Here is a 144,179-nt window from a genome sequence, read left to right on the forward strand (position 1 = left end):
GAGCTGGATAATATATACTGGCATGATTCAGGGGAAGGTGTGTAGGAGTGGATCTCGAGGGGGTTGGAAGGAGGGACGTAAAATAAGGCAGGGTAGGAAAGAATTTATTGTCATGGGAGTACTCTGCTTCAAATTAGGATTGAATATCTTGGCAAGAATACTTAGAAGTAATATGCTGTAAACATTCCTATTAGTTTTAATATTAAGATTCAAACTCAAGCTTGCTCAACCTGCTGCCCGCGGGCCGCATGTGGCCCAGGATGGCTTTGAATGCATCCCAAAACAAATTCATAAACTTTATTAAAACAGTATGAGATTTATTTTGCGTTTTTTTAGATCATCAACTACTGTTAGTGTTCGTGTATTTTATGTGTGGCCCAGACAATTCTTCCAATGTGGCTCAGGGAAGCCAAAAGATGGGCCACCCCTGCCTAACTTGTTCACAAGAATCAGTGAAATATTAGACCAGATCTGTGCTCTTTGAGGGTATGGGACATCCTCTATCCAACACCCTGAGGTCATAGTCAGTCATTGCACCACAGGGTTCACATTGAACTGAGTGAAAGAAAGGATGATAATTTAAGAAGAATGAATGTGCCGGTTATCATCTGTGCACTGGCCAGACAATCCAAACTCAGTCCCCAAATCTGAGGATCATTATGAGATGCATCTTTTGGATATGTGCAAGGGTTTGAAGTCTCTACCAAACCAACTGAAGTGATACTTAGCAGGAGGATGTACTTTTATTAAGGCATTATTAATTCAGGATGACATATTTATTTGTCAGAGTTGAATACCTCTGTGATGAAGTGCAATGCTTTCCTATGATCTTTCAATCTTTGTATCATCAAAATTACAATGCCAGTTAATATACTATACTCAGAATATTTTAAATAACTTTATTCTTAAATTTAACAAGCTCTTATTAGAAATGCTTTGGTATCAATAGAATAAAAAATGCTGGTTTTCCCCCACTGAATCGTGTCAAGTAACTGGAAAAGTTACACATTTGTTTTCCCCAGCTTTTTGGGAATTTTTCACAAATAATGACTACTACTTATTCACATGGCTTAATATGGTACACTGTAATGATAATTTTTTGGACTTCAGAAAAAATAAACAAAATATCCAGAAGAGAAATTTGCAAATGCTTCTTAGTTTCTTCTCCAAAGGATGTTTATATAGGTGGTACAACTCTTAGATCACCTTTTTTCCCAGCTTTGCCATTCTCATCCTTAAAGCTGCAAATTAAAGAAAAAAAAAAGAGAGTTATAAAAAAAAATCCTCAATTTTTACTCTAAATGGCCATTCATAGAATGCAGGAAAGTTTAGAACGTACCTCAGATGGTTTTATCCAACAGTGTGAGCATTGATTTAGTAGCACAAAAAGATAGTAGAAATAATAAGCTATGGTTAACTTAGGGCAGAAGCAGGTTCAGAACTAGAAGGAACCTATTTCTATAAAGATTAGAAAAATTAGTAGAGCAAACAGTACAAGTGGAACAAATACGGGATTAGTGCACAGTTTCCCTATTAGCCATACATACACATTCCTATAGGTTGATGACTGTTTTACATACATTTCTGAGCTATGTACTGCCAAAATAAAATGGTGTTTACACTTAAACTCTATTTCATGATCGTGTTTGCTTTCAGCTCATTCAACTTCCTTTCCCAAAGGAGCTCTGGCCTTTGGATATACAATAACAAAAACAAATTTCTTTACGAATGAAACAACAGGAACAAGTTATTAAAAGCTGGAGTGATTATAAAATGTCTTTGTCAAGATATAAGTATGTTTTAAAATGGCAAATATATCTTTTTGGATATATTCTTCTGCTAATAATATATTGAATGTAGAAAGCATTTTTTAAAATGTAGATTTAGAATGTATAACACTTTTCTGGTATTCTGGATGAGTATTCTGGTATTCTCTTCTTATTATTTAGGATTTCAGTGTAGAGCTGCCTTAGTCATGTTCCAAAAGTTGAGAGATGCTTTCAAGGCACTGATCTAAAGATTATGTTAATGATCTAATATTACATTCACATGTAATATGGCCCAAGAACAAGCTATGTAACTGATTGCACAATTTTGTCTCATGGAAAGTAAAATGGAAGACATGTTTCCTCATTTGTATACCATATATTGGTTACCTTTTGACAATGGAAATGACCCCATACCTAAGAAACCTTTTTGCACAAATATGAGAAGGGATGGGATCTAATTCTGTAACAAGACCATGATTATTTTAATTGTCACTCCACTTATATGAAATATTTTAATTTCAATGCAGCTAAAGAGCATTATTTCCCTTGAAACTTTAACAGGGATGATCAGTTCTAGTGGCAGGGCCAAGAGTATTCCCTAGAATTTAGGACGAGCTGAGAGAATGTGCTCTGTAGCAAGCAGGTCTCGATTGCTGGCAGAGGCTGTAGTTACATAGCAGAAGGTGAAGAGAAGGCAGAAGGCAGAAGGCAGAAGGCAAGTCTTTATGAAGTTTATACTGTTGGATTTTATGGACCTCTATCTTGCCCCTACCAACAAAAGAGAGTAGGAGTGAGGGGCTTTTTAAGAGTCTCTTTTAAGTCACGGGCAAATTGCTTTTTCTTACAGTCACTCCTCACCGTAAGATTCCATAAATCAGGCACATCCTGTGTGCTGTGGACATTCAGAGAAGTTTGCTAGAGTCTGCTTTCCTTTCTTTCCTTTTTTCAAGCCTATGGCAAGTAGGTAGTGTGAGTTCCAGTAAATGCATGGGGCCAGAGCATGTTGGCAATAGAAGGCTTGGTTTAGCAGCTAAAAACCCTGGGCCATCAGCTCTCTTTTTTACTTCTATTTTCTGCTCCTCTCTGATCCCTGCCTCTTCTCCCCATAGCATTTTAGATGCATGGTTTTAGCTGGCTGAACTTGATAGAAGTCTCCTTACTCTCATTATCCCTTGGACTCTAATGGCTGTTGCAGGTTGGCAATCAGCACCAGTAGCATGTGAACTCCCAGAGCTGAGATACCCACCACTTCATCCTGGAATGCCACTGACACCTCTAAGAGGACAGAATAGAGCTGGAAGTACAAGAATAGGTTGGTGAGGACTACCAAAGAAAGCCAACTACTACCCCCTGATTGGTAGGGGTAGCAGTGAGCTCCCATGCAAAGCTGGCTGGGGCCATGCAATGGTGGAAGTGTCTGGCATTGAGCTTTATCCTATGAATATGTTATATTTACATTAAGCAGATGGACATAATGTTGCCTGAATTTTTCTGTCATGTCTTACTCTGTTCAAAATTTTGACTAAAAAAATCTTGTCTTTTGAATCTCCAGGGTCCACCTTTTTCCATTTCTTTCTTCTTCATGCTGTTTTCCAAATTAAAATTGCTCTTAGATAAGGCATTGATAACCATATTTATACCAAGGGAAAAGAGACTAACAATTCTTAACTATTATGCCTACCAGGGCTATTTATATTAAATAGCGGATTTATACCATAAATAAAGGAATTGACCTAAATGGTGAGTTTTCAAGTATCATAAGCATTTTTTGGGGGAGTTATGGGGAGAAGCTCAACCCACTTGGTGTTTGTGAAATGGAAGTACGTAGGTGGTTATGTATTCTTTGTATATGGATGGCATGTGGGGGCATATGACACTGTGACTTACTTATTTTTAAAACCTACTTAAAAAAATACACATCAGCTCTGTAGTCTGTACGCTGAATTGGAAAACAGCAATGTAAAACAATATCATGGTGGAAGGCAAGGAATTTGGAGCATTCTGTTTATAAGATACTTTGATTGATAATACAGAACTCTGTATTGTTACTTTGTCTGGAATAGGTTTTCCTGTTTTCATTATTTTAGTTCAGGGGCATGATTAGTGTTGTCTGGAAATGTTAGTCACTTCCTGTCATTTTCCATGGGGTAAATGTGTTGACAAGGTTAGAGGAGAAGAAATAAGGGTGTTCAGGAGGAGCTGGCTAATATCCAAGTTCAGAAAAGGGAGGTTTTATAGTTGTCACTGCTATTGACCGTAAACAGTGTGTTCCTCTTTTCTAAGTCTTCTGTGTTTTTTGTTTTTAAAATGAGTTTAAGATGGCAAAGTTTGATCAGTGACCAAAGCTCTCTCTTAAGATGGAAAGAAACTTAGTATCTGCAACTTTCCATTGTGGGACATATCACTCAACTCTGATTGAGGAAGTTATATACGTGTATACTTTCCAAAAGCTTAGAAATTCTTCAGGTAATTAAATTTATCCTTGGGATACCTACTTTAACTACTTAAAATAATGGGAGAAGGTTCATTTTACTGTATTATTAGCTACCTAATATTGGGCTTATGGGTTGTAGAGGAAGAAACATTATTGAATTGTGTAGGTAATTGTGCAGGTACTACCACACTGCCATAGAATTATCAAGTTTGACTTGTGAAGTTAGCCAGTACTTAATATTTATTGCTTTTTAATGAGAATCCTTCCATTAGAGACATTTAAAATTACTATCCCTAGCAAACATACAGAAATTGTATGTCAGGGTAATTTGATTTACATCTTTAGCCAAGGTAAGTACAGCTATTATAACTGATTTTGTTAGGTTCTTATTTATTCTTTATAAATGATAACTAGAATATAGTATTTAAGTGATAACAAGGAATCTAAAATTGAGAAGCTATCACTTTTGTAGAAAAAAAGTGTTAAAGTTATTTTCCACTCAATGCTAAAATAGCTGGTTAGCTATAAAGCTATAAAAATTTTGCAAAGAATGAGAAACGCAAATATATAGAAAATAGAAAAGATAAATATGCTAAGTTGGGGAACACTATGCAAAGTTAAAGGTTATAGAAAACACAAAATAAACTAACATTCTATTTTAAAATGTAGAAAAATTAGGAAAATAAAATTAATGAAACTATAGACGTATAGAGAAACAAGATACAGCAAGGTAATAAAATAATCTGAAAATAAAATTTGTTTCTTGTACTTTCTTGCAGAATTAAGGCAATTTGTTAACTTATATAAGAAGTTTAAATCACAGTGAGGCACAAATAAAGTAGTCATCAGATTCTAGTGGAAAAAGATATGTTATTGATGATCCAACATATTAGTGACACAAATACACTCACAAGCAGCACCATACCATGATAGAAGATGAAATTCAAGTTATTAAAGTTCCTCAATACAATATCAAATAAGGCAATGATTTATTTTTACTTTCTTTATCTTTTGAAGTGACTTAATCACTTTACTGTGGTGATAATAATCTCTATCAGCATTAATAAAAAAATCTCAGTGCGTATTAGTTTATGAGGTGGTCAGAGAAGCCTGAAAGCAAGACTGCATTAGCACAAGAGAAGCTGCTCACATGACTGAACAGCAGTGGCATGCCTTGTCATTTTTATTACCTGTTAAGGATGGATCCTCAGTCCCATCTCCAGTTGTCTGAACATCAAATGGGGAATGGTGGACAGGGCTGCCTAAGCTTTCTTCTTGCTCTTTCAGAGATATGGAATTTTTGTGGGGGGATTTATGATTTGTGTTTTCATGAGGACTAGCCTCTGATCTTTTTCTAGGAAGTGGTGTTGGTTTGGCTGGCTGGTACACCTGACTATGGGGAGCTATGGGGTGGTAGGACGGTTTCTCTGCTTCTCCTTCATCCTCCTCCTCCTCATCATCAATCACAACCAGCTCAGCATGGATGATCCCATCATATCCTGTCAGAAACTTCTTATCTTCTTCACTGTCTTCTGCCTGCTGATACCCCATGAAAATCATTGTCACCGGTTCTGTATCATTTATGTCTGGAGGCAGGGAATGAACGATATTATATCTGACATCTTCCTCGTCCTCCTGACAAGTGGGTGAAGAATTCTGGTGTTCAGATTTCCCAAATATTGTCTCTCTGGGGCTCAGCCTTGGCTTTGGAGAGGGTGCATCTTTGTCCTGCATGACATTCGATTCTTCCCAAGGAGTCATTAGCCTTTTTTGCGGGGTGCGAAGCTTCTCTTCTGCTTGTTGAATCACTGATCGGGGATGAGGCACTGGCGGAATGGGACTGATGTGATTGAAGTTGTTTCCCCTTTCCTCTGAAAGACCATTGTCCATATTGTGTATGGATTCATTTACACCAATACCCAGTCCATTAGTTTTAATCTTTATCCTTTCTTGAAAGTTTGGTCCAGGGGTCACCGTTTCTCTCTGTGGGGTTGTAGGCCTGTAAAAGGGATTGGCATATACAGGCTCATGATACTCTGTTGGGGATTTAGAGTTTCTCTCTGAGGCTTGTCTTAGAAGTTCCTCTACTTCAACTGGTGCCAGGCCATCGGTGCCATTGTATGCTGCACTGTGATTAGAACTTACTGCATATACTGACTTTTGCCCATCGTCATAAACTTTTATTCCTGTACCTTTAAAGTCATCTGATGGCAGAGGTATTGAAGACAGAACTGTACTTTCTCCAGTCTTCAAGTCTTTTTCAACTTTAATTTCCATGGCATATAAAGCTGTTAAGAAACAAATTTGATCTTTGATTTAGTTAACTTTTCTTTTGTAAACTAACCTGCTTTCACTGTGTTTATTTTTATATTAAGTAGACCCTTCATGTTCTTTTATGTGAGATGTTGTCTATTTTTTAAATTTCTGATTTTACTCATTAATGATATAATGACCAACTGGAATAACACGGGTTTTTATGTAATGGTGTATGGAATTGTTACTGAAAAATGGAAAGGGTTGAAGAAGAGAAGTTGATTAGAGAAGATAAGCTGATGGTTCCAAATAGGAAAGAATTTCAATGGGGAACTGAAAGATATCCTCTTTCCTATTAATAAATTCAGCAAGATGGATATACTTTCTTTTGCATTTCTCAATGGGCAGAATCAATCTCTTCTTTAGTCAAGAAGAATATGTTGGACTGTGCATCACAGTGGGCAAAGTGCCTAGTACAGTATATTTTATAAAGTTACATCCTTGTTGTACAGGCCAGCAGCCTGGTGAAATTATAGAGGTGTGTTCTAAAGTTTTCACAGTGGAGAGCCTGTTTAAATGTAGAACTGGGATGGAAACGGGAGGGAGAAGGCTACAATCACACACTTCTCTTTCTGCCTTATGTTTCTTTTCATTTTCACTCCCATTTTCAAGTAGAGGAAGGGCTAAAAAATACAGCAATATCAGCTGCACTGAGACAAATGGACTGGAGAGAACTGGGGAAGCTGAGATTTGCTTCATGACCTAAGTAAGATCCCTATGGCTGGAATTTCAATAGGAAAGGTAAAGCGAATAGAATTCTGTGCAAAATTACAGCTTGCTTTTGTTGTGTCCTCCCACCTTTCTTTCTGAACCCATTTTGTATTTCTTACCTCCTCTATAGCCTGGTGGTTCTTGGCCTTCCTTGACTACCCAAGAAAAACTGCAACACCCCTCATCTGCACTCTCCCTGTCCAGCTTCTCTGCTTTATTCTCTGTATTGCACTCCCTACCATGATATATTTAGTGAATACCTACTATGTGCCTAACTGAACCTGGCACACAGTATCTATTCTCTAAATATTTGTTGAATGAATAAATGACTACCATCTGCAAATAAAGAGTAGCTTTTCCTTCCACTGTAAAATTCAAAGTTCTCCTCTCTGCTGTAATGCAAACCTTCATTTTTCTAGAAGCTTTGAAGCATCAGTTTTATGTAACTCAATCTCCCATGGAGGTAAATAAGGCCTAAGCTTCCCAAAGGAATATTTTCATTTTCAAAAAAGATCTTTGTAACCCCCAAAGAGGTTCTATTGGATGGAATATGTCAGGAGAAATATTTTTGACCAGGGAATCTATGCTTTTAAGAGCTTCTTGTCTCCTTTGGGTCTCTATCTTCCTTATCCCTGTCTGGTTTGTTAGGGAATAAAATGCATGGAATAAATGCTATTATTATACCCTCATTATCCTCACCTATGCGGTGACTCACATAACTCACAGAACTTTGTAAAGTGAACCATTGCTTAACCTGGAAGAATAATATGTCATAGCAAGTTGTGAATATTTGACACTGTAAAATCTGAAATTAAGAACATGCCCTTCAACACAGATTTCTCATATACCTTTCCTATTTTGTTCATCATCTTCTTTTTCTTCATTTATCTCCTTCCTTAACCTAGAAGGTATGTAGGACTTTGGAAGGTCAGGGATATTAGCATAGATGTCCTCAATTGACTCTGTAAAATTAATATGAATTCAAAATACATTTAGAATATATTTACAATGGGAACAATTTCAAATTACCAAAAAAACTTAGTTTAACATAAAATAAGTTATTCAAAAACATACCTTCTGCTCTTTCTTCTCTTTCCACTTTCACAGACTGTAAGAAAAAAGAATTCTCCATGATTAATACAGTTTAAAAAATAGGATCTAAATGTAGATATGCTTTGAAAAATTATATAGTATTTGTGGATTCATTTTGAGAGAGAATTACAGTTTTAAAATTGGTTAATGCTCACTCTTATAATGTCTTCTGTTGTCCGCTCAATTGACTTTAGTTTCTTTAAAATGGCCTCTTCCTTCGTTGAGATTTGCAGTTCAGCTTTTTCAAGATCTTGGATCTCTTTCTCAAGCCTGACAACAAAAAGGTATACTTTTTATTGCTTAACACAGTACAAATGCAGAGTTCTCAAATATGTCTTCCCCATATATAAAGTTTCCTTGGAATATGCATGTAAGTAGCCAGACACTTTCTAAGAACATAATGTCACACTTAGCATCACACCAAGCATGATACTTAATATATGGAAGATACCTAATGCCTGACTTTGAACAATTTTCAAGTTTTCTTTTTTTTGACAAAGGAATATATTAGGTAAAGCATTTGACCTTTGCTCCATGTTCTTCATTGCAATTACTAATGTTATTTCCAAATAAAAGAGATTTTTAAAATACAGAGACATAAGTTTAAAGTTGTACCGAAAGGAATGGTACATTTGTAGTTATTATGTAGTTCATCAGGTTTTCATATCCAAGTCATCATATAAATTATTTGAAGAAAACATTATAATTATTAAACTGTTTTAATAATCATAGTCATTTAGTACTTAAAATTCTTGCATATTCTACCATTGAAAATGACACTTTGATTTAATTTCAGTTTCCTAAGAGTTGGGCCATATTATAGTGAGTAGGGTGAAGAGATGCAGAAATGGACCAAATATAGTACAGTAGCTTCAACTGCTGCTGTTTATAGAGGCTACATTTTCTGGGCGGTGGGGAGGGCACACATGGCCTGACACAGCATAAGGAACTTACAGCAACAAAGAGACAGACATTTGAAACTAGACTGTTGCAAGCATTCTGAGCTGGTATCTTGGCCAGTGTACAGCTGCGTGTCAGATTCAAATGAACTCCAGGGGGCAGCATCGTGACCTCTCCTCTATAAAAACATAGAGGCACTGGCAATCACGCAGAAGGCTGGCCCTTGGCAGCCACGTAACACACATGGTTTCTCAGCCAAATACACTAAGGCTCTAAAGTCAGCTGCCTCAGAGGATGGCTGATTAGATTCAGCAGCTGGTCCAGGAGGTGACAGCTGTGGATATTCGTGTCAGCTAAGAGAACTGTCAGTTTTCTTGGCTTCCTTCTTGAAGATGGTCATGGGCCTGGCAGCTCAAAAATGCTGCACTATTGTCACACCAGTAAAAGCCCAAGATGTGGTCAGCTTGACAGCTCTCTTGCTCATTGCTTCAGTTTCAAGGTTCTTACTTTGCTGCTGCCTCTGGCCATTGGTAGATTGCCGTTTATAACTGAGGAGGTTTTCTTGCATGCCACAGACCTCTAAGTGAAATGGAGTAGCCCCTGGTTTCTTAGAAGTGACTGAACTGTGACTGCCATTTTATTAAAATTCCTCCACATCCATGGCAGCACTTTTACCCTTCAGCAGAGCTGTGGGGATATATGTTGGTCCAATTTGGTAAAGGGGAAAGCTCTGCACTAAAAGTGATAAATCTGGATTCAATTCTGTCTCTGCTACTCACTTCTTGTGAAAGCCAGTTCCCCTAACCTCTCTGAAACTCTGTTTTGTAATGTGTGTAATGAGCATAATTACAGATTACGCTCATTACCATATACAGATATTTGGTGACACTAAGAGATGATGTATATGAAAGTACATTGAATATGGTTGATATCAGATGTAAATATGTTATGATATAATTTTTAAAAGTTTTCTGCAACATACTGTATGTCTTTCTTTTTCCATCCCCTGTCCCACAGGGTGCTTACCTAATTTGCCTGTTAGAGACAGTCTACAAAGGAAAGCCTTTTGGTAGAAAACAAGAAGGTTCAAATCATTGCTGCAAGCAGCTCTTGCACATCAGGGCCTAGCTGTGGAATCAGGTGGACCTGGGTTTGAAACCTGGTTCATCTGCCAGCTTCCTGTGTGACCTTAGACAAGTCACCTGACCTCACTAAGACTCAGTGTTGGGCTGAGAGAAGTGGCTCATGCCTATAATCCAGCACTTTGGGAAGCTGAGGCAGGAAGATTGCTTGAGCCTAGGAGTTAGAGATGAGCCTGGACAACATAGTGAGACCTCAGTCTCTACAAATATTAAAAAAAATTAGCTGAGCATACACCTGTGGTCTCAGCTACATGGGAGGCTGAGGTAGGAGGATTGTTTGAGCCCGAGTGGTCGAGCTTGCAGTGAGCCATGATCATACCATTGCACTCTAGCCTGGGCAACAGAGTGAGATCTGGTCTCAAAAACAAACAAACAAACAATAAAACTCATTGTCTTTATTCATTCATTCTTTTAAAAATATTTACTTAGCATCTACTTTGAGCCAGGCACTCTTCTATGTGCTGGGGATCTTACAGTGACCAAAACAAAGTCCCTGAGCTCAAGGAGTTTATGTTCTAGTGGGAGACAATACAGGGGCTGGCAACCTTTTTCTATAAGGGGCTGGATGCTAAATATTTTAGGTTTTGCAGTCCACATATGCTTTCTGTTTCTTATTCATCTTTTTTCCCCTTTTTCTTTTACAGCCTTTTAATAATATAAAAACCATTTTTAGCTTGTGTCTGTACAAAATCAGGCCGGGGCTAGATTTGGTCCTGGGCCATAGTTTGTCAATCCCTGCATTAATAAATGTGAAATACAAATATGTATATATTGCAGATGTATGTACATACATATATATACACACAAACACATTTATTTATGAAGAAAAAATATTTTTGATGAGAAAAGCAGGATAGGGGCTGTAAACAGCAAGATAAAGAATATAGAGAAAGCCTGAGGAGGGGGCACTATTTCACACAGTGTGGTGAGGGAAGTTTCTCTGATAAAGTGTCATTTGAGCAGAGACATGAAGGAAGTGAGAGCGGGAAACATGAGGGATTCAAAGGGAGTGTGCTCCAGAGAAATGGAAGAGTAACTATAGAGAGCGAAGGAAGAGCCAAGAGAGTAGAAAGGTGAAATGAAGTCAGAGAGGAGGCAGATGACCAGATAGGCAGGGCCTTGTGCATGGAAGGGCTTTGGGGAAGCCATTGGAATTTTGAACAGAGAGGAAACATGCTATGACTTGAAATGTAAACAGTTACACTGGCTGCTGTGTGGAAAATAGACTGGATGGGGCAAACATGGAGGTCAGTTGTGCTAAAAATCTAGATGAAGATGGCGTAATCCAGGTTGGTTGCCAGTAGAAGGGTGAGAAGTGGTTGGATTCTAGAAATATTTGAGAGAAAGAGCTGTCAGAATTTGTTGATGATTACATGCAGGGGATAAGAGAAAGGGAGATGTCAAGGTGATTCCACTGTTTGTGACCTGAATAATTGGAAACATGCAAATACAATTGGCTGAAGAAATCTGGGAGAGAGAAGAAAGGGGATTTGTGGGGGATGTGTTACATTTGAGGCAATCAAGTGTGATATGGAGAAGACATTTGGATATACAAGACTGGAGCTCAGAGAAGTCTGGGTTTGAAGATATACATTTGGGAGTTGGTATTTATCACCACAGGAGTGGATAAGTTTCCCTAGAAAGTGAAGGAGATAAGAATTCCAAGGCCGGAATCTGGAGCAATTCAACATTTAGAGATCTGGTCAATGTTAACAACTTCATAGGGTGTTCGTTTCTTTCTTTCTTTCTTTCTTTCTTTTTGGAGACAGAGTCTTGCTCTGTCACCCAGGCTGAAGTGTAGTGGTGCAATCTCGGCTCACTGCAACCTCTGCCTCCCAGGTTCGAGCGATTCTCCTGACTCAGCCTCCTGAGTAGCTGGGACTACAGGAGTGCACCACGACGCCTGGCTAATTTTTGTATTTTTAGTAGAGATGGGCTTTCACCATGTTGGCCAGGCTGGTCTCAAACTCCTGACCTCAAGTGATCTGCTTGCCTCGGCCTCTCAAAGTGCTGGGATTACAGGCATGAGCCCGACGACTTCAGCTAGTTTCTTCCTGTCTCTGCCCCTTTCTTTTCCTGGGGCATAGAGACAAAGCTCTTGGTCTGCTTGGCCAATGACATCTTAGGGAATTTTGAAATGCACTGGTGTTTGTTGTTGTCTCTCTCTGAAGATAAAGCCATGGGTAATGTAATGACATATGATTCATCCCAAGAATCTCTTTAGACTAATATGGTAAGAATATGAGGTTGAAAGCCTGCAAACCTCATCAGCGTATCTGTTAATGAATATTTTTGAAGGTTTTCAAGTCACTGGATGAAAGTTGCATTAATAAGTCGCTGTGGTCTCACAATACATCATGACATGTTTGTGAAAACTAAACATAAACAAACACCTCCCTCCCATTCTTTATCCCTTAGTCACAGCCAACTCTGAGTTGAAAAGGATAACTAGGAAACATCTTGGTACTAATTACTTAGAATCACAAACCTCTAACAGGAGATGCCTACTGATGTAGAACATTTCCTAAAATTTCCACTTCAATGCAAAACTTGACTTCTTATTTTTGTATGTTGATTTGATACTTCAAATATTTATGGACAATATAAATATCAGATGAATGTTAGAGATTTGCTGCTCTAGAAAAGCTTTCTAAAAGATCAGAATGCTAATGGAAATGATGAGAGACTTAGAAAGCATAACTGAGAGTAAGGAACTGGATGCTCCCAGAACCCCCGCAACCTCCTCCACTTGGTCAGAAGTCAGCAGTAGCCCAGCAATGGAGAAGAGGAGGTTTGACAACCTCTACACCAGATAATGCACTGAGTTTTTGAGGACTGACTGTCCTTAAGGAGCATAAAACAAAAATTGCAACTAGTAGGCAGGGCAATTTTTGTGTATCTAGTACAGTGGTTCGTAACCAGAGGCGATTTTGCTCCCTGGGGATATTTGGCAAAGTCTGGAGACATTTTTGCTTCTCATAACTTGGCAGGGGTGAGGGGTGCTGCTGACATCTAGTGGGTAGAGGCCAGGGATGGTGCTAAATGTCCTGTCACGCACAGAACAGTTTCCTCACAACAAAGAATGATTTAGCCCAAAGTGTCAAGAGTGCTGAGGTTGAGGAATCCTGGATACCTAAAAGAATGCCTGGTATAGTGTAAGTTCTTGATAGGTACTTTATAAGGAAATTGTTTATATCCATTTCTTTTATATTTTTATTTTTTCCTCATTATTCCTTCCCATTCCAAGATACATATACGTTTGTGTATCTGTTGTTTTTCCTTGTTCAATGACTATTCATAGTTAAGAGAATATTCGGCCCTGATTTAAAGCTTAAACAATGCAAGACTTAAATTAGGGACTCATTCCTAATCCCTTCCCAAAGGTAGTTTTGGGGAAGAGAAAAAATTTGGCAAGTATAAATGAAGTATTGGGAAAATATATAGGATGGAATTTGAAATCAGATCTTTACTTACAGAGTCTGAACTCTTACTCCTCTCCAATTAGCCACTATAGAAATAATATATATATTCCTTAGGGTTATTTTGCTGTACTGGGGATTTTTCTGTTCAGCGGGTTAGTCCATCTAACAAGGATTAAAGTCCGGGCTTCATATATATATATATATACACACACACACACACATATACATATATATATGTATATGTGTGTATATATGTATATATATAGTCTATTTGCTGGGGAAAAAGAGGGTTATTTTCAAGAGCTCCTTGGGTAAAAGCAGGTAGCTTTCATTTCATGAACTGTTGCAGGAATAACCTCCCTTAATCATCATGAGATAATGTCTCCAATCCAATTCCAACATGCAATTTTTTGTCTTGGAAAAAAGGACAGCACATAAATGTTGGATGCATCAGGAAGAGGTTATTTCAGAAGGCAATATATATATATATATATACACACACATATATATACACACACATACACATACATGTATGCATGTACATAGATATACACATATATATGTGTATGTATGTGTGTTTATGTGTGGGTGTATATACATATATATGTAAAATTAAAATTTTTTCAAATGGAGAGCTTTTGGGGAGTTTACTGTGGGGTAACTCTCTAACCTTCACATGCCTATCTTTCAGCTGATGGGTTAGAATTTCCATAAGTGCTGCCGTCCCCATCTTTAGAAGGTATTACCTTTCAGAATGGGAATTGAGCTCCTTGAAATGCTGATTCAGTTTGGTGAGGAACAGGCAGCAGAGAAAGAGAAATATCCTCCTTGGTGCCTCCCAGGCTGTTAGGTGGGGCTTGATGGATGAGTCAGTACCTCTCACAATTTCTGAGAGATGGTGGGCAGGCATCATGTGCCAATTTAGATAAGCAGAGTACATGAAAAAGGATTTGTAATGCTATCCATTATTGGAATCTTGCTTTTCCTTGCCTATTTGCTGGGGAAAAAGAGGGTTATTTTCAAGAGCTCCCTGGGTAAAAGCAGGTAGCTTTCATTTCATGAACTGTTGTAGTAATAACCTCCCTTAATCATCATGAGATAATGTCTCCAATCCAATTCCAACATGCAATTTTTTGTCTTGGAAAAAAAGACAGCACATGAATGCTGGATGCATCAGGAAGAGATTATTTCAGAAGGCAATTTTTCTGCTGCTAAGGGTCCATTTATCTCTCTCAGCTTTTGGTGGAGTTAACAAGGACTCACAACCTGATAGAGTTTGCCATTAGGGGCCAAACAGACTGGAACTCATGAGGGGAAAAACCACACAAACCAAAATTCAAAAGTCATCATCCTACCTTTCAGTACTTCACGTGTTAGCATTTATAACATTTAACACATATTGCATATTTCCATTGCACCAGGCACTGGCCTATTTCATCCTTACAGCAACCCCCATGAGCACTGCTGTTAGTTCCAATTGACAGATGAGCAAGCTGGGCACCTAGAAAGGCGACCGGCCCAGAGTCTCACAGGCAGCCTGAGGCAGGATGGAATTTGAAATCAGATCTTTACTTACAGAGTCTGAACTCTTAACTCCTCTCCAATTAGCCATTGTAGAAAGAAAACTTAAAAAAATTGATTCTTAGGAGCTTAGACACAACATTCATTTAGCTCAGCAGTATTAAGGGATTTTTTACTTTCTATGATAATGAAGGAAGTGAAGATTGAAATGATAGCTGGGGCCCACGAGTGTGTAAACGTGTTGACCCATTATATACAAAGGTAATATTTCTGTCCTAATCTTCGTTAGGGTTATTTTGCTGTACTGGGGATTTTTCTGCTCAGTGGGTTAGTCCATCTAACAAGGATTGAAGTCCGGGCTTTATCTTTTTTTTTTTTTTTTTTCTTTTGGCTGCTTGACTTTGGTTCTGGTAGGAGTTCTTAGAACGGTCTCCTTCAAAGAATCTGGGGTTTCCTAAGCTAATGCCACTTTATAGCAAGACTTTCTTTGCTTCCACACAAGACTGTGTTGTTTAAAGTAATTGAAGCAGTAGGTCTTAAATATAAAGCTGGCTAATGCAATTTGATTGTATTACTGCAGTTTCAATGTAACCACCAATGCTAGGTATGAAATTAAGTTTATGACTGGCTCTTATCTATACTTTAAAGGGACTGATGAATTACTTGTGTTTCAGTAGCCCAAACTCTCTTATTAAAAGCCAGGACTACACCTAAAGAGAGGGTCCAATGGCTATTTCTCTGGGATAGCCTGAGTCAGCAGGTGTTATGCCACTACTGATGTGCCTCTGAGGCCGGTTGATGGAAGTGCTAGGACCAAACCCCCACCCCCAACATTCCCCAAGCTAGATAAAGAAGGATTTTTTTTTTTTTTTTTTTTTTTTTAACAGACAAGGTATCCCTGTATTGCCCAGGCTTGTCTTTAACTCCTAGGCTCAAGAGATCCTCCCACCTTGCCTTGGCCTCCCTGAAAGCTGGGATTACAGGTGTGAGCCACCATGTCCAGCTGGATCCAGTTTCTTTTGGGACTCACAGGCTCTCAGAATGTCTTTGCCTCTGATAAGTATTGAATTCTGCCTAGAGTGGTTCTAGCTTGATTCTCCCCTAGAGATTCTCTTCCCTTTCTTCCCCACTAAATCTTGGGAGAACAGGAAACAGCTGGTGGTTTACCTATATTTTGTGAGTTTTTGTGTGAAAGCCCACTTTCTCAGGGGAAAAAAAGACTTTTTACAGCTCTACCCATGGAAACAGAAAATGAACCCATCTCAAAGCTAATACACTTGGCTTAATCATTTAACCCCTCCAAGCTTTTTTTCTCATTTAGGGAATAATAGTAGTATTCACTAAAGGTTGTCTTAAGGAATTAATTGAGGTAATTGTTCATAAACCCCTACAACAGGGCTTGATGTAGAGGAGTTCCTTAGTAAAGATGAGTTATGGGGCCAGGCGTGGTGGCTTACGCCTGTAATCCCAGCACTTTGGGAGGCTGAGGTGAGTGGATAACTTGAGATCAGGAGTTCGAGACCAGCCCGGCCAACATGGTGAAACCTTGTCTCTACTAAAAATACAAAAATTAGCTGGGCATGGTGGCACGCACCTATAATCCCAGTACTTGGGAGGCTGAGTCAGGAGAATCGCTTGAATCTGGGAGGCAGAGGTCGCAGTAAGTTCATGCCATGGCACTCCAGCCTGGGTGACAGAGTGAGACTGTCTCAAAAAAAAGGACTTACCCTTTTCTCCTTCTTAGTTTGCTTGAGAGAGGAGGACCACCTGTGACAACCCCATTGGAAGACAAAAATCTAGCAGGTCCATTTGGGTGTTTGATCTGCAACTTTAGCAAGCATGGTACTAATATAGCTTCAGGGACACACTTGTCCTTGCAAATACTGATCTAAACAGAAAATCTCAACAGTGATCCAGCATGATTGGAAGAGTTGTAATAATATGTATGAGGATGATGTCTATTTAGTAAATGTGAGCAGAAAGAACATTCTAGTCTTTTTTGACAACCTGTCGTTTCCTCTCTCCACACCCCATCCCCAGTCCATTCTCCTTTTGTTCTTTTTAGTGATAGAATGCCCTGAGTTTTATACGACTTCCTGGCTACCTTGCTATGGACTACATTTCCCAGTGTCCTTGGCATTCAGATGGTACCATGTGAGTAAATTCTGGCCAACAGGGTATTAGCAGAATTGACATCTGCAACTGTCAGGTCATGCCGTTAAAATAGAACTGCTTGTCCTCCATTTATCTTCCCTTCCTGAAGTGGAATGCAGATGAGGTAGTGATCTGGCTTTGACTGTATAGCCAAGGGCGTCCCTTAGGAGGTAGCAAAGCAACAAGACAGAAAGAAATAGGGCCTCTAGATAACCTCATGTAACACTGATGCTCTCCTCTGCTTGAATGTCTACCAGATAGGATTTGATGTATGTGAGAGAAATGAACCTTTCTATCTCATTTAAGCCACTGCTCTTGAGGACCCTTTTAAAGTGACAAAACCCATATGCTGACTATTGTGTAACTTTATGGGGAATGAATTGTAGTGTGACACATTTTATGAAATTTTTCATAATTTTTTTCATTGATTTGCAGAATTACTCATTAGTATCTTGCATTTCAGGTTGTTAACTAGAAAAACAGAAAAATTAATCAGTCTTTGCTCTCAGTGGTTAAAGGATTTATATGTTTCTAAAAAATGTATCAAATCTGGCATGATTTGTGTTGACAGCTGGCTAATACTGAATGGTTAAGGTTTGCAGTGAAAAATGAAAGGTCTTTTTATTTTTTTAAATCATAACTCATCTAAAATAATCTCTCTGGAAATTCAATGGCTACTATTGAGTACATACAGTTGACTTTAGTTATCTTGACTGCAGTGTGTTAGTCATATGTAATAGGCAGATAAATTACTACTGATGGGTCAGAGGTTAAAGATATCTCGTCTTTGTAGATAATTTGGCCAACGGTAGTGCCAAACTACATTTTCTTAATAAAGTTGAGGGTAATGTAATATATAAGAAAGTGAGCTTTTTTTTTTCTTTTTTACTTTTTAAAGTTGGGGTTTAATAAATTTCATCAAAATATAACAAACCTTTATTAAGGACCTATTATATGTCAGGCATATTTTCTTCACTAAGCTGAAATAAAATCATTATCGTAAGTGAAATAACTCAGAAACAGACAAATACCACGTGTTCTAACGTATAAGTGGGTGTGAAGTAATGTGTATATATGGACATATAGAGTGGAATAATAGCCACTGGAGACTCAGAAGGGTGAGAGTGTTGGAGGGGTATTAGGGATGAGAAATTACCTAATGGATACAATGAACATATTGGCTGATGATTGCACTAAAAGCCCAGACTTCACCACTATTCAGTGTATCCATGTAACAAAACTGCACTTGCACCCCCTACATCTACAAAAATTTTTAAAAAGTGCGTATCAAAAAAGATGAAGAATAATTCAGTGCATAGACAGTAGGTGAGAACAAAAACTATCCAATATGGCTGGTGTCCTTAAAAAAAAAGAAGAAGAAGAACTGCCTTAGAACCAGCCATTGTCAAAGGGCATGTGTATAATAAGGAAGATCTAGCCTACTAGTGCAAACTGTCACATGCTAGTGGTAAGCATGCCAGAGAATTAAAGGGCATTTGGCATACAGCAAACACTAAGTTTGCCACAAGTCAGATCTATTGCCTCTAATCCTGAGCATTTAAGAATAGGACAAACAATACAATGCAGCAGTTTTAAGATAACAAGAAGCAGAGAGGCAAGGGAACAATGACATTAAAACAAGCATTAGTTTGCTCTGATGGTTGGGAACAGAGCAGATGTTTAGAAAGCTGACTAATTGATTATATGTGAATAGCTTTTGCATGGGTGAATCTCATCTCCTAATATAACTCTGCAAATATTAATAATTATCTTATGGGCAGATGATAGTATCCTGATTTGAAACTGCCGTGTAGGCATGCAACGTTAGAAGAGAGTGATTTGGTAGAAAAGCAAACCCTCTTAATCAGAACAATATTTTGCAAATTGAGGGTTTCATTTGCTATGAAAAATAAGAAACCAAACTGGTTTTCAGAGAATCAGCCACTATCATGCACAAGTTATTAAACAAATGTCATTTTCAAATGAATGCAAAGAAACATATAGTCTCAAGGTTGATGTGATATGAAGGATTGGTTTGTTATGGGCTTCTCAACTGCTCTGGTGGGACAGAAACTAGGTGTGTGTGTTTTTAAATTAGGGCTTGTAGAGGACCTTGTAGTACATGCCAAACATTTAATAGGAGTGAAATAATTGTAATAATTTGACTTGTACCCAGCTGTCATGAGTTTCCCAAGTGACCATCAACTACTGTTGTGGCCAGGACATGGCAAGTTAACTGAAGATATACTTATCCATGATTCTGGTAAGCCTCTTTTCTTTTCCTAAAAATAAATTGTAGAGAAAAACATTTCTATGAATAAACTACTTGTAATTATATAATGAAATGGCAAAAAATATTCAATGATGTAGATAGTGACTCTTTCCTTTCAGAAATAATTCCTGGCTTTGTGCCTTGGTAACCCTTAACATTTATCCCTGACTATATTATACAGCAGTCACTATATTTTCTATTTTTTATCCACTTCATTTTTGCTTTGTTTCTTGATGTTAACTGTTCATATTTGATACCAAGGAACAGGACTCTATTGTTTGAAGATCAACAAATATAAATTCCAATCCTAATAAAACATAGAATAACCAACAAGAATCAGATAATCTTGGGTGGTCTAAATGGACGAAGTGACATTTGCCTTATGGCAGACAAAAGATGCATCGCAAGGGGGTGGGTGTGGAAGTTTTTTGAGCTGGTAAAATTAGTCACGGGAAACTCTCCTGCAGAATGGAGAAGTCTAGGCCTGGTGGCAGGCAGCACAGATCCTTTCTCTATTACAATGAGTTGCTGCTCTTGAACATTCTTCCTTTATGACCAAGGCTTGGAGAACGGGTCACTGAAACTAATTCACCTCCCACTTTCTGGATTGTTCAGTTGCTCCTTTGTTTTGTCTTTACTCATGTCAGCACAGCCAAAGATTTATGACAACTCTGCTAATGGTGTCATATTTGTATTTCAAGGCACTGAATACCATTTGAAGTGAGATAATAAATGTAAATGCATTTTGAAAAGTTAAGGGATTTAAAGAGAGAAAAACACAATTTTTTTTTTTTTGGGTGGGAGTTTATATGGAATCTTCTCTGTAAGACTCAAAGACTTACATATGGCAAGTTCTCAATAATGTTCATGGAATGAATCAAGAATAAGCAGTGTGAGGTCTGGTGGGAAGGGTCTGGAGTCAGAAAGACCTACGTGTGACTCCTGGCATGACTGTTGCCAGATTTATAGCTTTCTATGATTTAGTGTCCTTATGTACAAAATGAGGCTAATTAGACTTCCCTCAGAGAATTGTCATTCTCAGAATAGTGCTCCATAAAGAGTAGCTGTTGTTAAATAAATTGAAGTGGAGTGGAGGGAGGAACCTCAGAGGTTATTGTAATCTACTTTTCAGCTTATCATGGTGGGGGCCAGTAACCATTTAATCTTTATTTCTACTAACATATAGATGAGATTGGCAGGTATGAGCAAGAATGAATGCTGAAAGGTCGGGATAAGGAAATAAAAGGGCATATGGAGGAAGGGAACATGGAGAGAAAGTAAACAAAGTGCTGGTGAGATGTTACAACATGCCATTGATAATTGTTTCAAAAACCAGGGCACTACTACCATTTAACTTTGCCCTTGACTCAAAATAGCTGGATGTTTATTCTTTTCTTATTTTTAAAAGAGTTTCAAGGCTTTCCTTTTCAGTTCATTAATGTTCAAGTCATTATCTAGGCTTCTTTAGCTGGTCCTCTTAGAAAGGTAGTATTTTTAAGTACTAACATTCATCTATACGTCATCTATTTTACTCATTCATTCACTTATTAAGCTATGTATTCACAGGTATTCCCACTATGTGCTAGGCGTTGTACTAGGGGCTTGTATGTGTGTGTTTCGGAGGGTTGGAGTGGGTAGACTTCTTCCCTTTTTTGCTTTTAAGTTTGGTTTACTTGGCTTTTTTTTTGTTAAAAGTGAAGCTCCTGAATTAAAAATAATCAGACTATCTGGGAAATTGAAAACAACAACAGATGAACTATTACAAATCTGGTAAACCAATTAGTCAAATATGGAGAGTGAAAAACATGCTTGGAACGATTTTGACTCATGTAATTACCTTAGAATAATTTCTTGAGTGTCTCTAGGCAACAGCAAATTTAATAAGAAACAAATGGTAGAGGTTTTTTTTGCCTCTTTTTTTTTCTCTTATGTTGTCATAAAAGAGCAGCTTGTCTATCTCTCTGCTATGTGGTATTAGATACGGGTTAGGGTAGGAAGGCAGAAACATCTAGAATGTAGTATTTTTCACGTAGCATATCTCACCCGTGTTTGAGGAAACATTAGTTTCATTAAGGTACAATTGACCTGCACAGGTAGTTAAAAGCATTAAGTAGGGGTTAAACTTGGATGGAAATAGTAATAAGCTAAACTTTGATAAATGATAACCAGTAACAAAAAAATTTAACTTTTATATTTCTACATCAATGTTTTGGGTTCCCTTTTGAATTGAATTTTGCCTGCTCTCTTTTTAGTTAATTGAGTAAATTATTGCTTTACATGATATTGAGCAGAATGCATTTTCTTGGGTTTCAGCTCCTTTTGTGGAGGAATTTTCCTTAAGTTATGTGGGATGTGGCTATAGCTGCTGTGCCAGCCCACTTGGCTTTTCTCATGACACGTAGTCACACAGACATCCAAGGCTTCACATACACCTTTGCCCATTTGTATCATCTGTGGAAGGCGGTTTCTAACTATTTGGGGGACAAATGAAAGTTCATTAAAGGAAGGCAGAAGGTCAGAAGGGCACTTTGGAGTATTAAAAAAAAAATCCGTGCTAGAGAACATTTAATCATAAGTAGCTTATCCTTCCCAAAGGGAATGCAGTGTATTTGCATCATTCTCCTCGGCAGTTAACCTTTTACATTTCATGCTTATGACATTTCTGTCAGGCGCTCTGTGTGCTCCAATTAAAGTCAGAGGTCTTTGGACACAGTTCAAGAAGTAGAGTGTCTGGCCGGGAGCTTGGCACAGGGCAGTTTGGCTAAGGGAGGTCATGGACAACTGCAGGGCAGCTGGATAGGAAAGAAGAACCCAGGATGTGAACAAGTTGCTGGGGGCATACCTCCTATGGAGACTTACTGGGGGTGTCATTTTGGGTGTGGGCTATTGGATAGAGGAGAGCAAGGAAAGTGTTAGGACAAGATTTCTAAACCAGGTATAAATTTGTGCACATGGATATTTGGACTGAAAAATCAGTGCACCTGTGCCTACCATCAGGCAGTAAATGGTTCAGTGGTCGCAGTAAGCGCAGGGCTCTTTTGGGAGGCAAATTGAAACTCTATTTAAGCAAAGTGATTCAGAAGGAGATGTTCAATATAGGCTTCCCCTGGGAACATTTCCTCCTAAGGTATTAATCAGGGCACAAGGCAAAATACTCCACAATATTGTTCGAAAGCTAAGAATGTAACTCAGAGACAGAAACCATGGAAACCCACTTATTTTCTGAAATGTTGCCTCTCTTTGGAGGAGACAACGACAGGATGAATAAGCAGATATGCTTTACTTAAAGGTTATGTGTGAGTCAGGGTACCCTCTGAATGTCTTTAATATGTGAAATATTCAGGTAAATGTCTACATAAAGTGGTACACATAAAAGTGAAATTGTAGCATAGATTGGAAACTTAAAAATGCTATAAAAGTATAGAGTTTACAGCATTTAACATTTGCAAAAAATTTCTGCAGGCTCTGAGGCGCAATTTTATTTTTATGATTAGGACTTTTAATTAGGTTTTAAATCCTGGCTCTTTACGTTTTGCTGTATGACTTAGGGTGAGTTAGCCTCTGTAAGTGTCAATTTTTCTCATCTGTTAAATGTTACCTACCTAATAGGGTAGTTGTGAGAACACAATGAAATAATATACATGAAATGTTTAGCACAATGCCTGGTCCACAGCAAATGTTCCACAAAAATTAACCTCTATGGTAGCATTCTAGCCTTTAAGCCATAAAAAAAAATCATAGATTATTTCCAAATGGAAAGAATCCTCATCGGTTGGTATTCTCAGTTTACTCCAAGAAAAACACTCTTTGTACTAGCATAAAGAAAGGAGAGAACTTGGCCAAAAAATAAAAATACCTGGCTAAACATCCGTGCAGTGTTGTTCTTCTAATTTCACCTTTTAGTAAGGACTAGTATTTAATATTTTTTGTACACCTCCATGTGTCAGGCACTCTGTATTCACAGCAGTCCTGTGAAGTGGCTATAACTGTCTCACATTACAGGCAAGGAAACTGAGGCTCAAAGAAATGAAAGAACATGGCCAAGCCTGTGTACTATGTCAGCAGAAGAGGCATTTGAATGCCAGAGGCAACGCTGTTTCAGTTCATCCTACAACGCCTTAGAAGTAGAAAGAAAGAAAGGTTCGTGGGCAAAGTCTGGCCCTGCTATGGACTCCACGGTAATAGCAATATTTCTACTTTGATGTTCCCGTTAAAATCTTATCCTCTAGCTGAGGGGGTCTGGCAGAGTGGCAAATGTCACCCTCGAGCAGGCACGTAAGTCAAGTGATAAATCACATTCAGAGTTTGAGTTACTTTCCCTGCTTAGGGATTGTGAGTGGCTCTCCCTAGTTCAAATTCATCAGTTGGCTCCATTGCTACTCACTGCTAACAGGAAATTGTACTGATTTAGCTGGTAATAAGAGCTTCTCAAGCACTGTGGGTACTTGTTTAGGAGAAAGATTGAACTTAAAAACATGCACCTGATTTTTTTTTTTTTTTTTAGCAGCTTTACAAACATCCGAGAAGAAAATGTTCCATTATCAGGTAAAGCTGCTTTGGCAATGTGATTTTTATAATGCTGGGCAGCAGGGGAGGTTGCTTAATACAGACAAGGCATAGATATTTTTTCTGTGTGTGTTGCTTTGGAACATTCTGTTGCTTTTATATTTTTAACCAGATAAACCTGCCTCTATAGGTCACAAGAAAACAAATTCTTTACTATTTTTTTTTTTGCAAATACATCTTTTTAGGATCATTCCTTAAACAAAGCAGTTTGCTGATTATTAGAGATACTTGTCTGTGTTAGGTGTTTTACTATTTCTAGAGCATTTGCATTTACAGCTCTCTTCATTTTTCAGCTGGAGAGCACTGAACCTGGCTTGCTTCGAGATCTAAGTCTACCCTTTACTGACTCTGTGGCCTTAATTAAGTCACTTTCTTTCTCTGCGCCTATTTCCTCATCGGTGAAATGGAGGTGTTGGCACTTTCTTTTTAGGATTGTTGTTTTCAATGACTTAATGTAAGTTCAAGTGCTTTGTAAATTATACAAGTTCCTTTAAAAATGAACCATTACTATTATTATTACTTATATTTAAGGACTAAACTCATTTGGTGTTCACAAAGGAGTATTGATGGATTTAGCATCATGAAGATCTAAAAGTTGTAGTGAGATGCGAGAAATTGGGTAATGAACAAACATGGAATCAGTAATTTACCAAAGAGAATAGGGGGACATAGAAGGAGACCCTAAGTGTGGTTGGAGATTTTGGAGAAAGGAGAGCAAAGGGACAGAACACACTTCAAAGATTTTCTGTAAGAGAGAATACCTTTTCAGTCCACAGAGGCTGCTGTGTGCCATCATTTCACAGGCACTGTGGAGTAGTCAAATGAGTCAGTCCCTGACCTCCCACTTCCTAGTTGTGTGAATTCCTTAACTTCTCTGAAAGAAGTGAAGGTAATAATACCTACCCTCACCGGGTTATGAAGATTAAATGGGACAATATATGTAAAGTGCCTGCTGTATACTATGGCTTATTAAATATATCTCTCTCTTCCTCTCCCTCCTCCTTCTCCTTTTTAATTTTTGGTTAGGAAGGAGCTCTAACTAGACAAGCCACTATCAATACTTCTGGGAGCTCATGTGCTTCTCAGAGCATTCAGGCAAGGCCTAAAAGCAATCAGCAGAGTCCTGGTTAATACTCGGATTACTCAGAATGCTGCCCAAGCCTGTTAATGGAGTTTGAGTATATGTAGCCACTTCAATTATCATCAGATGCAGAGAAAGTTGTAGGTGTTCAGTGTGTGGAAATACTCTAAAAGGAGGTTTTGAGGGGAAGCAAGTAGGTGTCTGTGCAGTGGGAAAGGTTTACGGGGATTAAGTTCAGGACTCCTTCAGAGATAAGGGTTCTGTGTTGAGGAATAAAGAAAGTAATCACCCACTTATGCCGGGATCTTGGTGAGAAAGTCTTGCTAAGGGATGCCTTGATAAGAATTGAGTTTTCCAAACTATAGAGTTGATTTATTGGGTTATTTTTAAAGTATTTATTATCCACTATTTAGAAGCACTTCAAATCTTTGAGTAAATAACTGAGGGGTTTATAAATGCAAACATTTCAATTATATAACCTTTTAAGAATTGTTAATTTCAAAAACATCTAGATAAGGATGAGCAGTCAGTTATTTTAGCTATTAAATATACAAGTGCATGCAATTAATCAAGTAAAATGGAAATCATTTGAAGAGAGGAAGACTTTTTTCATGTTGTCAGTTTAAGCCTAATGAGATCTGTTTGTATAGTGCAGTGAGTATGGACAAAATGCGGTCGTAGCACAGATACCAAATACTTTTGTGTTTCAGATCTTTTCTATAGTCCTCACTAAAGGCAATACATTAAAGCGAATGAGGTTTTGAAAGTCGTCTATATTCAAAGATGGGTAGACTTTAATTTGTTGTCATGATTATAACACAAGAAATTCCATCTTTTAAATGTTTTCCCTGTGTAGGTTAGAAAATGATTCTGGCCTTTCCCGTATCTGTTTCTTTTGTGCTTTTTTGCATGTGATAATACTAATAATCCCATCTTACATTTGAGCTTTCCAGTTTTTTCATGTCCATCATCTTATTTCAAGCCAAGATAATTTTAGAACATTACTTCTTACACCAGCAGTTGCCTGACTGTACTGATCTCACAAAATAAGCAGGAAAGGATGTTGAGAAATGAAGTGAACGCCTGTGACCAAATCATCAAAGAACTAGAAGAGGGAAACTGTGAGTAGAGTATTCCTATAGAACCTTCTTTCCAATATCATGGTTGTGACTGGGGGGGGGGGTGCCTGAGAGAAATATGATGGAAGGACCGGGTAAACACACCTGTAGACTTGTCACCTGTCCTAAGGTGAGAGTAGGGGCTGGGGCTGTGAAGAAGGACTGTTGTTTCTGTACCTACCATGTGCTAGGCAGGTGCTGGTAGTTTAGCGCATGCATTTTTTAAAAGGTAGGCATTGTTACTACCATTCTGCAGGAAATAGGCTCAGAGAGGTATGAGTAAGTCATCAATATGCACTTAAAAATAAATCTAGTGTTGCTATACTCAGGTGATACTTATAGTAAAATTTCTACTGTGGCCTTTTGGTGTGTTTCCCTAGTCTTTTTTAGAAATTCATATGGAAGGCTGACTGCAGTGGCTGACACCTGTAATCCCTTTTTTAGAAATTCATATGGAAGGCTGACCATGGTGGCTCACACCTGTACATCGGGAGGCCGAGGCAGGTGCATCACTTTGAGCTCAGGAGTTCTAGACCAGCCTGGGCAACATGGTGAAACCCTGTCTCTACAAAAATACAAAAATTAGCCAAGCATTGGTTGTGGGTGCCCATCATCCTAGCTACTCAGGAGGCTGAGGCTGGAGAATTGCTTGAGCCCTGGGAGTGGAAGTTGCCGTGAGCCGAGATCATGCCACTGCACTCCAGCCTGGGTGACAGTGTGAAAGCATGCCTTAAAAAAAAAAAAAAGAAAGAAATTCAAATGGAAGGTTTGATTATGCCCCTGAAAGTGAGAATGGCATGTCTATGCACAACATGGGATAAAGTCAAAATAAAGGTAGTTGTGGAGTATCTCAGTGAGGGCCATACCTGAGGATACTTTGTTCTAGAACCTGGATCTGGTGCTGGTCTTGTTGATTTTGCTTCTTCATCTCTTCCTGTTCTTTTCCGCTGCTGATTCCATCTAGAAGCCATTTCTCCCTCAAGGCCTTTTTCTGATGTCAGGAAACATAAAGATATGTTCTTATATTGGTCAATAATTTCCAAAATCTCTTACTGCTTTCAAATCTTATGAATTTCAATAGGTGACACGTTAAAGAGGAATTATTTTCTCTCAGTGCCTTGCCTGAATAAATCTGGTATTTTCTTTCATTGTAACCTTCTTGACTCTATTCAAAGCCAGGTTTTATGCATCTAAATCCCATTTATACTTCAAGGTTTAGTTTGGGTCTCTCCTTTGGCATGAAGATCCCTGGCCCCCATACTCCTGGCAGCCCCATCCTGACCCTCACTTTCTGTCTTCAGAACCATGCCATACTGTGTGTTTATCACAGTCATAATGGGACCTCATAATATGATGTCTTTAGTGTCATCTGTTATTGATGGGTATATATCTTGTGTCCTAAACAAAGTCAAAAGCTTCTTGAAGCTATTTTGATATTCCCCCTGGTGAGAGCATGCAATGACTGCTTTAAAAAAATCTTTAGTGGGATTAATTGGAATGGTGGGCAAAACAGAAGGTTGCTGTTGTAACTTAAACATATTCAGTGTTATTCTTAGGCTGTGTGGCAGCTGTTTATTGTTTTGCCTACTTAGCTCCCCTTCTTTCTTCTCAGAATCTCCCTGGGTATAGACATTCTTAAGCGCAAAATTTACTGATCTGTCTAAATGTTGGTGAGTTTTTGTCAACTTTAACAACACACAAAAAATTACATTTCACCAGATGGAAAAAACAAAAACTCCTCTTGAATTTGCATGAGGAAATTAAACGCCTGGACCTGGAGTTTAAAGACCTAAGAAGACTTAAAACAAATGAAAAAGACCTGTAAATTTTGGATGGGCTTTAATTAGCATGTAGTCTACATCTCAAGTGGGAAGCATCAGATATATGGTCATGTTATTTTCAAGGAGCTCAAGTTTCTCTTTTTCTCCTGGAATAAAAGGGCTCTCATTATGTATCCAATCTGCCCTATCAATTATTTGTTCAGTTATTCATTGTTAATTATTCATTGGGGATTCACTATATTTAAAATCTGTGAGGAGAGAATGGGAACTTTATTTTCTGGGACTTCTTTCTCTTATATTGAAATTTAAATGAGAGTAAGTAAGAATAACTTTGTGTGTTTGTGTGTGGGTGTGTTTTTTTAAGGATGCTAGAATAAATACCACTGAGATACAAGTATCTCTGAATTAAGAAAACATTTAAAATTAAGTTTAGTTGTGATAGATAATTACCAAAGGATGATTATTTTTTACTGATACCACTGAGATACAAGTATCTCTGAATTAAGAAAACATTTCAAATTAAGTTTAGTTGTGATAGATAATTACCAAAGGATGATTATTTTTTACTGAGGCAATGACTTTTAAATCTTTTTTTCTTAAAAAAAAAACCAATATAACATTATAACTTACAACATTACAAACAAATGTTATATGGAACTATAGTTTGGAAAACAGATGGATTCTGGACTGCTCTAATTGAAGCAGTGAGGGGGCCTGAAAGCTTATGGATACCCAGAACATGGTTTGAAAACCACTAGATTTAGTAAATAACAGCTTCACCCCAGATCATCACATTTGTATTGGCCTTTTCAGAATCTTAAGCAACTGCATGTGGACGATATACACCATAAGAGCAATTTGTATTACTCCACTCTGTGGCCAGAGATTCTTTACCCCAGTGTTATCTTAACCATTGATTACAGCTGTTTAGCTGTTTGCAAAAATGTTTTCCTGCAGACCCAGTAAATATGATTAACATTGGTCAAGATTCAGCTCCTGGGGTCAAAGATGCTAAGAAACTCTGAATATAGCAGCATTTTAATAATTTACCTTGATTCTAATTTACTTTTATCTAATGGAATTTTAGCTAATGCATAGGAAAGAAGACAGTAACACCTATAGAAGTAAGTTTTACTCCTTACAAACCACCTATAAGGAAAGTTCCAGCCAATGGCACACATAGCTATATAAGAAACACTCAGATGGGGTGGTCTTATAAGGCTGAATTATAGAGAGTAGCGAATCATTCTTGTGATGTGATTAGGTTAACTTGGGGCTATATTCTTGGTTTTTAGTCTGGTTAGAAATAATTTTAATTTTAGTCTTGTAAAACTTTGTTCATACTTCATAAATTTTCATTTATGCCTCGTGGAGAACTCTTTGAACTTAAATATAAAATATTCAATTTGGATGTGCAATCAAAATGATATATGATGCAATCACATATATACTGTAGTAATCAAAAGAGTTATTTTGCTTTTATGTCACAGTTTAGACTTGTGCTTTAGTAGATGAGGCTAATGAGTATAATAAAATCTACTTTACAATGAAATTCAGAATTGAAAGCCATATGAACTAAATGAAAATATGTGACATGCAGGTGATAGGTCTTTCTGCAGTTTTTTTAGGAAAAGGTTTTCCTGAGCACTTCTATATCTACCCAGAAGTTACAGTAGAGTAGGAATAAATTGGTTTTTCATAGATTGAATTGAACGGACTCAGGGAAATCAAAAATTTTTCAGATTGACTGTATTTTGTGTTTCCTGGTAACATGAGATTGTGATCATATTACTAGTCAAGAAGATCCATACAGAAAAAAAATCTCTGTATGAGTAGTTTGAATATTAAGATGTAAAAAATGTCCCAGAAATTCCCTTGCTAGCACATTATAAGAATGATCATTAGGTTCAGGAGCTAAAGAATATCAGAGGGAGTTACTACAACTATTTTGAAATGTGTGTATTCTGATGTAGGAGGAACACTTTGTAAATGTTTATGCTTATGTTGTTTAATGTGTGTCACTGAAGTATAGTGAACTAGTTTGCAATCAGGAAAGTGGAGAGGATAGTCATGAAGACTAGGACGAATGGATGAAGAAAATAAGAGACAGGCTATAGAGGCCAACAGAGCTTTTTAATTTGGTGAAGACATTGTAGAATTATTTTAAAAAATACTTTTGCACATTTTGAACCCCATTTTGGAATTATGCCTTGTTGCTGTTTGGTATAGACAACTATTTTCTGCAAAACTTGGAAGAATGTGCTCTACTGAAATAGCCACTCTTTCTTCTCTGTGCCCTGTGCAGTTTATGCCTCCCATACAGTGTTTATCACAGAATAACTGTTATTATGAGTTTATGTATCAGTTACCATCTTAAGGATGCAGGCCAAATTTCACTTGTTTTATATTCTTAGTGTCTAGCTTCATAGCTTGTACATAATATGTACTTAATAAATATTTATTGACTAAAGGCCCTATATACATCCATATAAATTCTACTTGCCAGTTAAGACTCAGCTTGAATCCCATACCTTTAATAGTGCCTTCTTGACCACCCCAGATTAAAGAATACTTATACTGTAGTTTAAATTAAAACAACTATCATTTATCTTGTTTATTTAATCTTGAATTTCCCAAATTAGGACAATGTGTCATTTCCCCCAACTCCTAGCCCTGCTCCATGCCACACACACCCCTTTTGTCCAGTGAACAGCTTGGGAAAGTGGATAGCACTTTCGTGCAGAGAAAATTGAAACCTTTTGCTCCAGGTATAAGCATCCCTGAACCAGAGTGCACGACTGGCAAAGGAATGTGGACAAGATTTTAGCACCATCATTTCAGGTACCTTTGTGCAGTACACAATCTGCACAACTGTATATGGCAGTCCAAAACATGATAAATGTTTTGATTGGATTGGATCAGGAGAGGTCTCCTGTGTTCTGGAGAGCAAACCAATAAGGAAGATCATCTACTACTTTCCAGACTGTTTTTGGCAAGTGCTGGAATGAGGTGCTACTTCAGAAATGGACCTTTCAGTGAGTCAGGCTTCTCATGTGAAACTTACTTCTAGAACGAACTAAAGGGATATTAAATCTTCTCTTCTACTGTGAGCTCCATTGTTTTGTGGCTACCCATTCTGCAAGGATAACAATTGCCCATTCTCAAGGATAGCTAGAGAGCTATCATTTTACTCAGAAGCAGGAAGTAGTAGTTCATTGGGAGATCCAGATTGTGTGTATCGTGTGTGTGATTGTGTGTGTGTAAATTGTGCAAGTGTGTGTGTGTGAGAGAGAGAGAGAGGAAAGGAGAGCAAATGACCTCTGGTTTTGGAGTGAGAAATGGCCTATCTAAAAAACTTTCTAGATTTGACTGTTGACTTCATTTGAATTGCACTGGAACAACTTGGAACTTTTTTTTTTTTTAAATTTCATTGATTTCCTAGGAGTACACACTACATTTCTTGACTATGTATACTACTCATGTAAATTCAATGTGACATATTGGAAGGGGAGCAGACTAACTGTGCTTTGAAATTATCCATCAAACATCGGAAATGTCAACTTGTTTAGAAGCAAAGAAGCAAACAGAATCCAGAGAATGAGGCTAATTGGAATCTTAAATTATGTTTCTTTTCAGAGGCAGGTACTTGTTCCATTAGAAAAATGAAGTCAGTTGCATTCAGCAAGTTTAACTTAAATTTGTAGACCCCTTGAGTGTGCAGCTTTGTATCATTAAGGGGATTCATTAAATCTATTGATAGCAGCCCTGTCAGATAAGTAGTTTCCTGCTTGGGCCTTTTCACAAGGAGCTGCTGTTTGTCATTTGCTTGCATCCTGTCACTAAGCTAAGTAATAAAATGTTGAAACTCAATGTGCTTTAATTACAAAATGGCCACACCCATTGAAAGATGTAAAATCTGATTTTAAACATGGAAAGTTATTTCTGGTTATGATCTCATGTTCTGTCAAAACAAAATAAAACAAAAACCCGAAGCATACTCAAACAACATTGGACTCATTGCACTGAACTTTTAAATACAAGCATCCTTGACCAGGCCAGACACTGTTCTGCACCCCCGGGGGAATGACTGGCCTTTCATTGATTTCAAAAGGCACTTCCTAGCTGGATCCACTCCCTAGGGATGTTAAGCAAGACTGCGAGCAGGGCCAAATTCTCAAGGCTGAATTCTCAAGGTTGCTCAAGAAAATTGGGAAACTCAGTTATAAAGGATAAAAGTAATAAAACCGTGTGTTCAACTTTGCACATGTTTGCTAGAAGGTATTAATCTCATATGCAAATGTTACTAGCTTGTTGGCCTCCCCTATGGTTATTACAATGTTAGTCAAACTATCTTGAAGTTTTTTTCTTTCCTAAAGCTTTTTTACTATTGAAATTTGAGTACCAATAGAATTTTTGAATACAAAATCATTGAAATGAAATTAAAGCCATAAATTACCTTCAAATGCTGGTGCTTTAGTTTGTCTTCCTCTATTTTCAGACGCTTCTGTGAGATTTCTTCCTGTATTTTTCTTTTATCCTGAAATAAAAAAGTTCCAGTATATTTTATTTTTAAAATTTGCTTAATTATGTTTCCTTGGGGTTGTTGTCACTATCTGAATGGCCCGTTACTGATATTTTTTTGGCATTGGTGTGAAGCTGCTTTGGAAACTCCTATTTCAAAGCAAAGGAGAGCGAAGTGAGACATTTGAAGCATTTTCCTTATGGGAAAGAATATGAAAAGGTACTTTTTCAAAGAGGGCTTAAACATCCTTCTTCACTCCCCTTTGCCTTCTTCCCCATTAGTCTAGCAAGATTGACCTACTGAGTGATGTAATAGAAAAAGTGAATTGTAAAGAGACAAGTTGTGAAATAGGTGTGAGGAAACATCGTGAGAAGAGAGACTGATCCTGGTCCAAGGCTGAAGAAGCCTCTGGGTGAAAGGACTCCTTATGTGGAAAAACAGGTCAACCTATGGATCGTTAGAAAACTAGGAAGTTGGAAATTGGGACTGTTTCCTCCTTGTATAGCCTGCTATGGGAAGATAGAGGAAAATAGTTTAGATAGTGCTTCTTAACACTAAGAAGGCTTTTAGCTCAGGTAAAACAAAACTCATGAAGATATGTTGTATCTTTCACCAAGTTTAAATTACATTACCTCGGACAACCCAGAAAGCATAACTACTGATACAAAAAGGTTGTACTTTTAAGAAAATATAGCAAATATACTAAGTAGACAGCCTGGGTTTGACTTTTGCCTCCTCCACTTACTAGCTCTGTGTCTTGGGACAAAATCCTTAACTTCTCTGTGCCTCAATGACCTCATCTGTAAAATGAGGATACTGAGAGCACCTACTTCATAAGATGTGAGCACTAAATAACTGATATATGTAAAAGTTTCTAGAACAGTGCTCGTCACAGTGCTCTAGAGGTATTTAATAACATTAAATAAATAAATATATAACTTGTTAATCACATAGAAAGCAACACATTAAATCTGACAGTGCTTTCATTAGCTTGAAATGTTTTAGAGATTCCCTGGAATTGTTTGAGACATTTGACTAGTTATGCAAAAAGGTCTTTATTTCCTCATTTTTGATCAGAGGTGACATTCTTCTCCATCTTATTCATAAGTGTTGGTTTTAAATCTGCTTTCAAAATTAAAAACTCCCAAAGGATAAAATTTTGTTGCCAATGAAGACATCCAAAAGAAGTAAGCTGTAAAGGTAATTTAGAAGAAGGAGATCCAAAAATGTTTGGCAGCATTATTGATATAAGTGCATTATTGATATATAAGTGCATGGGTTCCCTGATGGGACTATTTTGAAGATAAAAACTCTTTTTTGATGTGTAATTTCAGGTACATTTGTTGAAGAAAAGCAACATATTGCCTTCCAACTGCATGCTGTGTTTCTCTTTGCATGTAAGGAGAATATATGACTTCATCAGCTTATTATTATTATTATTGAGATAAGGTCTTATTCTGTTGTTTGTTGCCCAGGCTGGAGTGCAGTGGCACAATCATGGCTCACTGTAGCCTTGACGTCCTGGGCTCAAACAATCCTCCTGCCTTAGCCTCCTGAGTAACTGGGACTACAGGCGCATACTACAATGCCTGGATAATTTTTTGGTGTTTTGTTGAGACAGGGTCTCACTATGTGACTCAGGCTATATCAGCTTACTTTAAAAATTTCATAAGTGTTTCTTTTGAAAAAAAATAGCTAGGCAACCGGCATGGATCTTGAGAATCATTTCTTTCTTTGGATGAAATCTGGCCATTAGTAACAAAAACTCTGAAAGCCTCTGTGAGTCAATTCTTCACTCTCTCTAGAGGTTGTTATTTGAGCAAATATTAATTGTACTTTAAAGTCATTGTGTCAAACATTTTGGCAATATTTTTCAGGCACAATTTTACTTAATACTTGTCATAACAAAGAGATACTATGCTAATTTCCATTTGAAAAAAGGAAATGGAAATTTACGGGAAATTAACTCATCCAAGTTTCATCTGACAATTGTCAGAGCCAGGATTTGAACCCAGGCAGTCTGAAGTCAGCCTCCACACTCCTAGCCAATTCACTGTGCCATTCCCTGGAGTGGAAAGTTAATCAAGCTGGTTACAGTTTCTGCCTTTTTCTTCTCCCTCATGAAGTACTGTGGACAGGAGGCAGCACTAGGACAACAAGCACTGAATGTGACCTCTCATTAGCAGGGAGCACATTTTTAGCTCCCTAGATGCTGGTGCTGCAACTAGCTCTCCGTGAAAAGCCCATACAGAAGAGCATGTTTTGTGGGGTGGACAGGATTGCTGAACCCAGCAATGCCTCCCCACCCCTGCTCATTGCCAGTTTGGGCTGGTTTGCCATTTGGGCTAGTTTCATCTTGGGGTTAGTAATCAGGCAATTGAATCTGTGAGTAGAGGCATGCCATCCGAAGTGTTTTGGCAACACCAGGCTTATACAAGAGTTGCTAAGGAATACTAATGTTTTGTCACTCAGGGGTAATATGATGCCTCTCTTATATCAGCCTAGGTAGGTAGGAAGGAAATTTCATAATGTTTATAGGCATGATCCTATTTTAAGATAGGCATACTTTTTCCTCGTAAGATACTCATCAGCAGAGAGTTATTGTTCCTTTGCCAAATTTCATTGAACTCTGTTAGCATTAATGAAAAATAATATGACAATAACTTAGTTTCAGTATAGCAGAATAAACTATAAGTCAACCTTACGATGTTTATCTAGCTCGATTGCTAGTATACCAAAAGTTATCATAGTCAGCTAATTTCTTCCCAGTTTTTCATTGGAGCAAATAAATGTGAAATGCCACCTGCTTCCCTAAATTTCCCCAGAACCTGGAGCACTTCTATAGATAGCTGTTGCAACCTGGCACATCAGACATTACTGGTTATTAATGTAACCATTATGAATAACATATTGTTGCTTATTTCTCAATGTCCAACTACCTTGACTTTTTGTTCAATGGACGTTTACCTAGATTTTTAGCCATCTGACAGCCTATTTTAGCAACTGACGCCCACAAATTTCAACCTGTTAAAGGTTATCTCTTAATTATTTTGAAAATTAATTTATTCACCTTGTACAACTATAGTTACTGTGACCATCTATTAATATGATCCAATGATATTAACACAATCACATATTTGATAAAAGTCAGCACAATGCTTAAGAGTATAAGTATTTTAGTTATATTATTGATTAACAATGTGCTAAATTCTAATATGCCTAGTCCTGTCAAGAAGGCAGAATTGATCCTGAGTTGTTTGATTATTGATTTATTCAATACTTAGCTACTTATGTGCAAATGCTATATTCAAGATGATATTAGGAGTTGTGCAGTGTTTAAAAATTATTTGACAGATGTGAGTTTACATTCTTTTTTTTTTTTTTTGAGACAGCATCTCACTCTGTCACCGAGGCTGGAGTGCAGTGGCATAATCGTAGCTCACTGAAGTTTCAATTTCCCAGGCTCAAATCATCCTCCTGCCTCAGCCTCTCAAGTAGCTGGGACTACAGGTGCATGTCACTGCACCTGGCTGTATTTTTTATTTTTTAATTTTTTTTTGAGATGGAGTCTTGCTCTGTCACCCAGGCTGGAGTGCAATGGTGGGATCTCAGCTCACTGCAAGCTCTGCCTCCCAGATTCACGCCATTCTCCTGCCTCAGCCTCCCAAGTAGCTGGGACTACAGGCGCCCGCCACCGCACGCGGTTAATTTTTTATATTTTTAGTAGAGACGGGGTTTCACTGTGTTAGTCAGGATGGTCTCGATCTCCTGACCTCGTGATCCGCCTGACTCAGCCTCCCAAAGTGCTGGGATTACAGGCATGAGCCACCGTGCCCGGCCTATATTTTTTATTTTTATTTTTAAGAGAGACAAGGTCTTTCTGTGTTGCCCAGGCTGGTCTCAAACTCCTGAGCTCAAGCAATCCTCCTACCTTGGCTAAAGAAAGTCATTTGTGTAAGTAACTATAGTCTGAGAAATAAAGTTATTACATGTAATAGTTTTTCTTTTTTCTTTTTTTTTTTTTTTTGAGACAGAGTCTTGCACCATCATCTAGGCTGGAGTGTAGTGGCACAATCTTAACTCACTACAACCTCTGCCTCCTGGTCTCAAGTGATTCTTGTGCCTAAGCCTCCCAAGTAGATGAGGTTACAGGCATGCCCCACCATGCCCAGGTAATTTTTGTATTTTTAGTAGAGATGATGGAGTTTTGCCATGTTGGCCAGGCTGGTCTTGAAATCCTGGCCTCAAGTGATCCGCTCGCCTTGGCCTCCCAAAGTGCTGGGATTACAGGCGTGAGCCACTGTGCCAGCCAACATGTAATAACAACTTTAGTAGTAATACGTGTTATCGCTAAGGCATTAGTAATGTATGATGCAGGTTGAGGGGAGACAGGGAGAGGTTGTTCCTAGCTGATGTCATTAAGAGAAGCTTTGGAGTAGCATCTGAGTGGAATATTTTGGGTAGTTACAGTGAGGCTGGGGAGTATGGAGAAAGGGCATTCAAGTCAAGGGCTTGATGTGAGCAAATTCTAAAAAATGTGGGACATTATTTAGAACAGCAAGTCTGGAATCTAAGTTACCATATAGGGAGTGGCAGGAAATTAAGAACAACCAGATGAGGATAGATTTTCAGTAGCTAATACTGAATGGCATGACAAAGGGTTCAGAATTTATTTACATATTGAGATAAGGAGCAATAAAAAGTTTTCAGGTGAAGAAGAATGATAGAGTTAAAAGCATGTTTTCAGAAGTTGAATATGGCCTCATTGTGTAATAGCTATGGAAAGGAGAGAACACAAAGAGGACACTCAGGCCACTGCACAACTCATATATAAGGCCATGAGAGCTTGAACAAGAAGGAGCAGAGGGCAGGGATGTCAGAGTTAGCAAGGAGTTAGAATTGTCAGGACTTGGCAACTGATGACATATCATTGAGGAAAAGGAAAGTGTCAGATGGAATGCAGGCTCTTATGTTCAGGAAACTGACGAGAGAGCAGAATGACGCATAGACAGAGGAGTATCAGGAGAAGGAAGAGTTTGGAAAAAAAGATGATGGATTCGCCAAGTTTGAGGTGTCCTTGGGCCAAATAGGTAGAATTATCTGCTAGGCAGTTGGAATGTTGGATGGAGAGAGATGAAGAATCAGAGCTAGAGATAAAGATGTGTGAGTTTTGAAAGGGATAGATGAGAGCACGATGAGAGACATTTTTTATGAAAAGAAAAGGAGGCTAAGGAGAGCCTCCATGAAGCACCTACATTTAATGGGTATAGGAGAAGGGGAACCCACATGGAAGTTTATTTTGGATCAGTCTGATATTATTTGTAATAGGACTTGGTGAATTTGGCCACATAACTGAAAGGAGCAATGAACGAACCGTGTTATTTCAAATAAACAGATTGCGGGGAGCACAAAGGGCAACCACTGAGTCATGATATTGCAAGTTGTGAGAGATCTAGTGATCCTACGGTCCAAATGCTTCATTTTACATATTAGAGTTTGAAACCTTAAGAGGTTAAGTGGCTTGCTTAAAAAGGTATTTAGTAGCAGGGCCAAGTCTAGTAAGAAGATCTTCTTAATTCTCAGTCCTGGGCTCTTTTTAGTTCTCACTAACTCTACAAAAGAAAAGCATGGTTGTGGGCATTTAGGCAAGGATAAAAGTAAAGAAAAACAGAAGCCATCATATACTTGACTAGAAAGAGGGTATAGGTGTTTTTTCTAAACCAATTGAAACAATTGGAAGGGGCAAGTTAGTGCAATGATTGAAGAATTAAAACAGTTGAATGTTTTCAGATTCATTTTTCTAGAAGCTGATAATCTTATAACTTCATGATTAGCTTTGCTGATATTTTCATTGCTTAGGGTCTGAAAAGAACACTAGCAGAAACTGCTTATTTGAATTTAAGTACTACCAACAATGCAGAGTTGGTGGTGTGCAAATAATGGTAACTTTGAAAAAAAAGAGACGTGCTAACAGTATTCTTAGGAAAGAATCCAGGGCATAATTAGAAGTTTACCAGATTTCAGTAAAAGTATATTTTATGATTCTTGAGAAACATTCTTAAAAAATTATTGAAAATGGAGCAAAAATTTCAAGAGGGAAGATAGATTATAAGGCATGGGCAATTTACAAATGGAAACATGGACACACAATTAAAAATGATGTCAGGTAAGAAGAAAAGAGAGCTACTATTTAAAAAAATAAAACCAAATCATTTGCTATCACTGAGAGTTTCCCAATAAGCTCACACAACCAAGAATAAAGATAAGACGGTGACACCTTGTAATAGTGTAAATAAGGTAAAAATTCAGGGTGATGAGAAGATGTGAAACATGAAAACACTGAGGGCACAAAAAGTGCATGCATGTGTGTGTGTGTGTGCATGTGTGTGTGTGCGCGCATGTGTGTTAGGCTGAGAACAAAAAGATAAAGGCACAAGATGACTGCTGAGATACATAGCGTAATATCAAAATGACAGAGATAAAATATGATTCCGTTTCTACTTTAATTTCATATTTTTGATTAAGGAGAATAATCTTGATCCTCAAAAGGGTAGAACAAAAATGTCTAAAGCGAAATCAAAGCTGAAGAGGAAATACAGCATTGAAGACAGAGCTGCTCTAGTCTTCAGTCTCTGATGGGTTTCATTTCAGGGGGTAGAAAAATTTATAGACATGACAGAAAAATATTGTTAAGTAACCTCTTTGGAATCTTGGATGAGGTGAAAAGATACCAGAAGACTGAAAGTGGCAAATGACCCAGTTTTTTTGAAGAGGCAAAGAGGTGAATGATGAATATTTAAAGACTGGTGAAATTACGGATTAATCCCTAGCAAAGTTGTAGAGTGAATTGCATCCAGACAAGGAATGTGGTATTTAGACAAGGAATAGGTCTAGGTGGTAGCAGTTGATGACTAAAAACAAAGCGTTTAAAACTCACACTATTTTTATTGCTTAATTATTTTAAGATCTGCAGATGATGAAGGTTAAGACGGTTTTAATAATAACATTTATTAAGTTTTTTTATGTTTTTAATATTATTTATCATCTAAGACTCAATAATTATTCATCCATATTTTCTTTTAAAAAATGACCATAATTCAGCTGAATTTATTTTGATTCATCATAGATGCTGAGTAATTGTTTTTCTAAATTTTTAACTATGAAGTTTTATCAAATAATTCTTTCCTATTGACTTAGTATGAAACTTTTATTACTTACTAATTTTAAAAAATGTACATTAGGGTCTGGTTGCAAGTTATCTGTATAGTTTCTCTAACTATTGATTCTGGTACCAATACTGCATAGTTTAGATCATTTACCAATTAGATATATTCAAGTTTTCCTTTATTGCTGTTATAAAAAATGTATCGATTAATAGCCATAGTTTGTTTTTCTAGTTGGACTTTGGAATCATTTTGTTAAATTCCAACAGAAACAAAACTGAAAACCCAACTAATTCCTTATTTATCCACATTCTCCACCAAATCAGAGAAATCAACCAACCAAGCAACCAACCAACCAAACAAAAATCTACATGCCTTGATGAAATTTAAAAAGTTACTCTTAATGGTCACTATCCAGAGATAATCAGAGATTGATAATGTTATATAAGATTTATATCTGCATAATTTATTATAGTTCATATAAAATTGGGATTATTTTTACATGTTTAGTAATATAAATTGACCACAATTTATATTGTGGATGAGAATACCTCCTTAGAGATATTGATTGAAACTGTATTAAACTTGAAATAAATTTGGAAGTATATGATAGCTTTTCTGTTTTAAAACTGCACTTTCAGGAATAGTGTGTGTCTCTCATCACATATAGTATGTCACTTGGTAGAGTTTTGTTGTATAAATACTGCACATTTCCTTAGTAGGTATAAAAATGCAAACATTTCTTCATCTAAATCTGGCATACTTCCTTACTAGTATTACTTTTAAATTTTAACATTGTAAAATATTATAGCTATTAAGGGTAGGATATTTTCACATTATATTTTCTGATTAATTTTTGTTTTTCAGAAAGCTACTGCTTTTTATATATTCATTGTGTATCTGGCTTCTTTACTGAACTTTCAAGTCAATTCTTAACTTTAGAGACACTGAAGATGAAAACTAGAGAGTTCATTAACTTTCTCAAGTCACGTGATTGATCGAGTGGTGGAACTTGTGTTGAACCTGATTTTCTATGATTCCAGGGGTGATGCTTTTTTATCTTTTATTTTTATTATTTTCTTTCTTCCTTATTGCTTTCCAAATATATCAGTAGAAATACAATTCCTCAAATAAGGGACATTATAGCACCAAAGGTCTCTATACTCATCAGAGTTCTGATCAACCCTTAGCACCAACTTCTAACAGTTACACTGACATTTTGGAGATTGTCTGGAATGAGTCTGTGAAGAATGACTGAAATCCAGAAAACAAAACTGTATAGCTTCAGTGGCAGGAGTCATGAAGATTGGGTGGAAGTTAACGGCAACCAGATTCTGGTACATTATGTCAGAACTCTTAACACAGAGAGCTGTTCTCAAATGGAAAAGGGTGTTTTGGGGGGTGTCGATCCATGTGATATTGAAGTGCTCAAGGAGAAGCTGGGTGAACTTGGGCATGGTGTAAAGAGAGTGAGGACGTGGATAAAGAAGTTTCTACATTTTCTTCTGTTCCAATAATTATGTCTGCATCTAGCTTTGAAATATCCTAATTATTAAGTTAGTCATGGAAATTTGGCATGGTTATCACTACTATTTATGGGGTGAATTAAAAAGCACAAATTTTCTAAACCTCATTTATCAAATAATTGTAGTCTTCTTTCCCAACCTTACAACACATTCTAACAGACCTCTAAACAGAATCCAGTGTGTGTTTTACTCTTTTTTTCCTTTGTCTACCCTATCTTGTTTGTTCTAACAAATAGTGACAAAACAAAACCAAATCAGGCTAAACAACAAACACAAAACAGACCCCTGAATAATCAAGGGGTGATGGTAAATTTGGCCGGGTCTTCAGTGAAAAAAAATCTGTCAGCAGGCCAGACAATCAGTAGCTTTCACCCTTTCTCAGCTTGATTATATTTGTTCATTCATTCATTCACTCACCCAGGACAGTTTTTTTGTCTTGTTTAGTTTTGGTGCTCCAGCTAGTGTTGAGCTCGTTGTTGAGGGAACTGTGAAAGATGCAAGGATGTCTTTGTCTTGAGAATTCCTGGCTGCAGGGAAGAGGCTACGTAAAGGAAGTGGGATGGGGAGGAAGGCAGATGAAAAAGGGGCCTGAACTATTAGGTGCTCTGAAAAATGACTTTGATTCTGTTCCAAACCTCTTAAAAACAATAACAAATACTTCTGAAATGACACCACAGTCTCTTCTTGCCCACTTCTATTCCTTGCAAACTGGGGAAGGTGGGAGGAGACTGCAGAGGTGGAGAACTGTTTTGGGTTAGAAAATGTGGTTAAGCAAAGCAGACCCTCCATAGTTTCTTCTCTTGGCTCCACGTCAAACTGTATTAATAAGAGTGAACAACAGAAATCTGAGGAAGTTTCTTTACTTTTCTTTTCCTTTCCTTTCCTTTCTTTTCTTTCTTTTTTCTTTCCTTTCCTTTTCTCTTTTCTGTCTTGTCTTTTCTTTTCTGACGGAGTCTCACTCTGTTACCCAGGCTGGAGTGCAGTGACGCAATCACAGCTCACTGCAACCTCTGCCTCCCAGGTTCAAGCAATTCTCGTTCCTCAGCTTCCCAAGTAGCTGGGATTACAGGCGCAGACCACCATGCCCAGCTAATTTTTGTATTTTTAGTAGAGACAGGGTTTCACCATGTTGGCCAGGCTGGTTTTGAACTCCTGGCCTTAAGTGATCCGCCCGCCTCAACCTCCCAAAGTGCTGGGATTATAGACATGAGCTACCATGCCCAGCCAGAAATCTAAGGAAGTCCTGAACAGGGGTCAGGGGTGTGATATTGATGTTTATAAAAATTTATCATGATGCTGTGGTCAGAGAATCTGATGAGCAGAGGAATAGATTCAAGTTCCGACATTTGACTAATTCCTTAGCTTTTCTTGGCCTAGGCTTTCTGCCATAAAATGGGAATGATAACATATGCTTTTGAAAATACTCATAAGACTACTTGGACAAATGAGATAAAATGGATGTGAAAGTTTTATTTTTCATAGCCTAAATGCTATGCAAGAATAGGCACTGTTATTATTGTTAGAAATCTCACAATTCTTTTTCTTAGGAGATGTCCATTTTATTCCAGAGTTGTTAGCATAATTGATTAGGAACAGCTGTTGTAGCCCACTTTGCTATGTTACATCATCCTGTGTCAATCACTGATGCATTTAATAGATTGAAAACTTGATGCTTAGGACAGAAGCTAGTTTTGAGTTCCATTCAGAACTCCCGAGGATAACCTAGCTCTACCTCTTAAGTGGCTTGACTGAATCCTCTCAGTCCCTGGGATTTTATGTAAAAACTTTAAGTATAGATCTCATTCAAACTGCTTTGATGATGTTTTAGGAAAATGTGCATGCCACAGTGTTCTGGGTAAGGGAACTTCTTAAGGCGGTAAATTTTCACGGAGTCTCTTCCCAAAATGACATTACTATCATTTAAATAAATTAAAATATTCTTATTTCTTTTTAAGAGAGGGTAGGTAGTTAGAGACTGCAGATTAAAAAGTGGAAGTCCTATTGCAGTTTTAGAATTGAACTGTGTTGCATTTGTTTATACTCTGGTTAGTCTTAGATGCTTATTCTCTAATTTGTTTTAATCACAGTTTTCTGAAGAAGCAGCTTTTCCTTTCAACCATCCAGTAATGTTCAGAAAGTTCATGGGGATCTTTGTCAGTAGAGGAGTTAGCAAAGTAGCATTATCATTTTGTTGCACAGTGGAAAAACCTTCCCCAGTTATCAAAAAGCAGTTTCCTTAATGAGCTATCAAAATTATTATACCTCATCACATGGTGTCCTTTATGGGTGGGCTGTTATGTTTGGCAAAGAAGTGTGGCATACCACATTTGTTTGAAGAAACCTTTCCCTCTCTGGAAGAAACATGTAATCTTGGTACAGCACTGTGGAAAATTGTGCTGAGGTTTCATTGTTGAATATTCCAGAATGGGACTTTTTTATTTAGAAGACTGTTACATCTTCATGTACCATCTTCATGTGAATTTCTTTGGAAGCTCCTGACAAATTAGAAGTTGTTCCTCTAACTATGTCTCAATCATGAGGTATGTTGGTTAACAATGGGGCATTATGCATTCTTTGGCCACTAGTACTTTAAGAATTCCTTAGAGCTCTAAATAATACAATGATCCAAACACGTGTTAAGGTATGCCTTTGTTAAAGACCCAGGCTAGTTTACACTTGTTTTTACTCTCTTATTTGTTCAGATAGAACGAATAAGGAAAAATATATATGGCCAGTCTGGAATACAGAAGCAGGGCTGACTTCTTGGGTTTGTGACCTGTGAAGTCACCCAGGTCATCATGCTCAGAAGGGCCTAGCACTTAGATCAAAGCTCTGTTGCCACCACCTTGAAATTTTGAATATTTTTTGAACAAGGGCCGCCACAATTCCCTTGTGTTTTGGGCCCCACAAATCACACAGCAGTTCTTGCTTTTGGGTCACTAACTGTCTTACTGACTGTTAGAAGAGCCCAGATATTGACAAAAAGGGAACAAGATGAGGTAGAGTGCCCAGAGACACTTGTAACAGGGAACATGTGCTAAAGAAATAACTAGAACCCATCTGTGCTCATGTTCTTGTTTTAATGTTGGTCTTTGTACTGTGGAGATTTCTGTTTTATGTAAAGAACTCCATGTCTCTTAAATTCCTATATTTACAAGTCAAGAAAAATTTATTTGGGTATTTGGGAGTGGAAAGCAGTAGGGAGTTGATCAGGGGAAATGTGAGAGGTTTTTTTTTTTTTTTTTCATTATGAGCAGCTTTGGCCGGCAAAATCTGGCTCTGTTGCTCAAATTCCAGTGTCAGGACTTTATATGGCTCCTTTCCAAATGGAGGCAGTCCTAGGCAGGTGCTTGCACTTGTGATTATTTTTATTGTCTAACTTTTGACAGAACTCACCTCCTTCACATCTAGGCTCAAACGTCACCCTCTTTGTGAAGCTCACCCTGACCACTCTATTTTAACTTACAATGCACTCCCATCCCCACTCCTCACACTCCAGACTCCTCTTATTTCACTTCTTTTCATTTAAATGCACAAGGCTTGGTGCATAGTAGGTGCCTAATAACCATTAATTGAATAAAGGCATGAGAGACTGTGTTGATAACACACATTCCTTACAGTTAAAGGTAAGCCTGGAGGAGAATAAAAATGGCAGCTTTCTTCTTACTCTCTTTTTCTCAGTTGAGTCTGTTCCCTGAAATTGGATTCTAGTTCTTAAACTTCCTCTGAGTTCATCCTTCAAATAGAACTGAGTCTATGATCGCAAGACAGTTTAAGATCTAATTTTCCAGTTTGAGCATATCCATATTTGTAATGGTATTTTCCAGTGTCGCTGTAGGCATGGGGGTAAGAAAATGCATTAGCTGTGGAGGAGATGTTAAGAGTATACGGAATGTTACTCATCCTAAGGGAATCTTTGTGTTTCTGAGGAGAGACCCCTGGGCCTTTTCATTGTTTTTCAGTGTGGGCCACGTTCACTTTCAGACAGTAACTCTGTAGGGATAACTCTGTCAGTGGTACGTTCAGTCCTTCATCTCACGCTTCTCGAGAATGCTGGAGTCATTGGTATCCTCAGTTCCAGTATTGTTAAAGGTGAATTTCAAATTACTAGTCTATTTCAAAATACTATTGAATTCCAATTAGCTCACCTTTTGTAGAAAGATCAGCTATTTGTTCAAGTGTGTACTGACTTGAAAAGGGCCTCAAGAGACATTTTAAAGATCAAACATAATAGTTAATTAATTTTAAGCAGCCCTGTTTTTAAATTATAGTTGAAAACTGAACTTCTAGGCAAAGGGGTACTTTGACCATTAATTTAGTAAGGGAAGAGTTGGTGCATGGATAAAGTATTAAGGAAGAGCATGAAAGTAATTGTGTAAAATAGAATCTATACTTGGCATACCCAAACTGACGTATCTACCCTTGAACAGTTGCTTCTGCATACTTTCATAATTTTGCTCTTATTCTCTTTAAATCTTTGAGAAGACATCTGACTAATCTAAAATTCAATTTACTGATCTGATACAAGAAATGAATGGCATCACGATAGTAATTTAGTTTTCAATTTGAGAGCCTAAGTGTCACATTTCAACTACTTAATGTGTTTAACCTTTTTTTTTTTTTTTTGAGAAAAAGAAAGAGACTGGCACTTGGATCTTTGTTCTGTCAAATTCTAGGTATATACGTTTATTTTTTCAGTTCTTTGCAGTGAAAAATAATGACTTTTTAGGCACTTGAAACCAGGTAGAATAAATACAACTGTGAAGATTATTTTATTTTATAGCCAGCAATTGGAGAAACGAATTTTAATGTAAAAAGCAAATAGATCCTAGAGTGTAAAAGTTTTTTTTTTTTTTTCCTCCAAAGTGAGGTCTATGTGTTGCTATGTCTGGGTGCATTGGGGAATTGCCTTCTGATTTCATTCTTGAAGTATACAAAAAACTATTTCAGTGTAGGTAAGTAGGAGGAAAAAGCTAAAATGAGAAGATACTCTCTGAGTTTTAGTCTAGGTTGGAGATTCTGAGGCTTAAGCATTTCCAAAAATGAAATAATTCTTGCAAACTCTCTGCATACTCTGTGATTTTATTTTCCTAGGGGGAAAGAGACTAGCTGAGGTGGCTTCCTGGGCAAGGCAAGGGCGAGGGCGAGGAAAGCTGGCATGTCCCAGGGCGTCCAAGAGGGAGGAGAGTGGATGTGTTGTTTCCATGGACACACCACTGCTCCACTTTTCCTCTAGGTGGTGACAAATGTGACTGGATTTAGCCTGGTGAGGTGTAGGCTGGTTTATGAGAAATTTGTTCCCATAAACTTTTTCCAGTTTTTTCCCTACAACCTTTATACAAGTATGTTACTTCCAAGCTAGAATTACTTTGTGATCTTACTTGGGAGATTTGTTTAATCCTTTCTAATGGGATATATTTAGGCTGATGGAATAATCCAAAATTTTTTTTTAATCATCAAAAAAGCATACATCTGCATATTCAGGAAGCTACTTACTCTCTTGATGGCTTTTAAGACATTATGAGGATTTTCTGTCTCTATTTGCGTTTGGAACCTTCAGTGACTAAGATTCCTAGCCTTAGAAATAACTGTATACAGCCATATCTTTGGAACATGTGTGGCTTTGGTAAGAGTTATAAGGTACACTGGAGGGAAAAAGGGCTTGAGCAAGGGTGTGCCTCAACTGAAAGAGGCAAATTCAGAACAAGGGTCTACTTGTCTATTTCAATTAGCTAATTAGGAGATATAAGCATTAGAAATAGTGGAGCCTGTGACCACACAACTCACGCAGTCTAATAAAGTAACCTTTAGACAACAGCTGTAATGTAAAAGGCCCATGCCAAAAACAACAGAGCAGAGCCGAGTTCCTGTCCCTTAAAGCAGGACAGCTGAGATGGTGGCTGAGTTTAATGACAAAAAAGGACAAAACAAAACAAACAATAATCCCGACCAAGGTTTTCTGAAGAGAGGAAAATGTAATAATTAGAAGCTAGACATTTAACAAAGCATTGTTGTATGGAAAAGTGCCAACCTTATCAATAGACTTCTGGTGTCTTACTATTGGCTAAGAAGACATTTCAATTTACTGAATGTTTTCTGGGTGAAACTAAGATATTGTATCAATTAGTAAAAAATCTAAATTAGGATTAGCATAATTAGTTATGCAATGAAAATTTTAAGAACAACAACAAAAAATCCCTGATCTAGCATCAGTTTTTAAAAAGTACTCATTTTTTTCCTATACCTAATGTCAGTGGCAGAAAATGCTGAGAAATTGGGATATTGCTTTCCAAAGATCTTTTTCTTCTTAAAACAATTACATCAAAAGTTATAGCTAGTGATAAATGATTGTGACACAGATTTCCAAGTTACTGCCAAATACAGGGTTTTATAAAATTAAAAAGAAAGCTGGATCATTTAAGAAAAGTAATTTATTTCTGGCTTTGACTTTTTCCCGGAACAAACATAAAAAATGTACGATTTTCCTTCTCGGTATTAACAAAATATTTTCCAAATCCACTGCATGCACTGCATTCCTTTATCAGGATCTTATTCAGTTTGTGACTCTGCTGGAAACTGATATCTTAGAATTAATCTGATACGTGCTTTTACCTAGTTTTCTCTTGTTTAATGCTTAAATTACGTATATTAACATTCATTTTAATTATTTTAGGCTTTCTGGAACATGCTACCACACTACAAATATAAAGTTTCAGGTCATTTTTAAAATTTCTTTTTCTCTCTTTTAAAAAAATTCTAACTTTTTGAGGCATTCATAGCTTAAAAAAGTTTCCAAGTTGGGGATCTGTTTTTTTATCTAATGCCAGTCAAATGGACATTTAAGGAAAAACTGCATTTCTAAGGTACACCACAGAGTGTGAAAGATAGTTAATCAGACTGCCGTAACAGCTTTTGATTGTTGTTTAAAATGCAGGCACAGCCTTTTTGAAAATCAAGAACGTTTGCCCTGCACTCAGGTTCTGAAGCCCCAGAGTTACAGAGGGTCATAAGGGTTAAGAGAGAAACAGAGATTCGTCCATGAAGGCTGACAGTTCTGTTTTTCCACTTGCGAGGGCTCAGCGACAGGGGCAGCCGGCCACGGTCTGCCTTCCTCTAAGCAACCACCTTAATGAGTTATAACTGTATGCAGACTTACTGTGATGGCCTGGAGTCTTCCCTTCACCAGCTCAGCTTCTTCCATTCTAGAAGTCAAGGACAGTCAGACGGGGAAGCAAGTCCAAAGCTACCATAAATCAAGGAGCCTCCTGGGGGAGAGGAGCGGGGGTGACAGAAGAGAAGCAGGGAGAAATCCGCTCTTTGCACCAGTGGAGAAATAGAGAAATTCCCGACTTGTCAGGAACGTCTCCGAGCAGATGCACAGATCAGGCCAGACAGACACATGTAATGAGGGTGTGCTGGGGAGGCAGACGCTGAGGCTGCTGGCATGAGTTGACTGACAAGTTTGAACGGCAGCGGCACAAGCCCTTTTCCTTCAGGAGCTGCCAGCTCTTTGTTGTAATGTGCACAGTTAGCAAGGCACATTTTCTTATTAACTGTTCCTTACCCAATTCATTATTTTCCAGGAGTGGCACAGAGAGCCAACACACTGAGTGTTTAATCAGCCTCTGCTCTAGCAACACACAGCCATCCCCGGATGTGTTGGTCTGTGTGTGTTTGTACAAAGCTCGTTTACCTGCTTGCTAGCTCTAGGGGAGAGAGCCTTACCTTGACTGAGGCAGAAGTGCCAAGTCACTTGTTTGCCTTTCTTCCACTGATTGGATTTGATAATAATACAACAATCTATAGCTACTTTAAACTTCACGTAGTGGTAAATTTACATTGGTTCGTTCTCCCCCGTCTACACCCCACCCCCGACCCCCCTGCTCAGCACTTTGTTGCAAACTTTGGAATCTTTAGGTCATGGAGAAATCAAAGGTGTTAATGTGACTATATTAAGAAGTTGGCCCACCAAGGTATTTAGTGTGGCTTAAACACCAAGTGCCACCTTTTGTTATTGCTTGACTTGGATTTCTATGGAATGCAGTTTTCTTTCTTGGACGCTGTTCAGAAATGACACTCTTGGCTTTCAGGAAGGTGCCCATTTTGACCTCACCGGTTACGCAAGAGAGAGGAGTGAGCCTTTGAAAATGTGATGTGACATTTGGTAACTGCCTGGAGCCCGGCACTGTGTGAATATTCCCCCATCCTTTAGAAAAAGGCAGGCAAGCCCAGTGAGACTCTTAGGTCAAAGCAGAGGCTGGGAAGCTGTACAATTGGCTCTGTCTGTTTTCTTTTCCCTATGGGTTCTTTAATTAAATTTTGCTGAAGTAAACCCTAATTACCAACTACCTTATTATTATGTATTTGAATGCTATTAAGCACTTTCATATCAACATTCAGCTGAAGAGGTTAAAAGGACAACCCAAACATTGAACATATGGTTTAATTTCCTTTGCAGTTTTGATATTAGTAACAATAATAGCTAATATTTGTTGCATTCTTTCTACAGGTAAATGCATACTTGCAAAGTGCTGAGAGATAAGTGCTATAATCCCTACTTTAAAAATGAGGGAACAGGCTCAGAGAGGTAATTTGCCGTATAGCTAGTAAGTAGCAAAGCCAGGATTGGAACACCAGCTGCCTGACTTTATAAGTGGCATTCATCAAGGACTGCCCAAGGACACGGGGCAAGAAGAGGCACAGGCTGAAGGTTAAGTCAGTCTTTATGAGAAGGGGTTGGACCCCCAGCCTCCTCCTCTGTCTAGCTCCTAGAACACTACAGCTGGGTGTAACAGCCTAAGGCAGAACGGTGTGGGAATGTCCTCTGGAGAAACTTACTGGCCCTACTGAGGTTTTCCCACATTGTTGACTGGAGTTCCCCAACCACAGAGCCCTCATCCCGTCAGTCACTATAAGGTGAAACCTATGTTTTAAGAGTCTGAAATTATACTTGACAGTAGTTTGTCCTTGCTCATACACCCTCAGAAGGGATACTTAGGGAGACCAGAGAATGGGAGGATTGTTTGGATGTGTGCCAAGTTTGATTACTGTTGGAAACATATTTAAGTGTAAAAAAAATCAAACCTTCAAGACTTCTGATTATGTTTATTTGTAGATCCTGGCTGAAATTAAAGACAAGAAAGCAGTAATGATAAATATCTCAGTCAGAATTGCATATTTGGTGCCTAGAACAAATGGGCAGTCATCCAATTATTAGTCTGGATCTTTTCCTAAAAACAATTTACCTCTCAAATCTCATTTCTGCTAGAGGAAAACCCAAGATTTTGCTAGTGTAGGGGAGGACAAGATTAAAAAAAAGAGGATGTGGGAATTTAGGAGGGAGCAGAGTTGCAACAACTGATTGGTATCATCATGTGGGTGGTAGGCAGAAAAGGCTGGAGCTGGGAAAATCTGGGGGACCTGAGTGGAATCCTGGAGCCAGAGCTCTGATGGCCTTGACAATCTCCCTTGGACTGCAATACAGATTAGGATGTTTCCACTCAACTTTGCCTCCCTTTCTCTTTCACCTGCCTCTTAGACATGTCCAGCTCCAGCCTTTTCTGCCTGTCCTCCCATGTTCTCTCATACAGTCATTTCTCCTAATAAAATTCTGTACATTTAACTCATCTTGGCATTTGTTTCTCATAGGATCCAGAATAACATCATCATTTCCACATCTACTGTATTTTGTTGACTTAATCTTTTATTGTCTACCAGAATGTAAGTTCCAGGAGAGGAGAAATTTTGTTCAGACACCTAACACAGTGCCTGACACATCAGAGGTTCTCAACAAATATGTGCAGAATGAATAACAAATGCTTAAAAAATTAACAATTATTAGTATTGTCAACTAAACGAATGAATAAACACATGATGAGACACATCAGTTGTCAGCAACCAAAGTAGTCCAGTGTCTCTCAGGAATTTTAGCATTCTTGCCATGCTCAATCACTGGCTGGGAGTAGCCCCTGGGAAGCATAGCCTTGAAGCAAACATAGGAATGGATTTCAGAGTGAAACAGCTGGGACTCTTGGGTCAATTATGCTCCTGGAGTTCAATGTCTGAGAGGCACTTTCTCATCAGCCACAGTGATAAATGCTATGGAAAGAAAATAGAGCAGGGAGGAGAATAAAGATGGCTAAGGCAGGGAATGTTGCAATTTAGAATTGGGTCACTAAGGTAGCCTCTGTGAGAAGGCAACATTTGAGCAAGGTCTTGAAGAAGAGGTGAGAGTTAGTGATGAGGATATTTATGGGAAAAGCATATCAGGAAGGGCCTGTGCAAATGTCCTGTGGTGGGCCATACCTGCCATGTTTTACGAACAAGGCTAGTGTGGTTAGACAGCTGGGACTAAGAGAGGGTTAACAGGAAATTTGGTTGGAAATGTAACGGGTCCCAATTCATGCAGGGTCTAGTAGGTCATTGTAAGGACTTTAGCTTTTAGTCTGTGTGGGATGAGAAGGCATTGAGGTGTTTTAAGCAGAGGAGTGTTTTGCAAGTGTGAAAGCAGGAAGACTAGATAGGATGTTATTACAGTAATCCAGATGAGAGATGATGGTGGCTTGTGTCAAGGTGGTAACAATGAGAGTGTTACCACCTTGGTTGTACCATGGTTGTACCATGGATAACTTTTGATTCTGTTGGTGGATTGGATATAGGGGTTTAAGAGAAAGAGAGGATTCATAATCACTCTTTGCCTGAGTGAATAGAAGTCGCCATCAATTGAGATAGTGAGGTTGATGAGCTAGGTTTTTTTTTTTTTTTCTTTTGAGAGAGAGGATGGATACCAAGTTTTGGAAAAGTCAATTGGTTCTCCACATGGACATGTTGAGTAGGCAATTGGGTATACGAATTTGGAGTTCAGGAAAGAAGTCTCAGGTGGATTTATAAAATTTATTGTAACTACGGAAGGATCACAAAACATCCAGAATTATAGTTCAAAAAGCAGCATATGTTAGTGAACTAGCTTCCATTAAATATTAACCTTATATTAATGACCAAATTCAGCCTTTGTAAAATAGATATATAATAGAGCGCTATCTGCTGTCATTTATCTTATTGAACTACTTTTACCAAGTATTTTTGTTGTTTTCCAGCCAGTGTAAACGAGGATGGCAAGAGTTAAAAGTTACAGTCAATTAGTTGACATTATATTAGGAGGTAGGGATATAAGCGATTATGAGACAGTGCTCCTTCTTACAGTGAATTTACTGTCTGGCTGGAGAGATAAGATGCGTGCTCAAAACAATTAGAAGACAAAAGAATAGTAAACTAACCATTGTTGTATTCTGATGAAACAAAGTGCTAACTATTGCACAATTTGAGCCCAGAAAACTATATCATAGCGAATGATAGTAGTGTGTGGGATTAGCAGCGAGTGTAACATGAATTGAAAATTGAGGTTAATGTGATTTGCAGGAAAGCGACTGCAGGGAGAAAGTAGACTTAAGAAGCAGAGAAGCCATTTCTAAGCATGAGAGGGGGTGAAACAATGTGTTAGAGGTCCATAAGGGAGATTGTCCTGTCTGGAGCAGAAAGGAGAAATTAGAGAGATTGATAGAGATATACATTTATACATAGAACTTGATGTTCAGGGAAAGTGGGAGAGAAAAGATCAGATTCATATTTTAGGGTAATAAAACTGCCAACTGTCTCAGAACATATAGAAAGAGGGAAAATTCAGGTAAAGAGATCCATCAGGAAGGGTGACTATGAAAGAGTCTGTAGAAAGAGCCTGTAGAAGGAAACTAAAAAATTGCTGATGTTCCACAAAAGGAAAGGTCCCCAGGGTTCTTCCTCACCTTCAGAAGGTCTGAACTCAGAGACCACAAACTGGATGAACATGAAGGACAAAGTAAGTAGAGGAGAAGTGTTTAAGGTGCTCATACAAATGTGTTAGAATCCAAGGGGGATGGCAATGGGAATGACCAATAAGGAAGAAATCTACAAGAAATTTCAATAAGAGCATTCAACTGGAGAGAAGGATGAGAATTTGATAGGTTCCAAATGAAGTACAAAATAGGAGCTTGAACTGGAAATTTCAGATAGAAAATCGCAAAGAAATGAAATCTAATGAAATAGTGGCAGGAGAAAATTGAAGGATGCCGAAGGCAGGATGTATATGTTGAAAACATCTCTAGAGCCTTTTTGAAACCAGATCCCATGTTAAAAAACTGGATGCTCATTCTCCTTCTCACTCTTCTCTCTTTCTTTCTCTCTCTTTTTCTTCCCGTCTTTCTCTCTTTATAACTTCTCAGACTTCTGGAGGCCAGAAGTAGTGTCATGCTAAGAATATGGTGTTTATTTTTTATACGACATCTCTGAAGGAACCATTAGAAAAATCTTCACTTTCATATTTACCATGTGCTAATGAGTGTGTTTCTATTTTCTTTTGTTTAATCCTTGACCCTTATTCTCTCACATCACTGGACAAGGTGAGTTTTTCATCGACCTTTTATTCTTTAGTAGACCATTGGAAGGGATTTAATTGCCATAGGCAAGTAACAAATAGTATGTGAGTAGGGTGACCACATAAATCAAATTAAAAAATCTGACCACATAAATCAAATAAAAATTATTTTGATTTGTTGGTACTATAACATACCCATTTCATTGTGAGGTAATTTGAGCTTTATGGTTTAAAGAGTAAATGAGGAAAAAATAGTAGGCTTCAAGACAATCTACAGTATAGATGCTTATCTTACTTGAACTCTCCATGACACTGGGCAGAGTTAATCTCTCCTTCTCTCTTCACTTGGCTTCCAGGACACCTCTCTTGATTTTATTCCCATGTCATTAGTCTCTCCCTCTCAGCCTTCTTTGCTGGTTCTTTCTCCTTTTCTCAATGTCTTAAAATTGCAGTGCACTAAAGCTGCAGTTGTTGGTGATCTTTTCTTTTCTATTCCTTTCCACTCACTCTCAAGATCTCATTTACTCTCATTTTAATGCCATTTAGATGCTAAGATTCATGCATTTATTTATATCTCCAGCCTAGACTTCTCTTCTGTGCTGGAACTCCCTTACCTTAGAAATCTGTATGCCTCATTCTCTCACATTCTTAGGTCTTTGCCGAGATGCTACCTTCTCAATGAGGCTACCTTGACTACGCTATACAAAACCACAAATCCCTCTTTCTGAAACTACGAATCCTCCTCATCTTGCTCTATTTTTTTTTTTTACCTTTATCATGTTCTGTAATACTATATGACACACTTTTCTGGGGGGTTTATTGCCTGTCTTCTTTCACTAGAATGCAACCTCCATGCAGAGAAGGTCTATTTTTTATCTGTAGTCTAAGTACTTAGAGCAGACTGGTACATAGTGGACACAACAGATAATTGTTGAATGGTAATCATTGTGATCCATTTGATTGCACAATATGTGTCAAATGCCTTATAGGCCTACTTAATGGATTGGGGAAACTGACATTCAAAAAGATTAACTAATCTACCAATGGGTGATATATCTAATAAGCAGTAAAACCAGGATTTAAATCTAGAACTATCTGGACAAAAGGTTCCATCTTTATTCACCATACTATCCTACCTCTATTTTTTCCTTAGTTGCAATGAGACACCACAGCACAAGGTTTAACCAGACGTAGAATACAATATTATGCATGACTCACAAATTCAATCATTTTGATGATTTGTGGAATTGATTTTTAAGACTGGAAACAGTTTACAACCATTTTTTGACATTTGCTTAAAGATTAGAATATAACGTTTTGTAAGCAAACAGAGTCTACAATCACTTTTTCTTTGAAATTTGCTTGAAGCTTAGACTATAATTTTTTTGTAAGCAAAGTATTCCAGAGATATACCACTACAAAAAAATTCTACTTGCATGTAATCAAATAGTGTGTGTGGTTAAGCATGCTGCTGTCTCTTTAAACAGCTATGCAGTGCTTTCCAGCTAAGTCTCCTAGAGGTCAAACAACTGCTCCATTTAGTGGAAAAGGATATTTAACTAAACCAATTGACTTTTTAGAGATAAAAGGTGCAGCTGTTTTCTGAACACAGCCTAAGTTATCTAATATCCTATCAAAAATAACCACAGACAAAAAATAACCTATTACCAAACCAAGCACACAGCAAAGTCTCCCCAAATACCCATCAAACAAATTGAAAATGTTCCATAATTTATTTCCCTTCTCATATCCATGTAACATGAGAAACCAATATTTAACATATTTGAGATCTTATATCTTAGTTTCCTCTGCCTCAGTTTACAAATGGACATGAAAATAATCAGCATCATAGAAAGTATTAGCATAGCTTTAAACTGGAGAAAAAGCAGGAGGCTAAACAGTCTGTAATTATCATTCCACAAAGATCAAGTGCTATAGGGTACCTCAGCACAGTGCATTTTTCTCTGTCAATTTCCCACTTACACGTCCACACCTTGTGGTGCTTTTATACCCTTGTACAGTGTGTACCATACAGGAGGATGAAAAAGACCATCTAGGTTGAACTTTAGATGTATTTGTTATGAGTAAGAGCATTCAGCGTGGTCCATTTGCCTTATTCACTTTCCTTCCTTTGTTAGTAGTGTAAGGAAGCCGCCCTTCCCTCAGCATTGTTTTCGGATTTGGGTGTATTTAAAAATGCTGTTCCACTGTGATACCTTTACTTGACACTTTCATTTTTAGCCAGTCAATTCAACATGATATTTAAAATATTTGGACCAAAAAATGTTCCTGAAATCAAAAGCATTTTGAATACGTTAATAATATGTGGTAGTGCATACTAAACTGGATGTTTAAATTATCCAGGTTGCTTCTGTGTGTGCTCAGCTGTTTTATGAGCTTTAAAAATGTGGGCTTTTTTTGCTTGTTGTTTTGAGGGTTATTTCTCCTTTTCTCTCAAAGTTTGTGATTTTTGTTTAAAGAGTAACTGATTGTAAGTTTTAGCATTTGGGTAGTTTCTGCCCTAGATTTGCACAAAGAAATACTAAGTGGGGTTTCTTCTATCAACTGAACTTGTTGCATTCCCTTTTTCTCCTTAAGTTTGAATCTCAATTTTTGTTGGTATAGCAAAATAAATACCCTCAAATTTATATTGATCTCATAAATGCAAATAGAGAAATTAAAACTGATCGTTGAGAAGCTGCCTTGCCTATAAAGAAGTCATTGATTCTGTAGCTCTACTAGACTCCCAAATGTAGATATGGACCTAATATGTGTATATAAAATACTTACATTCCCCCATAAAGTCTTGAAGAACAATTTGGCCGTCATAGGAATACAATTTGGAAACTGAATATGGAATTGTAAAAAATGTCACCGCTAAGTGGAAGCCCAGTACTTTGAGTTCTGATCACGTAGTCATTCATCTATCCATACATCACGTAGTGATTAAATATCTGTTGACTCTGTAATTGACATCATGCTATGTGCAGAGATAAAGATAAATAAGACAATGAACTTTTTTAGTGGAGAAGATAAGAGGTACACAGAAGACAAGTTAATACTGCATTAAAAGTGAAAAGGTCACCAAAGTCAGAATCAGGACAAGGAAGGCCAGAGTTCAGAGAAGTCATCCTAGCAGAGATAGCAGTTGACCTGAGTGCTTGAGTCTTTCAGATTTGGACAAATAAGAGTTAATTAACCAAGAGAATGATTCCGGGATAGGAGGTATAGGGAAGTAAGGGGGACACGGCACAGTCATAGCCCCTGAATTTCTAGATCATTATAGATAAACTGAATAATTTTTCTAGGTGCAGAATTTTTAGTAGGTAATGGAATGACATCTTACCAAATTGTCCATGAACAGGCTTATACATCCCCAGGTTATTATGTAAGGTATGTGATATTCAAAGACTCTATGTGTATACATATATATTATAAATATGTTTGTGTCTATTAATGATCCTTAGCTAATTCATGTACATCAAAATCTTGTTTCTCTTCCATTAGATAGTTAATGAATGTAGATGGTTTTGGAATCAGAGGTACTGGCTTATTTTCCAACCTTTCCATTTACTAGATGAGTGAACTCAAGAAAATCACTTAATATCTGAGAGAGTGCATTTTTTCAGGTGTACAATGATGGGAATAAGAAATATGTCAAAATTTTTTTTCATCAAGATTAAATTAGTATTTAGGTAAAGATGGTAATAGGCTACAATAGATGCTTAATAAATGGCAACTTTACTATTACTATTTATCTTATTGTACAAGTCCAGTTCTTAGAAATGTATATTAAATCTTGCAGGCATATTATTATTTCTTTCAGTGCTTTTACATTTGCTGAATGCCTCTTTTAACATATATAACCTAATACTGCAATTGACTTGTTTGGGAGAAAGACCAGAGTCTCATTCTTCCCCACGAACCAAGAAGCTACCAGATATCTTCATTTCCAGTATGAGAAAACTGAGGCATAGATGGACTGACTGATTTGGGCAAGGAGCCAATTCATTAAATAATAACACTCCTTGTCTTCCCATTAGATTCCCTATGGAAATCTTGGAGGGCTCGGTCTGAGGTATGATTCTTTGTCATTATGGAAATATCCTATAAGATTATCCAATTAGATTGGTTTCTAGGCAGAGCCATCACTCTGAAGGCTAGGGTGCAAGCCAGTTATGTTAAAGTGGATTTACATGGCAAAGCAAGAAATGAGCCAGCTGTCAGTGTGTCTGCCTTTCAGTCCATTTCACTATTAAGAGTGAAGACTCTGAGGTTTCATTTACCAACAGATTGGGTTCCAGACAATTGTAATTCTAGCTTGAAGATTTTCGGAAATAAGTATTTTGAAAGATGCCAACTGAAAGTTTACTTCCAAAATATTTAATGGCCTCTCTTAGGAGAGATGAATACTTTGTAGGGGCCAGTGTTTATTGCATGCCTTAGATAGGCTTTGAAAGAGAAAACTAAAAAATAAAACCACACATTTTCCATCTAGGAGTTTTACTCTTGCATAGTGTAAAAAATAAAATATCTTTGTTATTTCATCATTAGATCTGTCATGCAAAGTGAAATTCTTTTGGGTTTATAGCCTTCCTTCCCCTCCCCTCCTCTTTCTTTTCTTCCCCTCTCCTTTCTTTCCTTCCTCTCCTCTTCACTCCCCTCCCCTCTCTTCTCCCTCTTCTCCTCTTCCTTTTGGTGAGATTCTACCTGTAGGAGTTAGATTGCTTAATGGGTGCCCAGGGTAAAGACTGAAAGAATTACATTATGCAGTGAAGCAGTGGTGTGGGCGGGGTGAGATTTAAAAGACTATTAAGTTCCAAGAAATATAGTTGCCACAAACAGGTCTGTAGGAACTCCTTTAGAGCTGGAGGTTAATTAGAGTCCTTACTTCCTGTGAAATTTGAAGGCCTAGAGCATAGCCCAAATAGTGACATAGGGAGCTGCCACTTTGTACCCACATTAGTTGGCCATCAGCCACTTAAAAAAAAACAACTCAGCAACAAAAATATTCCTTTGTGTGTATTTAATTTCAACCTCATAACATAAAAAATACTTCAGAGAAAACATTTAAAAGCAATTTAAGTGTAAATTTCTTTCTGAGTGAAATTCCAAAGAGCAGTCTACTCTTCCTCATAGGCCTTGGAATTCTTAAATATGAAATCCTAAGCTATTTTGGTATTGCAATAGTAACCAGCCTTCTAAAGGGAGTCCCTGAATAGAATAATAACAGTAATTCAGTTGAGAAACAAAGGTCAAACCAGATGAATATCTTGTGTTAATTTTGTCCAAGGCTTTATTAACATACTATGGTTTGCCCATTTGACATTTGATTTTTATCAAGCTATATTCTTATCCCCACCCTTTATTTATATATCTCTTTTGGAAATGAATATGAATGAAATAAAAATCACAAGCTTTTAGGGTGTGGGGCAGATCAATTTTCCTTTCTTTGAATTTACCAAATCTGTTTGTGTGAGGAAGCAAGGAAATGAATTTTTTGGGGCCTAACTGAGTAAGTACATTATTATGTTTCCCAGAGCTATTGAAGGCAGTAAGCTCACTTCTAAGTGAGCAAGGTAAACACCCCTCAGTTTTGTGCTGAGCTTTGTATGACTACTGGGTCTTCTCCCCCATCCTAGGATCTACTAAGCCCAAATGTACATGTGACAAATGGAATGTAAACAAATGATACCCATGGCTACACAGCAGGGGAAATGTACAGAAAGGTTCTTACATGCCATTACAAATGGTAGCCTCCAAGTGCCAAGTTAATTATGAAAAGGAGAAGCAGTGACTCCCTAACATACGGCTCAAAATAAAGACGGGTTTGTCCACAAAAAAGAATGTAACAATTCAGTTCTGTGCATTTGTTTATTGATGATCTCTTTTTTCCCCTTACGTCTTGACATTCCACCAAAGCAGGCTGCATGATCTTCCCCTTAGGAAACAACTCAGAGCTTAGCTTTATTTACAAGCTTTATTCTACTAAAGAGCAAAATGTTCCAGCTGATAGAATAGATGTTACATGGCAGCCTACTGACCTCTCTATTTGGGGAGAAATATTCAACTCCTACAGAGAAGTCCTAAATGTTAGCTGATTCGTGGTCAGTTTTTTTTTCTTTTGTATTTACTGAAGACCAAACCACTGACTTTAGTTTATTTCTTTTTTTTTCACCAGTAGGATGTTTCTCTACTTCATGTCAGATTCTGCAATAAACAAGTAGCTTTGGGCTGCGAATTTAAGCTTTATAATTTTTCACCTCCATTTGCTTCAAAGGCACCAAGTTCAGGCTACATTAGAGTTTCACCTTAACAAGAAAAGGATGGTAGGGTGTTGGGTAGGAGGAAGCCTAATCTCCACACATTTTCGGAATGCTGTGAGATCAGGGTATTTGCATGTGGGCTTCTAGGAGAAATGGGGAGACAACTATAGAACTGATCCTTTGATTCTGGGGCTCCAGGAACTTCTGGAAGCACCTGAGTAGTAAGAAAACTCACCTTGATATAGGAGACTATTGAAAAGACACATATTTCAGTTTAGGATGCTGATTATTTTTGGGGGAGAGATACTTTTGTGTGTATGACCTAAATGTCTCTGATTTCAATCTGAAGGAAGCTGACCTCAGGTCCTCTCAGTAGGAAGGGGTGTAAAAACTAATGGAGAATTATGCCATTTGGGGCCTAATAAGATTAACTCTAAAGACTAGGGAGGAGAGGTCCTAGCTCCAAATTGGTGAGCTCTGAGCATGAGTAAGTAGAGAGAAGAGAGAAGTCCAGAAAGAGTGGACCAGCATGATTGAAGTAGCAGTTGCTAGAGTACAGCTTATCAGAGGATGGGGCAGAAAATTCCAACAAAGGACTAGGAGAGCATGGGAGCCCCCTGGGATGAATGAAAAGGACTTGGACTTTTAGGAGTGGCACACACTCACAGGCTAGGAGCTCAAGAGTCAAAGATAATTGCAACTGTTACTATGTCTTTCGTGGTCTCCCTGGCTCTCTAGGACTGGTGTGGCCTGGGGAAGATCTTTCAGGGCACAACGGCCATTCCACTACCAAGATGCAAATTAAACACTCTATAGAAAAAGATTACAATTTGAAGACAAGCTGTATTTTTTCTAAAGTCGCATTGTTAAAGTATTAGAATAAGAGTTGAGAGCCCTTGCTTCATACAGCAATATTGCTACAGCTTTTATTCCTATTACTGACAATAGCTTTTAGTTCTTTTCACCAAATCAAGGAGTTCTAACGGATTTGGTACTTGTAGCTAACATTCTGACTCAAGTGGCATGCATAATTAATTCCATATCATGGCCAGTTTAATTTCTTCCCTTTCATCCAAAAGTGCACAGAGGTCTTGATTATATCCTGTATCCTCACTACCTGAATGAAGCCCATCTTGCCCCTTCTCATATTCCTTCCCTCCCTTTAACCACAGAATTGTCCTTCTAAGGGAAAACACAACTAACTGAATCTATTTGTTAATCTACCACCTCTCAAAGTGTCGAGGTCAAACTGAATAGTATATTTAGTGGAGAAAACACTTTCCATAGTCTAAATGGAATGTGAGCCTATGCATTCATGCTTTACTGAGTGGTCAACTCATATATGAAAAGAAGTGATCCCAGTAGGTTAGGCATTCTTAGTCACAGGATGAGATAGGAAGTCAGCACAAGATACAGGTAGCAAAGACCTTGCTGATAAAACAGGTTGCAGTAAAGAGGCAGGCCAAAACCCACCAAAACCAAGATGGCTGTGAAAGTGACCTTTGCTTGTCTTCACTGCTCATTATATGCTGATTATAATACATTAGAATGCTAAAAGACACTCTCACCAGCACCAGGACAGTTTACAAATCACGGCAATGTAGGGAAGTTACACTATATGGTCTAAAAGAGGGAGGAACCCTCAGTTATGGGAATTGCCCACCCCTTTCCTAGAAAGCTCATGAATAATCCACTTCTTGTTTAGCATGTATTCAAGAAATAACTACAAGTATAATTAGTTGAGTAGCCCACACTGCTGCTTTTGCCTATTCTTTTGTTTCTTTGCTTCTCTAATAAACTTGCTTTCACTTAAAAAAATAAAAAAGAAAAGCAGTGATCCTTTCCTTAAGGAACTAGCTTGAAATAAGTAGGCCTACTGTGGGAATTACATTCTACATACCATGTGTGTGTCCACTGGTCATGAGTTGGTGCCTATGTGGTTGGTTGGAAAGGATAAGTCGCTTGGAGTGACAAATATAATTTTGGGTTCAAACATGTTGCTGGGAATCAAATGATAATTGGAAGTCTCTTGAGATCTGAAACTCTGTTGGCAATGTGAAAGTTTTCAGTGATGCACACCTTGAAGCCATGATTGTTGTGGCATGGTTGATTTCATTCATTCAACAAATATTTATTGTGTATTTACCATGAACCAGTTACTGTACAAGGAGTCGGTGATGGAATTGAGCAACATGGAAGCTGTCTCTGCCCTCTTGGGTTTTAGCCTTCAGTGGTGGAAGACGTGAGAGAAGCAAACAGAGTCTTAGATCATGGTAAGTGCTATGAAGAAAACAAAGCAGGACTTTGAATAGAGTTACTGGTTAGGGGTGGTGGTGGTAGTGAGATATGTAGTTAATTTAGACTGAGAAATCAAGGAAGGCCTTTGAGGAGATAACATTTGAATTGTCTCAAGCTAAAATCTCAGGGTTCCTTCTGAATTAGATTCCCCTTTTCTTAGTTATGGACCTATGAAGTTCAGCTAAATATAGTACTTATTTGGTTTTTATTTGCTCCTTCTAAATTAGGCAAACCTTTTTTTCTCTTGCCATGTAAACATTTAATAAGCTTGCAAATTGGGCATAGGGAAGAGTTTCTTTCCTTTTAAGAATCACAGTAAATATCTCACAACTAGGGGAAGTTGCCTCCACGTAATTGGTGTTACTTTACGAAAAAGAGACTCATGACTTTAATAGCCAGGCTTTAGTTGTGTACATAGCTATTTCAGAGATAATAGAATTTTCTTCCTAATGAAAAGCTGTTTTGCTTTCAGTAATTCCATGTACTTGTGTACTTATGTCTTATTGATGGCTTCCCACTCAAAGAAGTTACCAAAGAAGTCATCTCAGCCCTTTGCAGAGGTTAGCTGTGAGAAAAGAGAATTAATTTAGGTAATTCCCCCCTATGGAAGAGCCATCAGCCTCCTCAGAAAACATATCCTACCCCATGTCTTCACTGTTAAATCAATTTGCTGTACATTCCTTCTTTATTCATTTTAACCAGTTCCATATGTATTTAGATTCTGGAGTGAACCTTGCAAGAGTGATAATTTTTTGTACCCTCGAATCCAATCCATTTCCACTAGATGTTGAGATAGTAGTCAGTTGCTGTCCTCATGCCCGCTCCTGTGATGCTTCAGAAGATATCCGTTGGGTTCTTGCCCTGGAGGCCACCCTGTCCTTCTCCTCCACAGAATTAAATAGAAAATACAGCTCCACGACAGAAAAATTGTAAAAGCCCTTTTAAAAGTGATGCTGATTTACAGGAGTGTTTGAATGAGGCGCTTTGTTCATTTTGGATTCATTTATTCACCAATATTTATGGAAGCATAGCATGGATAGGTGGGGAGATGTTAGACTGTAATGCAGGTCTGCTACCTGTGAAAAGAGAAGGGGGAGAAAGGAAGAATTGTGTAGGAAGAGCTTTAGACCTCTGCAGTTTTGAGAAAGTTTTGGATAGGCTTATGGGGAGTTCCTGAACCAAGGTTGCCCATTAGAGAAGTCCCATGATGAAACCACTTGGCTCTAGTTCTCCTACTGCATTTAGTCATCCCAGGAGCAGCCAGGGGAAGCATTGCCTCCCCTAGCCTCATGAGTGAACACCTGGATAGATCTGAAGGTGGGTTCATGGAGGCTGTCAGTCAATCACAGCTTCAAAGCAAATTTTCTTGAAGGGAGGCTTAATATCTAGAATTTTATCTTCAGTGAAGGAGAATGATAGATTGAAGGACAGGCATGGTTTTGTTTTGTTTTGCTTATAAATTGAAGGTATAGTTTTGGACATGATAAGTTTGAAATACCTGAGACATTCACGTGGAGGTGGATACACTGGAGAGAAGCTCAGAGAAGGGAGTTGGGCTGGAGATATCAGTCTTGGAGTTGCCATCGTTTATGGAAGGTATTTAAAGCCAAAGAAGTAGTTGTGATCATTTTGGGGGAGACTGTGTAGAGAAAGACGAAAGTGTCCAGGACTCAGCTCTGAGGAACTCCAACACTAACAGGTCAGGCAAAGGAGAAGGAGACAGTAGGAGCAGCCAGAAAGGTAGGAGGAAAGCCAGAAAACTGTGCAAAATGAGAAGGTTTGACAGCAGGGATCAAGTGAGACAACTGCGTCCAATGAGAAGAGAGCAGAAACGTAGAAAAGCGTATTGGTGACATGGAAGTCTCTGGTGATTTCTTTCTTTATTTAGTTTTAGTGACATAGTGAGTTCAGAAGATAGTAATAGGCTAAAGGGAGAATGGAAAATGAGGTAGTGGAGTAAACACATATTTAAAACTCAAGAAATCTGGCTATTTATGGGAGCAGGGATTGGGGCAGTGCTAGAAGTGGGTATGTAAACATTCTTGTTTTCAATGAGTGCAGATATTGGAAGACGCTTGTAAATATATAGTAATGATCCCATGAAAGGCAAACAATTGATTTTGTAAGAGAAATAAGGGATAACTAAGAAGATGAGAGGAGTGCATCTCCCAGTGGAGGTGGAGAGATTGGCCTTTGCTAGAAGGGAGATGGATAACCATGTGTTCTAGCGTATGGAATATCATCCTCCCCCAGGGGTCTGTACCGCCTCTGCTGTCAACTTTTCATTTGTCCAAGGGAGACTGGAATAGAATCTTCATTTCTTCATTCTGCCTGGTAATGTGCTTAGCTAGGGATTTTCTTACCAGGGAAGAAGAAAAAAAATTATATTGGGGGGAGTACAAGTAGTCTTTGTCACAAGATTGTTGGCTTTTCCCTTTAATTACAAAATGAAGTGCAAACCTTTTTTTTTTTTTTTTTTTTTTGAGACAGTCTTGTTTTGTCACCCAGGCTGGAGTGCAATGACATGATCTTGGCTCACTGCAATCTCTGCCTCTCGGGTTCAAGCAATTCTCCTGCCTTAGCTTCCAAGTAGCTGGGATTACAGGCACCCGCCACTAAATTTTTTTTTTTTTGTAGTTTTAGTAGAGATGGGCCAGGCTGGTCTCAAACTTTTGGCCTGGCAGTCAAAGCCTTCTGTAGCCTGTGCTTAGCTACCTGCCCCCCCATACTCTCCCCAGTTTACTAACCACTCCCTGATATGAAATACATCTGTGACGCTACTCAGGTTCTTTTTTTCTCCGTAGCTTTAGAACATCTTTTCATTCTTCCAAGGCCTGATGAAAGGATATGTGCTGTCTGAAGCCTCCCTTTACTAACAGAACAAATCATTCTCTCATATATGTCTCCACAGCACATTGTATCTATTTTTATTATATCCCTTAATAAATTGAGGTTTCAAATGTATCTAGATATCTGTCTGCCTGCTAGTACATGAGGTCTGCAAGTTCAGAAAATGTTCTAGTCATCTGGAAGTAACTGCTTGTTTAACTGTTAATGCCAAACTCATAAGATACGTTTTTAGAGAATTTTTTCTATAGGTTTAGAAAGGCCATTTGATGGCATCCGTTGGGATTCATTTCACAAAAGGGTAATGACACAGCACTTCTGCATTGGGTCTGGTATTTGGGTGGAAATGCAGCTGCTCCTACAACATTATAATTTCTTCTTGATAGCAAGAACAGCTTTCACCCAAAGACAGGAATATTTGTCACAGGGTGAGTGCCAAATGGAGAGAGGAAAGTGGGGAAACATACTTCTCTTGAATGCACTCCCCTTCTTTCTTCCCAATTTGACTCCTCTGGAAGGGCATACATGGGGAGTGCTGGAGTATGTACCATAAAACATACTGGAATCTCTAGCCATCCCTCTTTATATTCCTAACATTTTATAATGATAATAACTAAGCAGTCACTAATTGCCACCTTCTACAATAAGTGCTTTGCCTTTTTTATATCATTTAATTCTTACAACGATACTGTAAGACAGGTACTTGTATTATTTCCATTGAATATTGAGACTAAGGGCCATAAGGTGACTTGCCTGAAGTCACACAGACACACAACCTGCAGCAGAGTGAGAATATCAACTATTTCTGCCTGGATCTAGAGACTGAACCCTAATCACCGTGCTCCGAAAACTCTAGGTTGGCTTGGTCAGTGTGTGTTTCTGCTGGGGAGGCATTAGCAACCTTGGGCAGAAAGGCCCAAGATGATGTTGGAGTTGATTTAAGAGACACTTGGGTGTGTGACTTATCAGCAGGGCTCTAGGTCAAATTTCAAGAAAAATAGAGTTTCTTTTAGTGTTTTCTGAATTCTTTCTTGTAGTCTATTGAATGATGCTTGCAGCTGTCCAAAGCTCACCTGAACTCATTCAGTTTCTTTTTTTTTAAAAAAAAGCTTTTTTGAGATATAATTCAACATCATACAATTCACCGATTTAAAGTGTATAATTCAGTGGTTTTTAGTATCTTCACAGAGTTGTACATCCATTACAGCAATCAATTTCAGAACATTTTTATTACCCCCCAAATAAAACCTGTGCCCCTTATCTGTCTCCCCCATCTCACTGTACCCATAACCCTAGGAAGCCATTATTCTACTTTCTATCTCTATGAATTTTCCTATTTTGGGCATTTCATATGAATAGAATTATACAATATATGACCTTTTGTGTCTGACTTTTATTTAGCATAATGTTTTCAAAGTTCATCCATGTTCTAGCATATATCAGAACTTCATATATTTTTATTGCCAAATAATATTCCATTTGTGTGGATATACCACTTATTTATTCATCAGTTAAGGGACATTTGGGTCATTTCCACTTTTCGGTTGTTATGAATAATGCTGCTATGGACACCACTCAAAGTTTCTTATGCCCTTTTTTCATATTTCTACTCAAAGCTCCTAAGTTCTCATTGCACAGATCTTAGTTTGGGATCAGAGAACACTGGAATAGTCTAATTATTACAATTCATACTGCAGCATAGATGACTGATACACTATATGCATTTTAAAACAGGAGTGTTATAAACCCAATCCACGTCTAATTGTTGAAGTCATTGCAGGCAGTTCCTTTTGAGAAATGAGCTCTTCCTAGTTTCCTGTTCTTACACTAGCCGCCACCTGTCATTGTTTTCTCCACACCCACAAAATGCCCAAAGAAGCTACTTAGCAGCCCACTCCTGAAAAGCTGCAAAGCCTGTCAGCAGTTTGGTGTCTAATCCATTTTCATTTTCTTCTGCTCACACTCTATTTTTCTTCTCCACAGCAACGTTCTCTGTGTAAACAAAAAGATTATTGTCCTGAGTTTTGTCATTACTCATAATTGCAACCTTTCCATAATCTCCTCTCACCCTGTCACCACCTTCCCTTTCTTCTAGCTCACTCCTTCCGGAACCATGATCCCAACAATTTGAACCTACCTAGATTGCCAGTTCATTGATCTTACTACCTGTAGGATCTGTCTGACATTTTTTTTTAACTGTCCATCTTCGTCTTGACATCCTCTCGTCCCTATTGACCAAACTTAAGTTCAATTTTCAACCATTCTAGTCACTCCCTTGGGGTCACCCTCAGTTCCCTGCCTTTTTTGGCTTCAGTTTTCTTCCTTGACAAAGCCACAAGTTAAGTCTCCCTCTCTGTCTGCTATATACCTACACCAATGAATCTGAATAGGACTAAAGAAAACAGAAAATCTTGCCCCTCTGTACAATTTGTATAGGTTTGTCCCATTGTAAATTAATCACTACCTACTTCACATGGGCCTCTGATGCTTTGTGCTTCGTCCTTAATGCTGCCAGGAAATTATGTTTCTCTAGTCCATTGACTGTTCCACTTTTTTTTTTTTTTTGACATGGTCTCTATTTGTCACACAGGCTGAAGTGCATAGCTCACTGTGTCTTCCGCCTCTGGGGCTCAAGCCATCCTTTGGCCTTAGCCTCCCAAGTAGCTGGGACTACAGGTGTGTGCCACCATGTTTGGCTAATTCAATTTTTTTTTTTTTTTTTGTAGAGACAGGGTCTCGTTATGTTGCCCAGGCTGGTCTCCAACTCCTGGGCTTAAGCAATCCTCCCACCTCAGCCTCCCAAATTACTGGGATTACAGGTGTGAGTCACAATGCCCAGCCCCACTTTTCTAGTTAATTTTTTAATTTTCACAGCTCTCCTAAAACCTCAACACTTCCTCCATTACCTTCAATCACAACTGAAAGAATTCTCCAGACTCCAACCACCATATTTACCATCTTCTAGTGTCTGCATCCATAAAATCTAACATCTGTGCTTATTTCTATTGTTTCTTCTTAGACAGAAAGGTCAGCTTTTCACTTGTGTGCTAGATCCCATCCTTTCTTACCTACTAAAGATCATTGCTCCAGCAGTTCTGCTCTCTCCTGTTTCATCATTTTCTCACTTTTTGGGAACATTTTCACCAATATGCAAATATATTATTAGATTTCCTATCTTAATGCAATGAAAACCAAATCTTTCTGCTGACTCCATTATCCCTGCCAGTTACTGCCCCATTCCTGGGCCTTCCCTTGCAGCAAAACTCTTTGAACCAGTTGCCTCTTATCACCAACTTCTTGAGATTTCCACTGGAAAAGCCAATCAGTATCTCAAACTTAATATATCAAAAATGGAACATCTGATCTCTAACTTTGTAGTACTTCACCCCCAGCTGTCTCATCTCACTTGATGGCAATATTGCTTTTTTTTTTTTTTTTTGAGGTGGAGTTTCACTCTTGTCACCCAGGCTGGAGTGCAATGGCATGATCTTGGCTCACTGCAACCTCTGCCTCCCAGGTTCAAGCGATTCTCCTGCCTCAGCCTCTTGAGTAGCCGGAATTACAGGCACCCGCCACCATGCCTGGCTAATTTTTTTGTATTTTTAGTAGAGACAGGGTTTCACTGTGTTGGCCAGGCTGATCATGAATGCCTGACCTCGTGATCCGCCCACCTCAGTCTCCCAAATTGCTGGGATTACAGGCATGAGCCACGTGCCCAGCCGGCAATATTACTTTTTTAATTGCTCTGGGTCAAATTCTTAAGAGTTACCCTTGAATCTTCTCTTTCTTTCATACTCCATATCCAATTAGTCAGAAAATCCCATTTGCTATATCTTTAAGCTATATACTTCATCTGATGCATTCTCTTCATCTCTACTATGAACACCCTGGTACAAGCCAATCATTGTCACTTACTCCCTAATTGATCCCCCTGATTCCATTCTTGCTCGTTACCTTTTATTTCAACAAAGCAAAAGCCAAAGTACTAACAATGGCCAACAAAATCCTGGACAAACTGAGCCCCCATTAATCTCTGAATTTTTCCCTACTACCTTTCCCCTCCTACTCACACAAGCTGGCGTATTCTACTTCAGGGCCTTTGCACAGGAACATAGCTTTTGCCTGGAGCACTCTCCCACTTCACTTGCTCTAAGCCTTCTTCAGTGTCCCTTCCTAATGAGGTACACCCAGGAAACACTATTTACATTTGTGTAGCATCTCCATCCAGATCTTCCTACCCTGTTCTGTTTTTGCATAATGCTTGTCACCATCTAATACACCATATAGTTTTTTTTATTTTTAACATGTTTATTTTTATTTATTTATTTATTTTTTGAGTCCTGGGGGAACTGGGATGAATGAAAAACTTACATTTCATGAAAATGACCCTCAAGTTTCAATGACAAAAAATTACCCTTTGGTAATATTTAAAATGTTAAACTTGTATCTGTATTACCTTGACTAAAAAAAATTCTCAACTGAAAAAGAAAACAAATCCTAGGCCAGGCATGGTGGCTCACATCCGTAAACTCAGTATTTTGGGAGGCTGAGGCAGGAGTATCATTTGAGCTCAGGAGTTTAAGACCCACCTGGGCAACATAGTGAGACCCTGTCTCTGCAAAAAATAAAAAGAAAATTAGTTGGGCTTAGTGGTGCACACCTGTAGTCCCAGCTACTTGGGAGACTGAGGCCAGAGGACCACTTGAGCCTGGGAAATTGAGGGTACAGTAAGCCATGATTGTGCCACTGTATTCCAGCCTGGGTGACTGAGCAAGATCCTGTTTCAAACAACAACAACAATAACATCCCCCAAATCTTTATGCCTAGAATCACTTGACACCTCTGAAAAATTTTAAATAAGAAATAGATGCAATCACATTTCAAAAAGATCATTGGGCAACAGTGAGGAAAACGACGTGGAAGAAGCGCCTAATGGAGCCAGGGAGAACAGGTGGTTGTTGACTACTCCAAGAATCCCAGGGAAAAGTGATGGAGGTGCAGCAGTGAGGATCAGCACCCAGTGGGGACAGAAAAGTGAACTGTGAGCATGTCAGCACTCTAGGACATGGATATGGGAAAGTGAGGAGTGTAGCCTGACTGCCAGATTTGTATTTTCGTAACAACTGGCTGTCAGGTGTTGCTGTCACTAGAAAGGAAAAAATAGGGAGAAGAAAAAAATAATGAACACAGTTTTGGAATATGTCACACTTTGAGGCTTTGCCAAGTTTGAGGTGCTTTTGTTAAACAATTAGTATTCTTTGACTGAAAGGACTGGTGATCCTTGTTGGTATCTTCCAAGAATTCCCTTCTGGATTTCACACCCGATAACATGGGTTAACATCCAGCATTTCAGTGGGGTCCACAGTACCTAAGTCTTGCCTTTCAAATAAAAAAGGTCCACCTTAGAAAATGTTTATTTTTTTGCTGTCTGTCTCTCCCCACTAGAGTGTGAACTCCGTAAAGTCTAGGGTTTTTGATTGTTTTGTTCACAAGCGTTTAGTTCTGGGTCACAGTAGGTGCTCAGTAAATATTTGATCAATGAATTAATCTGAAATTGAGACATGCATTCAGGGTCGTCTATTAAATTTATTGACCAAATTGTTCTACTATGTGAAATATCAATCTTCTTTGAAATTTTGATACTGAAATCATTTGTTAAATCTGATGCTTATTAAAAAAATAGATATATTATCGTCCCCACTACCACCCATAATGTAAGCTTTCATTGACACGGTTGTTATTTTAAGATTTTGCAATAGAAAAATCTTTTAGTCTACATTACATTTAAACGTAGCATTCTTTTGATAACTAAAATCTTCCAAAATCATGCATTTATTTTAAAAAGAGAAGTTTGAAACAGTGGTATTAGCTTCATGTCCTGGAATTTGGCATTGAGGACTCCCCGGAATTCTCCAGCTGCGAGAGCTAAGAATAGTGCAGAATGTAAACTTCCATAGAGCCAACTGTGAAAGGAATTTTGAGAAGCAGAGTGAGACTATAGCATTCTCAGAAAGTTTAGAAAATGATACTCATTAATTGTCATATAGCACATCCCTTAATGATATATTTTACTGTTCTAAACTCAAATGGAATAGCTTGTAGGACCTCCTGCCTCCCCCAAGAGAGGTTTCATTCATTCTCTATGCATTCATGTGTTATTTAACATTATTATGAGAGAACATGGGACAAAGACCTGCCTTTAACAAAGGGCAGTGTATATTGCTACCTTTTATAGGAGTACTTTCAAGGCTCCCCAGAAATGCATGTGGCAATTTTATTCAGAATCAGATTTCAATTTGTTGAATTCATTTTAGCCCTAGGATTCTCATTTTTTTTGTGAGCTTCCAGGGCAGGTGGTGGAATTTAGGATTTTTTCTCCCTTCCTTCCTTCGTTCCTTCGTTCCTTCCTTCCTTTTTCTTTCTTTTCTTTCTTTCTTTTTTTTTTTTTGCAACAGGGTCTTGCTCTGTTGCCCAGGCTGGAGTGCAGTGTTCCAGTCCTAGCTCACTGCAACCTTTGTCTCCCAGGTTCAAGCAATTCTCATGCTTCAGCCTCCCATGTAGCTGGGATCACAGGCGTGTGCCACCACACTCAGCTAATTTTTTTTTTTAATTTTTAGTAGAGAAGGGGTTTCACTGTGTTGGCCAGGCTGGTCTCCAAATCCTGGCCTCAAGTGATCCACTCACCTCATCCTCTGAAAGTGCTGGGATTACAGGCATGAGCCACTGCACCCAGCCAGAATTTAAAGTCTAGTAGAACTTGGGAAGTGAAGCAATGTCATATTTGCTTTGCTTCTATTTGCCCTTGCAGCACTCTAATTTCTCTTTTCAGCATCTTGATCCTAGCATTGAGTTTGCTCATGGGGAATCCCACAGAGGTCTGCCCTCCTCAAGAAGTGCCTTATGCACCCCTCGGATCTGCCTGGCTCCCTCCCCTTCAATGGAAGCCTGCTTTTTTTTTTTTTTTTTTTTGAGACAGAGTCTCGCTCTGTTGCCAGACTGGAGTGCAGTGGTGCTATCTCAGCTCACCGCAACCTCCATCTCCTTGGTTCAAGCAATTCTCTTGCCTTAGCCTCCCAAGTAGCTGGGATTACAGGCACGCACCACCACACCCAGCTAATTTTTGTATTTTTAGTAGAGATAGGGTTTCACCATGTTGGCCAGGATGGTCTTGATCTCCTGACCTTGTGATCTGCCCGCCTCGGCCTCCCAAAGTGCTGGGATTATAGGCGTGAGCCACCGTGCCTGGCTGCCTGTTCTTAACTGGTGGGTTGTTGAGGAAAATATATTAGACTACATTTTTATTTCTGTAAAATAAAAAAAATTGATCTAGATAATATCCAAGACCGCTCCCTGCTCTAAAATCTTGTGATTCTGTAAGTCTCCTTTCAGGCAATTAAAAACTACTGATAATTTTCCTGATAAAATTGTGCCATTTTCACCATGATTGTGGAATTATCCCTTTTGTTTGGTTAATCTCTCTCTCTCTCTCCTTTTTTGTAGTCACAGGACTATGATTTGAACCTAAAATAGTATTCTGCTTATAGCACATTTCACAGAAGGCAGTTCTGTCTCAGACCCACTTTCTGGGTGTGTGGATTTGAAGCCCCTAACTGGGGCTGGTGGGCAGTTTGGTGGCAAGATGCTGGTGCATTTCCCACTCTTGGTCAAGGCATTGCTTCACGGCCAGCTCTGCTATGTGCTTTTCCACTTTCGGACTCAGCACCGACCACTGAATCCTCAATAGGATCACTTGTTAAAAGGTGTAATATTACTACATATGTTTTGATAGACTCAGTCTTTGCAAACAGCTCCATGTGAGAGTATGCTATGGACGAGAAAGAGGTAAATGAGTAATATGATTTGTCCTGAAACCCACAGGCCTCTACTGAGATTAATTGTTGGCAAACTCTCCCCAGGATCCTTGACAATAAAGTACTCCAGGGAGCGCAAAGGATTACAGTCATACCCATATAGCAAGCTAAGCTAATTTTGCCTGGGTCTGACCTTTTGGTTCCAGAGAGTCTAGCTATTTCAATTCTGTCTCTTAGATGACACACCATAATGATGACATTGAGAGCATGATCAGCTGCTCATCAGGTGCAGGACCCCAGCATTTCCTTTCTAGCTCACAGATATTTCCCTGAAATTTAAAACGCCTTCTGAAACATGGGGCCTTCCATTCTTTGTTAGTCATTCCTGTTTCATAGCTGGTCAGTCACCATAGCCAGAGTGTGGGAGGACAGATGCCCCCAGTCACATGAATCTTTCAGTGAGTCCTGTGGAGCCATAGAGCGACAGGTGCTAGACCCAGTGCCCAGGCAAGGCAATGCTCTCTCGGAGGGGGATTAGGGGCCTGGAGGCAAATTACCTGCACAGGGAACTCACTACATTTTGTATTATTTTCCAGAAGGTTCCTCTTTGTTTCCATATGACTGACAGACACCCACGGTCACACTTGATTATAGTATTGCTTTCTTCATTACCAAGGCAGCTTTACTGAAACCTGGTGAAACAACTACAGAAAAGAGTCATGATGTGTTACTAAAAAGCTCCAACGAAGGAAAATAAATTCTTCATAAAAGAGAAAATTTTCTTCAAGTTTTCTCAGCACTATATATCACTGTCTTGGTGATGCAGAACAGACTTGGGAAACAGAGGGGGAAGAATTGGGAATACTGTTTTTTAGTTAAACTATGGTTTCAGTGCACAGGTAAAAGTGGGGAGTTGAGGCTAATTAGAAACGAAATTACTTTGGCAGTTCTGTATAAGTAAAGGCCTGGCATTTCCTGAAGAGGAGGAGGAAGTGCTGATATCGCCTAAAATCCTCCCCACTTCCAAGTGGTTAATCCTCAGGAACTATCCTTTGCGGAGGTCATTACTGTTACTGTGAGATGATAATTGAAAAAAAAAAAAAGAAAAAAAAAGCAGGCCCATTTCAAAGACCGTGTGAACAGTATAGAAGACTGTGGCCTGAGTGCTCACCCATCCAGATTATTCTGAGGAAACTTGTCCCATCCTAGTACCTTTTGTGGTTCTTAATGGCAGAGAAACTGGGCATAAAGTAATACTCTTTTTTAGTTTCATTGATATATACTTAATGTGCAGAATTTGGGTGAAGTTTGGAATACAGGATAAGAAAAGGGTGTTGTATGCAAAGTTTTAAGTCCTATAAACAATTTTAGTGTCTTAATTGTACGTGTATTTTATACATATAAATCTGGATGGGTGATCACTCAGGCCACAGTGTTCTATGCTGTACATGCTAACTTTGAAATGGACCTACTTTTTTTTTTTTTAATTACCATCCCACTATAGCAGTAATGACCTCCGCAAAAGATAGTTCCTGAGGATTAACCATTGTTTTTTTTTTTTAAAACAATAATTTGTCTTCTTTTTCTTCACAGAGTTGTCCTGCTTTGACTTGCTCACTCTATTACAAAGGCCTATTTATAACACATATTGCTTAGTGTGGATTGGAGATCCTGATTCATTCATTCTCACCTTTAATCACTACCTAAGCATAGGTATTTGCCTTTTTGATGGTGCTCAGTGTTTGCCATAGGAAAGGGCTAGGGACCAAATTTTAGTTCTAAGGTGCTATTAAGAGCCAAAAATCGTTTTGAAAATAATAGTATGCTTAGCTTGTACCTGTGAGAAGTTTTCCACCACTCCGTAGGCATTCTCAAACGTAAAATAATAGTAACAATAACATTTAGGGAAAACTTGCTATGCACCAGACAGTGCAGATCCTTTACATATATTGACACACTTAATTCTCAGAACTGCCTGGTGGGATAGGTCCTATTGGCCTCCACTCAAGGGAAGGGCTGAATGGCTAGGGATTTGGTTCCACACATGGGCTAAGAGTCGAAGGAGGGCGGTGACTGATTCCAAACAGTGTGTGGTGGATGCCCTCTTGGATCCAGCTGCCCTGACTGGAAATAATGAGTAAGCATTGGAAATTAAAGAGAAATAAGCTTGAAATGAGAGTATGGGAGGCCGTGTGGCCATGCTTGTGATGTGGTGCAGCGTGGGCATCACCTTAGCAGTGAACAATTGTCTCATAGGTGGTGCAGGAACTCTGCGATTATGAACCATGCTATGGTGCTAATGGACAGGGGCCTTCCATTCTCTCCCTTTTCCTAACTTTTGGAAGAACAACTGAGCCCTGAATTGAATTATCAAAGCCCCTGGAATTCTTGCACAATTCAGGGTTAGGATGGGATGCTATCTTTAGGAGAAAAATGCTAGACTCCTACTAGGGCAGATGCTGTTTCCAGCAACTAACTGGAAAGATAAAAGAGGCATGCCAGTATTTATGCTAGACTCTGGAAGAGGGTCTTACCTCTGTGAATACACAGTTCTGTGGGTCACTGCCTTTTCTGAAATCTCCAGTGACTTTCCATTACATACAATGTCCAGCTCATTCCTCACATCAGCCTCCAACATACCTCACCTCTAGTTCTTTCAGAGTCAACTTTGGATCTTTTGTTGGATCCAAGTAGTCTCATTTTTGTTTCCTAAATATGCTGTGCTTCCCACTTGAAGCTCTGCTTATGATTTATTCTGTGGCCCTTGAGAGGAATAAGCCCTCTCCTCCCACTATCCACATTCTACCTTTCTTTCACTGAAACACCCATGACCTCCATGAGGATTTGAAGCAAGGGTTTATGTTCTGAGAAGGTTGAATTGCAGGACTTAGCATTTCTTCTGTGTCCACCACAAGGAAACTGTGACCAAAGGAAGGAAAGCCATGCATTGAATCAGAAGACCTGAATTTTATTCCTGGCTCGGCCGTTTTCTCACTGTGACCTTAGGCAAAATTTTCAAGTCACAGCTTCTTCATCTGTAATAGCCATCTCACAGGGTTAATGTGAGAATTAAACGTAAGGTAGGTGAGAATAAATATATAAACACCATATAATTATTCAGAGTATTTGATCATAAAAATATGGATGACTCTCATGACTGTAATCCCAGCACTTTAGGAGGCTGAGGTGGGCAGATCATGAGGTCAAGAGATCGAGACCATCCTGGCCAACATGGGTAAACTCTGTCTCTACTAAAAATATAAAAATTAGCTGGGCATGGTGGTCCCAGCTACTCAGGAGGCTCAGGCAGGAGAATCGCTTGAACCTGGGAGGTGGAGGTTGCAGTGAGCCAAGATCACACCACTGCATTCTACCCTGTCAACAGAGTGAGACTCCATCTCAAAACAAACAAACAAACAAAAAACATATGAATGACTGTCACCACAACCATACTTTTCTAACCATAGGAATATATGCCATTTTGGTACCTTAATTAGGGAATGCCAGGGTATCCAATAATACACAGACTTCATGTAAAACTTCTCTATTAAAATCATGATCTTCCTTCTAGGTGTCATTTGCTTTCCTGTGTAGCCTGGACTTTGTTGTTAATCATATCAGAGAGGTGCTATCTATCATAGTAGATAGAGTTTTTTCCCCCATGATCTCCTAACTTTTTAACCTTGCTATATTTGTTATTTATTGCTCTGTGGGTTGCTAATTTAAACTTAGTGGCTTAAATTAGTAATAATCGCTTATTATCTCTTTTGGTTTTGTGGGTCAAGCATTTCGGAGCATCTTGTGATATTGTAGTCAGATGTCACATGGGGCTGCCATCATCTGAAGGCTTGATATAGGGTGGAAGATCCACTTCCAAGGCAGCTTACTCATGTAACTATTGGCCAGGGGCTTCAGTTCCTCTTGTCATGGGAATCTCCATGGATTGTTTGAGTCTCCTCATGGTAAAATAGCTGACTTTTCCTAGAGTGAATGAACTGAGATACTAAGACAAACGCTGAAATGTTTCTTATGACTAAGTCTTAGAAGTCACAGACTGTCACTTCTGCCCTGTTGTACTGGTCACACAAGGGCAGCCTTGACACATTAGAAGAGGGAACTGTAAAAGGGCATGAGTACATGGAGGGGAGGATCATTGGAGGCCATTTTTGAGACTGAATACCCTAGTCCACCCTATGGCCCCCAGTGATTCATGTTCCTCCTACTTAAAAATGTTCCTCCTTCCTCAAGGCCACCAAGTCTCATGCCATTACAGTATCAGCTTAAAGTCCAAGATTGGGTCACCTAAATCAGATCTGGGTATAGCTCCTTGAATATTGATCCTCTAGATCTGGAGACCTGTGAACTATGGAGACAAGTTATCTGTTCCTCATACAACCAGCACCCCTAAATTACAGGAAAGGTGTAGGGTAGTAGCATTCCACTTTCTTCAGAAAGGGAGAGAATAGGAGTCACACAGCAGTCACTGGTCCATGGCAGTTCTGAAATCTAACCAGGCACATGTTGCCAAGTCCTTAATTCAGGCTCAATCCTGCTGCCTTAGAATGATTCTTTAAGGTTCTTACCTCTGCTCTCTAAGCTCTTGGTTCTATCTTCTTTTTTATTTTTATTTATTTTATTTTTTTTTGAGGTGGAGTCTTGCTCTGTCACCCAGGCTGGAGTACAGTGGAGTGATCTCGGCTCACTGCAACCTCCACCTCCTGGGTTCAAGTGATTCTCTGCCTCAGCCTGCTGAGTGGCTGGGATTACAGGTGCCCACCACCACACTCAACTAATTTTTGTATTTTTAGTAGAGATGGGTCTTTACCACGTTGGCCATGCTGGTCTCAAACTCCTGACCTCAGGTGATCCACCCGCCTCGGCCTCCCAAAGTGCTGGGATTACAGTTGTGAGCCACCATGCCCGGCCTGGTTCTATCTTCTGAGTCTTCCTTCCTTTCTCATTAGAAATGGCCTGTATCTGCAGACAAATGGTTTTCTAAACCTGCTTCTTGTCCATAGAGGTTTAGGGAACCAAAGCCTTCTCATTTTGTACTGTTTCAGTTCCTTTAAATCCAAGAAGATATAATTCTTTAAAACAATTTCGTATTTTAAAATGAACTAATTTATAGACCACTCCATTAGACGAAAGTCACATATATACTTTTTTTTTTTTTTTCCCAAGAGATACCCTCTTTACCATGATCTTCCTGCAAGGTGACTGACGAATATCCCCTTTAAGAGTCTGAGAGGGATTTTTCTTTAAAGGAGTGAATTTGTGAGGCTTACTTTTGGAGTCTTAGAAGGCCTTTTGTCTGACTGAATGGTTTTCTCAGGGGCTGTATTAGATCTTTCTAAGGTTTTAACAAAGGATTTAATAGTTCTCCATTGGATTTGGTTTTTGCTCTGAAGTTATTTCTTAATTTGAGAATCTTGGAAGTGCTGAGAATGAGAACAGTTTTATTTTTGAACTCAGCAAGTCCTGGATTCTTCACATCTGATTTTTTTCTTTATCTCATCATTCCTCTCACATTTTACTGTAAGCAGCAAAAAGAAGCCAGGTGGCACTTTTAGCACCCTGCCTGGAAATCTCCTGGGGCTTGGTCATCTAGTCCATCAGGTACATGGTTTTACTTCGTCCATTACTATAGGCAACAATGCTACTAAATTTTCTGCCACTATATAAAAAGGAAGCCATTTCCTCCAGTTTTCCATAACATTTTCTCACTATTTTCTTTTTAAAATAGACTTTATTTTTAGAGCAGTTTTAGGTTCACAGCAAAATTGGGCAGAAAGTTGAGATTTCTCATATACCCACTGCTGCCACAAATCCACAGCTTCCCCGACTATCAACCTCCAGCACCAGGGTGGTACATTTGCTGCAATCAGTGAACCTCCATTGATACATCATTATCACCCAAAATCCACAGTTTACATTAGGGTTCATTCTTAGTGTTATACATTTTGCAGGTTTGGACAAACGTATAGTGGTATGTATCCACCATTATAGTATCATAAGGAGTACTTTTGCTACCTTAAAAATCCTTTGTGCTCTGCCCATTCATCCCTCCTCTCTTCAGTGCCTGGAAACCACTGATCTTTTTACTGTCACCATAGTTTTGCCTTTCTCAGAAAGTCATATAGTTGGAATCACACAGTATGTACCCCTTTCAGTTCGGCTTCTTTCACTTCTTAGTAATATGCATTTAAGGTTCCTCCATGCCTTTTCATGGCTTGATAGTTCATTTCTTTTTAGCACCGATTAATACTTTATTGTCTGGATGGGTCAAAGTTTAATCACTTACTTTCTTTTAAACTCTCATTCAAAGCCTGCTTAAACTAAAGCACATCAGGCTTTTGCACATCAGGCTTTTGCTAGCAGTTTCCTCGAAGTCCTTTAGGTGCTCACTGATTATGTGTGTGTGTGTGTATTCCTTAATACATAAAAATCAATACACGTACATAGTATAAAAGGATTTATTTATTTTATAGCTTTAACCTTGTGCAATTATGGGAACTGAGTGCACAATTTGTATGAGGCTATTATTTCCTTGTCTGATAATGAAGCCCAAAGTTTGCAGGACAGGCGGTTGGGAAGGGAAGACACAAACTGCTCCTGAAGGCAGTCTGGCACTGAATCAATGTCTCCCTGACTCTATAGCATTTTCTTTCCTTTCCATTTTTTTCCCTCTTCTTTTCCTTTTTTTAGAGATGAGGTCTCACTCTGTGGTCCAGGCTGGAGTGCAGTGGTGCAATCATAGCTTACTATAACCTAGAATTCCTTGGTTCAAGCTCTCCTCCCAGCTCAGCCCCCTGAGTAGCTGGGATTACAGATGTCAGCCATCATGCCTGGTGAGCCTAGCATTTTAAACATTTGGATGAATTCCCATGGGCCTGGTGCTGCACACACTGCCATATCTAGGGTTAGCTCTATGGGTTTCCAGGAAGATCTTGAGACTATGGCATGTGCATTTCTATTTTGGCAAGAAAAAACATAGTTGAATAAATGCACATCTAGACCATTGATGAGATGATGAAGACATGAGGAAAGGAAGTTTAAAGCTTGCCAATTTGGTGCAGCCATCAGGAAATTACTTTGCTCTGTGCTCTTTCATGTGTGTGACAGTTAATATCGGCTCCCTGGTCTTGTACTCTCTTGATGTTTAGACATGTGATATCCTAAAAGTGCTACATGTGTATGGGGGAAATTTCCATACTTCAAAAAGTTTATTTTCCTAATCTTTAACCAAGTGTGGGCAAGAATTTACAGATACAATAAACATAAATATTTTTATTATATCTAAGGTTCTCATCCATATTTGAGTATCTTGCTTCCCTGACAGTAAATTCTCATGGAAGTGAACATGGGGCCACAGACAGGTATAATAAGCTTAAGAGTAGTTTTGCTTCCTAATGAAAAGAGCACTGGGCCCAGGAGTCAGAAGACTCCTCAGATCTAGCCTCAGTTCTGCCATTGACATGCTGTAAGAGTTGAGCAAATCACTTAAAGTATCTGTTTTCAGTTTTCTGTACTGTGAAACAAAGGGGATGAATGAGGTAATTCCAAAGGTACTAAGTCTAAAATTCAAAGGCAATTGTAATGGGAAATACAGGTTTATTAAGTAGCAGAACTGAAGTCATTATTCTGGAAAGTAATACAGAGTCATATTAAAATGAAAAAATTTGAAAAAAGATTTGAAAAATAAATTAAATGACCTATTATGGCTTTAAAACTTTTATCAGAGTCTTACAGAATAAACTAATCTTCTAACTGGCTTTAAGTGAATTGAATTTTTTGAGGAAGGTGAGAGGGCTAGCTGCAAGACTGTACCCTGGCATACCAATCTGTTTAACGTATTTCTTCACAAGGGCCAATGTCAACAATCAAACATATCCAAATAAAGCCACTGAGTCAAAGTTTCAATACATAAGTCACTGTGGCAAGTTGAGTTTTAATGGTGGAATTTGATAAAGCATCTAGATTACTTATTACCTTCATCAACTGAAACAATTATAAATACTCTGAAAAGATTTGATATGGAATGTCCTCCATGAAGACATCCCTTTGGAATTTGGCCACATCTTTTAGTGATGATAATTGCATGAAACAATTTGTAGCCTGATTTTTTCAGTATCAAGCATTGAAAATTTATAATGTTTCTTCTGAAGTAAACCATATTATTGGTGTTCAAGGGAAGATGATAAATTAAAAATAGATTTTTTTCACAAACGAAAGTAAAGATTTATAAGCAAAACTTAGATTAAGAAACTTTCTTTTTACTTCTAATATCTTAAATAGTAAGAAGAAAGAGAAACCTGGAGCAATCAAACCTAGAAGGAGAGCTGTGGGCTTTTAGGCCTTTGGTGATGCAACTGGGCTAGCTCTTGAAAAACTATGAATAAAGGTTGTTTTTGATGCACTCCCCATTTTCCTTTCATTCCTATCTCAACAATTTAATAAGGATCTGCCAAATGTAAGGAACAGTGATATATGCTGGCACTTATTCTCTATCCCTTTGTGTTTCTCAGCCAGGACACAAATACATGTAATGAAAGTTTGATGGCAACATGATGACATAGAAAAGAGCCCTGAACTGAAGAGCTCTGAAGAGTCCAAGGGGAGGAAACCCAAGGAGTCTTTACAGTGTTACTGGCCCAAGGGTGTGTATTTTTATAGAGGAAATAGTTCCATAGTAATTTTATTGAGCAGATACCTTTTCTAGTTTTCAAAAAAGTTCTTATAAAAATCTGTGGAAAAGTATCATTGTCTATTTTTTTTTTTTTTAAGATGGAGTCTCACTCTGTCACCCAGGCTGGAGTGCAGTGGTGCAACCTTAGCTCACTGCAACCTCCACCTCCCGGGTTCAGGCAATTCTCTGCCTCAGCCTTCCGAGTAGCTAGGATTACAGGTGCCCGCCACCAAACTTGGCTAATTTTTTGTATTTTTTTAGTAGAGATGGCATTTCACCATCTTGGCCAGGCTAGTCTTGAACTCCTGATCTCTTGATCCAACCGCTTCGGCCTCTCAAAGTGCTGGGATTACAGGCATGAGCCACTGCACCCAGCCCATTGTCTATTTTTTAATTAAAAAAACCTGACCATCAATGGATGAATGAATTTTAAAAAGGTGCTCTATATGCCCAATGGAATACTTGAGTCTTAAAAGAGAAGGAAATCCTGTCATTTGCAACATGTCATCCACAACATGGATGAACCTGGAGGACATTGTGCTGAGTGAAATAAGGTAGGCACAGAAGGACAAATGCCATGTGATCTCACTTATATGTGGAATCTGAAAAAGTCAAACTCCTGGAAGCAGAGAGTTGAATGGTGGTTATCAGAGGCTGGGGTTATGGGAAATGTTGGTCACAGGGCATGAACTTTTAATTTTTTGACAGGAGGAATAAATGTTTTGAGATATACTCCACAGCATGATGATTATAGTTAATAATAATGTATCTTTCAAAATTGCTAAGAGTAAATTTCAAATGTTCTCATCACAAAAAGTGATAAGTATTTGAGGTGATGGATAGTAAATTAGATTTATTTAATAATTCTGCATATTATACATATATCACAACATTACTTTGTACCCCATAAATATATACAATAAAAAAACTTGAGCCTCAGTGTTTAAATAATTTCTCCATGATAAAAAACCTGGGAAGTGGTAAAAATGAGATTCGTACCATAGCTATCTAATGCGAAATTTCGTCCATCATACCTTGTTCCCTCTGATTTCAGGTCCTGGAACAGAAAATATGGAGTTTATTGGGAAATAGGGGTGGGATTACTAGATGTACCCCTAAATAATAAGCCTTGTTTATCTGGGCCATTAGAGAGGGTCTACTGAGTATAAAAACTGCCAAAAAGATTTTTCGAATATAGTATCCCTTCCCATTTATCCCCCACCCCTCCCTCATTTCTGACAAAGAAGGAAAAAGGAATTTGTAGAACTGTAGTATTTGCAGAACAAAGTTGGCTAATTCAGGAGGCTATGATCCTGTTATTAGGAAAAGTATGCACTGTTCTACAGAAAGCCCTTGAAGTGCTTTGGTTAGTGATTGAAATACGGTCTTGACGTGACTGGCTAGCTACATAACTTGTGAGGCCCAGTGAAAAATGAAAATGTTTTCAGTTTTTAGTGATTATTGCTGCAATTTATTTTTTGAATAAAGAGCAGCTTTGTTCAAAATCACTAAAAACTGGAAGCAATGGAGATGTCTTTCAGCAGGGGAAGGATAAACAATCTGTGGTATGTATACTCAGTGGTACGCTACTCAGCAGTGAATTTAAATTTGTTAAAGAATTATTAATTTCAAGACAGAGACAGCAGAGCATTAAACCAAGTGAGGGCCCTATGCAGCTGTACACAGATTGCATACCTTGAAGTTGGTCCTGAATCCTGAATGCAGAGAAGGAATTACCTCTCCCAATTTTTTAAACTGATCTACATTGAAGATAGCTTGCTATAAAGATTGATAGTTTATACCCATTAATAGGGTTGTAAAGAGTAAAAGTTCAAATTAAATTAAAAAAATTAGTCTGCATGATATTTTCAGGCACAGAAAAGCTCTAGAATTTTTGAGAGAAGAATCAAAGAGTGGAAGATATTTATTGGAATAAATGAAAGAGAATTTGAGTTCGTAATTAGCTCAGCTGTTCAGAAACTGCATATAGCATCATAGACAGAGGAGGTAATCAGAACATAAAAAATGCATTTTATTTACTTATTGATAACCTACTTTTATATCTTCTTTTTTTGGGGAGAGAATAAAAGAAAAGTTGCACATAAATTACACATTGAGTTGTAAATGAAAATATTGAAAATGCCTACTAATTATCTTCTGACTTTCTGGAGCTGCAGAGAAAGTAAAGAAATAAGAGAAACAAGCTTCTTTTTGAAGAGCTGACAACTTAGCTTACATTTTAGCAAACATATTTAGAAAATTTCTTAAGAAAGTGTATGACTGAACTTAATGAAGAAGTTTGAGGATAATATAAAGACAACTTTCAAATAATTTTGGAGTAATTCTACATGAATCAGAGGGTCAATGGAAAAGGTACCATTTAAGACACATGATATACAAAAGATGAGTTTCACTAATGAGTCTGAGAGACCATCATGTAATTTTTCTGAAAATTAATAGTTTGGTACTGTTATATTTGAGAGGCATGATGCTTTAAAGTAATGCAAACAAGCTGTTCTTTAACATTTGCAGAATTTTATTGTGCTTTGTAGAGAATTACCATCTTCTTTGTCTGATATTAGTTTACTCATATGAACTAGCTACATTGGCTACACATCCTCAAAACAGAGACTAATTTAACCTGGTAATTTTTGTTTGTGAGTAACACAGCACTATTCACAGATAAATAATTGGCCTGAGATCTTCAGTTACCCACAATTGTTGACATTTTTAGAGGAGCTTTTAACTAGAATAGTTTAAAAAATTATGTTGATAAACTATTAATGCTTAATGCTATATTGAATTTTATGGTTGAACTGATTTAAGACTGCTTTTCAACCTGCAGTCTATGCTGTAATATTTTTTAAAAGCCTCTGGAAAGCCATTTGCCAGTTTCTCATAAAGTTAAACATACACTTACCATATGACCCAGAAGTCATACTCCTAGGTATTTCTCAAGTGAGTTGAAAATTTATATTCATTCAAAAACTTGCACATAAATGTTTGGAGCAGCTTTATCCATAATTACTAAAAACTGGAAACAATGAAGATGTCTTTCAGCAGGGGAACGGATAGACAAACTGTGGTATATACATTCCATGGTACACAACTCTGCAATAAAAAAGAATGAGCAATTGATTCCTACAACAACATGATGAATCTTAAATGCATTTTACTAAGGGGAAGAAGCCAGATCCTAAAGGATACATATTGTATTATTTCATTCATATGACATTCTGGAAAGGCAAAAGTATAGACAGAAAATAGGTCAGTGGTTGCCAAGGATTGGTGGATTGGAGGAGTGGTTGACTACAAAGGGGACATGCAGGAACAGTTTAGGGTGGTGGAACTATTCTGCATGGTACTGGGTTGATGGGTGCATAACTGCATTTTTTAAAGTCCATAGAACTGCACATCACAATCAGTGAACTTGAATGTATGCAAACTATAAAAAATCAGCTTGGATGTCAGAGATCTTAGGATGGAAGCAAATGAACCTAACAGTTGTACTACAAATATACAACATAACTGCACTAAAGGGTGTGAGTGGAAAAGAGCTGACCTAAGTAAGTTGAACAAATAAGTAAATGGGTGGTTGATGATAGGTACCACGATTGGAGTGGGAGGTTACAGGTAAGCAAGAGGGGAAGGCTAGAATGAATTCTGTGGGGCTGGAGTTGGAGACACCAGTATATCTCATGAATGGCTTGATATATACAAAGATGGAAAATCCTAACCAGAGAAATCAGATAAGAGAAAGAAATAAAAGTCATTCAAATAGGAAGTCAAACTATCTCCCTTCACTGAAAATATGATTCTATATTTAGAAAATCCTAAAGACTTCATTAAAAGTCTATAAGAACTGATAAATGATCTTAGTCATATTTCAGTATACGAAGTCAAAGTATAGAAATAAGTAGCATTTCTATACACCAATAACAGCAAGGCTGAGAATCAAATCAAGACACAACCCCATTTACAATAGTCACAAAGAAAATGAAATACTTAGGAATACAGCTAACCAAGGAGGCAAAAGATCTTTACAAGGAGAACTACAAAACACTGATGAAAGAAATCAGAGACAACACAAATAAATGGAAAAACATTCTATGCTCACGGATTGAAAGGATCAATATTGTTAAAATGGCCATACTGCCCAAAGCAGTTTACAGATTTAACACTATTCCTATCAAATTACCAATGACATTCTTAACATAATTAGAGAAAACTATTCTAAAATTCGTATGGAAATAAAAGAGATCCTGGATAGCCAAGGCAATCCTAAGCAAAAAGAGCAAAACTAGAGCCATCACACTACCCAACCTCAAACTATACTACAAAGCTAGAGTAATGAAAACAGCATAGTACTGGTACAAAAACAGACATATAGATCAATGGAACACCTATGACCATCTGATCTTTGGCAAGGCTGACAAAAACAAGCAGGGGAAAGGACTCCTTAGTCGATAATTGGTGCTGGGATAACTGGCTAGCCATACACAGAAGAATGAAACTAGTCCCTTACCTTTCACCATATACAAAAATTAACTCAAGGTAAAGATTTAAATGTCAGACCTCAAATGATAAGAATCCTAGAAGAAAACCTAGGAAATACCCTTCTTGACATCAGTCTTGGCAAAGAATTTTTAGCTAAGTCACCAAAAGCAATTGCAACAAAAGCAAAAATCGACAAGTGGGACCTAACTAAACTAAAGAGCTTTTGCACAGCAAAAGAAAATATCAACAGCATAAACAGACAACCTACAGAATGGGAGAACATATCTGAAAACTATGCATTTGACAGAAGTCTAATATCCAGAATCTATAAGGAACTTAAACCAATCAACAATCAAAAACAAATAACCCTATTAAAAAATGGGCAAAGAACACGAACAGACACTTCTCAAAAGAAGAGATTCATGTCGTCAACAAGCATATGCAAAAAAATACTCATCATCACTAATCATCAGGGAAATGCAAATCAAAATCATGAGATACCATCTCACACTAGTCAGAATGGCTATTATTAAAAAGTCAAAAAACAACAGATACTGGCAAAGCTGCAGAGAAAAGGAAATGCTTTAACTATGTTGGTGGAAATATCAATTAGTTCAGCCACTGTGGAAAGCAGTTTGGAGATTTCTCACAAACTTAAAACAGAGCTACAATTTAACCCAGCAATCCCATTACTTGGTCTATACCCAAAAGAAAATAGATCATATACCAAAAAGACACATATACTTGTATGTTCATTGCCTCACCATTCACAATAGCAAAGATAATGGAATCAACTTAGATGCCCATCAGTGGTTGATTGGATAAAGAAAATAAGGTACATATATACCATGGAATACTATACAGCCATAAAAAAGAATGAAATCATGTCCTTTGCATCACTATGGATGCAGCTGGAGGGCATAATCCTAAGTGAACTAATGCAGGAACAGAAAACCAAATACCTTATGTTCTCACTTAAAAGTGGGAGCTAAATGTTGAGCACACATTGACATAAACATGAGAACAAAAGACGCTAAAGACTACTAGAAGGGGAAGAGAGGGAGGGAGCATGGATTGAAAACTACCTAGTGGGTACTGTGCTCACTACCTGTCTGCAATATACACATGCAAAAAACCAACACACATACCCCATATGCAAAATAGAAGTTGAATTTCTTAAAAAAAGTAATAAATGACATGAAAAATTGGAAATAAATAAACAATGGAAACTTCATACAAAAAAACCCCAAATACATACACAGAAGGAGCAAACCAAAACCAAATAGGAAATATTTTGATGTGTATATATTATACATATGATAATATACATACATTATCTGGCTCTGCCACAGTGAAAATCTAGAAGCAGTCACACCCAGGAGAGACAAGCACTCCAGTGAACAGATCTTGGTTTATAAATATGATTTTCCAATTTAATGAACCAGGGGTCCTTGGATAAATGGCTGGTTCTAGAACTGGGAAAAAAAATTCAAGATGGTCCTGGAGCATCTTGTAGTACCAAAAAGTAAGGATGTGCTAAAAGAAATTTAAGAATGGGAGCATATCAATACAATGCAGTAGTCAAACTGAAGGAATGCCCAATGTCCAAAGCTGGACTCATCTGAGCAACAAAATAAGTAGCATAATTTAGAAATGTAATATGAAATAGAAAATAAATTTATGGATAAATTCATACATATATATGAATACATATGTATGAATATGTATGAATACATATGTATGTATGAATATACATGAATATATGTACATATGTATGAATATACATGAATATATATGTATGAATGTATCCATACATTCATTTTCTATTTCATATATATGAATGTATCTATAAATTTATGTATATCTATTTATATATATATATCAGTATAAGAATAGATAAATATGATTGAATAATAAATAGGGGAGAAGAGACAAATCTTCCTGACAGAAAAATTTCAAATAATTTATGTAGATGAAACTTCCTTTCCCCTTTTTGAATGTTGTTAGACTTACAGCTTTGCTTTCAAAGAATAGAGTAGGAATTGGGAAAAATGGTGACTTTACAGTGGAGAAACCCAGCAAACTATCTTAACCATGTGACCAAGGTTGACATCACCAGTGATGTCATATGCATATCATGTTCCCCTAATATGTGTAATGAGGACACTTCACTTCTGTGGCATTCTTTCCCAAAACACATAATCCCAGTCTAGTGATGAGAAAAGCATTATCATACAAAATCAATTCTAAGGACACTCTACAAAATACATAATCAATACTCTAAAAACTCTCAAGGTGGTGAAAAATAAGGACGCTCTGAGAAACTGTCACAGACCAGAGGACATTAAAGTGACAGTGACATGATAACTAAACACATGTGGCTCCCTGGATTGGGTACTGGAATAGAAAAAGAATGCTACTGGGAAAATTAATTCAAGTCCAAGAAATGTCTGGAGTTTACCTTGTAGCAATGTACTAATGTTGACTTTTGACAAATGTACCATGGAAAAAGTATGATGGTAACATCAGGAAAAACTAAAACTGGGTAAGGAGTATATAAGAACTCTCTGTTACTATCTTCACAACTTTTCTGTAAACCTAAAAATATTTCAAAAGTAAAAAGTTTATTTTTAAAACAGCCCTGATGTTAGAATCTTCATTAATTACTTAGTGAATTCATTCAACACATAGCAACGGAAAACTTGCTGTCCCTAGTCACTGCTATAATAATGGTTATTAGCAAGTCAGATGCCATCCCTATCTTTCCAGAGCTTACAGTTTACTGGTAGATAAAGATAACAGGGATGTTCAAAATTATTTGATAAGTGCTTTGAGAAAGTGCCAGAGGTTTTAAAAATATTTTTCTCCTACATTTAAATTAACAAATCTGGCATGTTAAATAGATCTTGGAGCATAGTAAACATATTAGTCCTCAAATAATACTTCTCCTGAATATTTTCCATATCAGATAATCCTTAAACTCTGAACAATTTGCCAGGCATTGTTTTAGATTTTTTATTAGAGAAATTTGAGAATATTCTTTAGTTTAGTTCATTATACTTTGCTCAGTGGTATGGTTTGGCTTAGTTCATTATACTTTGCTCAGTGATATGGTTTGGCTCTGTGTCCCCACCCAAATCTCACCTTAAATTGCAATAATCCCCATGTGTCATGGGAGTGACCTGGTGGGAGGTAATTGAATTATGGGGGCGGATTTTTTCTTGTGCTGTTCTCATGATAGTGAACAAGTCTCACCAGACCTGATGGTTCTATATCCCCTGCACATGCCCTCTTGCTTGCCACCACGTAAGATGTGCCTTTGCTTCTCCTTTATCTTCTGCCACAATTGTGAGGCCTCCCCAGCCATGTAGAACTGTGAGTCCATTAAAACTCTTTACTTATAAATTACTCAGTCTTGGGTATGTCTTTATTAGCACTGTGAGAACAGACTAGTACACTCAGCAAGGAATTATTTTCTTACAAAGTACAGAACTGTTTCCCTTTTCATGTAAAAAATGAAAAGTTAAGGCCGGGCGCGGTTGCTCACGCCTGTAATCCCAGCACTTTGGGAGGCTGAGGCGGGCAGATCATGAGGTCAGGAGATTGAGACCATCCTGGCTAACACGGTGAAACCCCGTTTCTACTAAAAATACAAAAGAAATTAGCTGGGCGTAGTGGCGGGCACCTGTAGTCCCAGCTACTCGGGAGGCTGAGGCAGGAGAATGGCGAGAACCCGGGAGGCGGAGCTTGCCGTGAGCCGAGATTTCGCCACTGCACTCCAGCCTGGGCAACTGAGCAAGACTCTGTCTCAAAAAAAAAAAAGAAAAGTTAAACTAGATTATTCTTAAAATATCTTTCAATTTTAAACGTCATTGAGCTTTGTCAATTATGTAGTATTTTCTTGGCTGTTTATTAGATCAGTAAGAAGGTTTACTTATTGATCACGTAAAAACAAACATCATATTTTTCTTTCATCATCAAGATTCCTATTTCTTCAGTTTATTTCAGGTAGAAAAGTGTATTCCAAAGAAGGAAGATATTCCCATAGTGAAAAAGGAAAATACATATATTCCCTGAGGCAGGCAATACTTTTCAAAAGAATGAGAAGTCTTTTTACCATCATTAAAAGTCTGGGACCCAAAATGCAGACCACTAGAATCACAAATTCTGCACTTGCCAAGCCTAGTCAGTTTTCCTTAGCTCAAAAACCTCAGGAATGGGCATCTTAAAAGGAAATACTTTTTGTGGATTTGCAAAGTCTCACTGCAAAGAAATTCACCTCAGTTTGAAAGATCTTGTGGGATTAAAAGTCAAGATTCATTTGGGAATGCTGGCTGGTAGATATTTCATGTCTCTCTTTTGCTGAGAAGTAATCTCACAAAGAATTTATAGTCTATGACTGCATATAAAGGTGGCTTCTTTGAGGGGCCCACATTTGTATGTACTTTGAGAGGAGAGGATGGGAGCTGAATATAAAACACTGTGGCTGATTTCAACATCTGCTCCTATAGTTACAGAGAACCAGAGGCTGGACTCTAAAACACGAATGGAAGGTCACAAGCCAGAAGTTTCTGAGAATGTGCTGGGGAAGGAGTGGGTTGGGAAAGTAGTTGTATTTCCTCTAAAGAAAAAAAGATATCTCTTTGAAGTCTGGGTATTTGGTAAATTAAAAAAAAAAAAAAGAATAAAAGACAATAGAAAAGGTATCACTAATGGGGTAGAAGGAATAAAACACTGAAATTGAAACCAAAACCAAATCACCCAAACCAAATAAAATTCCTTTCAGTGGAAGCACACTTGTGTAATACCACACTTTTAAAAATGACCTCTCTTCTGGATTATTTCATTAGCCTCCTATTTTACCTTTCTGCCACCAATTTCTCCCACCTTCAGTTTATTCTGCAAACTACTTTCTGAATGGTCTTTCTAAGACATTTTAGTGACAATGTAACCATAGCCTTCATGATCAAAAACTTTCAATGGCTCCTCATTGTCGCATGAAGAAAATCCAGATATTTCAGTTTTGATTTTCAAGTCTTTAGATGATTAGCCAAATCCATCATCCGTAAAATGAAATCAATATATAGAAATTTATAGGTTATCTCAGCAGCCTAGGTCAGTTACGTAACTAAATAATTTTTAAATGGTTAAAAATAGTGGGCTGGGCGTGGTGGCTCATGCCTGTAATCCTAGCATTTTGGGAGGCCGAGGCAGGTGGATCACCTAGGTCAGGAGTTCGAGACCAGCCTGGCCAACATGGCTAAACCTCATCTCTACTAAAAGTACCAAAAAAAAAAAAAAAAAAAAAATAGCCAGGCGTGGTGGCACACACCTGTAATCCCAGCTACTTGGGAGGCTGAGGAAGGAAAATTGCTTGAACCCAGGAGGTGGAGGTTGCAGTGAGCAGAGATTGTGCCACTGCACTCCAGCCTATGTGAAGGGAACAAGACTCCATCTCAAAAAAAGAAAAAAAATAGTGTTTTCCTTTATATCTATCTATCTGTCTATCTAATCCATCAATTATCTATTTTATACCAGTACTAATTAATACCTGGGGTGGATATAAATGTGGGGTATGAATTGTCCCATTTCTAATGTGATATTGATTTACCTATGCAAGTGGTTTTGATTTTAGTTACCTTGACTAAGACACGCTAAGTAAATAAATTGAATATCCAAAAATAAACCATGCTTTTACTATTTCTTAGGCCTTAAATCAATCTTGGCCATATTAACAAGAATGTTTTTGGTGTCTGCTATATATTTTCAGGAGCTTTTGTAAATACTTGGTCTAATTTAATCTCATAATCTTCAAAAGTCTGTTGAGCAAACCCTGAAAACATCCACTTCCAGTCTGGTTAATTAGAAAACAATTAGGTTCTAACAAGGCTTTTGCTTCCTTACTCTGTTTACCAGCACAGTTTCAACATCCTTCCATTGATATGAAATGTGCGGAGACATAATTTTTTTCTTTTTCTTTTTAATCTTGATTCTGGAAGCTCTGGTAGAATAGTTAAGGAAATTCTTAACAGCAAACAGGGGAAGTCTTTTATTTTCTTTGGGTTTTGATGGTACACAAATTAACTTGTTTCCTCTACTGTGATGGGAATTCAGAAAAGGGAACCTATTGGAAATGTGAACATTCCTATTCTTCCTGACTCTTAAATTTCATTAGAAAACTTTACATCACATAACTTTTACTAAGAGGAGACTGGAGGCAGTGTTTACCAAGAATGTTTGTTAATGTGGAGCTAAAAAACAACATAGAATCACTAGCCACTTGGATAATGAACACTGCAAACATCATTGTTTATAGAAATGGTGTAATACTAGGATAGAATTTAAGTTCTAGCTCAGGTTGCCATTGAAAGAAGAGTACAAATATTTGCCGAGCACCTACTATGTGTCAGGCATTGAGTAAGGCTTTTTTCATATTTTTACATTTTTTAAATTTAAAATTTTTATTTTAAAAAGATAGAGATAGGGTCTTGCATGTTGCTCAGGCTGGTCTCAAATTCCTGGCCTCAAGCAATCCTCCCACCTTGGCCTCCCGAGTGCTGGGATCACAGGCGTGAACCACTGCACCTGGCCTTTTTTTTTTTTTCATATTTCTTCTCATTTAATTCTCAGTGCAACCCTGTGGCTGGACATTTTTTCAATCTAAATTATTAGAGATAAGGAAATTGAGAGTTAGGGAACTTTAGTAACATGTCAAAGGTCACACATGTGTTAATTGCAGGGCTTAATTTTGAAACCACTTTAGTTTGATGTGAAACTAGAAACATTTCCACTATAGCACACTATCTTCATGCATGTTTTTACACCCATCAGAGTCCAGTTTCCTACTAACCTTGACCTGTTTTGCAAGGATGAATGGGCTAATGAATTACTAATTGTAAAATATGCTTATAATTTTAAAGAACATGTAACTATTGAAAGAAAAATCATGACATTTTATAGTTAACTTCTCAGTTTCTTTTCTTTATATAGTCCCAGGATAATATATGAAACTATCTGTGTTCTCTCTTTCATAGCATAAATTAATGGAGAGCAAAGGCCTTTCTTTGCAAACATTTTCTAACACAGTTAACCCATGCTTCCCTGTTGCTAACTTCTCTCAAACGTTTAGATTCATGGGGACATAAAGGCCAAACTGCTGTCTTATTAAATTCTTCTTTTCATAAGAATATGCAAGATGCAAATGAGCAAAATGTTAAAGCTCTATAAAGAGCATCTCTGGATTTTATAGCCCTGCTTCCGAAGAGTGTGTCTATGGGATATCAAGTGAAGAAATAGGAGCATGCATAATTGCATATGTAATTGGGCTGCAATTTTGCAGTGTATAATACAAAATACATATACATTTATAGATGAAAGACCTGAAATAAATATGCCAAAATGTGAGCCATGACCACCTGTAGGTGAAGATCTATAGGGCAATTGCATTTCGTTTTTCAAATGTTTTTATGCATTTTAAAAATAAAAATATGTTTCTTCTATTACCAGAAGAATGCAATACATTTCATCCATATTTTAAAAAGACACATTGTTTTGAAAGCAGTTCTGGTTTCGTGTGAGGGTGAGAATATCCTCAAATGGAAACAATTTTGTTTGCTAGGGAATTCAGCTTTAAAACAGGAGCAAGGCATTTGCCTCTTTGATGCCATGGCAACCCCTGGGAAAACGCAGAGTCCAACAATGGGATAAAAATGTGCCTCAAGAGTGGGTAAGAAGGAGGCAACCTTGGACTTCTTTTTCCCCCACTTTCCCTTGAACAGAAGGTTGCATTGTGTTTTTCCAGCTGACTTTGCTTTCCAGCTAGGCTGCTGTGAGAGGAAAGAGCAAACAATAAGAAGAACCTTTTTCTCATGGAGTTTTGGGCTCTCCGAAAAATTGTGCACTGTCTCAGCGGAGAAAAAGCTCAGTTTCTTTTCTCTGTCTTCCCCTCTCCTTAACATCTCCCAATTTAGTCATTTTTATTACAAGTTTCTCAATCCCCTTTACATTTTCCCCTCAGGATACGCCACTTGTCTTCTTCGGAGCTGTAGGGCTGGATTGATCTTTTCTCTATGGTCACTGTTTTCTTCTATGGTCTTTTCTCTATGGTCACTCTTTCTTGATAGAAAGACTCCTGTAGTCTTTTTCAGATCTCAATCCTTAATACATCTCTGTTGGTCTCCAGTGATTTGGCTGTCTGAGACTCTTTTTTTTTTTTTTAAGATTTTTTTAACCTAATTTTATTCCTTAGGTAAATTGAACTCCCCCAAGCCACTGAAGATTGCTAAGGGTCTTCATTTTGGCAATATAGATCCAAATATTGTGATAACAGAGGTTACCAAAGGACTTTGTCTCCATTATATAGGTAAGTAATGATGATGCCAAGCTTTTTCTGTGGTCTGTGCCATGTTTCCTTCTAACATGACAGCAGCATCAATACAGCAAGAATAGTTGACCTTGGTGCTGGGTTTTACATTAAGATCCTGTGTGTTTGGACTTAAAAACTTTAGTCCACTTAGAAGCTACCAGCAACCTGAGCAAGAGGCCCTGTAGTTTTACGCCTCAAACCAGCGTAAGCACTGCTTTTCAACTAATACAAAGAAAAGGAATTGGGGAGGGAGGCCTTTCGAGTAACCATGGAAGTGACTTTAAAGAATTGCAGGTCGTCATTTTGGCAACCAGAGGTGCAGTCTTCAGAGTGGAGGACTCTGTGTGGCAGAGCCAGGCCTTGACCCAGTGTGACCCCCTGATATCGGGAACCACAAGAGACTTGTGCAGCTGCCTGGCCTCCAACCGGCCTGGGAGGCTGGCCATTCCAGGAAACTAGCAGTGATGGTATCATTCCTAGGAGCATGATTCACCCAAGAAGAATGAAAACTTTAGAGCCATGAAGGCTGACTGTGGAGGATGGAAGGCTCATCTCATTCATCTTTCTTTCCTGAGCACCCATCAGTAAATATTGCCTTAAGTGAGATGTGCAAATTCCAGCTGCTGCTCAGAACTGATGGTTGTATGGCCTGTAGAAAATGTCTTCATTTCTTTAATAATTTTTTGCAGCCTACATAAATTTTCTTTTTTCCCGGATTGGCCCTTGTGCAAAAAAAACATTGCTTCCCACAGTTATAAGCCATTATAAATGATGTGTACCACTTCCTTAATTTCCCATCATTTGGAGTCTAGTGAGGAGACACAGATTAGTAGATAAGGTCAAATTCAACTCAATAAAAGTTGGGGGTCACTTCAGTCCTGAGTCAGGTACCAGCCTGGCCCAGCGGAGCTTAGTATGAAAGTACTTTATGAGGTTGAACATTTGTATGGTATTGTATAGCATGTTTAAAAAGCCTATCACATAGATGATCTCATTTGACTTTCACTGTAAGTAAAACCAAGGTATCAGTACTGGTATCAGTGATGAACAGACTCATATGGGTTCAGGAGCTCTCTCATGATGTCCCTCTGCCAGCTGGACAGGGTCCAGGGGCCTCAGAAAAACCATATTCTTCAGTTTATGTGGGATATTGCACATTTCTAGGACTGTGAGTGTTGATGAGAGGGTAGGGGTGTGTGTACTTGGGAAGGAAACGCATAATTCAGGTGTTCCTGAACAAATTGTGATCTAGATGGAGTCCAGCCCTTTTGAATCTGACTACAATGCTAGTGAACTGTCCCAGGTTAAAGGAATTTGGATCAACCCCTGGTATCAATTTGGCACCAGGTTTGATATATAGTAGAGGGAGCTGTTTAACAAGCCATGTTCTTCATCCTGTTGATAAGGGAGAAACAGGAGAATATGAAGTCATGTAAGGGAGTTTGAGTTGTCCAAAGCCGAAACAATTTCATTTGCTGAAGTGATCTGAGGACTAGCATGTCTTTCTATAATACACATATATATTTAGCACAGTGCTTGGCACTTAGTAGGTACTCAATACATGTTAATAAGATATTATGGTAATAAATAATAGATTATGCATGGTCCTGTTATGGTTTTTTAAAGTTTTTTCCTTAGTCTTGAGTTCTGATTCCTATATTGCTTTTGGATGCCAGGTTATTCTATGTGCTTATTTGCTTCTTGATGTACTAGTTATGCAATAAAATCTGTTGAAGGAATAAATGAAAGAAGGAAGGCTTGCAGTGACACTTTGTATTTACTTCTAAGGCAACGTTGACATTCTCTATTCCAGAAGAACTAAAAATGATTCGCATTCATTGGTGTCAAAATTTCTACATATTTATAATTTCCATTATATTAGGTTGGTGCAGGTGTAATTGCGGTTTTTGCCAATATTAAATATAATAGTGTTAATCAATTAATTTAATATTAAAATGTTAAAATAATCAGTATTTTTCTCTTCTCTTCTTTTTTTCCTTCTTGATAGACTTTCTTGTGCAGTCCTTAAAAAGTAGGACAATTCTACTTTTTAAATTGGCACTTTTGAAAGTTATTTCATTGAGTATTTACGTATTAGTAGACTGCTTGGTTCAACTTCTTACAGTCGACGTAAATTTTGGCCCAGAACTCATGTGTGAAAAAAATTAATTTTGTTTATTTTCTGTCTGATGATAAAAATTTTAAGTGATATTTCCACCAGGAGTTGGAAAACTTAATCTCCATCAGTTAGTATTTTACTCCTTCTAATTCTTTATTTTATTTTATTTTATTATTATTATACTTTAAGTTTTAGGGTACATGTGCACAATGTGCAGGTTAGTTACATATGTATACATGTGCCATGCTGGTGTGCTGCACCCATTAACTTGTCATTTAGCATTAGGTATATCTCCTAATGCTATCCCTCCCCCCTCCCCCCACCCCACAACAGTCCCCGGAGTGTGATGTTCCTCTTCCTGTGTCCATGTGTTCTCACTGTTCAATTCCCACCTATAAGCGAGAACATGCGGTGTTTGGTTTTTTTGGTCTCCTTCTAATTCTTGATTTGAAATCTAAATTTGGGGGATATTTTGGAGGCAAGAGGTCAAGTGCAGTGGAGTGAATTCCTGGTCTGGACATGCGGGCATCTGCCAGGAATCCTTAGGCCTGTCTGCTTCCTGACCATCGGTCCACACAACACAGATTGCTCTGACATCTTCCCATCCTGAATCTGATGCTTTTATGTGGCCAGCTCCCTTCATTACTTGGATGCACCTTTTGGGTACAAAGGCAACATTTGGCTCTTCTTACACTTCTTTGGGACACAGAGAATTCTGCCAGTTCCTTTTGCTTAAGCACTCCACAGAACTATCTCTTCTCCACTATTACTTTACTAAGTTGGTGACAGAAGCATTTTAGCTCTTGATACCTCTGCAGGATATCCCTCCTCCAGAGTGTGAAGATACTCTTTGCTCTTGAATCTACCAAACCAATCTGGGTTTCTGTGAATTCCACCATCACAGGGGACTCAACTCAGGGAGGGAAGAGAACAGTTCTTCTTCTGAAGGACATGCCATTGCTACTGCCCCCCCTCCAGCTCTTCCTTCCCAACTAATCTGGCTATGAAGATTTATCTCATCTGTAGTTTCAGATGGAGGAAGAGGGTGATGTTCTGGACAGGGATGTCTGGAATTATGCTGAATTCTTCAAAAACTTCTGTGATGCCTTGAGTTCCAAAGAGTCTCAGGTTGCAACTTCAAGGCCAAGATTTTGATTCTCAGAGCTTTACAGTTGTCAAATGCTGACAACTCTTTAAGGTTCACTAGGTTCCATTGGGTCAGCCAATGTTATTTTTTACCAAGCACTTATTATGCGCCAAGTAAAAGGAGAAATAGGACAGAGCTAAACTAAAAGACCCAAAGTCTTTCATAATTGCATAGAGGTGGGTATTCAACTTAATAATTATGTACTGATATGGTTTGGCTGTGTGCCCACCCAAATCTCATCTTCAGTTGTAGCTCCCATAATTCCCATGTGTTGTGGGAGGGACTCAGTGGGAGATAATTGCATCACTGGGATGGTTTCTCCCATACTGTTCTCATGGTAGTGAATAAGTCTCACGAGATCTGATGGTTTTACAAGGGGAAATCCTTTTTGCTTGGCTCTCATTCTCTTTTTGCCAGCTGCCATGTAAGACATCCCTTTGTTCTTCTTTCATCTTCTGCCATGATTGTGAGGCCTCCCCAGCTATGTGGAACTCTGAGTCAATTAAATCTTTTTCCTTTATAAATTACCCAGTCTTGGGTATGTCTTTATATACAGCATGCAAATGGACTAATACACATATTGAGCATTTTCTATTTATCAAGAACATGGCCGGGCATGATGGTTCATGCCTGTAATCCCACCACTTTGGGAGGCCAAGGTGAGCTTGAACTTGAGTTCAAGCATTTGAGATCAGGCGTCCTCATGCCCACCTGGTCCCTGGTCATTAGTCCACACAACACAGATTGCTGTGCCATCTTCCCCTCCTGAATCTGAAGCCTTTTATGAAGCCAGCTCCCTGGTGAAACCCATGCAAAAATTTGATTCTACAAAAAATACAAAAATTAGCTGGGTGTGGACTACATCTGTAGTCCCAGCTACTCGGGAGGCTGAGGTGGGAGGATTGCTTGATCCTGGGAGATCAAGACTGCTGTGAACTGTGACCGCTCTACTGCCCTCCAGCCTGGGCAACAGATAAAGCCTCTGTCTCAAAAAAAAAAAAAAAAAAAAAAAAAGAAGGTACTGACAGTGTATCAGTGAACAAGACAAATACTTAGAAAAAATGTGGTTAAAAGCTTGAGCTCTGGAGTCAGATGGCTAGTTTAAAGGGTCTTTTGTGATCTTAACTGTCTGAGCCTCAGTGGGCACAGGTGTAAGGGAAGAATAGTAATAATATCCATTTTATAGATTGTAATGAGGATTTAACTGTGATAATATTAATATATATGAAATATTGAGGGCAGCACATAACACAATATGCATTTAATAAGTGTTGGTTATAATAACAGATATCTTATGTGGGCTGGCTCAACATCTCTTCCAAACTCTACTGTGTCTCCTTGCAAAGCTTGCAGAACTGTGTTGTCCAGACTCCCTTTCAGCTAGGATGCCATATATAATTTAGAGCCCTCCTAACAGATGGATTTGTTTCCTGAAGGCTCATAATTCTGGGTTTGACTATATTAACCTGCATGAGATTTGCATGAAATAGTACCCATATTCTTTTACCCTCAGAACACCGGCACAGTTGCAGCTCGTGCATGTAGTCTCTATCTGCTGGTTCACCTTTTTGGCATGGGGCAGTAAGGCATGGTTTCTATTAATATTTTCATGGAACTATGGCTTAACAAGAGAGAAAATATTACAAGTGTGATATGTTCTTTTTCCTTTCATTGAAAAGATTTCCTTTGACACTTCTCCCAGTTCCCAGGAGGAAAGTAGTAGTGTTTTTTCCTTGCTACATTGAAAGAAAGCTGGGGCAGAGGGCATCTTGCTAAAAGTCATATGTAAGTTTGGTGTGAAAGTTGATGTCTCACTGCAGGCTAGCTTCAGGATTGTGAGAACTGATTCAGAGTGACATCTCCTTTGACACTAAGTTGGGAGAAGGTGCTGATAAATATTTTCTTGCTAAACATGGAAAATAATCTTTTCTTGTTAGTGTAAGAAAATACTTGGAATTTTTCAAAGGACAAGAAAGAACAAAAAAAACACAAAAAAAATCCCAAACAAACCTATCAGAGGGCCTGGTGTATATCTAGATAGATGTAGCTGTTATATCATAAAAAGTCAAAAGCATCTTCTGCCTTATATTTGTGGTATATTTTTGCCTTTCCAAATGTAGCTGAACGTTTTTCTTACAGGAGTATTATGCTGAAGACTATAAATTCAAGTACTTAACACTCAGTTATAAACCACCATATTGAATTTAAGGTATTGCCATTTAAAATTTCTAAAAGTTACAATAACGTTTTATATTTTTTTCATCTAGCAGGATTTCAGAATTTTACTTTATTTCATAAATAACGTATGGTCAGGTGTGCCTTCAGATCTTTCAGTGATTAAAGTTATTTTTCCCACTGTTTTGCATTATCCAGTAACATTAACATTAAACGCTGATGAGAATGGAACACAAAGAAAACAAGCATATTTTTCTCTCCTAAATCCCAGAACTTCAGAGCTTTAACTTTAGTCTTCAGATTTTCCTAATACATATATGAAATCCCCTGACTACCCAAATCTGGTAGGCGTTAATACCTAACATGTACTTTTCCCCCTGAATCTAAGCCGTCAGTTTTTCAGGATGGAAATAGTGAAGTTGTCAGGAAGTTGATGTCAACAACTCAGGAAATGGTGGGGCTGGATCACAGGATAAGGTGCCCACAGGGGAAAGAACAGTCTTTAGCTGATTTGGGGTTTCTCAGCTTACTGTTTCAGGATGGGAGATTTAGGTTCAACAGGGATTGAGTAGTTATTCTGTACTTGGCCTGTGCTAAACATTGGAACATTATTTATTTAATCTTCACAACAATCCTGGGAGAATAGCATAGGATACATTATGAGAAGGAAATTGAGAGAAGGAAATTGATGTTCAGAGAGGTTAAGAATGTTGTACACTGAGAAACAGTGGAGTCAGATTATTGTACAAATTTCTCCTTTACACTGCTGCTGCCTTTCAGAGAAGACAGAAACATCATAAGTCCTCTTTCCCCTGACTTTCAGCCTCATAGACTTTTTAAATAAGGTTCAAGGTTTTGTGGATTTGGAGGTGGGAAAAAGGATTTAAAATAGTGCATCTGCATCCAAATCTGAGTTCCTGCAATGAAACAAAACCCAAGACCACAAATGTTGACTAGCAGAATAGGCAAAATAAATCACTTGACCCTTTAATGAGGTGCTGACCACTTTGTCCCTTAAAGTTTGCTATAATTTAAAATAATAATAGCTACACTATTCATAAAAGAATTATACATCCATTTTTATGAGAGACCCTTTCAAAATTAATTTCTGCTGCTTGTTTGGGAAAGGTAAAAAGATATTTGGGAGAATATATAGGGAATATGCGGGATACTTTTTATAAAACCAGTTGGGAGAATGGAACATACTAGATGCCCCACAAGTAATTGCCAACTAAATAAACTAGAATATATTTCTTTCACCTCTGTTTTCCCTCTAACCACCTCTTCTTAAGAACTCTCTTCTCTTTAGATAATGGCCAGGCATATAATAGTTTTAGCATGTACTTTCTTAGATTAATAAAGTATCTTATGGAATTTGTTCTGCAAATGCTTCATATATGCATAAAAGTGTTCTCTATTTGTGAGGTGCAGGATTCTATTTATCTCTATTGGATTAATCTTGTCAAAATATGTTGTCTGAATTTTCTTTTTTCTTTTTTTGAGACAGGGTCTTGCTCTGTTGCCCAGGCTGGAGTACAGGGGTGCAATCATGGCTCACTGTAGCCTTGACCTCCCAGGCTCAAGAGATCCTCTCACCTCAGCCTCCCAAGTAGCTGGGGCTACAGGTGCATGCCACCATGCCCAGCTAACTTTTGTATCTTTTGCAGAGGTAGGTTTTTTCCATGTTGCCCAGACTGGCCTCAAACTCCTAAACTTAAGCAATCTGTCTGCCTCAGCCTCTCAAAATGCTAGGATTACAGGCATGAGCCACTGTGCCCAGCCTCAGTTTTCTAAATCTCAGTTTCTTTTTCTGCTTGATATGTTTCTGATAGAGGTATTTAAAAATTGTCCACTGTCATTGTTATTTTGTTTAGTTCTCATTATTCTATTAGTTTTAGCTTTATAAATTTGAGGCCAAATTGTTAGATGTATATGTGTTTATTATTGTAACTTAGTGGAATGCTCCTTTTTATTATTTGTGCCCACCATTTTTCTTGTAGTTATTTCCCTTTAAAATATTTCTTGTTTGAAACATGAGCTTTCTTGGGTTAGTATTCTTATGATACATCTTTTTTAGCCCATTATCTTCAAACTGTCTGTATACTTTTAATGTGTTTTTTAAACCTGCACATATATATGTATATTTTCTTGATGATATCTGTTATTTAATGGCTGGTTTAATGTATTTACATTAATTATGATTATTGGTATGTTTGGATTTGTTTCTACCATCTTATATGTGTGTTTCGGTTATTATTCTTTTTCTTTGCTTTTTTCTTCTTTTTTATTTCCTTTCTTTCTCCCTCCCTCCCTTCTTACCTTTCCTCCTTTCTTCTCTTTCTCTGTTGAAGTGATAGAGTTTTCTATATCCTTCCTCTTTTTGTTCTTCTCCTGGTTTAGAAATTAAAATTTTACACACACATACATATGTACACACACATACACATGCATTGTATATACAAATATACATGATTATATACAATTATGCCTGTAAGAATGTATATGTATGTACAGATGTGTATATCTTACATACATACACAGACATTTGTCTCTCTCTCCACTCACATATAGAACCTTGTTTATGCAGTCAGTGAGTATTCTTATTATTTCTGAGGGTATTTTTATTTTGCTCATACTCTTGAAAGATAGTTTTTCTGGGTGTAGAATTTAGCTTGAGCATTATTGGCCCTAAGCTTTTAGGAGATATTACTCCATTATTTTCTGGCATCTATTCATACCGATGAAAAATCTGCTGACAATGAAAATGTGAAGAAAAGTGTTGACAGTTATGACTTTTTAGGTATTTTATCTTTTTCTTTTGCAGCTTTAAAAAGCTTTCTCTTTACACAGTGATATTCTTCTGATTTGTTCTTGTGTTTGGATGCAGATTTATCTTAGTTTATCCTGACTGAGCACTTAGAATGCTCTTTTAATGAGTGCTCACAGCCTTGTCCATATTTTAAGCGACTGTAGCCATGATCTCCCTGAATACTGCATCAAAACCATTCCCTCTAATACTCTATCATTGACACTACTACTAGGAGTTAGAGACCCTTAATTTGTCCTTCAGTTCTTTTAATTTTTATATTTGTCTAGAATATTTTTATTTTATTATTTTTTTAAATTTTGGTAACTTTTTCCAGTACTACATACTAATTTTCTAATGTATTAATTTTCTGTGTTGTTTAGGCTTTATCATGCTTGAATTTTTAAATACCAGTGACAATATTTTAAATTTCTAACACATTAATGCATTCATGTTACATTCACTTGTTTTACTTCTCTGATTTTGTTTTAAAATTTTTTCATTTACAAAATGAATGTTATTTCCTCAGTTACCTCTTTGCAGACTTTAGACATTTCCATTATGTTTTTTACATCTACAACAGGGTTTCTCAATTTCAGCACTATTGGCATTTTAGGCCAGGCCATTCTTTGTTGTAGTGGGTTGTCCTGTGCACTTAACATGTTTAGCAGCATCCATGGATTCTGCCTACTACTACATGACAATAACACCTCTACCCCTTCATTTGAGATGGCCAAACGTGTCTCCAGTCATTGCTAGTTGTTCTCTGTGGTTGAAAAAAGTCATTCTTAGTTGAGAACCACTGATCCTGAGTGAATTTATGCTCTGTTGATTTTTTTTAAGTAACTTCCTTAGTGCTAGTTTTCTTCATGTGTTCTGGAATATGATGTGTGGATTTATTCTCTCACATTCTCTGCTGTCTAGTTGTAGTTGCTGTCACTGGCTGCTTGGCCCAAAGCCCAGAACACAACTCATATAGATGGCTGAGGTTTCTATCCCATGGTGTTATTAAGGATATGACAAATTAAGGCTCTGAATGACTAGGCTCAGATCCTGGTCATGAGTCTGTGTATGTTTCTTTTACCTCCTCCGAGAATTCCATTTCCTGCAAGCTATTGTCTCAAAGAGCTGTACGTGGCAACTTTTCTCAACTTATTTTACAACCTGGTTTCATACAGTGATACTTGTTTAATTCTCCACTTTTTCCATTGTTGTGTAGGACCCAAACTCCTGGCTGCCACTGCCTATCCTTGTATACAGAGTCCGGAAGGCTCTCCATTTCACATTGCTGCCTGGTTCAGTTCACAGGGATGCTTATTTTGCTTATAAGCACAGCTTTGAGTTTTGACATCCTCTTTCTCTATTTTATCTATCAGTACTGTGATTGGAACAAGGCCTTAGGGAAGATGAGGGGGGCTCAAAATGTGAACTTAGATTGGAATTGTTAAACTTTAACATTCACAATTGCTGAAAAGACTTGTTAACTTTTGATGGCTCTAGTATAGGATTTCTCTCAGTCTCAGAACTATTGACATTTGGGGCCAGATAATTATTTGTTAGGGGGAAGGGGATTATCTTTTGCATTGCAGGATGTTCTCCAACATCCCTGGCCTCAACCCACGATATCCCAGTAGCATCTTCCTTTCCTCCAAGTTGTGATGACCCAAAATGTCTCCAGTTTTTCCAAATATGCCCTGGGGGGACAAAATTACCCCCAGCTGAGAACTACTGCTCTAATCTACGAATGTCTGTCTTCCTACTCTGTCTATGTCTCATCCCAGGGTCCTTGATTCTTACAGTCTACAAAAACTTAAACTGATTTTTCATTTAGCACATTCTTTTAGAGTTTATATGGTTAGAGTGCTGGATTTTGAATGCATTCAATGAAGAAGGTCAAGATGATGTTGTATGACTTTGATGTTGCTTTAGAGCATATGTGACTTGGAACAATGTTCTAGAGGGCATTAGAAGCCCATAAACAGTAGTGGGATTGAGCACTTTTGATTTGTCCTTGACCTTCTCTGTTCTAATCCCTTTGATAGCACTGCCTTTAAAATATAATACCACTTTAATGAATAGTTTCATTTCATAAATTCCACCTCTGCCCAGCCCATTGTTAATAGGATAATTTTGTCTAGCTACAGTATTGGGGAAAAGACATGGAGGCTGAGTTTGTTGTGTGAAAGGCTCTTCACTTCTCCTGACAACTCTGGCTAGGCAAGAAAACTGATTGTGTCTGCATTAGGGACTCTCTAATCTAACCCCTTCTTGAGTGCTCTACTCATTCTTTCAGGAAATCCAAGATTTAAGATTGGTTTTGACTTGGAAATTTCATTTTGCAATGAAGATTTACAGTTCTACTCCTATGGAATAACTGAGACATAAGCTCCTCTGGTCTTGGGCTGAGGTCCGAGTGTGTGGTAGACACCTGCTGCTTTACCATAGGACAGGACAATGATGCAGAGTGCTAGGGGATGTCTGGAAGGTGGCAGCTCAAGCTGGTGCCTGCTGGCAGGGATCAAAGAGGTTCAGCTTGATGAAGAAGAGCCAGATTGGAAAGGTAGGAAAACAAAGGTGAGCATGTTCTCTCACAAAGGGTCCCTGCGCTGGAAACAGAAGCTGTTCTGTTCTTTTTCCCTTGGTCGTATAGAGGAAGCTCTTTCTAACAGACTCCCACTGTTGTCCTTGTTTTCTTAGGCAAATCATTCTCTCAAGGTCTAGGAGTGTGTTGCTCCACTTCGGGTTTGGTGGGTTGTGTGAACTAAGGTGTGGCTTTTGTGACCTTTGGAACTCACTGCTGATGGGTAGCAGTGTTGTTGTAGACTTGTCCATTGCCAAGATATACTTCCTCTCCTCATGATTCTAGATTTTCCTAGCTTTATAGGGCCTCAAGTCCCAGAAAGGTGGAATATCATCTTGCCTTTTGCGTATATGGTTTCCTAACACTTTCAAAATAAAGGTTCTGAATTCCAAGTCATAGCTCCAGGTGTGGCTATATGATAATATTTATACATCTACATAATATCTAATTATGTGTTGGTATAAAAGAGATGAAATAAAACAGTAAGATAAATAAAATATTTGTTGAATGAATAAAATATTACTAATTTTTTCTGGCCCTGCTCAAATACCAAAGAAACTCCCTCTGAACCCAGTGAGCATGAACTCAGTAACATACCAGAAGCAATTCATTTGGTTGTAAACTCTTAATTTACCATGTTTAAACTTCTCACATCACATTAAAAAATATCTTCTCCACCCTGCCTATGGAGTAGCCATTCTTTTATTCATCTACTTTCTTAATAAACTTGCTTTCACTTTACTCTATGGACTCTTCTGGAATTCTTTCTTGCATGAGATCTAAGAACCCTCTCTTGGGTCTAGATTGGAACCCCTTTATGGTAACATCTTTCTGGTGAACCACGAAGAGATTATACTGAAGAGAACCCCGACCCAATGGAAAATCATTTGTGTGCAACACCAGTTGGCCAACTTTGGAGTCAAGAAACTTTTATTTTGAGCAATTTACAGCTTGTAGCAATTGAGTAAAGTATACTCTTATGAACAAAATTTGGAGCATATTTTTTTCTTTCTACCTGATTTCTCCAGAATTTGGAAACTATAAGTATTCTTAACTTATGGCAATGTAGTTATTTGCATAAGTGCAACAAGAATCTGTTTCTTTTGCAATAGGACACAACTGGTTATTTTACCAAGGCTTTGACTGGAATGGTATGTATTCCTTTAAGGAATCAAACTTGACTTATAGAGCCAATAAGAGCCCTTTGGGAAAACTGGCCTCATGCCTTGTCTACACAACCCCTGTACAGGGTTCCTGACCTGTGGTAAGTAAAGAATGTCACTTTCTGACAGGCCCAGGAGCCCCAAGTTATCTTGGGACCTCAAGAGAAGAGGAATTTATCCAACTCATAGGTATTTGAGAGTACAAACCCATGGCTGGGCTAGGCTTTAAAAAAGTCTTATCTAAGATTCCTTTTATGAAACAAAGTACCATGGAAGCCAATTTAAAAAGCCTCTGTGAAAAATTATTCTTGCTGCACTTCATACAAATAATCAGGCCAAGTATAATAAAGCAAATCGGTCTTACCATGATTTGTCTTTAGTAAAAATGGGAAACTGAAGAGAGAAAAATTATGTTTCAAACTATGGTACACCTGTTTTTAGATTCTAGTCTCATCAGTTTTTTTTTAAGTTATTTTCTGCAATTTAGACTAACTCTGCTTATTCCTGTGAGCCTATGAGTGATATCTGACTGCTGCTCAGAAGAAACAAGAGAGATGGGTGATGTAAAAATCTGGATCAATATTCTAATTCTTGGCACATATTGGAATCAGCTAGCAACCCTGTAGCAGCTTGGTTCCAACATTTACCCAGTTCATGGAAAACTTTCTTATTTAGTTTACTTGGGATAATTTTGCTTATTTTGCTTTATTGTTGTGGAATGTATCGCTATTGTACTCTTCGTGTAGGAATGCAGGATAAATAGCTTACTGAATGTTTTCTTAAACATTTATTAATCTTCCAGATATCACCTTTTGTCAGCTGGCCCTCATCATACTGAAGTTATGAATGGCCCTCATCATACTGAAGCTTTCTGACTGAACTCCTCTCTACCCCGAATACAAGATACCTTAGTAGTTAGGCAGGAATATCATTACCCCTATTCAGCCTGAGGAAGTTACAGAAGATGGATCTCTGTTCCTTTACAACCCTTAGGGTTAAGGGTTCTCTTATGAAAGGGAGGGGTGAAATACATCAGAGGCATCTGAACAAGAGTGATTCCATCTTGAATAGGGGCTGGGTAAAATAAGGCTGAGACCTACTGGGATGCATTCCTAGGAGATTAGGCGATCTAAGTCACAGGATGAGATAGGAGGTTGACACAAGGTCATAAAGACCTTCCTGATAAAACAGCTAGCAGTAAAGAAGCCGGCCAAAACCCACTAAGACCAAGGTGGCGGCAAAAGTGACCTCTGGTCATCCTCACAGCTCATTATATGCTAATTGTAATGCATTAGCGTGTTAAAAGACACTCCCAGCAGTGCAATGACAGTTTATAGATGCCATGGCACCTTTATGATCTAAAAAGGAGAGGGACCCTCAGCTCCAGGAATTGCCTACCCCTTTCCCAGAAAACTTATGAACAATACACCCCTTGTTCAGCATATAATCAAGAAATAACTATAAGTATCCTTAGGCCAGCAGCTCAAGCTGCTGCTCTGCCTATGGAGTAGCCATTCTTTTATTCTCTTACTTTCTTAATAAACTTGCTCTCACTTTTAAAAGAAATCTAATTTTCATCAGAGTTATCTACATTTTAGACATCTTGTTTATTAGATTGTTAAGTTTCTTTTCTTTTTTTTTGAGTTCTGCTCTGTCCCCCAGGCTGGAGTGCAGTGGTGCGATCTTGGCTTACTGCAACCTTCACCTCCCAGGTTCAAGTGATTCTCCTGCCTCAGCCTCCTGAGTAGCTGGGATTACAGGCACATGCCACCATGCCCAGCTAATTTTTGTGTTTTTGGTAGAGACAGGATTTCACCATGTTGGTCAGGCTGGTCTTGAACTCCTGACCTCGTGATCCACCCACCTCAGCCTCCCAATAGATTATAGGTTTTTAGCAGAATTCATATCTTATTCATCTCCCTTGCTTGACATTGACAGAGTTTAGCCAGAGGTGGCAAAAGAGACCCTAATAAATATCCATGGGATTAATTTATCCTTAAAAATAAAAAGAGAAATCATGCCTGTAAGTCTCCCCAACCTCTCCATTATTTCTCTGTTCTCTCATGTTAATGTAAGTACTTAGCCTCAGGAGGGCAAGAAACATGAGAAACAGTTTTAATACACCATTATTTGCAACCTATATTCATAAATTCTTTTCCTCCTATGGCTTATCTTCAAGGCTAAGACAAACAGCAGATACTCTAATACTTGGCTTGGGCCCTTGTATGAGATAGATGCACACAATTGAGTGAAAAGCCCTTTTTGTGGCCCAGTGTTCACATCATTTTAACAGGCAGGAAAAGGATTCGCTATCACTGATCCAGATGTTCCCATGCATTTCCCATATGGAACTGTGTTAGGGTCCAGCCAGAAAGCTGAAACTACTATTGAATGTTATGGAATCTGGGATTTATTATAAGAATCAGACCTTTAAAAAATTGTGGGAGTAGCTGAACGAGTGAATGTCAAAAAGCCGAAGTTAGAGGATGAGAAAAGAGTCACTAACTGTTCCTTTTAAAGCACTTTCACAGATGGAGAAGTCAAAGTTCGTAGGGAAAATCTGAGAAGCTAAGCATGTCCAGCCATTGAAGTGGGAATAAGAATAGAAGCTCATGTAAATGTTTATACAAAGTTGCGTCTGTAGAGCTACCACCTCTGTGGGTCCACAGCTAGGCATCTGGTGGTGGACATGAGGTTATCATTTGTCACCAGGGTCAGCCGTCAAGAAGAGGAGCTGGATGTGTAGTGGAGGAGAACAAAGACAAGTTTGAACCTGCTGGTCAACTCTGCATCTGTCCCTCACTACATCTCAGTACAAATACCTACTGCTTTACTTCCACTTACGAAATCATGCAAGTTTCTCTTTTGGCCAACTCAGACCTAGAACCATATAGGGAAGAGGATTCTGGGAACTTTGGTTTCCAGCTTAATGATGTTGATAATAGAACCATCCAGCCAGCCCAATAACACTATCCTGTAGCATGTGGAAGGGCACATAGGTATAGTCTACCACCAAAAAATGCCCAATATGCGTGGAGCTTAGGAGAGAGTACAGAAGCATTTAGTTACCATACACATTGGATCATCCGGTAGTTCATTCAGGTTCAGCTATCAGTGGTATGGCAGAGTATATTTTCTAAAAGACAGCCATGCAAATAGCTTCCAATTCCATATACTCTTCTTATAGTTTGACTTATACTGCACCCACCAAGAAGTGGGTCCTATGTCCTCATCCTGTGAATCTGGGTTTTAATCAAGTATGGTGAAAGTGATGCTTTGTGACTTATGAGGCTAGGTCATAAAAAGCATACAGCTTCTGTTTCTCTCTCTCTCTCTCTCTCTGTTGAATGCTTGCCTATGGAATCCAGCTATTATATTATGAGGAAACCCAGGCCACATGAAGAAGCCACATGTAGGTATTCTAGTCCCTGGCCTGTGAGTCTCTCAGCTGAGACCCAGATTCCTTGAGCAGATACAAGCCATCCCCTAAGTACACTGTGAATTTCTTATCTATCTGGAGAAACCCTGAAAAATAATCAATGATTATTTTTGTTTCAAGTCTCAAAGTTTTGGAAGGTAACTTTTAAAATTATTGATCAATAAGCAATACAGGTAGACACTAGAAACTCCTTTTCTAGACCTGTCCCCCTAACTCTCCTCCTTCCTGTTTTACCTCTTTGAAATCTTCCCTGGTTCTGTGCAGATGCCACCAAAATATATACAAGGCCAGTGGGATCCATTTTTTGTTCTTTCCTAGGAAAACTAAGAATTAGCCTTAATATATTATTAGGTTAGGCAACATATCTCATTCCCCACTAAGGATGAAGATGGGGAAGGACAAAAATTGAAAAAAGGAGACAGACTCCTTTCCTGATACTGCTTGTGTGGCAGAATAGGGACTGGCGCTAGTGGGCACTCAATAAATATTTGTTGAATAAATGAATAAATTATGATGCCTTAGGCATTAAGAGAAGACAGACATGGATCCATGGATGGTTTTTTTGAAGTCTATGTCAAAGCTGTTCTAGGTGGTTGGGTGGTCCAGGGGTCTTGCCCCATAGTAGAGCAGTTTGAGATGTCTAGACTGTGCCAAGTCACAAGTAGGTGGGTCTGAGTTATTTACATTTGTTCTAAAGCAAGCCAGGGAACCTATAGGGTCTCAGTGGGGACTTAAGTGAATACTTTCCCTCTACAACTTGAGGGCTTTTCTTGACTGCTAATCACCTAAAGCTAGTTGTAAATTCTGGGACTACTCTAGACTATAATGAGCAGCACTCTAACTGTCTAGGCCCCAGAATCTACATTCTTCACCAAGAGGTCACCACAGTCTATTTACTAAGAAAATCAATGACCAAATGAGAACGGTGCTCTCCTAAGGTGGGCTTTGCTATCATCATTCCCTAAACTAATGTCATTCAAGGACGGAGGTTTTAGATACCTTAAGCAACATGGGTGGGTTCTGACTGGGAATTATTTGAACAACTAGTAAACACTGTTTTCTGTGGGAAATATTAATAAAGCATGAGGTATTAGTGAAGCGGGTCAAGATCTTAGTTCAGGAGTCCAGTAGAGCCCTGTTTGAATCTTAACACTGCTGCTTGCTGTGATTTTGAGAAACTACATAGCCAATTTAAACTTAGTTTCATTATCCTTTACATGAGGCTAATGATAGTATCTGAGTTTACTATGTAGATGAAATGTCATTATACAGTATGGCATATATTATATTACACTATGAATGTGGAACAGTAAGTGTTCATTAAGTGGTAACTCTTACTGTTATCATTACCAGTATATACTTTGGCAAAAGATACTTTCTGTTCAACTGTCCCTTGAAAAAGTCAAAGCCTTTCATTATGATGCACTCAGTTTTTCTACTTCCTGACTTTTTTTAACTTTTATTTTAGGTTTGGTAGTACATGTGCAGGTTTGTTATATGGGTAAACTCGTGTCATGGGGGTTTGTTGCACAGATTATTTCATCACCCAGGTATTAAGCCTAGTACCCATTAGTTATTTTTTTCTGCTCCTTTCCCTCTTCTCAACCTCCACTCTCAAGTAGCCCCCAGTGTCTGTTTTCTTCTTTGTGTTCATGAATTCTCATAATTTAGCTTCCACTTATAAGTGGGAACATGTGGTATTTGCTTTTCTGCTTCTGTGTTAGTTTGCTGAGAATGATAGCCTCCAGCTCCATCCACATTCACACAAAATACATGGTCTCATTGTTTTCATGGCTACATAGTATTCCATGGTGTATACAAACCACATTTTCTTTATCCAATTTGTCATTGCTGGGCATTTAAGTTGATTCCGTGTCCTTGCTATTGTAAATAGTGCTGCAGTGAACATTTGCATGCATGTGTCTTTATGGTAGAATGATAGATATTCTACTGGGTATATACCCTGTAATGGGATTGCTGGGTCAAATGGTAGTTCTGCTTTTAGCTCTTTGGGGAATTGCCAGATTGCTTTCCACAATGATTGAACTAATTTACACTCCCTCCAACAGTGTGTAAGTGTTCTCTTTTCTCAGCAACCTTGCCAGCATATGTTATGTTTTTACTTTTTAATAATAGCTATTGTGACTGGTGTAAGATGGTATCTCATTGTGGTTTTGATTTGCATTTCTCTAATGATCAGTGATATTGAGCTTTTTTCATATGCTTGTTGGCTGCATGTGTGTCTTCTTTTGAAAAGTATCTGTTCATGTCCTTTGCTCTTTTTTTCTTTTCTTTTCTTTTGTTTTTTTTTTTTTTGAGATGGAGTCTTGCTCTGTTGCCCAGGCTGGAGTGCAGTGGCGCAATCTCGGCTCACTGCAAGCTCCACTTCCCGGGTTCACGCCATTCTCCTGCCTCAGCCTCCCGAGTAGCTGGGACTACAGGCATCTGCCACTGCGCCCGGCTAATTGTTTGTATTTTTAGTAGAGAGCTCCTGACCTCGTGATCCGCCCGCCTCGGCCTCCCAAAGTGCTGGGATTACAGGCGTGAGCCACCGTGCCTGGCCTTTTGCTCACTTTTTAATGGGGTAGTTTGTTTTTCTCTTGTAAATTTGTTTAAGATCCTTTTAGATACTTGATATCAGACCTTTGTCAGATGCATAGTTTGCAAATATTTTCTCCCATTCCGTAGGTTGTCTATTTACTATGTTGATGGTTTCTTTCGCTGTGCAGAAGCTCTTTAGTTTAATTTGTCATTTTTTGCTTTTGTTGCAATTGCTTTTGGTGTCTTTGTCATGACATCTTTGCCTCTTCCTATATCCAGAATGACATTGCCTAGGTTGTCTTTCAGGGTTTTTATAGTTTTGGGTTTTACATTAAAGTCTTTAATCTGTCTTGAGTTGATTTTTGTATATGGTGTAAGGAAGAGGTCCAGCTTCAGTCTTCTACATATGACTAGCCAGTTATCCCAGCACCATTTATTGAGTAGGAATCTTTTCCCCATTGCTTGTTTTTGTCAGCTTTGTCAAAGGTCAGATGGTCATAGGTGTGTGGTCTTGTTTCTAGGCTCTCTATTCTGTTCCTTTGGTCTATGTGCCTGTTTTTGTACCAGTACCATGTTGTTTTGGTTACTGTAGCCCTGTAATGTGATGCCTTCTGGTTTGTTCTTTTTGCTTAGGATTGCCTTGTCTATTTGGGCTCTTGTTTAGTTCCATATCAATTTTAAAATAGTTTATTCTAGTTCTGTGACGAATGTCATTAGTTGTTAGACAGGAATAGCATTGAATCTGTAAAGTGCTTTGGGCAGTGTAGCCATTTTAGTGATATTGATTCTTCCTATCTATGAGCATTGGATGTTTTCCCATTTGTTTGTGACTTCCTGACTTTTTCTACAAAGCAAAATACTATAAATTAATCCTTTAAGCTCAATCTCCTTCATGAAGCATTCCCCCAGCACTTCCGTCTCACTTGTATCTTTTCTTTCTTAAAATTCTTATCACTCATATTACTAAGACCTATGCCATTGTATTTAATTTATCACCACTTACTGTTCTCACATGGCTCTGGGTATGGTCTTGTCTCCTTAATAGAATTTTAGGTACTTTCAGGGGGAGGTATCATACCTTATACCACATCTGTACGATCTTGAGATTCTAGATGGTTTTGGGCAAAGAGATGGTAGTTGAAAACAACTATTGATTTTACTTTGTATTTAGAGGGCATTAAAATAATATTCTTCCACTGGAATGAATCAAAAGGACATCTCATGAGATGTCACTGATAGCTCTGGGTTGGGTGCAGAGAGAGATGATCTCTGGGTTTCATGAGCACCAGAAGAGATTCTGGTATGTATTGCATGTGCACAGGATATGCAAGGTGCCCAGTGTACATTCAGTCAAACTATCTGTTTTAAACAAACCAAATTATCATATGTCTTCTGCTTTGTCCCTGCCTATTGCTGGTCCAAAGCCAGTGGGATATGGCTGGAAAGGTGGGGAAGACTCAGATGCCTGGCTGTATGGTATGCATCATTAATAGGGCTCTTTCTTTCCGATAGCTCCCAGCTTTCTTGGTAGGTCAAGGGCGGGGCCTGGTCTAGAATAGAAGGTTGACAGACAACAGAACACTGTGCTTAAGCAGGACTGAGAGAATGGAAAAACTGATCCACAGGAGATCCGCCCTGCCAATTCAGCGGCAGTTGGAGGAAGTGCTTTCAAAACATAATGTGTGGAGGCTGGCAGACCAGCACAGAGAGACATGCCAGCACTTGCAAGCTCCCTATCTGAGACAGGGTGGATTCCACATGGCTAAATCATAGCGTTCAAATGCTATCGTACCTCCCAACTATCTTCTGTATCACTGCCAATCTTTTAGTAGGAACCTGACTGACACTGTTTAGGCAGAGACCAAAGGAAGAAAAACAGTTGAGGTGTACAGAGAGTGATAGAATAGACTGGCTTATAGCTTGCACTTCAAAGAAATATATAACAAAATATCTTATTTTATGCTAGTTTTCCTATCCTTCATGGACCCTAATTCAAGCAATGAATTCCATGAATGCAGCTAGATTATAGAAGTTAAGCACTTCAGTTTCACAGTTCCCATACTTGCTTACATCATTAAACACGTTAGTAGAATATGGCAACCTTTCTAGTGCCGTCTGCTTCGGTTTCATAGATCACATGCTCAATAATAGATCTCTAAATGACCACAGCTCACAGTGGCTATCCTATGGAAGGGAATGGCCTGGTTTTTCTTGATTGGGAAATACACTTGTTTAACCAGATGACTTCATTCTTATTCTAGTAACGGGGAAAAAATACAACAAAAGAATAATAAATTCAAGAATGATGCCTGTTCCCTGGGGAACTGGTGGATAAGGGGGAGAATGGTGGTGTTGGAGGGACAGATTATGACCTGTTGGAATGAGAAGAAATACAATTGTGATTAACACTTACAGAATGGTGTTTAACCTTAGGCCTAAAGTAGCTGGCTCAAAAGAAAACAAATTCGTCGATGTGAAAACACTGAGATTATTGACTTTTGGTTGAGAGAGGAAAATGGAGCCATTGTGATGTGGAAATAGCTAACACATTGTTTATTCTGCCTGGTTCATGGAAATCTATTTTTCACAGTACTTTATTCAAGTACTTTGATTTCATAGTACTTCCATTAAAAAAAAGGAAAGAGCCTTAAACTTCATTTTGTAGGAATAGGAATATGCCTTCCCTCACCTCAGTTCTGCCAAATACATACAAAGACTCCAGACTCACAGCTACCACGTAGTGATGGGAAAATCCTTATGGATAAGCCTGAGTGGAAAAGGAAGACCAATTTTTCAAAATACAGTGGGACAGATTTCTTTCTTTACTATTGGCTTCAGGTTTCCCTGTCTTTCTAATGTCATGTCTATGATCAGAGGACCTCTCAAAAGTCTTTGTAAAGGAAATCTTACACTTTGACTTGTCACATGTGTAGAGCAAGTGAAGTGACAGCAGCATGGAAGAAAATCCAGTCCTTTTCTGTGAGCAGGAGACTTTGATAGACTCTCAGACTGCTGGGAATGTTACCTTTTACTCAAATCACTTCTTAAATGAGCAGAGACACTTAGCCCATTTCCTGCCAGTGGGATGGCAGAATAGCTGATACTTTAAGTGGGACTTGGGTAGTTTTGAAGAGATTTTTCAGAACTTCAGAAACTTGTATGAATGTCCTGAAATGTCATTGCATGAATATTTTTGTCAGTAATACTTTTTAAATTCAAAATGTCCATTTTGGCAAGAAATTTAGGTTGATGTAAACCTAGGAGCTTTTATAAGAGCTTTATGTAAACTCAATTAGGATGCTGAATGAAGAACCCTAACAGTGTTAGCAAACGACATTTAGGAAAGAGAAGGAGCCATGAAAAACAAAAATACTTATCGTACTGGGTCTGGGGAAAATCAGAACAAAGCAAAAGGTCTGGCTGTTTATATAAAATTAAATTCCAAATAGATGATAATTTAAATGTAAAAAAACAAGGCATAATGGTAGTGGAAGAAAATTTAAGCAAGATTTTCATATTCTAGAAGTGAGGAATGATTTTAAACATGACAGCTAAAACCAAAATCCAAAGAAAAATGTATAGATTGGTTATATGAAAATGAAAAAAGTCCTCAAAGATGAGATGTATATGTGAGATACTCATTGCTGCTTCACACGTAACACAAAATGGAAACCATCTAAATATCTACATTTGAGAATTAGTTTGAAAAAATAAAAGCAAAACCATGCAATAGACTACTATTACAAATGATAATGTAAACAGAAATTTATTATGGAGAAGAACCTATAATATGTTTGTGAAAAAGGGTCACAAAACATTTCAATTATAACATAATAATTTGACAAATGGTCATGTTATGCACATAGGAAGTTTGCATACTTTTTTTCTTGATATCTCATAAAAATTATCAAGCATACAGAAAAGGAGAACAATAATGAACACCCATATATTTTCTACCTGGATTCAAAAATTGCTAACATTTTGTCATATTTACTTTATTTCTGTGTACATACATTGCCCCACATACATTTGACTTGACTAACTACCTGATTTATGAATCTTTTCTAAACATTAATTAAGGCCCAGATTCTGCTTGAACAAGTTAAGTAGTGATGATCTCAGTCTCACTAAAGGCAATCTATTCGGTTTTGGGTCACACTTCCTAACAAAGTTTTTTCCTTGATTGCATTAAAATCTGAACTTCTGGGGGGTTATTAATGAATACAATTTAGCTATCTTTTTTTGAAATAAGATGCTGAAACAAAAATTTATTCAATTAAGTTAAACTAGGGATATTGTAATGCTAGCTTTTATGTTATTAAAAGTAGTAATAATATTGCACATGTATCCTAGAACTTAAAGTAAAATAAAGATAAATAATTTGATTATTCATGCAATTATATACAATTATATATGCCCGTTTAAAGACAAATATGTATAATGACATTAAAATAATTAAATAAACCAATCTTAGTAAATTCTAAAACAATGTAGTAGTAATAATAAATCTTTGGCAGATTTGTCTAAAAAATAGTTTGTGTCTAAGACTTTAACAACAGAAATGTCTCAGGGAAGGGGAATAGCACCACCTCTAACAGATGTCTTCACCTGTGGAGCAGCGTTCTCTCTTACAGGCATGGTGAGAAACCACTAAGCAAAGGCACTGTGCTCTGGGAAAATTCCAATCTGTCAGGGAGGCAGATGCTAGATATGAATATGCTGACAGGCGTTCTGGTGCTGTTCCAAGCTCCCCTTCAATGTTCAACTCCTTTGTCCTCCTCTCCCATCTTCATCAACCCTCCTGCCTTACTGGGCAGGGCAAGGATTGTTTTCCTGACATTCTCCTTTGATTAGCCAAGCATCTCAGTGAGGATTATTATAATCAACTCTTTTGTAATCTAATACCTTTTAGAATATGTATGTCTGTGTGTGCATATGCTTTTGCATGCGTGTGTGTGTGTGTGTGTGTGTGTGAGAGAGAGAGAGAGAGAGAGAAAGAGAGAGAGAGTTGAGGAGGAGGCAGCTTTCAGAAAGTGGTGAGAAAGGGCTACCTGCCTTCCTACTCCCTAAGAAATTCTCAGATTTGGCCTTAGCCTCCCTCCTCCCTTTTCCCTTTCACTACTTCTTTACTCCAATTTCCCATTTTTTTCCTTCTTATTGAGACTTCTCTTCTAAAGCTGCCACTTGTCTCAAGTCCCCTGGGATTTTATAGTTCAATTGTGAAATCAGATTTCCTTCTTCAGAGTTGTCCGCTAGGTTCTCTCACAAACAATATAGTTCTTCCCAATTCTGGCACATCTCAAAATATTCCTATGGAGCAGCAGTTTCTTAAATCTCTCTCAGCATTGGGACTAGGGTTCAAGGTTAATGATATTAGAGATTTGAGCAGGAGTTTGGGCACTGGATGGCACGCTGGATTTTCTGCTCATTATTATGAGCCTCCCATGTTAGTTTCAGTGCTGGCCTCCTGAGATTAGGCTTTGAGTTAACACAGGGTCAAGTTCCATAAACTGGATATGGTATGGAAACAGCTAGGGGAAGGCTTTCAGCTTTTATTCAAAATTTATTACCTTAGGTTGTTAAAGGTTGATACATTTTTAAAAAATTAAAAAAGTACCATTTTCATCAGTTAATTTGTCATGTTGCTTTGTATTACTATGCTATGTATACCTCTCTACCTTCCAAAAAGTCAAAATTCTTGGTAAGATCTAGAGATTCTTGGCAATTTCATCACATATCTGCTTTATGGATTAGTTGAGGCTAGAATGAAGTACATGCTGAATGTCAGTTGAATTTCTGTATCAAAATACTGAGGTGAAAAACTCTAAGAAGCATTGGATCATTGAAAAGGAAATGGAATAATAAAATTTAGAAACATTTGTTGGATCTGCCAAAGCAGCAAATGAACTAATGCCTGGAAGTTTCAAAGCTTTGAAAAGATTTATACCTCAGCATCTTCTGGCAACTATAGAGTAGTAGATAGGTACCAAAACTTTTCAATCAAATCATAATATACAAGAATTATTAATTAATAACATAATATATCAAAGGCAAGATAAAAATAATTTTGGACATTATAACATTTTTCTATGCTGTGAAACAAGCAGTTAAAAGATCATTTATGCTGAAGGAGAAGGATGATTTGACAACCTCTCAAAGTCTATTCTGGAATTTTAATTCTATAATTCTTGCATTGTTTAAATTTTCATTAGTGACTATCTCAGCACCAAATATATATCCATATTAATTGCAATAAAGATATTATATATGAACTAAAAAAATTGAACTGATTCTGCTTTTCACATTATTAAAATATTTAAGCTCAAATATTTTGTGCTTATTAAAGAAGATAACCCTGGTTAAAATAAAAAAAATGCTAAGCAAGTCAACAGCTCTGCATCGTGTACCTTCTTCATGTATAACAGCGCTTTGGGTACTGAGGATCCTATAAAGATGGTTAGTCTACCTCTGCTTCTAGGACTCTATGTTCTATTGTTGGTGTGCAGATTCTGTACATGTAAGATATAAATAATCATTTATGAAAGATAAATAATACAAGATAATGCATAATACATGAGAAGTGAAAGACGCTGCCAATGAGTACAGTACTAGGACCAGGAGATGGTGTTTGTGTTGTGAAGATGATAGAATATTTTCCAGAGGAGGGGGACTTTGGGAAAATTGGGGAGTGTTTTTACTGAGAATGAGTAGGCTGATGTGCCACAGATCTGGTACCAACATAGGGAAAAGAGATACTACTATATATATTATTTACACTCAGATCTTCCTCTGAAGGGAAAATATTTTTAAAAATAAAAAATTATTTTTAACATAACTCAATTATTTAAATGAGGATCAATTCAAAGCAGGTGACATGAATTTTGCCCAAATCGGGGCTTTGGCCACTTTGTCCTTTATATGCAAGACGCTACCAGATAATGTATTGCAAATTACTTCAGGGTTTAGGAATCCTAGTTGTATTTGTACATAGGTGCTGTGTTTTCTTCTAGGCAGTCTTGACCCAAAGATTTATATTCTTGTTTACACATTTTATTTTTCCACAGATACTTAACCAACCTGACCTCACTTGTTGAGTATTTGTTTGTCAGATTCTTTAGCAAAGCTGCCCACACAAAGAAAAATTCAGGAGCATTTACAGAGGAAAGTTAAGTACCTAGAATTCCAGATACGTTCTACACAAATACTTGACTTTATGCAACCTTCACCTAATATATCTGACTTATGTTTACCAATTTATATTAATATTCATTTTGCATTTCATTGCAGCTTATCAAATTGTTATAGACTTTAAGCCTCACTGTTTTCCTGGTCAACCGTGCCAAAATTTTCTTATAATAAGGAACTTTTCCAACTAATTGATAGAGGTAGCAATTAACTCTACCATCTAGAAGCAAGATCTTTTGAGATTGCAGATTCAAATCTTTCAGCTTGATTTTATGTCTCAATAATAGCTGTAATTTGGCAAAATATCCCCAAGTAATTTCATCCAAAAGAGTAGTTCTCCAGGAAGAGAGAGTGCACATTTACAGGCTAGGGCTCTGTCACAAAATATGGATTAAATCTAGAACTGTGCATCTCTGAGATAGAACACACACACACACACGAGACAAAACAATGGAGACTTTTTTTTGGACACAAACACAAGGCAGATATACTCTTCTAACATGGTAAATAAAAGAGCACCCATTAAGAGGCATGGTGGGAAATGAATTGCTATATGTATTAAGAGCAGGTTCCTGAAGAGAACGAAATTCTGTGGAATTCTCTGACTCATGGAAGGCTTTGATACAGGAGAGGGAATGGGATCTAGAGTCTGACAGATCTGAGTTCAAACTCAGTTTCTGTGCCTTAAGAACTGTATGATCTTGAGTATATTTCTTTGTCTTTTGGTGCCTCTGTTCCTCATCTTTGAAATGAAGGCAATACGGCACTACTCATCCTGAAGAGCCCAGTATAGTGCTCTATAAATATCAGCGCCCCACTTCTCCCTAGCCCCACATCGAGCAAATTCTCAATCTAACAACTATGCCATCAAACACTATTCACATACTCTGAAAAAGAAGCTTTCTAAAAATAGAATAAAGATCAGCCCTAGATGGTTTTAAACATAAAACACATCTCGAGGAAAGATTTTCACAAGTCTCCACAAATGGAAAGCAAAAGCAGTCAGATGAGAAATAACTTTTATTTCAAAAAGAAACCTTGGATGGAAATGAAAGAAACTAGAGGTAGTATTGGAAAACAGTGGGTTGATTGTTTGAGTAATTAGTGGTAAAACACAAATGTCAGGTTGTTTTTGGATCCTAAAATCACTGTAGGAAACCTATGGGAAGCTTTTCTTTGTGGGAGGCAGCTGGCCAGCCCCTGAGTGCAGATGTTTGCATGTCCCAGGCTACTTAGGACCCAGGGCTGCAGGCTGTCTGCTAGGCCCATGATGTTCTTTGAGAGTGTTTCTGTGCTTGAGTTAAGAAAGGCCTAGATTTTTTGAGGGGTCTGCTTCTGTGGTCCTGTTTACAAAGTAATTTGAGAGAAGTGTCTAAAAACATGTCCTTACTTGCTGTCAGAAGTTTTGCCCTTAGGCATTTGTTTCTTTGGGTTAAAGTATTCTCATTTTCAGATGTTCTCTTTCAAAATAAAAAAATTCGTAGAGGGCTATGAATAAAAAAATTCATACAGCCGATGTTTGTCTTAATCCTTAATTTAGTCTTACTATGCAAGTAGGGCATCAAGGTGAGCCTAGGCTTTGTCCCCTCCCAGGGTTCAGGCATGCTGGACATGTCTGATGAGATAGTGGGACAGTTGACAGAACTGTTTGTACAGGCTGAGCATGTCTGGGTGGAAAATTTATCCCAAAGCAAAAAGCCAGACCCCATGCTTGGTTGAGCCATAAAGCCTTAGACGTTGAAGAGGAAAAATCATTCTGAACATGAAAGTGTGGTGTTTGTCCTTTGAAAGGGAGAGAGAATAAGTGAAAATAGAAAAATAAATTTCACTAGAAGTATAAACAGTGAAGTTTGAAAAACAATTCTGAGAATTCCTACATTTAGAGATTAAGTTAAGTAGGAGAGAGGCATTGCCCCATTGCACCCCAGATGGCTTTGCAGGTGCTGGTGACTTGTGGATCAGAGGCCTCGAGCTGGTGGGAGTTTGGGGGTGTGGAATTAGCCTGGGGCTGCTGCAAGTTCTATGTTAAGAGGTATGAGGAGCCTGTGACATTTGCTCGGGTTACAGGTGGAAAATGTGTTTATAAAATCAGACTTGGTATCACATGTATAAGGAAAGAGAAAACAAAGACATAGATTTTAAATTACGTTATACTTCTGTTTCCTAAGTGATGAAAAAGTGAGGATTCAGTAAAATAGGCGGTCAGTTTGAAACAATGTTTAAGAGTTAAAACTAGCCAGGGAAAGAGCACCCTATTTCTGTAGAGACAATTTTGGTCAAAGAGTAAATTATTAATGAAAAAAGGAACTACCTAGTGAAAGAAGTGGGAAACATTTTGATAAAAAATTTATTTTAAAAAGTCTATCAAAAGCTTGTCAGAAAAGTTTACCACACAGAAAATTAAGTCAATATAAGTATTTAGTGGATTCGTGTATTGTGATAGTGGTGTCTTTACTCTGAGAATTATTTGATGCAATTATATAGTGCATATAAATGGATTTATTTTAAAATGGAAGTTTAAGTTTTTGAAAACTAAGGTTTATACAAAGTTGGTCTCAGTGCTCTGTAAAGCCTCCGTTCTCATTATTGGCACTGCATCTGGTGGCAGTAATTTGAAGGATGAGGTAAAATTTCTGGCTGAGACTTTTGAAGTCAAACCAGAAACCACCTCAAATACTCAAGGGCTCAAATAATATAACAGGGGTACACACAGAAGAAAAACAGTAAATTCTGTTAGTTGTCAAGTTATTAATATCATTTAAAGTAGCTGCAAATAGGACCCTAGGAATTGGGATTGTTGATGGGAAAGAGAATGAATATCACCAAAAAAATGGAAAAGATACAGCAAGAATGCGGACCCATAAGTGTGTGTTTGGGAGCTTTTGACAGCACATGGCTAAGGTGTCTAGGAGGAGAGCTCCCTGAAGGCAGGGACTGAAGGAGAGAAGGGATCCAAGAATGATGCAGCCTCCTTTAACACCAAGCTTAGATGCACCCCTTAGAGACACACTCAGGGTTTCCTAGGCAATTCCTGTTGCAACTTTTAATAATATCTTTAAAGTAAATGCCCCACTTCTTAGAAACTCAAGCACTTTCCCAAACATTGCATGTGATACTCAATTATAATGATTACATTTTGAAGAAACCAGCACAGGTTTTAAGATTTTTGAAAACTGTTGGCTTTAAAACTTCTTTCTCTTCTCCTCAGTTCAATTCAACAGACACTAGTAAGCATTACTATGTGCCAGGCATGTGCTGGCCACCAGAGGTAAAAAGATAATTAATCAATGAATGATTGGTGAGTGATTTTGAGGGATAGATGGATAGGTGGAGCTTAGGTAGAGATAGGAGGTGACATGGAGGTTTTATGAAAGATAAAATATTTGTCAGATAAGGAAGAGAGGAAGAAGGTTTCAAATAAAGCCATGGCTTCTTCAGGAAATACTAATTTGGAGTTGAAATATAGGATGCGAAAAATAATCTAGAGAGAAAGATAGTAAATATATTTATAGCTATTATTTACTGAGTACTTTCTTTGCACATAAAACTAGATTAAAGTCAGCTTGTAAGATTTTAAATGTTATGCTAAGAGATTTACACTTAAACTTTATTATGGGAGCAAGTAGAGAATGATTCCCTGTGACAGAATTGTGGAGTTCAAAAGACTAAAGTAATTTAACCGTGGCTACAATTACTGAGTATTTATTTTATGTCAAGCATTCGGCTAAGTGTGTTAAGCATTATCTCATTTATTAGGTCATGGTTTATTATGTTAGAATAATGAGATATGATAAGGCCCTTGATTAGATTTATTGTACTAGGGATAGAAAGGAGTCAACAATTTAAATATGGTGGGGAAAATATTTCAGAACTTTAAGCATTCATTCATTTGCTTACCCATTCACTCATTCAATAAATATTTATTGAGTCACTTACTATTTCGCCAAACTCTGAGCTAGATATTAAAAGCTAGGTGTTTGTGATGTGAGCTTCCTTTGTGTCAGCAGCTTTTCCAAGTCCTTTGCTGGTACACATGCCTTTTTATTGTCATTTTTACGGATGAAGAAATAAAGACAAAGAGACATTAAATTACTTATCCAAGGCCAGAGAATTAGCATGTAGGACTTGAACCACCTGGGCTGGCTCCAGATGTGGCCTCCTTTAATACTCTATACTACGTTTCACAGGTAGGTAAACCCTCTGACCTCAAACATGTCACTTTTTAGTTAGAGAAGAAAGATATAGAAGCAAATAACTAAAATACTCCAAATGTATACTTCCAGTGCACAAAGTGCAGTGTGGTATTTCCAGCTTTGGGCTGTTATGAATACAACTGCTATACACATTCGTGCACAGGTTTCTGTGTGAAGTCTTCATTTCTACAGGATAAATGCCTAAGAGTGTAATTGCCATCTGATCTTATGGTAGTTGCACGATTGGTGTTTGAAGACACTGGCAAAGTATTTTCTAGGGTGGCTGCACCGTTTTACATTCCCAGTAGCAGACTGTGAATAATCCAGTTGCTCTGCATCCTTGGCAGCACGTAGCGTTGTCATAATTTTTTATTTTAGTCATTCTGACAAGTGTGTAGTGATATGTCTTTGTGGTTTTAATTTGCATTTCTCTAATGGCTAATGATGTCAAACATCTTTTCATGTGCTTATTTGCCATCTGTATATCTTCTCCAGTGAAATGTCTCTTCATGTCTTTTGCCTACTTATTAATTGGATTTTTTTTTCTGTTGGGGTTTGAAAATTTTTTATATATTCTAGTTACTAAATAGTAGTCCTTTGTTGAACATGTGGTTTGCAAATATTTGCTCTTGGTCTTTAACTTGTCTTTAAAAGGTCTTTTGCATATTTAATCTTGAGTGTGGTTAAAAATAAAATTTGTGAAACAAATATATGTTTATCATATTGACTTTTTTTTTTTTTTTTTTTTTTTTGAGACAGAGGCTCGCTCTGTCCCCCAGGCTGGAGTGCAGTGGTGCATGGGTCCCTGCAACCTCCACCTCCCAGGTTCAAATGATTCTCCTGCCTCAGCCTTCCTAGTAGCTGAAATTACAGACCCTGCCACCACACCTGGCTATGTAAATTTTTTCTTTTTAGTAGAGATGGGGGTTTCACTATGTTGGCCAGGCTGGTCTCGAACTCCTGACCTCAAACGATCCACTGCCTTGGCCTTCCAAAGTGCTGGGATTACAGGAATGAGCCACCACACCAGGGCTATATTGACTTTTTTAGAGTTAAACTTTAGGGGTCATGCCGATTCAGATGAGCAACTGTTAAAAAAAATCTCTAAGCTTTGCTAACTTTTAAAATAAATTTGACATATCATAGTTGTACATACTTTTTGGGGTCCATGTGATATTTTGATACATGTGTACAATGTGTAATGATTAAATCAGGGTAACTGGGATAGCCATCACCTCAAACATGTATCTTTTGTTTGTTTTGGGAACATTAACAATTCTCTTTTTCTAGCTATTTTGAAATACGCAATAAATTTTGTGTGTCTATGTTCATGGTGGATATTGGCCTGTAGTTTTGTTTGTTTGTTTGTCTGACTAACTTTATCAGGTATTGGTATCAAGGTAATATTGACATCACAAAATATTAGCTTCTTCCCTCTTTAATTTTCTAAAAGAGCCTGAATGTGTAAAAGTGGAGTTCATCAAGTTTGGAAGAATTCTCTATTGAAATTACCTGGACCTGGAGATTTCTTTCTTGGAAGTTTAAAAATTATAAATTCAATTTCCTTGATACTTACAAGCACGTTTAAATTATCTATTTCATATTAGGTTCATTGTGAAAGCTTAAGACACTGGCCCATTTCATCTCCTTTCTCAAATTTATGTATGTAAAGTAACTTATAGCATTTCCTCATTTTTCTTTTGTTATTTGTAGGGTCCATAGTGATATTCTCTTTTTCATTTCTGGTATTGGTAATTTATGTCTTTTATCTTTTTTACTTTTTCAGTCTTGCAAAAGGTTGTCAATTTAACTGATCTTTGAAAAACAGCTCTTTGTTTCATTCATTTTTCTGTATTTAATTTCAATGATTTCTGTTCTTACCTTTATTATTTATTTCATTTTCCTTGCTGACTCAGTTTGCTCTTCTTTTTTTGGTTCTTGAAGTGGGAGCTTAGATCGTTGAATTGAAACTTTTCTTTTTTTTATAATGCATGAATTTTGTGCTCTAAAGTTATCTCTCAGCACTGCTTTAGTGTGTTCCAGAAATTTTGATGTATTGTATTTTCATTTCATTCAGTTCAATATATTTTTTAATTTCCCTTGAGACTTCCTCTTTTATCAATGGGTTACTGTGGTCTGGTCTCCAAGCTTGGACATTTTTCTGCTATCTTTCTCTTATTGATTTGTAATTTTAGTTATTTGTGGTTGGAGAACACATTCTGTATGATTTCAATTTTAAAAAATTTGTTGATATTTCTTTTATGGTTCAGGATATAGTTTATCCCGGTATGTGTTCTGTGCTCACTTGACCAAATGTGTATTCTACTATTATTGGGTGAACTGTTTTATAAAAGTTGATTAGATCCTGTTCGTTGATAGTGTTGCTGAGTTCCTTATCTTTGCTGATTAACTGTGTAGTTGTTCTATCAATTGTCGAGTGTTAGTTGTTGAAGAAAACAGCTAAAATCGTGGGTTTATTCTTTCAGTTCTATTGTTTTTTTCCCCACGTATTTTGCATCTCTGTTGTTTGACACATACACTTTAATAATGCTATGTATTTTTGGTGGATTAACCCTTTTATCATTTTATAATGGGCCTCTTTATCTCTAATAATTTTCTCTTTTTTTAAAGCCTATTTTATTAGATGTTTTTTTCCATCCTTTTCCTTTTAACCTGCCTATATTGTTTTACTTGAAGTGAATTTTTGTGGACGGTGAATAGTTGGGTCATATACTCTGCCAGTCTATTCTTTCACTCTCTATTTTTTAATTTGTAGATTTGGACCATTTTTATTTAGTGTACTTACTGATACATAAGACATAAGCATATCATTTTTTTGTTTTCTGTTGTTCCCTCTGTTTTTTTTTTTAATTTTCCTACCTTCCTATGAGTTACTGGAAGGTTTCTATTAGTTCTATTTTATTTTGTTTATAGTGTTTCTGAATAGCTTTTTTCACAATTGTTCTAGGTATCACATTACTTATACATAACTTATCATAGTCTATTGGTTTCATAATTTTACTAATTTCAGTGGCATTGAGAAACATTGCCTTCTTTTATATATATTTCCCTCACTCACTTACAATAAAATTGTCTGAAATTTTTTTCTCTACCTGCATTTAGAGCCGCATCACATTTTTGCATCTATCACCAAACATAATTTTGAAAGCTCAAGAGGAGAAGGAAAATATTGTATTCACCATATTTTTGTTTACCATGTTCTTCCTTCCTGATGTTCCAAGGCTCTTTAAAAAACAAACAAACAAACAAAAAATCAGTTTCTGTTTAGAGAATTTAATCTATTTTTTTTACAGTATATATCTGTTAATGACAAATTCTCTTAGTTTTTTTTTTCACCTGAGAATATATGGATTTGCTCTTCATTTCTGAAGGATATCTTCTCCAGATATAGGATCTAGGTTGATATTTCTTTATTTTCAGTACTTGAAAATTGTGCCACTTTATTCTGCCTCTGTGGTTTCTGATGAGAAATCCACTGTCATTCAAATTGTTTCTTGTCTATACATAATATGTGATTTTCCTCCCTGCTTCCAATATATATATATATTTTTTTCTTTAGTTTTCACAAGTTTGATTACAATGTATCTTGGTGTAAATTTTCTTAGGTTGATCTTGTTTGGGGTTTTCCTAGCTGTTGATTTTGTAGGTTTATGCCTTTTGTCAAATTTGAGAAGTTTTCATCCATTGTTTTATTGAATACTTTTTAAACCCTGTTTTGTTTCTCTCTTTTTTTTTTTTTCCAGAACACCGGTGATATAAGTGTTAGATCTGTTATAATCCAATTGGTCCCTTTATTTTTTCATCCTATTTTCTGTCTTCAGGTAGAATAATTTCGAGTATTCTACCTTTCAGTTCACTGGTTCTTTCCTCCCTCCCCTCCATTCTACTATTTAATCCATAGGTTGACATATTTATTTGGATCCTATGTTTATTTTATTTGCTCATCCTATGTTTTGATCTTTGAAAATCTATTGAGATCAAATGAGTTTGTCAACTAAGAAGGCTTTGCATTAAAGGGGAGATTTGGCTACACCTAAAATCACTGAACTTACATTGAAAACATTGTCCTGCCAGCGTCTAAGTGCCAGATAAAGCCCCTTGATTGGTGAGAGCAGAGTGATATTGACCCACATCGGCGTCATACAAAGTCCAAAGCTATTGGTCAGTTCTCCTTTCATACATGAGATAGATTGCCCAATATCCTTGTTCATCTAATAGTTTCATGCTTATCTGTGGAATGACTCTGGACTGGGCTGCTTATCTTTCTTAGTTTGACTTTTGTTCTGACTGGTGAACCCTGTTTTGGATTCTAGTTTTAGTGTTGTTGACCTCTTTTCTGCTAGTACTCACACATGAACTATGCTCTGTATGCTCTGTAGGTTTGATATTTGCTTTTTCTCTGCTCAGAGTTCTATTTCCTTTTCTCTTTGATTTCAATGAGGCTTTCAAAAAATATTTCAATTTCCTAAAGAGAATAATTTTCTAAATCACTGCTATTATGGAGTTGCCTCTATAATTATTTCAGCATTAAATTTTATTTTCTGTACAACGACAGCATTACCACATGATCTAAAAGGACCCCCTTCTTGAAATGGTCTTCAAGTCAATCCTGTAGGGATGTGGAATCCAGTGGCCTTTACAAGGTGTTGGAATTGTGAAGAAATTTCATTTGTATATTGTTTTTTGAGCCAACTCATCAAGCTTGATATAATAAAGCACAATTATCCAGAAGCTGTGTGTACCGAGTACATTTTCCCTCCTATGAGTCTGGGAAATGAATATTATTAAGACAATATTGGAAAAGTTTTACCAATACTGACCTCATCCAACTAGAGAGTGAGTAGTAAATGATTCACCTTTAGAAGTAAATGAATCTTTTCAGATAACTTTGGTACCTGGTAGTATGCCAGAGATATTCATTGCTAAATGAGTTAAGCAATTTATAAACAAATTTCCCTCAACTTCAAAAGCACACACTGCTAAATACTAGTCTGATCAAGCTCATCTCATGCTATATCAAATAGAATCCAAATACACCTTACGTTAATTGGCTCTCACATGAGACATCTTTCTGTAGTGCCCAGGGATTGCAAAATTTTTGTCAGCAGCTTTTGGGAGAGAAACTTTATGAAATTTGAACATATTTTAATATTAAAAATTAGCTTTTACAACTAAAAATTTCCCTGGGCATTGATTTTATCTTCAGTTGATTACTCAGTGTCACATCACTAGGCAAAAATTCTCCGGAGTTCAGCTACCTCTTGGTCACATTTATTTTGTTAAGAATATTTAACTGAGGACTATGTCAAATATTTGCTGTCTTGTTCTTTGAAACTTAAGGTATATTTTAAACCTTACCTAAAGCAATTGTAGGATACTTTTTGCTTTGGATTTTTATAGGCTAATAAACTTCATATTCACAAGTACTAAAGTAAAAAAAAAAAAAATATATATATATATATAATATGTGAAAAGTTATTTAAAGTCCAGAAGAGCATAATAACATATTAAAACCATTTTATCACTAAAATGTAAAACATATTAATATAATTATCACGCACTTCAATGCTCATTTCTTTTAGTTAAAAGAGAATAACTTTCACAGTTTGCTTCTGAATTTAGGAAAATGGCAGTTAAGTTGCTTATAGAATTCTTGGGCCATGACTGAGAATTCTGTCATTTTATTTTCTTCTGACATGGATTGTTGCAGAAAGTACTGCTAAAGCCAGCTGATTTTAATTCCTTTGAAAGAGGCTTTCTCTATAACTTTAAAATTCCTTCTTTCTGCCTCATTCACTTTTTGCTTTTCTTCTGGGATTTCAAAGTTAGACTTCATGGTATCTCCCGTATCTCTTACTTTCTATTCTGTATTTTGCATACTTTAATCTCTTCATGCTTCATTTTGATTATTTTATTCCAATTTTGCTTCCAGTTCACTAATTTTCTCCTTAGCTATGTATGATCTAATTTTAGACTCATTCATTGAATTTTTAATATCAATTATTATACTGTTCATGTCCAGAAAATCTGTTTGGTTTTATTTTATAGTTTCTTTTTTCTTAAAGTTCTTAGTGTATGTTTTTCTTGTATCTTTGGACATATTATTAAATGCTTAAAGTCTGTGTATAAAAATTTCATAACCTAGGTGCACTGTAGCTCTAGAACTGTTGTCTCTTATTTTTCTTGGTTTTAAAATACATTGTTGGGTTATTCTTGATTGTGCTAAACAATGTATATGAAAAACTATAAAATTAATTGGAAGCACCAGATAGTGTCATCCTAGACCTTATTAATTGTATGTTTTCTTTTTGGCTAGGGATACCAGTAATCCCAGATTATCTCATTCTAATTATAGAAATTGATACAATATGAAGCTATACTTCAGCCCCTGCAAAGATTGAACCACTTCTGGTTTATCTTTATTCCTAAGGCTCAATCTTTGGAATCCTAACCCAAAATGTGGGGTATTTTACCAGAGCTAGTTTGTTCCTGTAGTCAAAAAGGCTTTCAAAATTGCGGATAGATTTCTTTTCTTTTTTCTTTTTTTTTTTTTATGAGAAAACCCCAGAAATTCTGGATTTTATTTTTATTTATTTATTATTTTATTTTATTATTATTATACTTTAAGTTTTAGGGTGCATGTGCACAACGTGCAGGTTTGTTACATATGTATACATGTGCCATGTTGGTGTGTTGCACCCACTAACTCGTCATTTAGCATTAGGTATATCTCCTAATGCTATCCCTCCCCCATCCCCCCACCCCACAACAGTCCCTGGAGTGTGATGTTCCCCTTCCTGTGTCCATGTGTTCTCATTGTTCAATTCCCACCTATGAGTGAGAACACGTGGTGTTTGGTTTTTTGTCCTTGCGATAGTTTGCTGAGAATGATGGTTTCCAGTTTCATCCATGTCCCTACAAAGGACATGAACTCATCATTTTTTATGGCTGCATAGTATTCCATGGTGTATGTATGCCACATTTTCTTAATCCAGTCTATCATTGTTGGACATTTGGGTTGGTTCCAAGTCTTCGCTATTGTGAATAGTGCCGCAATAAACATACATGTGCGTGTGTCTTTATAGCAGCATGATTTATAATCCTTTGGGTATATACCCAGTAATGGGATGGCTGGGTCAAATGGTATTTCTAGTTCTAGATCCCTGAGGAATCGCCACACTGACTTCTACAATGGTTGGACTTGTTTACAGTCCCACCAACAGTGTAAAAGTGTTCCTATTTCTCCACATCCTCTCCAGCACCTGTTGTTTCCTGACTTTTTAATGATCGCCATTCTAACTGGTGTGAGATGGTATCTCATTGTGGTTTTGATTTGCATTTCTCTGATGGCCAGTGATGATGAGTATTTTTTCATGTGTTTTTTGGCTGCATAAATGTCTTCTTTTGAGAAGAGTCTGTTCATATCCTTCACCCACTTTTTGATGGGGTTGTTTGTTTTTTTCTTGTGAATTTGTTTGAGTTCTTTATAGATTCTGGATATTAGCCCTTTGTCAGATGAGTAGGTTGCAAAAATCTTCTCCCATTCTATAGGTTGCCTGTTCACTCTGATGGTATAGATTTCTAAAGATCAAAACATAGGATGAGTGATGTCTCCCTAGCAAGCTTTTTCAGGATTATCTGAAGGAGACTGAGTGTTGCTGGATATTTGATGATCTTAGTGGGGGAGTCCAGAACCTAAAAATAAAAAAAAATAATAATTTATGATATCTATATACTGGGTCAGAGCTAGATAGAATTGAAGAAACGTGTCTTGATCTGTAACTTCTCTTCTTTTATCTTAAGGAAAGAGACTATATATGTGATGTAGATGTAGCCACAGCTCTGTGAGAATACATAAAATTTTATAGCTTTTTAGTGGGTTAGGAGGGACTCTTCTCTTACATTTCTCTCTTTATTTTCCCACAAGTTGGTTAGTTCTGGAATCTGGAAGAAGGCATGGGATTGTTTTGTAACTGTCTCCTGATGCTAAGGCCATTAAGGCTGTCTCCTCCCCAGCAGTGACCTCACCTTGGCCCGACACTCATTAATTAATTTGAAGCACCTTGATTGTTAGTTGTAAAATCTTCTAGGGAAAGAAAAGTGAGAGTATAAAGTTGGCTCCACGTTAAGCATAGATTTTTCTTTAAAATTCTCTAAATATTTATTTACTTCTGAATGCTATATGATTGCTTTCATATTAATTTTTCAGTAGAGAAATTGAATACAATTCAATGAATTTTAATTTGATGAAGTACTTGATAAGATAATTTAAAAATCGGCTGAGCGCAGTGGCTGACGCTGAAGTAATCCCAGCGCTTTGGAAGGCAGAGGTGGGTGGATCACTTTGAGCTCGGGAGTTGAGACCAGCCTGAGCAACATGGCAAAATCCCATATCTACTGAAAATACAAAAATTAGCCGGGCGTGGTGGCCTGTAATCCCAGCTACGGGGGAGGCTGAGGCTGGAGAATCGCTTGAACTTGGGAGGCAGAGGTTGCAGTGAACCAAGATCAGGCCATTGTACTCCAGCCTGGGTGACAGAGCAAGACTCTGTCAAATATTTTACTGCAACTTTTACTTTAAGTTCAGGAGTACATGCGCAGGATGTGCAGGTTTCTTACATAGGTAAACATGTGCTATGGTGGTTTGCTGCACAGATCAACCCATCACCTAGGTGTTAAACCCCAGTATGCATTAGCTATTCTTCCTGCTGCCCTCCCTCTCCCCACTCCACTCTGACAGGCCCCAGTGTGTGTTGTTCCCCACCATGTGTCTGTGTGTTCTCATCGCCCAGCTCCCACTTACAAGTGAGAATGTGCGGTGCTTGGTTTTCTGTTCCTGCATTAGTTTGCTGAGGATAATAGCTTCCAGCTCCATCCATGTCTCTGCAAAGGATATAATCTCATTCCTTTTTTATGGCTGCATAGTATTCCATGGTATATATGTACCGCCGTTTCTTTATCCAGTCTATCACTGTTAGGCATTTGGGTTGATTTCATGTCTTTGCTGTTATGGACAGAAGCACAGATACTTTTTTTATGGAGGATAATATATTTTTCTTTTGCTAACCTAATTGAGAAATTAGCTTGTATGTATTTGTCAAGCATGATTTTCTTTCTGCAACAGAGCTTCCTGTGGTGTTCATGGGATGGAATTTTAGACCATTCTAAAATGTTGGTTTTCTTCATGTCTTGGAGGGGCTTAAGAGAACAAGCATGCTGAGGGGATTTTGACAAATGTAAAATTGGCTTTTGGTTTCTATATTGAAATAATTCTGTGTGCAAGACATTATACCTTGCAAATAGTTAGGAAATAACTGTTCAAAACTTTTCTCCAGTATATTTTTCACAATGATTTACTTGTGATTTTGAAGGATGGGTTAGAGTTGAGTGGTCTTTTGTAGACTGTGGAGTATTAAAATGACCCAATCCCCCATTTTATAAATCCCAAGACTCATTAGTATGTTGAGGAAATACAAAATTGTCCATGCCAAAAAGCAATCAGGGCCTGAAATGATCTTTGTAGTGAAGTCGAATTAAAACTAAGCTGTAAGTTTTGCTAAATCTATTGGCTGACCTAGTAGTACCCATTTCATAGTGTTGCTGAGGCCAACACAGTATAAGAACATGGTAACACAATATTGAGGATTACATCTGATCCTATTCTTTTTTTGTTTGTTTTGTTTTGTTTTTGCTTTCCAATGACTCTCTAAAGGAAGATAATATAAGGGCACCTCATTTTATGCAATTGGAATGGTTCTTGGTAATACACTTAAAGATATGTTAAACATTTTAAAGTGTACTTTGGAGAATATTTACAAGATTATGCTAATATTTTGTAAAACAAAGGAATATTTGAGAAACATGTCTCATGATTACTATATTTATAAGTTCAAATTTTTTTCTATTTCTTAAACTTTCTTAAATTTGGACATATCTGTGTAATAATGTGAATGTAAATGAAAGGGATCGTTAGGTAAGAGAAGGGTGAGGAGGTAGCTAATAGGGGAAGAAGGCAAGATAATATTTGGAGGTAGAACTCTTCACTGTAGGCCTTTAGAAAAAGGAAGAACATAGCTCACAAAGCAATGATGAAGGCGAGCAATTTTAAGGTATGGCATAGAAAGAGAACAAACAATGCTGTTATGATAAAACCTTTTCCTTTGTGAGAGTGAGATTAAGAACTATGTCTATCTGGTAAGTCAGGTTTATCAGCCACTATTCTTGTAGGTGTAAGCAAAACAAGTTTACTTGTAATGCACGATTAACATCACCCTTCTAGCACCACAAACAGTCATTGCTGATGGCACTTCATAGTTAGCAGTGTTTATTTTTTAAGAGTTCAAAGTGCTTCATGAACATTTTCTCTATTTCTTTAGATCCCTTATCCTTTCAGATCAGCCTACACTGCATCTATACTGAGTCAGCCCACAATGGGAGTTTCACCAGAGTTTTTGACTAATAGAATCAGTCTATGAAGCTTCCTTAGCCCTGCCTAATGATGGATTTGCAGCTATCAAGAGATGCTTTTGGGTGTTCTGCTGAGATCTTCCTAATCATCTCTCTGTAGCCTGCCTTAATTTGTTCATACCACCTGCCAAGATCTATGCTAAGCTGCACAGTTGGAAAGGCTGAAATCCGTTCTACTTTTTTTGCAAGATCGGTTACACCTCCTCACCCTTATCTTCTCCCTTCCCAGTCTCATTAGCTTCCCCAGAAGGCAGTGAAAATGTCTATTCACAAGAGGAAGTCTGAAGGCCTAGAGAGTATTTGCTGTATTTCCTGGTCATTCAATAAGTATAAAAGAAGAATCAGAGTTCCCTCTGTCCTCCTCATGTGTCCTAACTGCTAGATCACTCCACTTCTTTATAGATGACTAATTTTCAGGAAAAGCAGAAAGCAGTTTCTTTTTTTCTTTGAAGACACTTAAAAAGGATGAAATACTGAAATGAACAAGGAATTTCGGTTCAGAGGTCTAATAGTTGAGTTATATAATAATTCCAGCATTTATTACTTTCTTGATCTTACACTTTGTTTTCTTAATCTTAAAGTTAAGATTAATTTTAATCTTAAATATTTTAATTTTAATCTTAATCTTAAATTTGAAATAATAAAATCTGGCTCATGGGGGCTAGACTTTATTGCAAGTACTCTTCATTGCAAGAGTAATGAATAGTGGAAGTGCTCTGTATACCATAAAGATTCATAAAATTGTTAATCATTATTTGAATATTTGAATCTGTGAATGTATGTTCTCATAAAAATGCAGAAAATGTAGGATTTTCTAATTTTATGGTAATATTGAATGGCTGAAAAATTGGGCAGTTTTTACCATTTGGCTTTGGAACAGGGAAGGTTAGAAGAAAAACGGGAAGAAATTTTGCTTCACCCTAGTTTGTTACTCAAGCGATTGCAATTGACAGCAACAAAAAATTTAGACTATGGAAGAATACGAGTTTGACTAGTAGCTCCTGTTAATTTTGCTGCATTTCATTCTTGCATGGGTCCACAAGGAAGTTAAAAGCAGTGATAACATTAAAGGTAAGATGAATTATTCCTGTAATGTTGAGGCGAAAATTTCTGATGGAGCTTTCCAAAAGTGTATAAAGAATCATTCTTATAGGGCCGATCTCCATGAATTGTTCTTTATTTACCATGCAGAACTTTGTAAATATTTAACTTTCTTCAGGGTTTGGAATGCGCAAGAGTAATTTATTATTTCTAATGATTAGAAAGAGTCTTGGTATGTGCAAATAAAAGGTATGAGTTAAAAGAGAAAGCATAATATATTTCTTTGTAAGTAGCAGGCAGAACAGCATATAAAGAGAAAAAATGAGGAATGGCTTATCCCTCAGCAATGCACAAGAGGTAGTGTTTAAAGTAATAGTAGCTTTTATTCATGGAGCACTTAGTATGTGCAAGATGCTATTTGGGCTACGTGCTTTGTGTGCGAGTTCTGTTCTCTGCAACAGAACACTGCCTAATAGAGGCTGCAAATTCAATTGTGTTGAGTATGTTATTTGCCTATGTTGGCATGTTATAATATTATTTTTTAAAATTCCTTTTAATGATAAATTCAAAGACCCTTGAGAAAGAGAGAGACAGACACACAGGAGAGAGAGAGAGAGAAAGACAGAGAGAGACAGAGAGAGAGATTGAGAGAGATTAGTTGCGAGATTAGACCTTTTTGGAAAAACATGACTAATGACATGTAAAATAAACACGACTTTATTATTATCTCCTTTAACTGCTATTTCAGACATCCAATGAAAGAAATGATCTCTTGCTGCTTAATCAGAACTTGGGTAGGTTCCATAACTTTTCTGCTGACACTTAAGTATTAGCATATCCTACCTTCTCTTTTAACCAACATGGCACATGTTTACATAGGTAACAAACTTGCATGTTGTGCACATGTACCCTATAACTTAAAATATAAAAAAAGAGTAAAAAACAAACAAACAAACAAACAAACAAACAAGTCACAGACTGGGGAAAAAAAAAAAAAAAAAAGAAACAAACCTAGCCAGGCACAGTGGCTCATGCCTGTAATCCTAGCACTTTGGGAGACTGAGGTTGAGGGAATCACTTGATTTCAGGAGTTTGAGACCAGCCTAGGCAACATTGTGAAACCGTGTCTCTACAAAAAATACAAAAGTAAGCTGGGTGTGGTGGCACGCCCCTGTAGTCGCAGCTACTCGGGAGGCTGAGGCGGGAAGATGGCTTGAGCCTGGGAGGTGGAGGTGGTAGTGAGCTGAGATTGTGCCACTGCACTCCAGCTGGGGTGACAGAGTAAGACCCTCTGTCAAAAGAAAAAAAAAGTAACACAGCAACAACAAACACAAACACAAAAACAAACATAGTTTCAATGAATAAATAAGATTTGCCAAGTTTAAGATGTTAATACAAACTGAGCTTAATTCAATGCCAGATGTGTTCATTTTCCCAAGTCAGGCCTTCTTCTAGCTGATATGATTCATGGGGGACATTGCAAGAGCAATGAATAGTGGAAGTGCTCTGTATACCACAATGACTCATAAAATTGTTAATCATTATTTGAATACGTGAATGTATATTCTCATAAAAAAATACAGAAAATTTAGGATTTTCTAATTTTATGGTAATATTGGATGGCTGAAAAATTGGGCACTTTTTACCATTTGCCTTTGGAGCAGGGAAGGGCAGAAGAAAAACTCCACGTGGTGAGAGTGTCATGGTTGGCATCTGTCTTTCTATGCTTTGCTGTCATTCTCTTCAACGATCATCTCATCTCAGCTTTTGAGCATGTTTCTGATGCTGTTGAGGTTTGGAAAGGTATTAGGGTAGAAAAGGTCATGCATTGGTTCTTGTGGGTTGGGTTTATTCCTAAGGTGATTCTCTCCAGTGGGCATTTTGTGAGTTCTTTTGGCATTCTCATTTCTGGATACCCCTGACCTTGAGGTTTGTTGACCTTGTCAGAGTCATCTCTATATTGCACAGCCACGATGACTCCCTTCCACAGTCCCTAGGAGGAATCCAATGTCTTCTAGCTTCTTGATCCTGGGATTCTTTGTTACTCCAGGGGGCTCTACCTCACAGGACCCAACTCAATGCCATGCCAGCATTCTCTACCAAGGCACCCAGGTCTGATCCACCTAAACCACTCACACAACCCTTGTCCCCCAAAAGATCACTTTAGCTAGACCAGGTTGCAGTCCTCCATGCCCATCAACTTCAGGAAACACCTGTTCTTCAACTGGTGTCTTTGAAAGTCCATTCACTATGGCAGAGAGAAGTGAGGTAATACCAGAAACTCCTCTGTTCTGGGTAAGTGGGAGGAACTTAGAGCATGGCTCTTTCTGCAGAAATCTCAAATTATTTTCCATTTTCATTTTTTCTCTCTCTCTAACCCGTTTATATGTCCAAAGTGAGTGAGATGACGTAGGGAACCAATTCTCTAACTTTTTGGTAGGGACACATTCTGTATATGGTGATCTGTCTCACACTCAATTTGGCATATGATATAGAACATACTGGTGCCTCAGTAGAAATTAAGGCAGGAGAAATCCTTCTGTACTTTAGTAGCAATCTGCTTTGCAGTTCAAATAAGCATGACAAGGAAATAGGCAAATCAAGTAATTCCAATGGCCTTATTACTTGTATTCTCAGAGCCTAGTACAGTTCTGGATACATGGATAATAGCCAGCAAATGTTTGTTTACAGTAGGAAGGGAAGAAGAATGGCAGACAAGTCGCCTTTTATAATCTGGTGCATGCACCCATATTCCAATGCCCTGCTTCTATTCCCTTAGCTTTTACCAGCTTTGACCTAGATTTTGCTCTTAGCCCTAGTGGTCATGTTTATTTTGCTTGTATCTGCTATTTCTCCTTTAGGTAACTCAATATCTGACCTTAATAATTTCTCTGACTACATTTTCTATGAAACCTGGTTGTGATGTGGGATTACACTTCTTTGATAATGAATCCTTACCTACCTTGTTGTCATGAATTCATCAAACAATTATCTAGAATCTGCCATAAGCCAAGCATTAAGTAGGCACGAGGGATACAAAGCTTAAAAAGGTAGCCTTTGTGTGTTAACACAAATAAATGATGTAAGTGGCAGATACTAAATGTTTTATGAGGATTATCTCATTTAATCCTTACAATAGCCCTGCAAGTAGATGTCATTATCATCATTTCCATTTTACAGACGAGAAAACCAAACACAAGAAGGCTAAACAAATGGCCCAGGTAAAATAGGAGTAAAATGGAGTTGGCAGTCTAATTCTTAACCAACTTGCTACATAACTTCATCTAGTTAGTTCTCTCTGTTATGTTCAGTAACTTCTGTTTGCTTCTAGGGTAAAACTAGTAGGCTGGCAGCGGGGCTGAAACTGGGGCTGGTGATGGAAGTCAAATTCCCAATGAAAAACATGGAGATACAATAGTATGTAATGATAAAGAGCATTGGGTGAAATCATGGCTTCAATATTCCCTAGTTGTATGTGTGTATGCGTGTGTGTGTGTGTTTCCCAACTTTATTAATGTTTAATTATATGTATTTCTAGTGTATAACATGATGTTTTGATATAGGTAAATATTATGAAATAATTAAATCAAGCTAATTAACATATTCATCACCTCATATGTTTAACATTTTTTTGTGTTGTGAGAACATTTAAGATCTCCTCTCAAAAAAAAAGATCTCCTCTGTTAGCAGTTTTGTAGCATATAGTAAATTATTAACTGTAGTCACCATGTTGTTTAATATAGCTCCAGCAATTATTCATCCTGTCTAACTGAAACTTTTTACACTTTGACCAACATTTCTTCATTACCAATCCCCCATGACATGTACTGTATATCCTCTTGATGCCTTAATTTTCTAACTTGTAAATAAAGATAATAGTAGTATCTGCTCATAGGGCTGTAGAATAAATGAAACAGTGCATGCAAAGAATTTAGTAAAGTAAATGACACTCAGCATGCTTTCAATAATTTCTAACTTTTATGTTGTTGAAATAATTTTTTTAGCTCCCACTTTCAAGTGAGAATATACAGTATATGTCATTCTTTTTTATGGCTGAGTAGTATTCCATGGTATATATATCTCACATATTCTTTATCCATTCATGGGTTGATGGGCACTTAGGTTGGTTTAATATCTTTGAAATTGTGAATTGTACTGCAATAAACATATGTGTACAAGTGTCCTTCTGATATAATGACTTCTTTTCCTTTGGGTAGATAGCCAGTAGTGGGATTGCTGGATTGAATGATAGGTCTACTTTTAGTTCTTTAAGAAATGTTCATACTGTTTTTCCATAGAGGTTGTACTAATTTACATTCCCACCGGCCGTGTATAAGCATTCCCTTTTTACCATATCCATGCCAACATCTATTGTTTTTTGACTTTTTAATAATGACCATTCTGGCTGGGGTAAGGTGGTATCTCATTGTGGTTTTAATTTGCATTTCCCTGATGATTAGTGATGTCGAGCATTCTTTCATATGTTTGTTAGCTATTTATATATCTTCTTTAGATAAATGCCTATTCATGTCACTTGCCTACTCTTTGATGGAATTATTTGTTGTTGTTTTTTCTCTCTGAGTTGTTTGAGTTCCTTGTAGATTCTGGATATTAGCTTTTGTCAGATGCATAGTTGGCAAATATTTTCTATCGTTCTGTGGGTTGTCTGTTTACTCTGATGATTATTTCTTTTGCCGTGCAGAAGCTTTTTAGTTTAATTAGGTCCTATTTATTTATTCTTGTTTTTGTTGCATTTGCTTTTGGGGTCTTAGTCATAAATTCTTTGACTAGGCCAATGTCCAGCAGAGTTTTTCCTCGGGTTCTCTTCTACAGTTTCTATGATTTCAGGTCTTAGATGTAAGCCTTTAATCTATCTTGAGTTGTTTTTTGTATATGGTGAGAGATAAGGATCCAGTTTCATTCTTCTACATGTGGCTATCCAGTTTTCCCAGCACCATTTATTGAATAGGGTATCCTTTCCCCAGTTTATGTTTTTGTGTGCTTTGTCAAAGATCAGTTGGTTATAAGTATTTGGCTTTATTTCTGGGTTCTCTATTCTGTTCCATTGGTCTGTGTATTTACTTTGGTACTAGTACCATGCTATTTTGGTAACCATAGCCTTGCAGTATAATTTGAAGTCAGGTAATGTGATGCCTCTAGATTTGTTCTTTTTGTTTAGAATTACTTTGGCTATTTGGGCTCCTTTTTGGTTTTATACAAATTTTAGGACTTTTTGTCTAATTCTGTGAACAATGATGTTGGTATTTTGATAGGAATTACATTGAATCTGTAAATAGCTTTGGGCAGTGTGGTCATTTTCATGACATTTATTGATTCTGCCAATCTATGAGCATGGGATGCATTTTCATTTGTTTGTGTCATCTATGATTTGTTTCAGCAGTGTTTTGTAGTTCTCCTTGTAGAAATCTTTCACCTCCTTGGTTAAGTATATTGCTAGGTATTTTTTTGTTTGTTTTTGCAGCTGTTGCAAAAGGGATTGAGTTCTTGATTTGATTCTCAGCTTGGTTGTCATTGGTGTGTAGCAGTGCTACTGATTTGTGTACATTGATTTTGTAACCTGAGACTTTACTGAATTCATTTATCAAATCTAGGAGTCTTTTGGAGGAGTGTTTAGGCTTTTCTAGGTATATGATCACATCACTGGCATACAGTGATAGTTTGATTTCCTCTTTTGCAATTTGGGTGCTTTTATTTCTTTGTCTTGCCTGATTGCTCCGGCTAGGACTTCTATTGTTTCTATTTCAGAAGAAGAGGAAAATGATGCACAAAAACTGCCAAAGATTTGATTAAGTTTGCTTAATAATTTGGTCTCTAGAAGCAAAACACCTCCCAGAAAAAGGTTTGTTATCCCTAATTTCATAGCACTGGAAGACTTGTGAAATCCATGTACTTTGTACATAATTCATAATTTTAAAGTGGCAGGGCTGCTGCATAATGAGGCCTCCCCCATGTGGGGACATCAGGTGGGCTGATGAAAGATGATGACCTCCACAAAGATGTCAAGACATGTATGGGATATGAAAGGGAAGCTTACATGGCTGGTCCTTAAGCTCCTTAAAGACAATAAAGTAATGGACGACATGGGCTTCTTTTGGCTATGAATAAAAGTCTGTTTTAGGGACTGAGTGGTCTATTTGGAATTATGCTTGGCTGTCTGTAATCTTCTCATAGTGTAACATTTTTTCTCTGTACAAGCATTGTCTAAATAAAAGATTATGTCATCAAAATGAATAAAATGCTACTCTGTGACACTGGAGGACACATAAAATGTGCAAAAGCATTTTCACAAAATGACATAAAGCCCAATTATCATTGTTTGGGATTACATTAACTCCAAAAAGAAAATCCATAGCTTTGAATTTAAAATGATTTTGTCTAAATTAAAATCTTTTGTTTTAACTTTAGAAAGAGAAAAATCATCTTCCAAAACATAGAGCAAAGCCTAATTACCTAGATCTCTACTATTCTACTTAGTTATTTTGAAATGTCCATAGGGAGCAAATCCTCAGACATAAAAACTTCCTTTAGGTTCATGGCTGGGCAAAATATAACTCTTACTTTTTATGTATAAAGCATATATATATATGTATATATAAAATAAGTAATCTGGTACAACGTATATCTGTGCTATTAAATTTGCATGGAAGGGCATTAGGAAAAAAATCAAAAAAAGATCCTTAAGGGAATGATGATGAGAAAAAAAAGTTGAGAAACACTGCTATAGATGGGTTTGGCCAAACTGTGACTTTTATGGAGCCCCTGAAGAAAGTAACTTGTCCCACCTTAGATCTGATTCTGGTTCATTTCACCGAGATAGAGTACTGAATTGAGGTGAATCTAGGTAATTTGGGTAAAAATATGTTACAAACTCAAATTGGTGGATATAATTTGGAAACTATGTGTGAGGTAAATTATGTAGAAGTTAGTTTTTCCCTGACTCATGGAAATAATGACTTCCAGGGTAATTTTATTTTTCCTCTTGATTTTGATGGCTTGGCATTGTAAGTCACATGAATTGCAGAAGGCTTTCAGAGCCCATTACAGTCATTAAATAATGAACACTCTTCAATCTCTCACCAATTCCATTAAGAATGACATCATCAATTTCTAAACCCAAAGGCATAAACCGGCCCTTTTTAATATTACAGAACAGTTTGTCGGTAGAGTTGGGATTCATGGCTATTATTTTTATTTTAGGAGATTTACTCAGTTTCTTTTAATCATTTTATTAGCAAATATTTGTGAAACAAAAAATGTAATGAATATAAATGTCAGGCCTATGAGTCAAAAGATTTAGAAGATAAAAAGAGAAATTCACTAGTCTAATAGAGAATGGAGAAACAATATAGAAATTCATGAGAATTTACTTTAGAATAAATTCATTTAGTAATCTGATAATCTAATCTAAGCAAAAAAAAAAAAAAAAAAAACAAAACATCTGGTCTTTATATAACATGTGTCCTCTTTGGGGCAGCAATATGTTCAATACAAACTTCACAGAACTGGCTGGGCATGGTGGCTCATGCCTGTAATCCCAGCACTTTGGGAGGCCAAAGCTGGTGGATCATTTGAGGTCAGGAGTTCAAGACCAGCCTGGCCAACACGGTGAAACCCCATCTCTACTAATACTACAAAAAAATTTAGCCGGGCATCATGGCACATGCCTGTAGTCCCAGCTACTCGAGAGTCTGAGGCAGGAGAATCACTTGAACCCAGGAAGCAGAGGTTGCAGTGAGAGGAGATTGTGCCACTGCACTCCAGCCTGGGTGACGTAGTGAGACTCCATCTCAAAACAAACAAACAAACAAACAAACAAACAAAAAACTTCACAGAACTCATCAGGAGTCTCACAGAAATAAGCAGGAAGGATGGTAAAGACAATTTACATTTATTTTGGAAAAACAGAATCTACTGATACTCGGGAAGAAAGAATCAACCATAGTAGTGAGTAAAAATGTGTGACAGGGTTGGATGTGGTGGCTCACACCTATAATCTTAGAGCTTTGGGAGGCCCAGGCAGGAGGATTGATTAAGCCCAGAAGTTTGAGACAGGCTGGGAAACATAGTGAGACTCTGTTGTGACAAAAAAAACAAAATAAAAAAGTAAAAATTAGCTAGGCATGGTGGCACATGCCTGTCATCCCAGCTACTCAGGGGGCTGAGGCAGGAGGATCACTTGAGCCAAGGAGGTTGAGGCTGCAGTGAACCAGGATCTCACCACTGTACTCCCGCCTGAGTGGCAGAGTGAGACCCTGCCTCAAAGCAAAAATAAAGTAATAGGTTGTATTACTATTGATCAATATCTACTTCCCCATCTTACTGAAGACAGACTTGGTCATGTGACTTGCTTCAGCCAATGAAGGTTGGCAGATCTGATATGAATCACACCCAGTCAGAATCTTTGACAGCTGGTTGAAACATGAACACCCTCATTTCTTTGCAGCAATGCTTACAATTGATTCAGAAGGAGGCTGCTCCTTCAGGCTCATCCCAGAATGAGAAGAGACGCAAAGTTGCAGTGAACCATGGGTGAGAAATGGACTTCAACTCTCGTAAGCTAACTGTGTTTGTTACTACATCCCAGCCTTATCTGACTGTTACTGAAAGCTAGACT

General features: G+C 37.7%; 1 protein-coding gene across 3 annotated transcripts; it reads right to left on the reverse strand.

Moving 5' to 3' along the window:
- Positions 1–885: 885 nt before the first annotated feature.
- Positions 886–49,159, reverse strand: PALMD (palmdelphin). Of its 3 annotated transcripts, none has more exons than XM_009425257.5 (8): positions 48,644–49,159; positions 32,733–32,813; positions 27,362–27,486; positions 8,475–8,589; positions 8,302–8,335; positions 8,076–8,189; positions 5,394–6,491; positions 886–1,241 (listed from the first exon to the last, which is right to left on the reverse strand). In XM_009425257.5, the coding sequence occupies exons 1-8, from the start codon at positions 48,686–48,688 to the stop codon at positions 1,198–1,200; spliced, it is 1,656 nt and encodes a 551-aa protein (XP_009423532.1). In that variant the 5' UTR covers positions 48,689–49,159; the 3' UTR covers positions 886–1,197.
- Positions 49,160–144,179: the final 95,020 nt, after the last annotated feature.

The sequence above is a fragment of the Pan troglodytes genome, chromosome 1, assembly GCF_028858775.2.
Source record: "Pan troglodytes isolate AG18354 chromosome 1, NHGRI_mPanTro3-v2.0_pri, whole genome shotgun sequence".
In the NCBI taxonomy this organism is placed as follows: domain Eukaryota; kingdom Metazoa; phylum Chordata; class Mammalia; order Primates; family Hominidae; genus Pan; species Pan troglodytes.

Bases quoted from the DNA above. Each gene is read 5' to 3' on its own strand.
- PALMD (XM_009425257.5), bottom strand. From the start codon at position 48,688: ATGGAAGAAGCTGAGCTGGTGAAGGGAAGACTCCAGGCCATCACA. The intron at 32,814-48,643 runs GTAAGTCTGCAT...TTTTTATTTCAG, and splicing joins GAAGACTCCAGGCCATCACA to GATAAAAGAAAAATACAGGA. The intron at 1,242-5,393 runs GTAATAAAAATG...TTTAATTTGCAG, and splicing joins TGAGGATCCATCCTTAACAG to CTTTAAGGATGAGAATGGCA.